The sequence below is a fragment of the Podarcis pityusensis genome, assembly GCF_964106645.2.
Source record: "Podarcis pityusensis genome assembly, chromosome: 6".
In the NCBI taxonomy this organism is placed as follows: domain Eukaryota; kingdom Metazoa; phylum Chordata; class Lepidosauria; order Squamata; family Lacertidae; genus Podarcis; species Podarcis pityusensis.
The window spans coordinates 97,224,779-97,368,957 of NC_138030.1; the positions used below are offsets into that span (position 1 = coordinate 97,224,779).

Here is a 144,179-nt window from a genome sequence, read left to right on the forward strand (position 1 = left end):
ACTCTCCTAGAGATGAGAGTATAATATAGAATGCCTGCCCTACCCCTAAGAGACCCTGGACAGTCATGATCCTCTTCGCTCCCATTTTATTTGTACCCTTTCCAAACTCCTGTCCTGCATTTAAACAATCCTGGGCTATACCAGAAAAGAACTATTTTACCACCACTCCCATCCATCAATGTTATGGATAATTGTAATGGGATTTGAGGAAGGGGGAGGAAAACCACAAAAAAATCAAGTGAAACTGACTTGTTTTTCCAAGAACAAGGTTCATGGCTCCCTAAATATGCACCAGGAAACACAAAACTAGCCTCCCTTCTTTACTGCAGTTTTAAGTCTTCCCAGCTATATTCTGAACTTCTTTGTCCTACTTTGGACACTGTGGTGTAGCAGGAATGCCAACTTGCTGCAGCTTTGTGACTTCATTTTTAGGAAACACTGCAGAGCGTCCTAACTAGAGTCAGGGTAGGCTACAACATAGCAGCTGGGTATCATGAAACTTAAATTGCATGCATCAAGGCATTCCTGCTCTCATTCTGTATGAGCACAGTTTACATCATTTCTCTGCTGTATGGTGAGGAAGGAGAGCCCCGTTCTCATCACACAACACAATGCATACACCTTGCCCATGCAGAAAGGGATCAGTCTCCTCCATGAGCAGTTCACTGCATTTGTATGGGGGGTGTTTTTGATCACTGCCACTATGAAGATAGGGGTGGGGCTGAGAAGAGAGTGGGTGACTGTGTGCTGGTTGGAAAAGCTTCATGGGCTGGGTCTGGCCAATAGTTTGTCAATTCCGTGTCCCTGCTGTAAGCAGACAATTTAGGGCCAATTGGTAAATTACTTCCATAGTGTGGTTGCACTTTTCAACAATCAGTTCTCGTTTCTCCAGAGCGTCTGTACCCAGAGTACTAAATGGTTCAAACGAGACGACATAGTTCAGTTCCAAACCAACAGGAAGTGCATGCATCCACGGTGAGAATCGTAAGATGAGATTGCACAGGAACAGCAGATTCACTGCTGAGGTAATGCAAGGATCAAAACCCCTGGTGCTCAGATATCAATTAGCTTATGCACCTTCTTCTTTCCACCACAGAGAAAGATATGGCAGGGGCACACCACGCTTACCTGTATCATTGCAGTATACTCTTTCCTCCCAGGAAGAACTCTGTAAGTCAAGTGGCCAATTGTAGCAGCCCCACCACACCAGGGCTGAAGACACCTACCAAAGCAACCTTGCTGAATCTTAAGCACATCTGAGGCTCAGTGCCTGGATGGGACATCGTCAGAGATATCCAGGTATACAGGCTTGGAGTTCTGAGTAAGAACTATCCAGCTGGCTCCTGCAACAAGATTCTGCTCCCTCCAAGCCATTTCAAGACCAAAGGAGTTTTACCAGGTGTCATTAATCTTTCAAAGCAGAGATGACAAACTCCAGCTGGAATGTGGAGTGCCCAATCAGATCACATCACACCATACTGCCAATATTTAAAGTCAGAAATAAAAGACATGACAACAGACAATTTGACTTGCTATATATTATCAGACCAGCTGATAAGCAGCAACATCATCCCTTTAGGAAAGAGTGTAATAGAATACTACAGTTATTCCATCTAAGAACAACAATTCCTGTGTTCAGCATCTACAGCAGGTTAAGCACATATCGTTTCTTCCCTTAGTTTTTTATTTAAAAAGTTTTGTTTCAGTAATGATTTTCCCTTCAAACTCTGAAGTCTACATTACAAAATTAAATGGCCACTTGACTTCTGGTGCATTTATAAAGATGTGATATTAGTGTGTTGAGACACTGCCCAACAGGGAGGGTATCAGCTCATCCCAAAACGGACAAGCGTTATTTTCATGATGGGGGTGACAAAGACAAGAACTGAGTATGCAAACAGTTTAAATCATCTTAACAAAACAGAGATCAGCAAGCTTGATACAACCAGAGATTTCTCTTTGGTATAATGTTGAAAGGGAGCCCTCATGTGTTGTCTTTGAAAGAAATAATGTCTGTCTATTTTAAAAATGAATTAGCAGTCAAGAGATATTTAAGACTACTCACTCTCAAAAAACCTCCAAGACATTGTGTTATAGTCATCTCAGTTTACATTCACCATTCACCATTCTATCCATATAAAATGGGAGAGGCAGGGTTCTGTTCTGATGACCAACTGCTTGACAACTATTCCAGACAATATTTCAGTTTTTAAAAAGGTATCTCTGCCCGAGGCTGGAGGTTGCAATGTTTGGGAGGCAGAGACAACTGCTGTAAGTTGTGAAGGGAATACCACAGGATCTTAACCAGAGCTGAGATTGCCTCATTTGTATATAAGTGCTCAGCATGGATCCGAAGATCTGGGTTCAAATTCCTGCTGGGTCACAAGTGCAGCAGAAGTCAGAGAGACACTTACTCACATATGCCAGGAAGGGATTCCTTGTGCTGCTGCTGAATGTGTGACCTGAATGTGTGAACAAGCATCGTGTGTGAGGCAATATTTAAATTCTCTCTGTAGGATTTAGATTTTCCCTGTAGGATTTAATCTATAAAGGCTCACTTACACAAGGAAACCACCCACTGACGCTGATTGCTGAAGCTGTGTGATCTAGCATTTAACATCTTCACTCCCATGAGGGAGACTTTGTAGATCAAGGACTGCAAATCATTTTGCAGGTTGGAAGTTGCTGTAGAAATTCTTCGTAACCACCACCACCAGTCCTTGTATCTATAAATAAATACAAGTTATTTGCACCTTTGAGGACTCACAATAGAGAAAATAAAGATCCACTTATAATTCAGATAGCTAAAGCCACGGGATAATTTTTGGCAGCAACTCTTTGACAGTCTCCCCCTCCCTATACGATTTCTCTCTGAGAACGTGGTTGACAAAGCCCGGCAGCAATCCAATAATTAACATGGAAGGGCCTGTAAACCTCTCCTCTGTATATATTAATCTTTATAAATACAGTAATTCTACACAAAGTGTAGAAAGACATTGTTTATGAAAGCTTTGTCCTTTCAGAGTGTCAACTTGCTGCTCTCTAGAGTCCTCCAGCTCAGCAGAGGTCGCATGGCACAAACCCAGACATGGGGAAAAATGGCCTACTGTCAATACAGTATTTCTCAGATGTCTGCCAACCTGACTCAGTCAGGCTCAGCCGCTCCTCCTACAAAACAGGAGACTCTTGTTCAGTTAAAACCAGTCAGCTCAAAATGACTGCATCTGCCAGTTAAGACAAAACGTTAATATCTCTGAAAGGTTCTAGGTCAAAAGATGGTGCATGAGGCAAGTCCAGCTGTTGCCAATGTTGTCAGGGGTTCCTTGGCCAGAGAACAGTCATAGCTCATCCCTTCCAGATGCTGCGCCAAGAGAGGGCTGAGGTGGCAGAGCATCCTTGTTCTGGGCATCTGTGTGGATCTGGCCCTGCTGCCGGGATTTCCGAGAGAGGGTTCTGTCCCAGTCAGTGGCTACGGTCTCATTGTCCCAGATGGTGGATGTCTCTGTGTCGCTAAGGTATCCTGGCTGCCCAGTGTAGTGTGTTGGATAGACCAGCAGAGGCTCAGCAGAGAAGGCTTTCAAGTCTCTAGGTTCATAGTATTCCATGTACTTGGCACTAAAGCGGAGAAAACAACAATGTCAGCATGGCCACAGATACAAAAGGGAGTACAGTGGGACCTCGGGCTAAGTACTTAATTTGTTCCGGAGGTCCGTTCTTAACCTGAAACTGTTCTTAACCTGAAGCACCACTTTAGCTAATGGGGCCTCCTGCTGCCGCCACATGATTTCTGTTCTCATCCTGAAGCAAAGTTCTTAACCCAAGGTAATATTTCTGGGTTAGCGGAGTCTGTAACCTAAAGCGTATGTAACCCAAAGTACCACTGTATTTTAGCACTACACTTTAAAGCCATGGAGATTTTTTTTGTCTTTCATATTTCATAACAGATAGGTCAGAGCTGTTCAGTAGAAAATCACTTCTTCAGTGAACTCAGCCTCAATCTATTAGTAGTAGTAGTAGTAGTAGAAGCAGAAGTAGTAGTATTACTATTATTATTACCCACCCTTCACCCTAAGGTCTCAGGGCAGGCTACCACGATTAAAACACAATATTAAAAACAGTTTAAAACAACTTAACCATCACAGAAATGAGGTGGGTCCTAAAAATATACATCTCCATTATCAGAAGCCAGAATAAAGAGGAGCATCTTCAGCATTTGTCAAAAGCTGCATAATGAAAGTGCCACATGTGCCTCTGTTGGGAGGCAGTTCCATAACTTTTCCACTGCCAAAAAGAATGCCCTCTCCTGAGCCATCAGCCCCCCAAGCCTCTGAGGGTGGTGGGAGAGCCCCCAGCGGCCACCCTGACCATTTCAGCACCAAGGAAGATCTGCAGGGAAGGAAATGGCCTTTCAGGGGTTTGGGGCCTGAGTAGTTTGAGGCTTTACCACTAACCTGAGCACCTTGAATTGGGCCTGAAAGCAAATTGGCAACCAGTGCAACTATTTTAAAACATATGAGATATAAACAAAAACCCAGCCAGCAATCTGGGCACTGCATTTCAGATCAGTTGACGTTTCCAAGTCGTCTTAAAGGGCAGCCCCACGTAGATCATATTGCAATAATCCAAACTCGAAATTATCAGAATATGGAGTACAGTGGTCAAGTCTTCTCTGTCCAAAAGGGGACACAGCTGGCAAATCAGCCAGAGATGGGAAAATACTACTACTACTACTACTACTAATAATAATAATAATTTTTCATTTGTACCCCGCCCATCTGTTGGGCAACTTCCAACAGAGATTAAAAATACATTAAAACACCATTCATTAAAAACGTCCCTAAACAGGGTTGCCTTCGGATGTCTTCTAAACGTCAGATACTTGTTTATTTCCTTGACATCTGGTAGGAGAGCGTTCCACAGGGCGGGCGCCACTACCGAGAAGGCCCTCTACCTGGTTCCCTGTAACTGCACTTCTCACAAGTGAGGGAACCGCCAGAAGGCCCTTAGCACTGGACCTCAGTGTCTGGGCTGGACGATGGGGGTGGAGACGCTCCTTCAGGTATATTGGGCCAAGGCCATTTAGGGCTTTAAAGGTCAACACCAACACTTTGAATTGTGCTCAGAAATTTGATTTGTGCTTCCTCCCCACCGAGGCTGCCTGAGCCTCCAGTGACACTGCCGAATGTAGGAGCCTCTGAAGCTGTGAACCTGCTCCTTCCAGGTTCTGTGGGGATAACTCACCAAGGTTATGACTTTTTATGTATTATATGCCACATTTCAACATAATAAAATGTTTCCAATATTTTTAAAAAATGATGTACAGAATCGAAAATGAAAACTGAGCAACAGGTAAAAGTAACATACAAAGAAAATGAAAAAGTAGCATTTCTTAAAAACACTGGAGAAAATAAAAAGTCTGCGCCTGGTGCCAAAAACACACCAAAGTGAAATGGCACCAAGTGTGCTTCTCTGGGGAAATAATACCCCTCCCACTGTCCCATCATACTTTAATTTTTGTGAAAACCATTTCTAGACTGCATTTCATTTTTTAAAATCCTAAAAGTGGTTAATAACCATTGATTAATACAGCCATGCTAAAACAAATCAATACAATAAAATGTCATGTCGACAGTACAGCATTGCTGTTTGGGGACACCTGGGCAAAGAGGTGTGTGTTAAATAAACCAAAAGAACACACCACCATTTATCACATTTATCACAGGGCACTTGCCTCATGTCATATTTTAATTTTAAAAATTTAACAGTGCTACGCAGTATGGTGCAAACCTAGCTAACTAGTCCAATACAACTCAACCAGCACAACTAAACTTACACTGGGTGCTTGTTGTACATGATTGGAAGGAATTCATCAACAGGCAACATCTTGCTGAAAGGCTCGGCTCCTATCAGCTTCCGAGCTCCTTGCAAGGAGAGGGCATAGCCCAGCGTCCAGTAAGAGTAATCAGCTTCCACAAGGTTCATGACATTGGGAACAGCCTTTTCTGGACGCTCCACCTGCATCCGTTTCCGGCCAATGTATCTAGAAAGAAAAAGACAGGTGGTTCTGCCATGGAATTGACATTCCGTTCACATACATGTCACATGTTCATGAAGCTGAACCCAAGCATGTGTGGACCTCATCACTGCCTGGATGGAAAACCACTGGGAGCTCCATGGAAGCTGTTTTTAGCTTTATCAAAGAAACATGGAGATCTAAGAAATAAACAGCCAGTCACACACAGTTCATGACAGTAAGTTCATGTTCTGCTATAAATATTAGAAAGAAAACTCAAAACCCAAGTGAAATTGTCTTAAAAATGAGTTTTGCATCTCCAGACAGGGAAGCCCAGTGGGGCTATAAAGCCCCAGCAAATGAGAGACCAACGTTCCTATTTAGCAGAGGTTGCCTGGTGCATTTCTGTATGAGACATTGGCCAAAACCAATCAGACACTTTCCAATCAGTTTTCACTGGTAGTAAGCAATTAAGGGACCGTCTACAAATAAACTGCTTTAAGTAAAAGGCCAAACTTCATGAAAAGTGTGCCTTAATTTCCAGACTTTGGGGGAACATCTGCACGTGGTAGTCATGCTGGAATCATGTCAATGAAACCTCCTAAAAGCCACCCTCCAAAAGCAACCCTTTTTCTCCACTTTCCTAAAGTGAGAGCTGATCAGTTCTTAGGCATTCTTCTCTCCTATTTCAGTGTTAGGTCCTTTTATAGATACACCTATGGATCATTTCCAAGCTCCATGGAAGGAAGAGAAGACCTTTCACAGGCAAAATCAGAGAAGACCACTACTTACATGAGCTCCCAGTCAAGCTGGGCTCTTTCGATATCATCCATTAACTTTGTCAGCTTCTTCTTGAACTGGTGCTCAAAGCGCACGTCATCTTCAATGACCAGGACTTTATCCAGCTCCTTGTCTTCCACCTTAAAGGAATAGTTTGTGGGAGGAAAGGAACTGAAATTGACTCTACTTATGGTACCTGGAGCTGTATTGTCTGCTGTGGGACAGCTTGAAACTGTACCAGATGCAGAACCAATGCCAAATTCTTTTAAGCTGCATCTGTGCTACACATCCATCTACCTGTTGCAACATTATAATTCTTATTGATTATTTTGAGGCTCTGAAAGTGACATAAAGGGCCAAGGGGGTGGAACTTTCAAAGCAGGTGACTCTGTGCCAGAAGTAAATTGCTTTCAGCAATTGACTCTGTGCCAGAAGTAAATTGCAATTCAGCAATTTCAAAAGTAAGATTGGATGTCAACATAACATGTCAATAGTTGTCAGCTGATTATGCCAAACCCTGCCTCCATCTGCCACCATTTTGTTACTGACAGGCATCTAATTTTCAGTGCTCTCAAAAGACTTCCCCATACATCCCAGGATAATTACAATCAAGACAAGCAGTTAATAGACTTCACCTCCTTCCAGATATAGTAGTGGCTAAGAAAACAGCCAATCTCTCCTCTAGTCAGCACCCTTGAGGAGTAAGGATCCTGGTAGCCAGGAAGCATGTCTATGTTGAGCGCTTTCAGCTGGGTTGCATTCAATGCTCTGCAAGGAACGAGGGTTAAGTCACCTAAGGATAGGTTTTCAGGATATGAAGAAAGTCAATGCATGCAGAAGAATGAAGTGGTAGAATGGACTGCACCAGTTTAGACTCCAAGGATAACATCATTTAAATTCTCTCTTCTGTTAAAAACTCTCTGCCAATAGAAAACCAGCACCGAGTGGCAATAACTTTTCTTCCAGATAATGGTAGTCTTCTATTTGCAGCATATTTTTTTACCTGGATGAACAAGTAGTTACCCCACCACCTCCCGCCCAGTCATTTCTTCCTTTCTAGTCTGAGAGCTTTAACAAGATTAATCTGCTGTTGACATGGCCTTGGATTTGCTAATCAAGAGGACTGTGTGTGAAAGGAGAGCAAATCTTAGCATATGAGAAGGTATCTGCTGCTTGACTTGGAGCCAACGGCAAGAAACCCTGCTATCAACATCCTCTTTAGAACAATGGTCTCTTGTGCAACTATAGAAAGCTTTGGGTATATGAAACTGTCTTGACAATTCTACTTAACAACTGCATTTTGGTTAAGAGAGGTGGAGTTAAATACAACAGGTACAGGAATCTAACAGCAAATATTTCCCATGGAGGCTCCCAGGAAAATATGGACTATGCAAACAGCCCGACAGCGCTCCGTTTCTCCAGGGGATTGAACTCATTACAATTTGGTTCTACAATATTCTAGTTCACAAGCTATACAGGAGTATCAAAGAAAAGGCCAACTTGAGAATTTTTTATGCATCAAAATATACTGCAGATCTCTGAGAGCCTCTTTGCTCTTACAACCCCTAAACAGTTTAGATAACTTGTAAGAGTCAGAATAACCTGTCCTCAGATGAGCCTCTCCTTTGTGCATCTGTATGAACCACTGATCAGACTGGATGTAGGGAGACCATGAGTGGCTTCTTCTGAAAACCGGGAATTCTGCTCTGTCTCTCAGTGACCAGCTGCTCCACTTTCCCAGTTCAGAGACATGCACCAAAACTGACCACACTCAGCAGAGGCTAGTTGAAAGGCCAGAGCAGCTGACTCATGCAGAGACTTCATGCAGAGACCCTCATCTGTGGCTCAGAGAAGCCTTCCTTTCTAATAGCACACTAGTACTCACTAGCAAATCACACACTCCATTTCCGCTAGCCATCTAATTCACAGCACTGAAAACAATCTAGTGGGGTTGTCAAGACAGAATGTTCAAACTTTGCATCATCCAGTGTTTATAATTCACAAATGGCAGCACGTTAATAAAAAAGACAAAATACCATCTACTCACTTTCCATCCACAGCTTCCACTAGTTTGACTGCAATTTCCTGCTCGTACAAAGTTCGCAGCATTCTGTCCCGCCTGTCTTTCCGGCGCTTGAGGTTGATCATAAAAATCTACAGAGAAAGAAGTTAAGAGTTTCAGGGCAAATCTGAACAAGGCAATGGGACATTTGTGTGGCAGAATTGAAAAGTTTATGGGTGTTTTTTATCAACATAATCAAAATATAATCACCACCTAAAAAAAAAAAAAAAGATTGTTCAAACAAGTGTAAAAGTAAATTTGAAATGGAAAAAACTGATAAGCACTCAAATAAATTGGGAGAAGAGTTGATAATTCTACACTTGTACATATGAACATAAGACACTGCCTTAACTGACTCCTACCTCACTATTATCTACACTGTGGCTGCATTCCCACATAATGCTAAGCCATGTTGTAATCATGGTTTGCTCAATGAATAACATCACCTTACAGACAAGCAAGAAAACAAACTATAGCATGTTTCCCCACAGCTTGGTTTTGTTTCCAGATGTTCTTTCCTCATGACTTTCTGGCTTGATGAGTGTGTGGTCTAGGAAAACAAGCCATAGTTTGCTTAACACTAAACCAGGGGTCAGCAACCCTTTTCAGCTGTGGGCCGGTCCACTGTCCCTTAGACCATGTGGCGGGCCGGACTATGTTTTTTTTGGGGGGGGGGGTGAACAAATTCCTATGCCCCACAAATAACCCATAGATGCATTTTAAATAAAAGCACACATTCTACTCATGTAAAAGCACGCTGATTCCTGGACCGCCTGCGGACCGGATTGAGGAGGCAATTGAGCCGCATCTGGCCCATGGGCCTTACTCCTGCACTAAACCATAGTTTTAGAAAGCCAAGGTTTGTAAGCCCGCAACAAATCCTGGCTTCACTTTAGTTTGCTGACAGAAATCAAGCAAGGGTTAGTCTGCCTGGATGGGTTTGCATGTTCAAACAAAGCAAAGACTAAGCCAACCGCCATGACTAAATTAGCTCTGACTCAGCATTATGTCAATCAGGTAAATGTCTGGCAGCAGCTGTTCAGGAAGTTCAACCTGGAGATGCCAGCGATTAAAACTGAGACCTTCTGAATACAAAGCACATGCTGTACTTATGAGGTATGGTCCTTCCCCAAGATGCGCATGCATTTTAGCTATTCCGGTCTTCTGCTGGGACTAAGAACACATTGGCACCTACTTTGTCCGAACTCAAGGTTTATCCTACTATTTTTTAAACACATACACACACCACCACCACCACTAGTAAACAGTGGGTGGAAAAAGTTTCCCACCTAGCCCAAGCAAACACTGCCTTTTCAGGCAAAATGATCCCTGAGCACATGTGCGCAGGTCCTTGGGATGCCCTCCTTGCTAAAGGCAAGAAAGAGCAAGTGCAGCCTTCAAGTATTGGGCGCAGAAACAAGCAGACAAAAATAAAACCAGCTTGTGCTCCAGCTCTTCCTTCAAACAGGACACAGATAAATAAGGCTGGCAAATAATGCAGCCACAAATCAACAACATATTTTAAAACACAGGTCAGGCAGGCAGGATTGGCTCCAAACATAGTCTATCTGTCACAAAACCAGGCACTGTCTCTACATTGAATTATACAAGCCATGTAAACAGAGAGCCATCAAGGCTGGAGAAACTGGGCACAGCTCCTTCAGGGTTGAGGACAAGTGCCAAGAGGCAGATTTGCATCAGTCCCTCCCCAACTGCTCAACAGAATTCAATGGTCCTGTGGGGGGTGCTGTTATTCAATGCACAGAAGATCTCTGAACTTTCTTTAACCCACCTCCTTGTACATGGAGTTCTTCTGTGTCAGTGGTTCTTAAACAGTGGGTCTGGTTAGGGGTGTGGCACGAAGACCCTATGAGGGGAAAACTCCTGCAGGCAGGAGGTGCATTCTCCCTGCCATCCTCTAATCAACTATCACCTGAATAGACTAAAAAACAAACTTACCCTCACCCAAGCCAATGAACTCTCAATGTTCCACACCATATTTACAGATGCCATATCATGCTTAATGCCTCATAAGCAGAACAGGATTTGTTAAGAAGGCAGTTCAGAAAGAGCCACTGCTTAGTTCTTATGATAATCTTCTTGTATGACTTTAGGAGGGAGCTAGAGATGCCTTGTGCTATTCCATTCTTAATGCCAATACAGGATGGCTACAATTTACAGACACAGATCTCTGCAGATTCACCTGTGGAATGGAGGAGTGAGTCTGGGTTGTGGGTCCCAGAAGGTGACATTAAGATGGTGTGGGGAGAACTGGAGAATCACCATTGTGGCCCCAGGGATGTGCTTGCTTTGTATCTATTATGCAAGCTAAGAAAAGCATACTCTCAGTAGTATTGTGTGATGTAAACTGTGACTTTCCAGATATTGCTAGTGACAACTCCTACCACCCCCCTGCACTGGCAAGGGGTGGTGGGAGGTGGCGTCCAGAAACATCTGGAGAGTCACAGTTTCACAAAACCCTGATTTAAACATTTAATGTGATATCATCACATTATGAGTTTCCAAACCCCAGGTAAACCCACCTAGCTTCAACCACACTTTAAAGCCTGTTGTTACAGCAATGGTGGCTTGGAGCCTGATCAAAACTGTGTTCTCAACCCAATGCCATGATCTCTGTTTTCAGCAGAACTGTGGGAGACACACACAGCTTTGCTGATAACTGTGCCAATATAACTAGAGATAGTGCTAACAGAAGCTACTCACACAAGTTTGTGTGGTGGATAGGAGGGAACTTTGTTTAACCTCTCTTGCACCCACCAATTATTGTCTACGAATTCTAAGCTGCCCTTATCCCCAACCACATCTGGGCCCACTTGGGATTCTAACACCCAGGTGGGGATGGGGTGGAGAGAACACCACAAAAACTTCTGGTGGGTACCGTATTTGTAAAGGAGAGTGGCTGGATTAAAGAAGCAGAAAAAGCCATCCCTCACAGCTCCCCATATATTAGTGTGCATGACAGAAACATGGATTTGGGAGCTGCACCGTGCTCTTGTAAAATGTAGCTCTATCCTCTAGAAAACTGTACAGTGGTACCTCGGGTTACGTACGCTTTAGGTTACAGACGCTTCAGGTTACAGACTCCACTAACCCAGAAATAGTACCTCGGGTTAAGAACTTTGCTTCAGGATGAGAACAGAAATCGTGCAGCAGCGGCACGGTGGCAGTGGGAGGCTCCATTAGCTAAAGTGTTACACAGTTTCAGGTTAAGAATGGACCTCCAGAACAAATTAAGTACGTAACCAGAGGTACCACTGTATTCGGTATTAATTGCCATCTTCCCAAGGAGAAAGAAAAATACATTCAACATCTTATTTTCACATGGAGTACCCCAGGCCATAGTTGAAAGAATATGCACTGTGTTTTAAAACACACACACACAAACACACAAACACACAACCAAAGAAAAAACATACAAAAAGCTTAAGTAGCAGCAATGGTCCACTATAAAAAATCCCGAAACCCCAGTAGGGGAAAAGTTTTATTAGGACCAACTAAAATGTTGCACAGTAATGACAGATTGAAGAACAAATATAATACCATAGAAATATGCAAAAAATCAATGTTTAATTGGTTTTAATTATTTCCTTGCCTATGTTTTTAGCAATCCTTGTTTTTATTTGTAAGCCTCCTTGAGATCCATCAGGGAAAAAGGAGGAGTATAAATAAATATATATAATAATACAGATCAGACTATAGCTGACTTTTTCAAGCCATTTAGCTTAAGTCTGCCATAACCGCTTATTGGATTTTGCCCTGTCCCTTTTCACTCCCATAGAAGTAGGCATGCTAAAGCAGACATTTTCCTGTTACCTCATCAAATCCCATCTTGTCTGGATGCTTTGGAGGAACTGTGAGCTGCTCTGAAGGCTCAACTGGAGGACGGTCAACTGGAAGGGATGAGAACCATCAGAACAGGTGAAGAAAGAGGGGGGGGGACTCACTTATTTAGTCTTGCTCCTCTATTTAAGTGTCTTTCGGGTGACAGTCATAGTATGCTACTGCTTATTACATATATTACATATTTTTAAGAGATCAAAAGCTTACCAATAATAAAACACAGGTGTGCTTTGTTACAAAAGCAAAGTACCACTTGGTTCTCTCTGCTTCAGAATATCTTGTTGCAAACTTGGACTGTATCTGCAATGCAGATGGAGCATCCGAACTACTTTTGAAGGATATTCTGGCTGGGCAGATTCCTAGTTCTGGTATCCTAAAAAATGAATCTGATACAATTTGGTATCATATCAGTATGGCACATATTGCTATTCTGAGGGCCCTCCCTGGGAAAGTCAAATTCTAAAATTTGGCAGCACTGCTAGTTAATACTAATGGAATTCCCTCGTAACTGGGATTTGCATATACACTTCAAAATTTTGGTTTTAGTTGTGGCATCAGCCCTAATTAGCATTAACCATGGTTAGCACTGATGTAGACTTTACTTTTTGGTTCAAGGCTATTTGAAAGTGAGGGCGGGGAAAACTTGTGCTGGGGGAGCACCTAAGTCCACAGCACTGGGCCCAAGTCAGAAAGCCAGTTACTTACCAGACTAGGTTCAGGGCACTGATAATGGTGTACAAAGCTGGAACAAGGATACAGAAAAGATTGGTTCATCCCCAGCAGCCCATTGCCCCCTGCAGGAGAGAGGCCGTCCTATTAGGGGCCCGAAGCCTGAATCAGGCCTTTAGTTGGCTGCAACATCCTTCTGGGACTCCCTCGCATGGCATATCAGACAGGCAGGTACTTCCTTGTTGTCTCTTTGGTGCCTGCTAAAGGGTTTCCTCTTTTCCAAAAGTCTTATAAAAAATTATCCCAGTTGGTACCTGTCTTATATTTGATTTGATTGTATATATGAGCTCACTCTCTACAACTGTCCTACATTTCTAACAGTTTTTAAATCTTGTTTTAATTATTTTATATATGTTGTTATATTATAATTCACTTTGGGATGCCACATGGGAAGATATTCACAACTGAAATAAATAACAATGATAATAATTTGCAATTCCTTAGTCAACGTTGTAAGAACTCAGATTAGGTACATCAATATTTTATTTTATTTACTTCATTTGTATCTGGAATGTAAGTATTTTGAAAACAAAGACAGCAATTAAAATCCTAACTTTTTTAAAAAAAAAATCCTTCCTCTTCATAACTAAGGAAGGCAGACTCTGTTATGATCTTATCATCATTATCTAATCAACTCTCAGTGCTTGGCCTCACAGCCCTTTCTTGGCAGTGGAGGCTCACAGGTTAGTCCAGTTGCCCCACTGCGGCAACATCCTAAGGCAAAATGGCAACTGCTGGTGGGAAGCCTCTCTTGACAGTGTTGCGAAGTGTGCTTTTACTTACTCATTGCCTCAGTCAGAACATGAACAACATTGTCAGCCTCTTCCTCCAGCGTCTGGTGAGGTTTCAAGGGCACAGGCAGGAAGCCATAGTGTTCTCTGTTGCAGATGTACATCTGAATGTCTAGGGATAGCGAGAGAGGGGAAGACATGAGGAGGTGGGCAGGGGAGTCTGTTCTCCCTGACCTCTTTCAGATTGTATTTTGGATTGGTCCTGCAGGCAGAGCGACAGCCTGACTCCAATTAATCCCTCCTAATCAGTACAATACAGGAGGCTGCATGTCCCGTCCCATTTAGTTGATTGACAGGACGGAGAGTCATGGGGGAAGGGAGCCAGCAGTATCTATTGTTTTCTCAAGCATCTAATATATACTAGGCACTGCACATTAATTCCAAAGCAGGCTCCTACCTATCAGCTATAATTTAGATTTCAAAGTGAGTTAAGGGGGGGGGGGTAGAAGCAGCTTTGCATTTGATGGGAAGAACTAAAATGAACTAAAAAGGAGTTATAGCAATGTCTTTACAGGAATAATGCTGAAAAGAATTAAATGATTGAAAAGATCATTATGAAAATATACAAATGGAAGAATGGGGGAAATTGTGGAGTGTGAATTTGAAATTTACTGATTGTATATTATTAAAAGAGAATTATATGAAAATGATGTACAGATGCTATATTACACCTGAAAAAAACAGCAAAAATGTATAAAACAGGTTCCATCAAATGTTGGAAATGTAAAGAAAAAGAAGGCACTTTTTCATATGTGATGGAACTGTAAATTGATCAGAAATTATTGGGATACGATTTATAATGAAATCAAGAAAATGTTTAAATTGACTTTTATTAAAAGACCAGAAGCTTTTTTTATTAGGCATTTCAGGACAAAAACTGCCGACAGAAAAGAAGAAATTATTTATGTACGCTACGACTGCGGCTAGGATGCTAAAAGCCTGGGGTCAGCAAACTTTTTCAGCAGCATCATAAGGCAAAATGTCGACTGCTTTTTCAGCAGGGGGCCGGTCCGCTGTCCCTCAGACCTTGTGGGGGGCCGGACTATATTTTGAAAAATATAAATACCCTGCAAGCCGGTCCCACAGCTGCCTCCAGACCTGGAGGAGGAACGCACTCTGCACGAGCTGCCCGCTCACCGGCGTTGTTGATGAGCAGCAGCCGCTCCATCGGCCCGTTTCCTGCGGAGCTCCCAGGTGGTGCGCACCATGCGCTGCAGCCCATCGTCCAAGGCCAGGTTGGCGGGCAGGCTGCGCATGCGGAGCGCCTAGCAGGCGACACACAGCTCAACCTCCAGCTGCTCTAGTGCGGCCGCCGAGCCGGGCAGCAGGCCAGCAGGCGCGCCAAGCTCCAGCTGAAGCCCTGCGATGTGCCCATCACAATGCCCATGGCGCGGCTCAGATCCGCCGCCCATCCACTGGCCTCTCCGTCCATGGCCGCTCCGAGTTTACCTCAGCCACGGGCGGCGAGGATTTGGATTGGCTGCAGGAACTTCCTGAAGCCAATCCGAAACCATGCCAGCGTCGCCGCCTGCCCAGAACCTGTGCCAGCATCACGGAAGTCAGTCCCAATGCGGTGAGGCATCCGCAGCGGGCAGGGACTGACTGAGCGGGCAGCAGGCTCCACAGGCCAGATTTATGAGTCTGGGGGGCCGCATCCGCCCCCCAGGCCTTAGTTTGCCTACCTGTGTACTAGCCCAAAGATGGAAAAGTGAAGAAATACCAGCCAGGGAAGAATGGATACAAAAACTAATGGATTACGCTGAAATGGCGAAATTAACAGAAAGACTCAGAGATAAAGATAATAGCGAATTTTAAAAAGAATGAGAATCATTTATGTTGTATCTACAGAAACAATGTAAAGAAATAGACTCACCAGCAGGGTTTGAGTAAACATTTACAATTGACAAAAATAAGTATAAAAGCTATGAAGGTGATGTTTAAGTAATAAAAGATAACAATAATTAATACATAATTTATATAGAGAATTCATATGGAAGTATAAAAAAGAAAGCAGGGGAAGCCAATATTGGGAAAAACCAGAAGAGGAAGTTGAGGGAAGTCCAAGGCGGGGGCGGGTGGGTGGGGGGAATGTTTTCTCCTTTTTGCATTTTGATGATTAGATATGTTGTAATATGTTGTAAAACTTAATAATAAAAAAAGAAAAAAAAGAAAAAGAAAAGATTATTATGAAAAGGACACCATTAAAGAGGAGGAGGAGGAGAGTTTTAATCACTTATTAGAGGAGAACAAGGGGGCTCTGAGGAGGCTTGTGTGGCCTTGCCAACTTGACCCTGGCCCCAAGGAGAAAGCAGATTACGAGGGAAAGAGCAAGCAAAGTTACATGAGTTGCAAGTGCTTGACTGGTTAAAAAAAAAAAAGATTAGAAAAAAGCATCTCAGATGAATTGTGGAAAGAAATATTTACTTCCTACACAGCTTTCTCACCTTGTGGAAAAAGAAAATTTTAATAAGATGTTATATAGTGTCATCTTCACACTGTCTAGCAAAGTTATACCCCAGATGTCAGTGGAATATGCTGGAAATGTGAGGAGAAATTGCAGACTGTATTCCTGTTTGGTGGATATGTGAGAAGATTAAGAATACTTAGGAAAATATCACTAGGCATATATACAAGAAATGAAAGGATATCACATACATATGAATCTGCTACTAATAAGTCTTCTATTGGGTGAGATTATGACACTAAAATTTAGTTGGGCTTTTTAAAAATGTGGCCAAAGTACTGTACTGACAGCAGCCAAATGGTATAATCCAATAGTTCCAACAGAATGAGAATAGATGGATAATATTTGGTGTGTAGCTGGAATGGCAGGCAGAGCCACCCATTGGACTGGGGGAAATTTGGACTGGGTAAAGGTGTATCTCGAACCATCCCTTCTGGTTTCTGTTGGCTCCAGCCACCTGCAGAGTGATGTCAGCAGACTTGATTAGCTTCAGCAAAGTGTTGGTGTCCTGTGACTTCAGACCAAGAATTCTGCCCATGGCAAATTCAGGATTACAACTGAAAGCGTACTGAGGAGGAAGCAATAGCTAATACTGCTTCCTTGTGCAATGCACATGTTTGAAAACCCAAGTTTGCCTTCACTCGTTGTTCAGCCTTCACATTTGTGCTTCAATAGAACAAGATGTGAAACTGCTGTGCTACCAAAGCACACCAGGCTCAATGAAGCATGTCATAACCAGGTGCAGGACTCAGCCCAATGTCATTAGCTACCCACTAGGCAACAGACCCAGCTCAGCACATCCCTGGAACACAGGCCCCTTGACAGAGACACTTGGGATGAGACCCAAAGGAAGAGACAGCTGAAGCTTGTACAGTGGTACCTTGCATTACATACGCTTCAGGTTACATACGCTTCAGGTTACAGACTCCGCTAACCCAGAAATAGTACCTCAGGTTAAGAACTTTGCTTCAGGATGAGAACAGAAATCGTGCTCTGGTGGCGCGGCAGCAGTGGGAGGCCCCATTAGCTAAAGTGGTGCTTCAGGTTAAGAACAGTTTCAGGTTAAGAACGGACCTCCGGAACGAAATAAGTACTTAACCTGAGGTACCACTGTATTGCTATTTTTGCCACACCAGTTAGACAGTGAAACCATTGTGTGTGCACATGTGATTCTCTCCTGAACATGCGCGTCCCTTCTTTAGTTGGCATTTGAGCCTGCTGTAGATCAGGAATAGCAGCCCTAATAGGAAGCAGAAATTCAGGCTACGCAAAAGCTGACTTCCAATGTGAAGTTCAAAACAGATAATCCCAGCTCTTACCGGCCCTTCCCACCCCTGCTTGCACCAGTAGTCCCTTCGTTTTGATTTTCCAGGAGAGGGGAATCCAAGCTCAAAAACTGAACATTTTCATGCAGACACAATCTGCTGAGACAGCTACAGCGGCACTGATTATTAATAGCAGAACCCCCAGGTATTGTTTTTAGAAGTGTGGGGTTGCCTGTGGAAAGGACGGTTGTGCATTGGCCCCATTATGAACTCTATTTTCTAAGGCAACCAGCTGACTACGATTCTTGCCAAACCACAGTTCAACTGCCAGGTATCATTATGGGGAATGGGTGAAAATATATCTTGATGTGAAGGGATTGGGCAGTGATTTAATCCATTACTTGCACATCCGGCTCTCTCATTCCCCAGCCTCAGGCCTGCTTTCCTGTGTAAAACTATTTCCACAATCATTTCAAAGCAATACTTTTCGTCCTCTTTAGTAGTATCATCGCCTTTCAAGTCATTTGCTTTGTTTTCCTTTTCCCTCTCTACCCGCTTTCCTTTTCCCTTGTGCCTTGATCATAAGCCCGTGTGCAGCATCTTGCTTTTAATCTCTGTAGGGTATTCAATAACATGTTAGACCTTTTATAAGTCTGCTCACCCTCATTGGTGGGCGGTGTTGTGGCCAGGCCTCAGGCCCACAAGTGATCCGACAAATGGCAGGCCAGATCGCCAGGCTGCCAGCTATTGGCCAATGCCGGAAGCTCTTGGACAGGTGTTCTGCTGGCAGTGAGCCCAAACAGCCAATGGGGACGCTTGGACCCGCTCCCAGGGGTCGCTGAATTGTGGCCTGCCTAGAAGTCTTTCCTGCCTTTTTTGTTGATCCCCGGCAGACCCTCCCTCAATCTGTTTGCTTTTTCTTGTGCTTTGGCCTTGCTATGGACCAAGTCGGCCACAGTATTAACAGGGGTGGGCAGGAATTTTTCCATTTGGCAAACTGGCACTGGCCATCTGGTTTTTGCCTGGTTTTGTTACAACTTTGTTAGGTGGTAAGGCACTGGGTTAACCTAGATCTTTGGTGAAGAGGAGGTTGCAGCCTCTGCCTGCCCCTCCTTTAGGAAAAGGGTATCCTATTAAAAGGATCTGGGAGGAGTGGCTTCTGTCCGACACCCAGCTAGGGCCATACCACTCCTCCAACGGGGGTCCTGCATTCTCTACTGTAACCAATAAGGGGAAGATTGCCCTTGAGTTGTTTTGCTTTCGGGGGGGAGGTCGCCACTGCCAATCGCTCACCCACCTGCCACTACTCACCTGCTCACCACCGCCACCAAACACCAGCATTCCCTATCAGTCATACATGGAAAAATATGGCAGGTTGTTTGCTCCTTTGTTTAAGGATCACATAATTAACACAGGACAATTATGCTCCTGCTTAATGGTTCAAAGTGAAACCCACTAGCTACAACTTGTGAAAGGATTGGCTGATCACCACATGGTCCCTTAGTGTTCATGCACGAGTACAAAAGACGCCACATGTATACTGCCATTGTCACTCTAAACACTCTTAGAGTTCAGGGTTTTTGTTTTTAAAATAGTAATACCGTAAATTGTTTCTCTTCGAGTTGTCACAAATAGGTAATTTAAACCTTCCCTGGATTCACTGCATTCTCCAATCCGTTATTCCATAGCTAGTTCAGAAGTCTACCTGCTTGTCGACTTGAGAAGGCAAAGACAATGATGTCATCAAAGGTCCAGGTATAATCCTGATGTGGGGGATAAAACACCAGTTTATCTGACGCCTCTTTTCTCAGGTCAATCAGGAATGTGGAGTGAACCATTGGGACTGCAAAGCAACCAGTCCTCTTCCACTCCCTGATCAGGGCATAATCTGGTGTTCTCTTGTAGTAGCCCTAGAATAAAATGATAGTACAAAGCTCATTAAAACGAGAATCATTTTAGCTAGCAGCAAAAGCCCACAATCTGAAGGTACACAATCTGTAGGACTGTCCAGATCTAGAAATCTAATCGCCTAACAAAAGCCTTGCAGCACCTGTTTATGTTAACTTGTTTTATGCAACACTTTTCAGGTGTAAACAATCCATGCCCCAAAGCAGCTTGCAGAAATATAAAAACAGAAACATCAATAAAGGAATTCATACAATAAAAAAGAAAGAGCACCAAAAGTCAGATAAAAGGAGCTAGCTAAGGCTAAGCACATACTATCTGTTTTATTTTACCCCATTTAAAATAATTCTTGGCCACCTTAAAACAACCCACTCAAAAAACAAACAAAAAAACAAAAACCTCAGTCAGCCAACCAAACCAATTTCTACAGCCCCAGAGAATAAAACAGCCCTCAGATTAGAGTTGGCATCTTTGGGAGCCTGTTCCAATGTGGTGGTGAGAGTACAATAATGTCAGACCTCTTTAGATTTCCACCTCCCATGGTAAAAAAATGTAACAGAGGGAGTTTGGTTAGGGTTGCTACCTTTGTTGCAATGTTCAGACCCAGAAACCTCCCCCCTAAATAAATTCACACTTGACTCAAATTTTAGTTTGGTTTTGGGCAGAATTGAGGCCACAACTTTATTGATTACAGAAAGTGGCTGGTTGCATAGGCTCTGGTTTGACTAGCTCCCTGCCATGCAGGTAGCGCTGACCCAGGGTTCCAGCATAGCTCAGCCAAGGGTGAACACTTGGATGGGCGAAAAATCGGGAACAGACTATGTCCGCCACCCAGATGTCCCCCTGGACTCAGGCACGGGCACAACCCCCTCTCAGGGGTTGACCAAACCATGTGAGTCCCTGGATTCCTTTAACGGAATACCCTTCACATAGGAATGGTGAGAGCGTTCCCCCTTCCCTATCACATGAACCAGAGCCTATCCGCAACCTTACAAGTTGTGACGATTTGCTACGCGGCAGGCGAAACCCTAATGGCAACAGCCAATCAGCCAAGTGGGGGAAATTCCTGCCATGCCCCTGTCCCAATGACACACAATGGCATAGCAAGGTCAAGCATGCAAGCCCTAAAAGTAAGGAGAGGTGGGCAGGTGTTCCGAATGCATGCACCAAAAGAGGAAGCTCTGGGTCACGTGCATGGGTATGTATAGGTCCCTCGATCCGTTTGGACTGCGCCCCATTGGCCAGATGGAACTCAACATCGAGGGACCTACTAATCAGGTATTGTGGCTGAACAATCTTACCCACCCACAACACCAGGTCTCACCCTCTTTGAGGACACGATTTCTGGCAAAATACATAACAGGGTTGGGATCATTTTTTCCCCATCTGGTACTGAAGTGACTTCAAAACAATCCATTACAATCTGTTGCAGCCTGGCAATGGCGGAGTTCCTCCGATCGGGAGGAATTTGCTCCGCGGAAATTAGGGTCTGACCGCCACGGCGAAGGTGGAGACCCACTGAAATCACAGGCAGGAGAAGCCTGTGAACTTGGGATTCGGCTGGCACCCTTTGCGCCTCCCCTACTTGCGGGGAAACCCTGATTTGGGGATCCGGAGCGAAGTGGGGTGAGTGGCGCGGTGCTTCAAATTGACTGCTTCTTTCACGGAGTGAAGCCACATCGCTGTTGCCGGAGAGCGCTGACTTTTTCCTGTGGACAATTGGATTTTAAACAACTACCCGTGAGTAGAACAGAAAATTAGATCCTTAAATTCATTAATTTGGCATCGAAACGGGAAGGTTCTAAACTGAAAGTCCGCCTTCCCTTTTTGTAAACAGATTGAAGCAAAGAAGTTGCAAGTTAAAGCCTTGGAAAGTTTATTTTTGTAAAGGATTAAATCTCCATCGGTTAAAACTATTAAACCCCCCTTGGAAGCAGGAGAAGAGGGGGGAAATTTTGGACCTAGTGAGCCTGCAGGAGAGAGTGAAAAACCAAATTACCACTGCTCTGAACCTGGAAATGGGCTGCCAGAAAGAGTGACGTTTTTTGACAGCTAGCAATAAGAGAAATATATTGTTTCCATTGTACTCATCTGCGTTTAAAAAGTAGGAAAAGAAACTATCTTTATAGTTTAAACTGTGTTTGAAAGGATTGATACAAGTGGAGACTGTTTCCCTCTAGAGGGAGCTTTTGAAACAGTTACAAGAGTGGAGCTGGGGTTTTTCCAGTTGCAAGATAAGAACTGTGTGAAATAGAGATCGACCTTGGACTTTAAGAATGTTGACAGAAGGAGCCTTAGTGACTGTATTATGTAAGATAAACTATTCGTTGGAACAGCTCCACAAGAAGACGGACGCTATGAATACCAAACTTGAGAACTTGGGACAAAAAGTGACTAATTTGGAACAAAAAGTGACCATTAATACAGAAATTGTTCAGGATTTGACACAGGAACCTACCTTGACAGGACAAACTGGGGAGAAGACGAAGGAGAATGTTGGTGTTGTTAAACCTAAAATAATACAAGTGGAATCCCCAGTTTTGCAGAGGCAAACTGAGGACTATAAGTGGAGGCCTTTTATGAATGAATATAGAAAAAGTCAGAATTTGAAGATTGGAGCCCTGTTTGGATTGAAGAAGGAAGGTTGGATAGACTCTTTCATGCAGAGATTTACTGACCTTTGGGTCCTGAATCTGGGTCAGGAGGTGATTGGAGTTGTGGGGGCCTTTGGATCTGGGGGAGCCTTGAAACATGATTTGAGGTATTGCAAACAGGGGACACAGAAAGGGCTGAACTCCTCAATGCCTTCTTTGCCTCAGTCTTTTCCGATAAAGAAAACAATGCCCGACCTGAAGAATTTGAAGCAAATGATTCAGCAAAGGAAACACAGCCCAGAATAACTAAGGAGATAGTACAAGAATACTTGGCTAGTCTAGATGCATTCAAGTCTCCAGGGCCAGATGAACTGCATCCAAGAGTATTAAAAGAACTGGCAGATGTGATCTCAGAACCACTGGCAGTCATCTTTGAGAATTCCTGGAGAACAGGCGAAGTCCCGGCAGACTGGAGGAGGGCAAATGTTGTCCCTATTTTCAAAAAGGGGAAAAGAGAGGACTCAAATAATTACCGCCCAGTCAGTCTGACATCAATACCAGGGAAGATTCTGGAGCAGATCATTAAGCAAACAGTCTATGAGCACCTAGAAAGGAATGCTGTGATCACCAATAGTCAGCATGGATTTCTGAAAAATAAGTCATGTCAGACTAACCTGATCTCGTTTTTTGACAGAATTACAAGCCTGGTAGATGAAGGGAACGCAGTGGATGTAGCCTACCTTGATTTCAGCAAGGCATTTGACAAGGTGCCCCATGATATTCTTGTAAAGAAGCTGGTAAAATGCGGTCTTGACTATGCTACCACTCAGTGGATTTGTAACTGGCTGACTGACCGAACCCAAAGGGTGCTCATCAATGGTTCCTCTTCATCCTGGAGAAGAGTGACTAGTGGGGTCACTAGACTAATGAGAGGCACAAATACAAGATGGGTGACACCTGGCTTGAGAGCAGTACATGTGAAAAGGATCTAGGAGTCTTGGTTGACCACAAACTTGACATGAGCCAACAGTGTGACGCGGCAGCTAAAAAAGCCAATGCAATTCTGGGCCTCATCAATAGGAGTATAGCATCTAGATCAAGGGAAGTAATAGTGCCACTGTATTCTGCTCTGGTCAGACCTCACCTGGAGTACTGTGTCCAGTTCTGGGCACCACAGTTCAAGAAGGACACTGACAAAATGGAACGTGTCCAGAGGAGGGCAACCAAAATGGTCAAAGGCCTGGAAACGATGCCTTATGAGGAACGGCTAAGGGAGCTGGGCATGTTTAGCCTGGAGAAGAGGAGGTTAAGGGCTGATATGATAGCCATGTTCAAATATATAAAAGGATGTCACATAGAGGAGGGAGAAAGGTTGTTTTCTGCTGCTCCAGAGAAGCGGACACGGAGCAATGGATCCAAACTACAAGAAAGAAGATTCCACCTAAACATTAGGAAGAACTTCCTGACAGTAAGAGCTGTTTGACAGTGGAATTTGCTGCCAAGGAGTGTGGTGGAGTCTCCTTCTTTGGAGGTCTTTAAGCAGAGGCTTGACAACCATATGTCAGGAGTGCTCTGATGGTGTTTCCTGCTTGGCAGGGGGTTGGACTCGATGGCCCTTGTGGTCTCTTCCAACTCTATGATTCTATGATTCTATGAACCGCCAACCTTCTGATCAGCAAGCCCAAGAGGCTCAGTGGTTATACCACAGCGCCACCCGCGTCCCCCTATCCAGTCCTTAGTTCCACTATTTTGTACTCCCTTGTAATTTCCAAACTGCCTTCAGAAAACAGCCTAGGATACTGCACACTTCAACACTTTGAACATAAAGTTACAAGGGCATTAATGCATTATGATGCATTAGCCTAAGCTGGTGTTTCATGCCACCAATACTACTTAGCCCTCCAAAGAGAAGCACCCCAGAGAACACACCTATTCCTTTAAAGAGGGGGGTATAAGCCCACCCAAAAGAGGCCCAGTGCCATCGCCCAGACAGAACAAATAAATGATAACCACTGAACAAGCTCAACATCAATAACACTTCCATTGTACACAGTAGGATTACCTGAGACTGAACACTCTGCAGGAAATACTTGGACCAGCAAGTATTAAATGTCAATTTTTGAGAAAGGAGAGTGTACTGGACGACGCACGGTGCCTTTGAAACAGGCTGTTTATTTAACAGATGTATATGATGAGCAGATAGGAAGCAAGCATTAGGTCCTAGGACACCAGTATTCTGACAAGCTGCTCCTTCCAGTCAGAAACATATCTTGGCAAGCTCTTTCCCCCCCACCCCACATTCAAGACAGAAAAAACTTCTTTGTTTGCAGAAAGCACCAGTGCAAAACCCATCCAGAAAGAGCATCAGCTTAGACTAGCTGTTGTCCAATTGTCCACTAGTAGGCCGAACAAAAAACACATTTAGCATAATTAAGGAGCATATTTAAAATATGAATTTTTACAATCTAAGCTTCTTCTATGTCACTGGCCTATGGGAAATTTACTGGATTATTTTTGTTATGGCAGTGTGTTCAACATCTGGACACAAGGTGAAGGGAATCTGAAAGCTTTTTATCACTCAGGAAGGAATGCCACAGATGGAACATCTTTAAATAACTTTTTACAGCTCCCTAGAACTCCCCTTGGGCTTTTGGCTGGGACAAGGGCACCTGAAATCATGGCATAGTCTCATGCCTAGTAAACATTCTCCCAAACTGGGCAATTCTTAGCATGCTCAGACAGATTGGGGTTTGGTGGGGGTTTTTGCACAAATCACGCTACCAGAACTTTCAGCAATGGAAACAACTGCCTAAGAGTCCACCCTGAAAAAACTACTCTCCAGAGCCCACTGCCAAGTTATGAGAACAGTGTGACACAGACAGAGGCAGATCTGAAGGTCATTCCAAACACCAAGTTGCTAAAACAATCACATTGAGAGAGTAGCTTCTCATGCAGAGGTGTGCAGGCTATTTTGTTGCCTTGGTTTTCACTATCACAAACCTAACGCTGAACAGTAATCAGCTCCAGAGAACTGCAGCTACCAGGCTGCTCCAGCTGCACACAGATCTCAGACTGTGAGCAATTAATCCCAGAGGGAAAAAGGCATGAGTGAAATCATTGGACTCTAATTGCATTACAAAAAAAAAAAAAAGAAAAAAGACAAACGAGGAGTGGCAGAGGAAAAAGTGTTTTGTTTTGTCTTAAGAAGCCTGCAAGATGCAATTCCTTTTCGAGAATCTTTCTTTCAAAGGCTTCATTTCTCCCCCGAATATATTGGATACCAGATTGATTTTGGCAAAATCTTTTGCCATAAAGGGACTGCAAAGATACACTTTAATGACAATAACTCTATCATAAATTACTATGCTAACCAGCCACCTGGTGCATGGAAGGCTTCTGCCAGAAACCCAAAAAATCCAAATTTGCCATTTATGCAAATACAAACTTCTAGGTCCCAAGGGAGATAGGAACATCTAAGTAGTGTCCATCAAAGACATGGAGGCTGGAAAGGGGTTTCAACAACCATTGCATGGGATATTTGTCTCTTAACAGCACCCTCATCTTGATACCAGCTGCAGAGAACAAAGAAGGCACACAATACAATAATACACATGATACATATCTTACACATTTATTAATTCATCCCATGTATCCTTGCCATTCTTATATACTTGCTTTCAAGCCCTGGGACAGGGATCTGTCTGTTTGGATGGTGTATAAGTAAGTAACAGTAAAGAAACATCTCTTGCCTGAGGGGTCATTCCACACCAGAAGTTAGAGTAGAGAGCACGAGATTCAAGCATTGGCGCCACAATGGTCTTATTTTCTGCTATCATGAGATTCAGAACTTCTGGGTTTGTCAGAAAATTATCAGCATCTATGAACTAGGAAAAGGGATTAAAAAAAAAAAAGCATGTGAGGTTTTGTGTGACTGGATCTGAAGAGTGTCTCTAATGTCCACAAACAAGACTTGGTTAAGAGCATTACCTATCTTGAGTTCTTGCAATGTTGCAAAATGAACAAAATAAGCAGACTTCCATCACATATCCATCAGCATTAAGCTAACATTTACCTTGTACTGAAGCCAACAGCAAATATTGGTCAACTTTGTAACTACTACTTTGCACATACCAAAAAGTGGTGATATTTAGTAAGGCACTTGCATTGCTGAATTGAAATGAAGCCTCTGGACGTGTGAGACACAATCAACAAGAACAGAAACCCACAAGCACTTCATAGTGGGCCCAGCAAAGTAGTCCACAATGGAGACATTAGAGCAGGGATAAGAAATTTGTAACCCTCAGGAAGTTGTTTGACTACAACTCCCATCATCCCTGACTTTTGCCTATGCTCACTGAGGCTGATGGGTGTGGGAGTCCAATATCATCTGGAGGGCCATAGGTTTCCATATCCTGCATTAGAGGGAAAGGGCTTAACTAGAACAAACCACCTCACATTTGGAAGGAGAGGCAAGGGGGCTTGCAGGCGGAATTGCTGTTTGGTTGGCATCCATTTATCTCAACAGACACCCAAGTGCACCTCTGGGGTGAAGTCAGCGTGTATGGGGGTCTAGGGCTGCCCAGATGACAAGACCCCTCTCTTGGCCTCACTGATGGGGGCCAAAGGAAAGCACAGCAATATGTTTGGCACCAGCTTGACTGCATGGCAAAGCTTAACCCCTGGAAAAGTGGGAGGTGTATAAATCAGCGTGGTGGTTTTTCGGCTACAGTGGCAGCGTTCAAATATGTGAAACACCCTGGAGTCATTCCTGGGTGCCTCAGCATGTCAACCATTGAGGTGTCAAGAGCATTCATTAACATGAGGCAAATATAGTTAGACAAGAATTACCGGTAATTTTGTTGCATATGTATGAACAAAGTAACACAGTGCTCTGGTGGTGGGTGGCAAAGCAAGTTCTGAGAATCCACTCATCAACTACATCACATGTGGGACTTTGGGCCCTCCAGATGTTGTTGGGACTTTAACTCCCATGAGCCCCAGTGAGCATGGCCAGTGGTTAGAGATAATGGGAGTTGTAGTCCATCACCTAGCAGATGTTCCTGATCACACAAATACTTGTGGAAATAGGTGCAGGAATCTGGGCCAAAGTTATTTATCCTTTCCCAGTCCTACAAAGCTGTGTTTAGAGGTGACCAGTACAGGAGTCAGGACTTCAGTGGTCAGTGAAGGTAAGTACTCATCTTGCATATCCCAGCACATCTGGGGAGGAAATTATGTAGCACTGTAAGACAACCAATTTTACTTTTCCAGTTTCCTTCTTTACAAAGCTCAGAAACAGAATGCGTCTCTGAAATGCCCAGCATGCAAATCAAGGGAAGGAAGAAAGCCTAACCAGCCAGAACTTTAATTCTTATTTTACCATGATGTAATCAGACCACTTTTCCTTGGCAGTTCTCAGAGCAGTCTGCCTCAGTTTCATCACATGGGTAAACCTGGAGTTTGGCCAGTGTTTGGGCCCAATTTCCTCCGGGTAAGACCTACGAAACAAAGAACAAAAAGGGAAAACATGCAGCCCTCTTGTCATGTTAAATGCTGCGCAGCTCCTGCAGGATCGCTGGGTATTATTTCTCTCCTGACTTTGGTGTTTTAATTAAAAAATGAAAGGCGGGGGGAGAAGCAAATTCACTAAGTCACCTCAAGTGCTCCAAAAATGTAAGGGTAAAGAAAGGACGTTTCAGAGCAAAGAAAACACTCTCCAAATTTATTCCTGGAGTGTGTACCCAGGACACAGGGGAACATACACCATCACTGCGCTTCCTGTCCAACATGAGTGCTGTGAATTAAATAAAACTTGGACGTTGGGGGGGGGGCACACCCAACAGCTCTTTTCCCACCCCAGCTTTGAAAAAGATAGCATTTAGCCAAATCAAATTGCTTCTGGAATTTGCTATCACAAGTATGTGAAGAAGCCTTTTAAATAGCTTTAGAAAGGATTAGAACATTTCATGCTGTTTCCCTGAATATGCTTAACTTTGTTACACGTGATTTTACTGGAAAAACCCAGCATTCGAATACTTACTGAGGGTCCCCCATGGGCCTCCACTCCACATAGTGATACAGTTTCTGTACATTCTTCAGCCACTCCCTCAGGATTTCTGTTGTGTTGTCAACATTGTGGTCAGTAGCTACCCTAAAGGAGGAACAGTGAATGTGCAGAGGGATTACTAAACATTCACCACCTTTCGGTCAAACAAAATCTTGAAGAGGCATGTGTTCACAGGTAACAACAGCCTCCATGCCAATGCTTCATAGATGCACGTTCAAACAGAGCACAGACTCCATTTTGGGTCTGAAACATTCACACAAATTCCCACCATTGGCATCTTAAAACAATACTGAATAGGCATTGAGTGATATTGTTCGTCAGGTCAACTTCAGCAACAGAGATGGAGTGGTCTGGGATTGCAGGGGGCTTAAAGACCTATCACTACTTCTGCAGCAAGGTCCCAAGCCCCCAGCCTCTCAGCTCGAAAAGGGGAGTGTTTTAGCCAATTAGAAGTCTTTTTACTCTTAGGAGCCAATCAGAATGAAAAGAGATGCGACTTCCGGGTTGGCGCCTCCGGCAATGGCGGAATTCCTCTGATCGGGAGGAATTTGCCTCGTGGAAATTCGGGTCTGGCCGCCACGGCGAAGGCGGAGGCCCACTAAAAATCACAGGTGGGTGAAGCCTGTGAACGTGGGATTAGGCTGGCACCTTTTGAGCCTCCCCTACTCGCGGGGAAACCCGGTTTCGGGGGTCTGGAGCGACGTGGGGTGAGCGGCGCAGTGCTTCGAATTGATTGCTTCTTCCACGGAGCGAAGCCGCATAGCTGTTGCCGGAGAGCGCTGACTTTTTCCTGTGGACAATCTGATCTTAAAGCAACTACCCGTGAGTAGAGCGGAGAATTGGATTTTTAAACGTCTTAATTTGGTGTTGAAACGGGAAGGTCCAAAACAGGAAGTCCACCTTCCCCCTTTGTAAATAGATTGAAGCAATGAATGCAAGCTGAAGTCGCGGAAAGTCTATCGTAAAGGACTAAATTTCCATCAGTAAAAAATACTAAACCCCCCTTGGTGGAAGGAGAAGAGGGGGGAAAGTTTTGGCCCGAATATACCTGCAGGAGAGAGTGAACAGAGTTAAAATACCACCGCTCCGATCCTGGAAACGGGCTGCCAGTATGACTGACGTGCCTCAGAATGCTTATTGACTGCGATTAGAACGTTCACTGACAGCTAGTTAAAAAGAGTCTGCGTTTAAAAAGAAGTAAAAGTAATTGAAAATTGAAACTAACTTTATTGTTTGGACTGTGTTTAAAAGGACCAATACAAATAGAAACTGTTTCCCTCTAGAGGAAGCCTTTGAAACTGTTACAAGAGTTGAGCTGGGGGAATTTCCAGCTGCAAGATAAAAAGCTGTGAGATTCTGGGACTGATCTTGAATCGGTTAAGAATGTCAACAGAAGAGGCCTTAGTGGCTGTATTAAGTAAGATAAATGACTCACTGGAACAGCTTAACAAAAAGGTGGATGTGGTAACTACCAAAATCGATAATTTGGGACAAAAAGTGAACATCAATACAGAAACTATTCAGAAATTGATACAGGAATCTACTTTGACATGGCAAACTGTGGAGAAGACCAGGGAGAAAGTTGCTGTTGTTGAACCTAAAGTAACACAACTGGAGAGAGAAAGGGTCCCAGCCTTACGGATGCAACTTGATAATCATAAGTTGATGCCTTCTATGATTGAATTTAAAGAAAATCAGATTTCGAGGACCAGAGCTCTACCCGAACTGGAGAAGGAAAGTTTGATAGATCCCCTTACACAGGAACTTGCTGATTTTTGGGACCTGGACTTGGGTCAAGAAGAGATTAAAATTGTGAGGGCCTTCATACTTGGAGAAATTTTGAAAGACGTCCCGAAATATCTTTTGGATCTTAGTTTTAACTATGGAGATTTGGCTGCCCTGTCGAGAAGGAATAAAATCATCTCTAGGTGGGAGTTTCCCCGAGATCTACCCTTCAGTCTCAAAGGAAGGAAAATAAAAATAAGATCAGTAGAAGACAAAGTAAAGTGCATGTATAAATATGAAGAAGACTTGCAGAAGGGACTTGGAAAAGACTTAAGAGCCTCGGACAGAAGATTACCAGGTTGATGGACTATATGGAATTGACTGGCAGAATCCGAGTCCAGGGAGAAGAGACAGTGGAAGAAGATTGGAAAAAGTTTAAAGACTATGGAAATATTGTAAAATTAATGAGTGTTAGAAAAATGTTGGAATGAAACTATACGGCTTTAGTAGAAATGTTAGAAGGAATTAAGTACAAGTAGATTATTGGAGTATTAAAGGGAAAATAAGGTTAAAATATGTTAAGATAACTATATGACAGAAAATAGAGGAAGATGGAAAGGAATTGCTGAAACAATTAATAGAAGTGGAATACAAAAAGGGAGGTGTGAGGAGGTCGTTGAAACAAGTGAATGTAAGATATGATATTGAAATGGTTTGATGTGTGTTTTAAATTGTGTTTGTTATGTCTTGCTTAGTTTATTGTGTTAGTGACATTGTATTGTATTGGTTTTTTTCTTTTTCTTTTTTCATCTTTTTTCTTCCCTTTCCCTTCCTTTTTTTTCCTTTCTGTAATTTTTAAAAGTAATAAATATTATTTAAAAAAAAACAAACAGAATGAAAAGAGATGACAACCACTGAGGATTGACTCCTATGGTCATTCTGGAGAAGGGGCATGTGAAAAACACAGATGATGAGTTGTTCTGTATGTTCCAAAGCTCACTTTCAAGAGAATGGTGTGCACGTTCTGTTATGCACAATGGAACTTCAAGAAAAAATTTGACCATGTTGTTGGCATCTGTCTGTCTCAAGAGACAATGGAGTGCGTCCCTAGGGGTGAAGTCACACGACATGAGAATCACAGTGCCTGCTGTGACCAGTAACTCGTAAATGCTGTTTCCCACATAGTTTTTGCTGTGTTAGCTTCACCAAAGCCTGGGCAATGTGTATGGAGGTCCTGGACTGCTCAGATGACAAGACTAATTTGGTCCAAAGGAAAGCAGGTAAGTGGCCATTTGGCACCAGCTTGGCTGCAGGGGTTGCCGGAAGGAGGTGTACAAGGCACCATCATCTTAGGGACTCCACTTAATGTAGGATTTCCTCCTCAGCCTTTTCTTCTCCCAAAGATGTCCCATAAGGCAGTGGATAATTTGCCCATCTACATCATGGGAAATAGATCTAGCTGAAAAGCAGCAAAAGAAGATCTGCATTGATTACTGCAATGCATTCCTCATTGTTATTATTGTATAATCTTAAATGGTTCTGACTTTCCTTAAGGGACCCCACACTTCTGAATTTGCCACTATACTACTATGTAGCCATGGGCACACATTCAAGCTTAATCAAAATACGACAAAAATCAGAACAAAGGAGGCTAAGCTTTAGCTCAGGCATAGGCAAACTCAGCCCTCCAGATGTTTTGGGACTACAACTCCCATCATCCCTGACCACTGGTCCTGTTAGCTGGGGATGATGGGAGTTGTAGTCCCAAAACATCTGGAGGGCTGAGTTTGCCTATTCCTGCTTTAGCTAAACAGGCTGCAAAGATACTTCCAAATGCAATTATTTTAATAGGTCCTTCTATATATATTACTTTGTGCTACAAAGACTGTGTGGGCTGCATTGATAATGTCCATCTGTGAGATTCAGCAAGAATACGGAATGTGAGTGATTTTCTAAACCTCACAAGGCAGCATTTTTTGCAGCTTCTTCATTAGAAGACAGGCTGCCACACATCCAGGCCTGTCATTGCTGCTGGGCAATGTCTGTATGCTCTGCAAGGGGAGAGAGGGATGTGAATAGACCACGACTCACTGTAATTTCACTGTCTGAAATGACAGAGGAGAAAGTGTTTGCCTGCAGTCACTTTGCTCCATGTGCATATATCTGGAAACTATGCATCTGCGCAACTAAACAAACAAATACTCCCGTACTTCTACGAAGCAAGATGGTCCCCTCAAGAAGAGTCCCTGACCTTTTCCATTGTCCATATACTCTGAAGCCACCTTTTCAGTTACAGCACCTTGGGGAATATTCCATTCCAGCCCTACTCAGAGTAAAGGAGTTAATAAACATGACTAACTTAAATTCATTGTCCAATAGGCCTACATAATTGACTGAATCCCCAAACTCTAAAACACTCCCTAGAATGTTTCATCTGGCATGGAGGCTGTTGTCATTTGGGTGCCAGGTGAAAACCTCTCTTAAAAAAAAAAAGTCAAGCATTTAGATGGAGTTTTTAATGCTACTTTTATCTTTTTTGTTTTGCCCTGCTACCATTTTACGCTGCTCTTGTGTGTTGATTGTTGCTTGATGCTTTAAATCTTGTTAGCCCATCAGACAGTTTATGATACCTGGAGTGGTATAGAAATTTCAAATTAAACTCTACACCAAATTATTTACAACCCATAAAAAATTTGTCACTGACTTTGGATAGCTTGGCACAAACACATTTGGGCATTTCCTCCTGCATGGCAGTGAATGCATGCACTTTTAATGGCACCAGGATGAGGCCATTATATATACAGATGGGTGCTTGAGCCAAAACTCACTCAGTGATGAAAAGGAGGAGGGAGATCCTTCAAAATTATTAAGCTACTTTCACAGCAGACAGATGGCTAAAATCTGGTACACTCTGGTCACTGTACCCACCTAAATTCCACTAATGGTAAATCCACACAGATTAATAGACAGAATTTAGTATTGTCCATTAATTTCAGTGGAGTACTTTCGGTCATGCTCTAAGTATGACTAATGCTGGATACAACCCTCAGTTCACTACATGCTTATCAAAATAAGTTATTCATGGCACAATCCTGTATATATTGTTGTAAATAAAAATATGCCCTTTTCCCTTATGGGGTATCCAAGAGCCCATATAGAGTCCTTACATAGGTTCCCTATTGGTAGGAGAAAATAACAGAGGCCAACCAGAGAATATTGAGAAGCAAAGCAGCTAGTAAGCTTGATCTTTATTGATCTGTTGCAACAGGGTACTCCCCTCACACGCAGGAGAGGAAGAGGACCCCCAAAAAATGCTGTGCAAGGGCTTATAAAGACTTTTGAAATTCCCATCCTCTAGATCAAGACCACCCCCAGAAACATTATGCATTTATCACAGAAGGGGTGTCACCTAAGACCACCCCTCAGATACATCCCACCTACATCACAGAAATTTAAATGTTGTTTTTCTCCTGTCACAGTTTATCTCCTGTCTGGCAAGTTACTTGATTGGATTGCCTGGGGAGCCTGGCCATTCTTTTGTAGTGGTAAAATACTTATTTCCTGGGCCAGGTCACAGGCTCACACCTTATTCAAACAGACATATCCTTGAGACAGGATCTGTGAGGAAAGAGACAATGGGGAGGCTTTTCCATCTTTACCATGCAGAGAAACATTTGCTCAGTTTAGGAATCAAAATGGTTCCAGGTTGGCCTTCCTGTGCTGATCCATGTACATGTGGTTATGAACGTTGCCATATATCTAAAACCATAAAATTCCTATCACAATATTTACTTAGGGGAGAAATTTGATGCAATTCACATTTAAAGGTGAGATTACCCAATTCACACTTTCCAGAACAATATGCAAACCAAAATTTGGTTAGCCTTCAAGTCACACACCTTTGAATTTTGCAATGCAGTTTTCTAGTCAAGCTACATTTTTAAAAATGCACATGCAGGGTAAAGTAATTCACAAAGTAATGCGGAGAACTGAGTGTAAGACTGGGAAATATAAGAAACAAAGAAATCAAAACTGGCAGATTCACCTATCCTTATTTGCAAGTGAGTCTCATTGAATCCAGTGGTACTTGCCTCTAGGAAAGTATGCCTCAAACTCTTATACTCGGGAGAATGACAAAACTATTTAGCCAGTAGCAATCAATTTCAAAAATATATATCACCCCATTCAAGTTTGTTACATTGGCCAAGCTAGCTCTATTCTTTATGTATTGAATTTATAAAACAAAGGGTTTTCTGTGTTGCCTCACTTTACTGTATGGGAAACCAAACATAACAATGAAGGAGCTTTGAGACAATAGAACTTGCTTCTCCCAGTTAAACACCCAACAGAGCGGAGAAGGCTTCCTTATTTGACTGGATGAGACATAATGAAAGGAAACAGCTTACAAGAACCATTTTCACTGAATGGGTTACCCAGAATGAACGCAAGGCGTACACAAATAGTCTCTTCATGGAGAGTCAGAATGAGCAGAGGTCATTTCTGATGTTGTGTGAAAATGCGAGGATGGGTGACATGGCCAGGGTGACAAGAATGTTCCTGTTGTGTATTTCCACCCCAGGTGGCCGGCAGACAGCCAGGCTTGGCCGACAAGCGCCCTGGAGCGGGGTGCAAAGAATGTTGCGCTGTGTGGGCTTTCTCTAACCTTGCCCATCTGACAGCAGCATGTTTAGAGCTTCGAATCACATGCATTATCAGGGAGAGATGAACACATGCTGAACCAGTGACTCAGCATTGGCTCATAACTGGAAAATGGGTATAAAGCTCTTCATTTTTCCACTATCCACACCCCACTAATACGGGTTCTTCTAGTGGGGTTTCAGGAGTGCCTGGCGTGCTCTGGTCCATGGGGTCACGAAGTCGGACATGACTAGACGACCAAACAACAACAACTGGAAGCATGCCACACAAGAGAACAAGTAGTTAGGCACAAGATTTTAGCCCCAAAAGGGCTTTTAAAACTGATGAAAAAACAGCATTTTTTTGTTTCAATTCATGTTTTGGATCATTACCGGTGCTTTTTTCTAGAAAAAAGTGCCAGAACTCACCAAGATCCTCTTCCTCCCTTTCTCTCTCTCTCTTGTCCTGCCCCCACTCTGCGTCCCCCCCCCTTCTTCAACCTCTCCCCCACCTTGCCTTGTCTGCTTTTCACACCCACCCAGAATCCCACCCGCCCCTCCTCGTCCCTCCAGCCACACCTGCGCTCACCTCTAAGGCTTCCCCAGCCACAGAATGGGGCTGCTGCTTCCTCCCCCCTTTCTCTCTCCCCACAGACATGGAAAGAGTGAGCAGAGACAAAAGGGAAGTGGCGCTCATGCTCAGCCGGCCGCTCACAGCACAGCCGCACATCCATGGGGAGAGCCGAGGAGGGACGATGCAACCTTCGGACTGAGAGGGCCTCCTTCTCCTCACCACTTCAGCCTCCTGCTGTTCACAGCCCCTCTTTGAGCCACGATGGCTTTCTTGCTCTCCCCACCCTCCATTTAGCTTATCGCTGGATTTGAAAAGAGAAAGAAGTGCCCGTACTGCGTACCATTGAGTACCACCAGGAAAAAGCACTGCTCGTTACTGTAAAGATACATGTGAGCAATGGATTCCGTGTCCATGGGTTAAACTGCCTCATGTGGCAATCTCAAAACTCTTTTGAAAACTCTTTGTTGAAATGCACTATGTGAATAATAATAATAATAATAATAATAATATATTTTATACCCCGCCCATCTGGCTGGGTTTTACCAGCCACTCTGGGTGGCTTCCAGCAAAATATTAAAATACAATAATTCATCAAATATTAAAAGCTTCCCTAAGCATAAGATGTATATAGCCACACAAACATTTTTAAAACTCTTGCAACACCAAATGGGTTTTGCTGCCCATACACACAGTTGCGCTATTCCACATTTACTCGTTGAACTGCTACCCTTCTCCTTAACAAAACACGCCCCCCACAAGTTACAAGGATCAGAGAGTCTATGTCCGAGAGATACACACATCAAACCCTTAAAGCACATCTGAAGCCGCTTTCCACCTCCAAAGAATTCTGGGCACTGTGGTCTGTTAAGAGTGGCTGGGAATTCTGTGAGGGGTAAATGATGGCGCCCAAAATTCTTTGAGAGGGAAGAGCGTGTTTTAAATGTACAGTTATATGAAGCCTTACATGCTGCAACTGACAACCAAGATTTAGACATCTAGCCAAAACGTTTACGCTATCAGAACCAGAACATTCTGGTGCAGCAAACATGGCTATCTGCCTCTTCGACCAAAGAACTAACGGTTGTGTATTCAACAGAGTTTAGATCTAGATAATTCTTAGCAACCCAGCCAGAAAGTTAACTAAAAAGTTCCATCAACTTTCTCCCCTTTTATATTCCTGTTTTGAGCTTCTACTTCATTGCTGTTTATTTACTTTGACCCTGGTGTCAGGGGAGGGAAGAGCAGTCTATTTTGCCAGTTTTCATCCTTGAAGGAAAATTACCAAAACTTCCTACTAAAGGGAACACCGTGTGCCTTCTGCCACAGTGTGGTCCACGGAGCAGAAGCAGAGAAACACTCGCCCTAACACAAACACCAATGTGTTCTCCCCACTCCACACCCCAACTTAATAGTCATTAATCATCACTCATGTAGGTTGGAAGGCTTGAGGGATGGACTCAGGTAAAAATCCCCACACCCCTTATTCTAGATAGAGAGAAAGGGAAAGAAAGGAGCAAGTGTACATATCTACACAACATAAATTTATTTAAATAGTTGTTCCCTCTCCCCAAGGGAACAGTAGTTTTGGGTTAGGGTGGGGCTACTAATTCAACAGAGAAGTCTCACAATGTTCACCCTAACTATTGTGCCCCATAGTGTGAGACCCACTTCAGGGTGGTGTGAATAATGAGCAAGACTAAACATATGGGTCTCTGGCTGTGTACATACTAGACCTTTAAAACACAGGCTTTTACTCAAAGAATTCTGGGCGCTACAAAGAACACTGGATATTGCAATTCCCAGAATTACTTGGAGATTGATAGCAATGAAAGTTAAAATTGCTATGTACACCACTTTGAGTTCCTTGAGGAACAAGTGGAATATAATTGTAACAACATATTAAATTATCAGACCTCCCCCATGCAGGAACAGGGCAATCGTGGTGAACAGACTCTTGTTGTGATAGCCCCCTGCAACAGATCTGCTCCAATTCCACCTTCTCTACCAGATACCTTTTAAAACGGCTGGCAGCTGGACAATTACAGTCTAGAAAAATAGCATGCTGCTATATGCCTTCAGAGCCAGGTGTGCTGGGTCCTTTTCAAAGTGTAAGTTGTAAAGAGTATTCTGGGAGGAGGAAGAATCCCCACTGGGCATTTTCCGGTCCATCAAATCAGTCTTCAGGTATGTGAAATGTCAGTGAAGATTTTCTAAAATACTATGTTGATATTTCAATAAAATACCCACGACAAAAAGTATTCGAAATAGGATATCCCATCTTTCAACCATAGTTTGCAGAGCAGCTTGAAAATTAACATGTGCTAATAGGTCAAAGGTTCCTAGCGACAGTCAAGTCATTTGCATCAGTGCAACAGAGATAATATAATAAGCAACTATTACCAGTCCAGCTGCTACTAGGAAAATGTATGCTAAGTCTCTTCCTCCATTAACTGTCCCTATTTTATGTGTAGAACTATATATCATTAGCCTGTGTACACAGAGGAGCAACAGTTGAGCACCAGGGCTCCCAGTTCCCTGCTTAGCTCCTTATACCACATCATGACTAGCAAGGGGGTAAAGATAATTCAAAACAGTAAAAGTTACAGAATTTTACAAATCTGTGAACCGTGCAAATCATGCAGAAGTAAGGGTTACCTAGGCATGCAATTTAAAAGTGTTGGACATATGTCTACCAAGACTGCAGGTGGTGAGGCCTCAGCGTCCCTGCATCATGGATTTGGGGGGACTGTTCACAAATTCAGTTAGTCTCCTCTGTTCTGATGTCAGCTATATTCCTGTGGTGGAGCTTATTGGAAAATTACCTAGGGAGTGGACAAAGCACAGTGAGTTCTCTTTTGCCCATCTGCATTCCTAAACATGACTCTGCATTTTCCTCTTATGAAAGATACTCCTGTTTGGTGAATGGAATGACACACACACAGAGAGAGAGAGAGAGAGAGAAAGAGAGAGAGAGAGGGATCTGTATGAGTTTGCACTGGCTGAGGCCACAGTTAGGAGATGGAAGAGGAGAAAGAACTTTAATACTATGACTGCTGAGGAACAGAGAATGTTGTGACTACATTGTGGCTTTAAGGAGCTTTTTTACCTCAGGATCCTGACATTCTTGTAGAAACAGGTTGCATTTGCAGAAAGCAAAACCTGTCAGGAATATTGTGGCTTCAGAAGAGAGAATGAAAATGCTTTCTACTTGGTGAAGAGGAGAATTCAAACACCACCTAATTTATCTAGAAGTGATCTGCTGATTTGGGAATGTGGGAAAAGGTAACGAAGAGTTGTAGAGTTGTACTCTACAGACTTCCTCTCTCCGAGAATCGTACAAGGGGAGTCCAGAGTGCAATTCACCCAACGAGCCCCGCCAGCAGAAGCCCACACAAGGAATGCCACCAGCACAGCACAAGGAGCCCTCTCCCCTCCCCACATGCCCTCATGTCCCCTGAGCTGGCTTTGGGGAGGGTCAGGAGCCCCCTCAGAACAGCCTCCAGAGGGAGGCGTGCCGTGCAGGGTGGAGCAAACTGCTTAGAACTACATTCAATTCCTCCCTCATAATCTCAAGCAGAATTCTCAGCCTTCACACCACATATTTATTATAACTAGACAAATACCCAGCACCAGTTTACTGTTTCAGTAGAGCTTTTCCACCCTTCCTGGGGGTGGAGGTGAGAGCTGCTCATATAAATCAGTGGAGAATTTGTAACGGGGATCCAAATTAGCATCAGCCCCACCTTTAACCTATAATGTTGTTGCAGTTCACCCCAATATCTGAGCAGTGCGAGATTCCAGGGATTCAAGACACTTACCCAGGTTTTGTGTTTCCTTGCTGACTCCAGGGGTTCAGGAAGCTAGCTTGGCTTGATTAGCTTTTAGCACTTGCTGGATCCAGGGATCAGAAGGCTTGATTAGATTTTTTTAACACTATTGATCCAGGGAGAAGAGGGGTCTAGCACCCACAAACTCATAGCACTATTAACAGTGAGCTATATTGCAGGGTTATTGTACACTGCCTCAGATTAGCAAACTGCAATATGAGGATAACAATGCTGGAATGCAAGTGAGGCCAAGTGCCACTAGTAATCTTCTGAAGTTAATGGGGGTAGAGTAGGAAAATGGCTGAAAGCTCCCTCCAGCCAGCTTCCAGGAGACACGCACACCCAGTCTCTGTACAATGCATATTCCCAGCAGGCCACATGGAGAAGGCACACAGACTATTTACATATAGCTCTACACATAAAATACCATATTGGCCTGAATATAAGCCTCACTTTTCCCCCAAATTCCAACCGTGAAAAATTAAAGTGTGGCTTATATTCGCGACCTTAAGGTATGCAGCCAGGAGCGCAGGGCAAACAGTGCCAGGAGCGTGGCAAAGCGCCACCCACCCCGTGCATAGTTCCCCATGCTCTCCCCCAAGGCCGGGAAGGGAGAGAGCCAGCAACACAGCGCAGCCCCCCCTCCCCAGTATGCAGCCAGGAACAGTGAAGAAGGGAGCGGCTTATATGCAGGTATTTCCCCCCCCCCTCCAATTTAAAAGTGCAGCTTATATTCGAGTGCGGCTTAAATCCGGGCCAATACGGTAGGAATTGTTGATGGAGAAAGAGGGGCTAAAGTGAAGAACAGCCCAGATCAGCCTCCAACCTCACTGGGTATCCATAGCCAGGTCAGGCTGGTGGCTCTTTTCTTAAAGAGAGAGAGGGCAGGGAACTTTGCACTTCTTACTGTGATAATGGAGTTGCTTGAATGCTCCCAAGATAATCAAGAGGTAAAACTAAACCTAGTATGCAGACTTGAGAGTCAGTGGCATCAAATCAAGAAAACCCGAGTAAGAAACGGCTGTCGGGCAGCTTTTAAGAGAGAACATCTGGTCCTTGGGGAGATTTCTTGCTGTGGAGTCCAGAGATCTAGTTGCACAGGTTTCTATGCAGCTCCCCAGATTAAAAAAGAGAACAGCAACTGCTCTCAAGTGTCATACAAAAGAACAGCATTGTTTGCTGTAATTGAACCAAGCTGAACTTTTCCTGGTTCATATCTTAAGCAGGTGGCACTCCACAGGAGTAAATTAAGTTGCAATCTGTTTTCAAGAAACCTGAGTTTGTCAAATGTTCCTCGCTGTTCCCTTTCTTTAAAAAAAGATAAATTACATGCTGAATGGATCCCTTTGTCTCTTCTGATGGAAATCTGCTGTCACACATAGCACTATCTAAAATGACAACGATTAAAGTAGTAGGATAGTATGAATGAAAGAAGATTCCCAGGTGTAACAGATTGACAGTGCAATCTTATACACATCTTCCCAAATGGAAGTAACACTGAGTTCAAGGTGGCTTACTTTCTGTGTGTGGGTGTGTGTGGGTGGGTATGATTTCTGCCCTAAATGCAATGGTGTATCCCACTGTTACCTACTGTGCTTTAGCAACTACTTGCCAAATATCACAGCGCATGGGCGTAGCCAGGATTTTTGTTAGGGGGGACAGGACTTTTGTTAGTGGGAGCTGAACCACCGTGATTGGTCAGTTAGTCAAGTATTTCTATTGTTTTATTTGATGGGGGGGAGATGCCCCCGTCCCCCGTTGGCTACGCCCATGTCACAACCATGCAGCAGTGAATGTGAAATGCAGCCACAACCATCTTGAAATCACTCTGATATACACCTCACTTTTAAGTTAAGAGCTGCAACGAAAAGGAGATCCAAACTGGACATTTGTTCTTCTTCTTCATGGGAAACTAAAGCACCACACAAGAAAGGAATGGAAGAGATTAAGGCACTTGCTTTATTCCCAATGCTAGCAATTTGCCTTTTTTAAAAAAAGCCTTCTTTCCAACCTACTGCAGAAATTCAGTACAATTATGTGAGGGCAGCCAGAATGTGAGCATGTGATGGATTCAAGTTACTGAACTGTAATGATCTCCTAAAAATTGCATCGGGGGAAGATGAAAGGTTGGCACATATACAGTGGTACCTCGGGTTAAGTACTTAATTCGTTCCAGAGGTCCGTTCTTAACCTGGAACTGTTCTTAACCTGAAGCACCACTTTAGCTAATGGGGCCTCCCACTGCCGCTGCGCCGCCGGAGCACAATTTCTGTTCTCATCCTGAAGCAAAGTTCTTAACCCGAGGCACTATTTCTGGGTTAGCGGAGTATGTAACCTGAAGTGTACGTAACCCGAGGTACCACTGTACCAGAAATTCCCAAAGTGTGTGTCAGGACAGAAGCCTTGATACATGCACAAGCATGTATTGAAAAAAATCTTACAGTGGTACCTTGGTTTGCAAAAAGTCTGGTTTGCATACGTTTTGGATGACAAACCCGTCAAACCCGGAAGTGCGTGTCCCGGTTTTCAAACTTTTTTTGGATTACAAACAAATTTTTTTGGAGGCCCCATTGGCGAAAGTGCGCCTTTGGTTACAACCTGTTTTGGTTTACAAATGGATTATGGTTGTAAACCAAGGTGCCACTGTACTTGCCCTTTTTATGTTCGGCAATAGTTAGCCTATTTTGCCATGTTTTTAAAAAACTTTTAAAATCATGTGCTTCAGTGAGATAAAAAAGGAGCAGGGAAAAGAGGGGCAGCAGGTCCAACTAATCGGATGTGTTTCAAGTTAATACAAGAGTCAAGTTGTTACAGTACTTTTGCTCTGGGGAGGAATGTCTGCCATATCCTGCAAGTCAAGTTGCAACTCTGTTCACAAAAGGGCAACCAGACAGAAAGAAACAGTGGGGTCACTCAGAGGAGAAGATGGTGAAATTCAAACAGGGGACACAGAAAGGGCTGAACTCCTCAATGCCTTCTTTGCCTCAGTCTTCTCCGATAAAGAAAGCAATGCCCGACCTGAAGAATTTGGAGCAAATGATTCAGCAAAGGAAACACAGCCCAGAATAACTAAGGAGATAGTACAAGAATACTTGGCTAGTTTAGATGTATTCAAGTCTCCAGGGCCAGATGAACTGCATCCAAGAGTATTAAAAGAACTGGCAGATGTGATCTCAGAACCACTGGCAGTCATCTTTGAGAATTCCTGGAGAACAGGCGAAGTCCCGGCAGACTGGAGGAGGGCAAATGTTGTCCCTATTTTCAAAAAGGGGGAAAGAGAGGACCCAAATAATTACCGCCCAGTCAGTCTGACATCAATACCAGGGAAGATTCTGGAGCAGATCATTAAGCAAACAGTCTGTGAGCACCTAGAAAGGAATGCTGTGATCACCAATAGTCAGCATGGATTTCTGAAAAATAAGTCATGTCAGACTAACCTGAGCTCGTTTTATGACAGAATTACAAGCCTGGTAGATGAAGGGAACGCAGTGGATGTAGCCTACCTTGATTTCAGCAAGGCATTTGACAAGGTGCCCCATGATATTCTTGTAAAGAAGCTGGTAAAATGCGGTCTTGACTATGCTACCACTCAGTGGATTTGTAACTGGCTGACTGACCGAACCCAAAGGGTGCTCATCAATGGTTCCTCTTCATCCTGAAGAAGAGTGACTAGTGGGGTGCCACAGGGTTCTGTCTTGGGCCCGGTCTTATTCAACATCTTTATCAACGACTTGGATGATGGACTCAAGGGCATCCTGATCAAATTTGCAGATGACACCAAACTGGGAGGGGTGGCTAACACCCCAGAGGACAGGATCACACTTCAAAACGACCTTGACAGATTAGAGAACTGGGCCAAAACAAACAAGATGAATTTTAACAGGGAGAAATGTAAAGTATTGCACTTGGGCAAAAAAAATGAGAGGCACAAATACAAGATGGGTGACACCTGGCTTGAGAGCAGTACATGTGAAAAGGATCTAGGAGTCTTGGTTGACCACAAACTTGACATGAGCCAACAGTGTGACGCGGCAGCTAAAAAAGCCAATGCAATTCTGGGCCTCATCAATAGGAGTATAGCATCTAGATCAAGGGAAGTAATAGTGCCACTGTATTCTGCTCTGGTCAGACCTCACCTGGAGTACTGTGTCCAGTTCTGGGCACCACAGTTCAAGAAGGACACTGACAAACTGGAACGTGTCCAGAGGAGGGCAACCAAAATGGTCAAAGGCCTGGAAACGATGCCTTATGAGGAACGGCTAAGGGAGCTGGGCATGTTTAGCCTGGAGAAGAGGAGGTTAAGGGCTGATATGATAGCCATGTTCAAATATATAAAAGGATGTCACATAGAGGAGGGAGAAAGGTTGTTTTCTGCTGCTCCAGAGAAGCGGACACGGAGCAATGGATCCAAACTACAAGAAAGAAGATTCCACCTAAACATTAGGAAGAACTTCCTGACAGTAAGAGCTGTTTGACAGTGGAATTTGCTGCCAAGGAGTGTGGTGGAGTCTCCTTCTTTGGAGGTCTTTAAGCAGAGGCTTGACAACCATATGTCAGGAGTGCTCTGATGGTGTTTCCTGCTTGGCAGGGGGTTGGACTCGATGGCCCTTGTGGTCTCTTCCAACTCTATGATTCTATGAGAAGAGGAGGTTTATAGCAGGGTACATGGACATAGCTGTCAACTTTCAGATTTGAAAATAAGGGACCAGCAGCCTTGAAAATAAGGGACCAGCAGCCAGAATAAGGGACCTGCAGCCTCACCTGTTCCAGGCACTCCAGTCTTCCTGTCCTCCTGCAGTCTGGTCAAACTCATGCTGGTAGTTTCGAGAACACTGTCCAACCAACTTTGTAACCAGAGGTTCAGCTGAATAGAATCTGAATCACATGCACCACAAGGCCTATGCAGCCTCAACTTAAGATGGCTCCCCGGCCTGGCTTTGCACTGCAAAGTTTGCAGCAGCACGTGCAACAAAATGGCGTCCAGCATTCAAAACCAGCATTCAAAACCTAGCCGGCAGGGAGGGAGGGAGCGGAGCTGCTTCCTTTGAAATTTGAGGGACATCATTTAAGGGACATCCATCAATAAGGGACAGCAGCGGGACATGGCGCTGGAATAAGGGACTGTCCCTTCAAATAAGGGACACTTGACAGCTATGTACATGGAGCACTATAATTTGGAAGGACAAAGAGTGTGTGATTACTTCTGACCATCAGAAAGTCACATGCTAGGCTACGAGTTCTCTTGCCTTAGTATCAGTGTTAGAAATTGATATATGAAAGCTAGGAGCTAAAGGGCACCTTAAACCAAGGTTATGGGCACAACAACGGAATGTCTAGGTTCACTTTCTCATAACAATAGTACAAAGCTGAAAATGAATGAACTGCAGCTAAAATATTATGTTCATTTTTCATATGGCCTAGTCCTTCCCCTGCCCACCCCCCTAATATTCTTAAGAGGGTCTCTTCTCCAGTCTTCAGAGAGTAGCTGAAAGTGGGGAGACAGAAAAAGGTCATTCCTTCCTTCCACTCTGCAGTTTGAATCTGAAATCTTAGGCGCAGTATTGTGCCCAGAGATCAGAAACTGCTTGCGCTGATGAAATTCTGTATCTCAAAATGTGCCTAGAACAATGGGAGTTTCGAACGCTGCTTACATATACATGCATACATACTGCAAATGCTTTGCTAAGGTGACCAAAATATTGCATTCAGAAAAGGCTGAACTCAACGGCCTAGTCTAAATTATGCTAAATCTGCAAACCCTCTCTTGCTTCTACATAATTTATTCATAAGGGAAAGCAAGAAGTGCATGAGGCAAGAACTATAAAATAACTCCTGCTCCAGAGGGCAAGAACTGAACCAAAGGATTCAAGTTACAAGAAAGGAGAGTCCAACTAAACACCAGGAAGAACTTTCTAATGGTAAAAGCGGTTCAACAGTGGACTTCCTTGGAAGGTGGTGGACCCTCCTTCACTGGAAGGTTTTAAGCAGAGGTGGGATGGTCATCTGTCATGGATGCTTGAGCTGAGTTTCCTGCATTGCAGGGGGGTTGGACTAGATGACCCTCAGGGTCCCTTCCAACTTTACAGTTTTATGATTCTATGAGGCATTGAAAAGCCCAGTCTTCCACTAAATAATTAAGCAATCCCTTTTCTGCCTCAGGATTTCACTAAGCATTGGTCACAGGCTTTCAAGTATATTTCCATACCAGTAACTGCTAGTAATCCTTGCTTGGGGATAGATCCAACTAAGTAGTTGCACTAGCAGGAGGCAGCACAAGCACTCCTGCTACTGTGACAGCCCCCCCCCCCGCCTCCAGCAGCCCCCCCCCCATTAGCTTTGGAGGGTCTCCTACCTCCAGAACAGGGCATAGGGGAGGGAAGTGAGATTTATGTTAGTACAAAGTAGAATTCTCCCTTTGTATTTAATTAAAAGCAAAGTCATCCAATTTATAGAGCTCTGTGTGTGCCTGCTATGTTTTTGTGGGTTGAATTCTGGGCAGTAGTACTGTGTATTCTCCAGTTTTGATACTCCCCTTGAAATTAGCACACTCAGCATAGGCAAAATTTGGGGAGGGGTGCAGTGCAGAATATTCATCTGCCCAGCATTTCCATTGTAGCCAAATTCCCTTTTGTTCTGGCAGCATCATCATCTTAAGTCTTTCAATTTTGATACCCCACCTTTGCATGGGCAATCTATCCAGAGTTAGTGATCTGACTTGGTTGCCCTCTTCCTGCCTCTGTTCCTTCCCCCTCTCCTTGTCTCTTAAGTTCTTTGATGGCATGAGAACAGCCTATAGTGTCCTAATCAGGAGGAAGAGATAGTGATGAGTACCTTCTTTGATGCTGGAAATTGTTTCGGGAAAGTGAGGCATTGGGAGGGGTGGCTAATGAATAATTTGCATGCTGCACAGGCTAGCTATCTAGCTATCTATAAATCATATGGCTTGGGGCAGAATAGAGAGAAGCCTGGGTCCAGGGGCCATGCAAACTGAGGCTTCCTGGGCCAGTCACTTCACTGCTTCTTGAGGGATTCCAAATGGCAGGTTGAAGCGCTTGCTTGGTCTGTATATACAGTCATACCTCTTGTTACGTTCGATTCAGGTTACGTCTTTTCAGGTTGCGTCCCACGGCGACCCGGAAGTACCGGAAAGGGTTACTTCCGGGTTTTGCCGCTCGCACATGCACAGACGTGCAAAATGATGTCACGCACATGTGCAGAAGCGACGAATCACGACCCACGCATGCACAGACACGCGGATGCGGGTTGCGTTCCTTTCAGGTTGTGAACGGAGCTCTGGAATGGATCCGTTCACAACCAGAGGTACCACTGTATTGCTCCCTGTTTAGAATAAAATCTTTAATCTTCTCACTCACTTGCGTTTTCTATTACTTCTGAATCGCATTTTAAAAGAACTACCTTTCAATGAATGATTCTCAAACAAAATTTCTAATCTTCTTTGCCGTCACATAGTGTGTTCACCCATCTGATTTTATTTAAGGACATCCTTGAGTCTCCATGCATGGCGTTGCATTGAGGCATTATGGGCAGATCATATTGGCCACTACACCCATTCTGATTAAATGGCACAGGGGCAAATGATGCAGAGGATGAAAATGATGCAGATGCGGTATTAAAACAATTCCACTGCCCCACCTCCTCCCCCCCCCCAAAAAAAAAATGTAGAAGGAAACCATTGATGAAATTCACTCAAAGAAGTTTTAGAAGAGAGCCTATTTTCATATATTTTCTACCCAACCAGTATTTACACAAGCATTGTTTAAGGTCAGTGTTTATTTCTGGCATCAGTTGCGAGTTTTGATTTATTTTTCATTGCTCAGAAACATTGATCTTTGAGAACAGGGGAGGAAAAACGTGTAAAGGATTAAGTGTACTGTTCACATAGCACAGAGATACTAGGTCAAATAAAAAGCAAGATTACACACTGATCCATATCAATTGTTAACAGCTTTATTTATAAAAAGTGACATAGTGGAATGCTTCAGGCTTAGTTACGTCTATTTTTATGGGGACATATTTATTTTCTGATAGCTGAGCTTTTACACCAAAATAGCTACTTTGTGCTGACACATCAACTTAGATATGCTAACAGTTTAATACATTTTTAGCCTAGGAGGTTTGAGCTCATGGGAGGACTGCATGGTAAAGGTACCAGGGAACAGAGGGAACCTACAGGAATAAAAACTAGGGCCATTGCAGATTTCGGACAGCATCTCTGTAAGTCTGCACCTCGTGAACTAAACTGGCCTATTTAAAAATAATAGTAATATAAAAATGATGTTATTTTCCAAGTGGGATCTGAAGTTCAATACTAGCCAAGTAGCAGGATTGGCCTGATTTGCCTGATATGATAAGCCAAACTATACTCACTGGGAGCATGCAAATCTACAAGCTCACAGATAAGAGTTCATATATTCTGAAAGAATGGAGAGGAAACATGGCAGAAGAACAGTGGCAGAAATGATATAGATAACATAGAATAGCCTTCAACAATCTGCTGCCTGCCCTGAGTAGCGGTGGGGTCAGCTTTCATATGCAAGATCCATTTTCAGTCAATGATTAAAGTTTGCAACCCTGGTAGGACTTTTTTTTTTTTTTTACTTTCAGTGATCAACAACTGAAAAAAATCAACACAGAAAGAGGGTTTGTGGGAGAGACAAGTAAGATGTTTTTAGAGAAGGTAAGGTTAGCCGTGCTTTGCGTCCTCAGACCCACCCAACCACAGATATCAGCCTGGTTTGGTAAATTCTAACCAGCAAACATCCCATTAAAGAAAATTTCCACCTTAGGCACTTTAAACACACACACACACACACCGGGGCGGGGGACTACAGGTTGCTCCCGACATGTTTTTACAGATCCGGCAGCATGCAATGAAGTTCATAAATTTTGGGGAACAATGAGCATGGCCTGAAGGCAGACTTGCAAGAAAGATTTTATGAAATCCGTCTCAACAAGCACTTAGCAAGAGTGCAACATGTGTCCTAGAGTGACTGGGTTCTCGGTCTCAAGGGTTGTGCACACAGGCACACTGTGACTTGCACTTCTGCATTAGAGTCACGAGAGCCAAGAATTTAGTGGACACTGTGCCAGATCTGGACAGGAGACACTTTGGTTCAAATTTCCACTCAGCCAAGAAGCGCAATGGGTGAATTTGGACTAGAAACCAAGAATGGATATAATGTCTCACAGCCAAATCGTGAGTTGGCCATCAGGAGCACACATACTGCGCAGCACCTCTTTCCCCCATTTGTTTGGGTATTTCCTCTCTCTCTTGGGATAACTCTTGGGATAACTCTCTTGGGATACAGCCACAAAATAACCACTCACATCTGCACTAACTTTTATGGCAAATTAAATGATAGTTAACTCATACCACAGTTTGTAAGCTTTCTTCTAGCTATAGTGAGACTAATGAAGCCTGTCAGGACTTCATATTTGGGCCCAAAAGCCATTCTGGTCATCCACCCAGTTGCTCTATACCTGACATCATAAATGACACCATATGCACAGGGCAGGTAAAGAAATGTTTGGCCCAAATGGAAGTTTGCAAAATCCCTGCAAAGCTGATCACCAGGGTGTGCAAAACACTGTGCCTCTGCCTGCAGTGTTTAATTTCAAACTGTGTGAGTGAAAATAGGGCACCTGAGGCCATCGTGACACCAGGTGAGTCAAAGGTCAGTAGCCCCACCCATCTGTCAAACTTGGCCCTTGGGTAAGTTGGGTAAGATACAGCCTCCTAGTCTGCGGGCAGACATTTGTCTGACAATATGAGGAATATAATTAATATTTTAGAAAAACTTCAAGTGAATATTAACACTAAGGCTGTCTTGATATTTGTGGACGCGGAGAAAGCCTTTGACAACATTTCCTGGAGTTTTATGAAGAAGAATCTACAGGGGATGGGGGTAGGTCAAGGTTTTGAAAATGGTATAGGTGCAATTTATTCAGAACAAAAGGCAAAATTAATTGTGAACAATGTAGTGACAGAAGAGTTTAAGATTGAGAAAGGGACACAACAAGGTTGCCCAATTTCTCCACTGCTTTTTATATCGGTCCTTGAGGTTTTGTTAAACATGATAAGAAAGGACCAAGAGGTCAAAGGTATACAAGTGGGAGTTAAACAGTATAAACTGAAAGCATTTGCTGATGATTTAGTATTGACCCTACAGGAACCAGAATCTAGTACAAAAAGGGTATTGGAACTGATTCAAGAATTTGGGCAAGTAGCAGGTTTTAAGCTGAATAAGATGAAAACTAAGGTTTTAGAGAAAAATTTAACTGTAAATGAGAGAGAGAAGTTTCAGGAAGAGACAGGACTAACATTGGTTAAGAAAGTGAAATATTTAGGGGTTAATATGACTGCCAAAAATGTAAATCTATTTAAGGATAATTATGAAAAATGTTGGATTGAAGTGAAAAAGGATTTAGAAATATGGTCAAATTTGACGTTATCATTGTTAGGCCGAATTGCTGTGATAAAAATGAATGTGCTGCCAAGGATGTTGTTTTTGTTTCAAACATTACAAATTTTGGACAAGATGGATTGTTTCAAGAAGTGGCAGAAAGATATTTCCAGATTTGTTTGGCAGGGCAAGAAGCCTCAAATAAAATTTAAGATATTAACTGATGCTAAAGAAAGAGGTGGATTTGCCCTGCCAGACCTAAAACTCTACTATGAATCAGCTGCTTTTTGTTGGCTGAGAGAATGGCTGCTACTTGAAAACACTGATGTGTTGGACCTAGAAGGTTTCAATAATGTATTTGGTTGGCATGCATATTTGTGGTACGATAAGGTAAAAGTACATAAAGCGTTTAAAAATCATATTGTTAGAAAAGCATTGTTTAATGTATGGATAAGATATAAAGATTTGTTAGAAAAGAAAACCCCAAGATGGTTGTCACCAATGGAAGCGAAGGCACAGAAAAAACTCAATATGGAGGCCAAATGGCCGAAATATTGGGAAATTCTGGAGCAAGAGGGAGACAGACTAAAATTGCAGAGCTTTGAAAAATTGAAAAATAAAGTGCGAGATTGGCTCCATTATTACCAAATAATGGAGGCATATAATTTGTACAAAAAAGTTGGTTTCCAGGTGGAAAAATCAAAATTGGAAACAGAATTGCTAGATTCCAAAATTAAGAATTTGTAAAAAATGTACAACCTGCTGTTGAAATGGAACACTCAGGATGAAACGGTGAAATCAGCTATGATTAAATGGGCACAAGATGTTGGACATAATATAATGATGGCTGACTGGGAACAGTTATGGACCACAGGTATGAAATTTACGGCATGTAATACCCTAAGAGAAAACTTAATGAAAATGATTTATAGGTGGTACATGACACCAGTCAAGCTTGCAAAAATTTACCATTTGCCCGAAAATAAATGTTGGAAATGTAATGAGACTGAAGGCACATTCTTTCACCTTTGGTGGACATGCCCAAGGATTAAGACATTCTGGGAGATGATTTATAATGAAATGAAAAAGGTATTTAAATATACCTTCCTGAAGAAACCAGAGGCCTTTCTCCTGGGCATGGTCAGCCAATTGGTGTTAAAGAAGGATAGAACTTTTTTTATGTATGCAACAACAGCAGCAAGAATACTCATTGCGAAGTATTGGAAGACACAAGATTTGCCCACCCGGGAAGAATGGCAGATGAAGCTGATGGACTACATGGAACTGGCGGAAATGACTGGCAGAATCCGAGACCAGGGAGAAGAGTCGGTGGAAGAAGATTGGAAAAAGTTTAAAGACTATCTACAGAAATATTGTAAAATTAATGAATGCTAGAAAACTGTTGGAATGAAGTTATATGGCTTTAGTAGAAATATTATAAGGAATTAAGTACAGATAGGTTAATAGAGCATTAAAGGAAAAAATAAGGTTAGAATGAGTTAAGATAATTATAGGATAGAAAACAGAGGAAAATGGAAAGGAATTGCTGAAATAATTAACAGAAGTGGAATACAAAAAGGGAGGTGTGAGGAGGTCGTGGAAATAAGTGAATGAAAGATGGGATAATGAAATTGTTTGATTTATCTTATTGTCTTTGTCTTGTTTTGTTAATTTGATGTCTTGTATTGTATTGTTTTTTTTCTTTTTAGTGTTTAAGTTTTTGGAAAAATAATAAATATTATTTTAAAAAAAAGATACAGCCTGCTAGTCTGATTGAATTCCCTACCCCTTGACTATGGCTTCAAAATGATTTGGCACCAACTGAAGTCAACAAAAGCAATAGCCTTAAAATAATCAAAATGCCACTAGCTCCTAGGACAATTTTGTTAAACTATCTAAGTGACCAAATTGGTTCCAGTTATAAGGAGCTGGTGTGCAATTTGTTAACCACAGCATGAGTGTTGGGAGCAAAAACTCTCACGGAATATCTTTGTTTTTCTCAGTTATGAAAGGAACGCCCACTTTGGGCTGCTTCTGACCCCCCTTGCCTTTTAGGGTTTTCCCCACTATTTTTTGGGGATTTCTGCAAACCTAAGAACTCCCTCTTGTGCATTCGTGGTGCTACTTTGGATGCGAAAGGGCCTGCCTTGGAGAATGAGTTTACAGTTATGTAGTATGCAAGATAATGGACTTTGTCAGTTTTCTTTTCGTCTGCCTCAAGAGTCTCAAGCCACAGGCGTGCGCATGAGACATGTCTGTGGCAACCTGTTCGGCTCATTCTCTCAATTGGTGACTGGTAAACAGTTACTTCTGTTGGCAGTTACAGGGTGGAAAAGAGAATAAATTCATTCTGAATTTGAATCATATGTAGTAGGGGCAAACCAACTGTGCATCTTGGAGAGTGTCCAGAGAACACACAATTCCCTTTACTCTTTTAAACATTTTCCTTCTTTTACCCAAAATGGTTGGCCTCCTGCAACGCTTTCTCAACATGACAAATGGCAGCATTCACTCACCTGGCCCCATTATCCCTGATCATTAGCCATGCTAGCTGTGGCTCATGGCAGTTGTAGTCCAAAACACCTGGAGAGCATCATTTCAGCAAAGGCTGACATATGGAAGCAACCACATTAAATCCACATCTATTTTCTCTCTCCGTGGCCTGGGGTCAGAAGTACAAATGTGCAAGGAGATACCAGCTGTGGGAAGCACCGATTGTGGTGTCACTAAGAAACCTCCCCCTTCCCAATTCTCAGAGCAGTTTTACGCTCCGGGAGGCAGAGTGTATTAAAAAGTAAACAAATGAACAAGTAAATTAATTGTACCTTTTTTAATTTTTAAAAGGTGGGGAACTTTCTAAAGCATGGAGGCAAGCAAAAGATGAATGGCTGAACCAGCATTCCATTCTCTGACAGGTTCATCATGTATCAATCAAAATCACAAAGCTTTGAGGAAATGAAGCTCATGTTATGGCCAAGACTTCCTTTGGGGTGGTTTCTTTTATCTAAGATTTGGAATCAGACATCTTCTAATAAAAATATCTAGCTAGCTAGTTTCACCAATAGTGAATCCAATACAGAATTTAGACTCCTGTCAAATGTTTGACATTCTCAGATGTACCGTAGTTTCTGACTTTTCTGGTTATAATGAAATGTTTGTGAAAGTATGCCAAAGTCTTCCCCAAGGTGTTGGTAGTGGTTTCTTGCAGTTAGTTGCCTGTACTGAGTTCTAGCAAGGTCTGCTGACTGTCTGGTAAACACCACTTCCTTATAATCTGGCAACTACCAAGCTCAAATGTCCCCAACTTTTCCCAAACTTTGCGATTTTTATATTGTTGTAGATGAGCTAATACAACGGGTCAGCAGCCTTTTTCACCCATGGGCTGGTCCACCGTCCCTCAGACCATGTGGTGGGCCGGACTATATATTTTTTGGGGGGGGGAATGTACGAATTCCTATGCCCCACAAATAACCCAGACACATTCTACTCATTTGAAATAAAAAAAGACATTCTACTCATGTCAAAACACGCTGATTCCCAGACTGTCCGTGGGCTGGATTGAGAAGGCAATTGGGCTGCATCCAGCCCCTGGGCCTTAGGTTGCCTATCCCTGTACTACAACCTGTTTGTGGCTATTTGATCTGCCATGACCCATCCTTCACCCCAAAACTGCTGTACTTACTATCTAGCTTTGCCTCTAGCTTGTTTAGTCTGATTTCTAGAACTGAGCCAGATTTAAGTGTCATGGCCCTGGTGCGACCTGGATTGTGAAATGGGCCTCATGTATGCTCTCTTGCTTGCAGTTTAGGACAGATCTGTCTTAGGAAGATTCCCATTACAAGAAAATGCCACTGACCAAACAAAACCTCTCTTGACCTGTCCAAGGAGCCCTCCATCAAATGCAGGTATGTGAAGAGAAATTCTGGCAATAACTTTATTTTGCATGAATGATTCCAAGCTGGAGACTGCCAGGCAGACAGCTATGACTTCATTGGCCTGAAATACCAACTCGCTGGGAAGATCATTCTGCTTTATGAGCACAACAACCAGCCACATTAACGCCAAAACGGAATCACCCTATATACACCTTCCATTCTTATCAGCATAATCTCCAGATTAGCCTGGACTTTATTAAGGAAAATACATGGCAAGTGAATGTAAAGTGCTCAATACAGCTAAGATTTTCATGTAGTCAGACCATTTCTGAACCAGATTTTGTACTTTGAGATGAGTAATTTGATGGTCTCCGGTTCCAGGAAAAAAATGTTCAACAAAGCGTATTAGGGCAATTATTACCCTCGTGTGAGCTACAGAAAATGACCTTTGCCAGGTTGTTCCAGTAACCTGATACTGTTTATAAAAAAATCATAATAAAAAAGCTGTCTGAAAGAATTTATTGCTCAAGGCTCACACAGCCCATTATAAAAGTGTTCATAAATGTAACGACAGACTTAGTTAGGGGATTAAACAAATCCAAAGAACTCCTGCTGTCATACCCTGCAATAGTCATTCCCAATTTGTGCAATTAAAAGTTCTTGCAAGCCTGAACTATACTCTTACAAGGAGGCTACCCAGTGTGTCTCTGCATGATTAATGACTCCAGCCTTATTTCATTTCAATTGGCCTTCACTGAAGGTGGTTAATTCTGCTACATCTCAACATTTGGTGTGATAGGATGGGCCAATCTCTCTGAATTAAAAGCTGTACTAGTTATCTGTTCCTAGAAGGGGCTACAGGTGTCTCTTCTGCACAAGTCACTGTTCTGAGCTCACCACCTTTGAATCAAGACACACCTATCCAAACAGCCCATTCAGAGATGAGGGCATCTCTATGGAATGATAGATTTTGGTCTTAGACATTCTGAAAGCAAATCTTTTGAGTGCAAGAGTGAATCATGCCACCAGTTTTATTTAAAAATTTTAAAAAAACCACTAAGCATGCCTCAGCTCTCAGAAGTTTGGGAAACACAGATCTACACAAGTCATATTGTAAACAGACAATTCAAAATGCTGTACAAAAAGGGGAGCATCATACTGACACTTAGATGCCTCTTATGTGGACTTTATTTGCTTGTTCTGCATTGTGAAACAGATGGAAACATATTGAGCGTGGACAAGCCTCCAGTTCACTTCCAGCATTCCACTGACAAGGTCAGAGACTCCTCTACCGCAGTGTACAGTGAAATTCCATATCCCATTTTCAAGGCAGCTCAGAGACTTTGACAATTCTTCAATAATAGACAAATGCAACATGGTAAATAAACATATTCAACAGCCTGTTAGGGGCAAGTGCAACTATTTGGTCTTCACAGGTGCAGGCCGCATCAGGGACAAGCTCCTACTTTTCACCAGGTTTGAGGGAAAGATGGGGTGGGTGGGAATCTCCCTCTTTGACCTTTTTTGGGTGTGCAGCCATTCAGAAAGCGTCAAGGCTCCTTGCTACTTTGCAAGAGCTTCAACAGGTACAGCACAAATTCAGAAAGACATCCACATCCCACCCCTAAGTCTATAACTTATATAAGTAATAAAAATAAGTTGTACCTCAGCCTACAATCAGGCAGGACACCCTCCCTCACCAAAAAGTTTATAACCTATATTGATTCTATAAGCTATAAATTCAAATTAACCGCCATGGTGTTACCCCAAACAATTAAGAGGGTTGTTCTTTGTTGAATATTGAGAGTTCTCTTCAGTAAGTCCTTAGCCTCCCCCTCACAGAACTACAGTTTTTAAAATTCCCTAGTGAGGGGAAATTACTGTTAAGCCAGTTTAAACTTGCAGTGCCAGTTTTGCTTCGTATCCACCTGTGTTCCTGACCACTTTCAGCGCTGCTGAAAGAAAACACAGCCTGCCTCAGAAGTGGGCAATGCACCTGGGTGCTGGCCAGCAAGCCACCGTCTCTCAGCTCGACCTGGGCACAACACTGGCCTTATCTGACACGGTTAATTTCATTATTTATTGAATTTGTATTCTACCCTTCATCTATAGATCTCAGGATGGCTCACAGCACAAAAATACAAGATAAAAACGCAAAAAACATAAGAAGAAGAATAGAACAAATCAAAACAACCCTCCTTCCCCTCCCACAAAGACATTTAAAAGGATATAGGATGTTAGTGTTAAGTTGTGGGTGAACATATCAGACGAAACAGCGATTCTTCAAACAGCTCTTGTTTATTCACAGGCCAGAACAGAACTGAGCTGAAGGGTTCAGTCAGCCTGCTTATATAGAGCTCCAGTACAACGTAACTGTAGCAACTTTCTAAAACTATCCAATCAGTGAACGTCACTTTCAATCCCTTATTTGCATAACTATCTACAGTATCCCCCTGCTGGCCCAGGGTGAGAACTTCAGTACATAACAGTTAGTATGCCCAAAGCCTGGTTGAAGAGGAACATTTTCACCTGGCGCCTAAAGGTGTATAATGAAGGCACCAACCTGGGCAGACCATTCCACAAGTGGGCGCCACTGTAGAAAAGGTCCACCCTCTGGACCTCTCTTGGGGAGGGACACACAAAAAACAGCCTCAGAGGATGATTGCAGGCCCAGTGGGGTCATATGGAGGGAGGCAGTATTTTGAGACTATATATGTGCTTTGGAAAACACACAAATGCTGTTTCCGTGCGCTCTGGCTTCCGTCACGGTGTCCCATTGCACCAGAAGCGGTTGAGTCATGCTGGCCACGTGACCCAGAAAGCTGACTGCAGACCAAATGCCGGCTCCCTCGGCCTGAAAGCAGAGTTGAATTTGACTGGACTTAGCCACCCAGGGGTCCTTTTCCTTTACCTTTAACCTTTCTATATTGAGGGTCTGATTAAATTTAAATACTTTGCAAGCTCCCAATCCAAGCTGTGATGTGTGATCTAAGGGGCAGCTAACTTCAGGCCCAGGAAGGCCCCGTAACTCCTTGCTAGGCTCCTCCGTGTGTCCTTCGCCTGCATCGACTCCTCTTTTCAGCTCTTGCTGGGAGTCACATTCAGCTCCTTCAATCAAGTCTGATTTATACCTTCACAGTTCATGGAACCTATCCACATGTCCACTACCATTACCTTTGGGACGCAACAGTTTACTTTTTCCAGGAGCTCAGCAGTGAATAATTCATGGACTCAAATCAATTAGAGGGGTGGGGGAAAGAGAGGAAACTGCAGAGAGAGGCCAACCAATACTGACTTTTGGAAGAATATTAACACCCAGTCTAAAATCTTAACAATTAAATACTGTACTGCCATTTATGGACTGCTTCTCTCTCTCTGAAACTGAGGCTAAAGCAACATGTTTGGCAGAGATCCTGCCTCACCATTCTCCCTGCAACCCTCTTCCTCAGACACTTTCTCTTTCAACCGGACAAATACACATCCAGATATGTGGCTGGTGGGGGAGAAAGAAGGGTTAAAAGCAGCAGTGCAAGGGATGTGCAGGTTCCCAGGCATACAACCTTCCAAAAGTGTCATTTTACACCGAATCAACAATACTACAAAACACTTCTGTTTTCTACCTGCCTTTCTGTTAGTAGGTGGCTACTGGGCAAGCGGAGTCAGCAGGACCTTTGATCCTCTGCTCAAGTGCTAATCATCTGTCCGTGGTGGCGCAGCAGGGGCTTCTATGCTTTTTGGTGTTGCAAGCTATTATTTGGCCACTATGCATTAAATTAAGAACAGATTGCTGCCATGAGCAACTTTTGCTTGCTGAGATGCCAAAAGAGGACAAGGGAGTCAAAAACATTCCTTTAGTGCCTAAGTTTAGCCAGAGAGGGAAAAGATAGTGTCTGGGTTATCATACATACAAAATATATCACTTTTCTTTTTGGGGTGCATGGATGAGATGAATAGACCCTTCCTATACTTTGGGGGGGGGACCAAATCATAATTAGGGCTAGGTGCAAATGCACCAGTGGACTTAATTGTAGAATTCAGCCTAACTATCGGGAGAGAAAACCACCCTCATTACTCTGTAGATGTTTTTTCTTCTCCTTCTCCTTTGTGATTCTGCAGGAGATAACGGCATCGGAAAAGTGGTGTTTCCACCTTCTGCAAAAGCACAGCACAGGCCGGCAGCCCCCACTGCCCCACGTGCATGCCACAAGAAGGGGTGAGCCACTGGTGACCATGCTTGTGCACTGCCAATTCCACCACCGTGTGAAGCAGCATCATCTAGAGCAATGGTTCCCAAACTTTCCCCCATTAACCATGTGGAAATTATTGAGGGTCCTGGTGGACAACTTGATGTTGTTGCAGCAACGGTAATGTGCTGTGCTAGATTCTGTGTGGTCTTTAATTGTATTATTATTGCTTCTTCATATATTCAACTTTATTGCACTGTATTACAATTTGAATTTCACAGAATTCAGTTTGTGACATACTGCATTTTATTGTAACTCCTTCTCTTGTGAGGAGGCAGGTTTCTGTGGCAATTCTGGCCCACAGGATATATCTACCTGGAAAACAAAACAGCCCCCTGAGAATACAAAAAAAAAAAAAAAGAAAAGCCGTTCCTATTTGAACATGAAGATGGTCACCAGGACAAGGAAGTCTTCACATAGTACTTCAAAACTGAAATGCAGGATATTGAGAAGGCTGCCTGCCACTTGATAAAACATGATAAGAGCAAAAAGGCAAAATCAACAGGAAGACCGTCCATATGTGCCTTGAGGAAAGTGGGCCACTAAAAAGCCATACATATTTAGCTATGGAAAACGACCACATTTAGCCTTTAACTGACCCCTGAACAGGGAACATCATCAATATTCACTGACTCAGAGAGGAAATTAAATGCAAACATTATTTTTTTTAAAAAAAGCATCACTGCAAAGGACGGAAATTGCAGCTGAACCCTCTCAAAATACTAAACAATTGACTGTAGGCTTCCCATGCCCTATGGCACAACCATTGTCTTCTCCACTGACTCTCCTGGCTTTGGTCTGGGCTGTACTCCATGGCAGAACTGTGTACAATGAATTTGGGCAAATCCAATTAGCTCCTGAAAACTACAAAGGAAGACTGGTACAGATAATGCTAACACTTCAATGAGACTGGTAAAACAAGTGATACAGGGGTACCTCGGTTTTTGAATGTCTCCATTGACGAACGTTTCGGAACTCGAACGCCGTAAATCCGGAAGTAAACGCTTTGGTTTTCGAACACGCCTTGGAAGTAGAACAGGAAACGCGACTTCCACTGAGTGCAAAACCCTGAAGCCTAGCTGTCGGCTATTGAGTTTCAGTTTTTGAACGTTTCGTAACTCGAATGGTCTTCCAGAACAGATTACGTTCGAAAACTAAGGTACCAAATTGCAAAGTAATTAAAAACAAGTTCTGCAGTTGGAGAGTTACTTGAGCAAACAAAACCAAAGCTACAAAAGGCCAGTCTGAATATGTTCTTTTTTATTCCTTTTCTCTGCACCTAGTCACAGGAATTGTACACTGCAGCTACTACCCATTATCCATTCTTGTCTCCCTCTTTTCTCTCCACAAGCAAAGAGTTGTTCAACCTTCAGAGAAGCAAAGATGTATCTCTCAACCCAATCTCTCCTACAACAGTAGAGACTAGAGGGAAGCCAGCTGTTTTCTACAAAGCTGCCACCTGTTCTCTCCTGGGGTTCCTGTGATCTTCTCAGAGTGCAAGGCAAACAGTAAAAGGTGCAACAGGACTTAGCATTGACATAGGTAGTGATAGAGACATCTGCACCTGCTCCCCCTTCTGCCATGCTGCTTTCTCAGGCATAAAGGGAAAATAAATAGTGATGCTGTTTGAACTCCGCCAAAACTATAATTCAGCAAAACATGTGAATGGCTTAATAATATATTTATCTTATTCTTTTTATAGTTCTATTAAGAACACCTCGTCCCAAGATGGAATTACATACCACCTGGACTTCTGTCGACATTGTCTTTATGGTTCTAATGCTATAGCTGTACTTTATCCAAGTGTTCAGAATACAGTACTCTCATGGGCATATTAATGGTCTATAAGATGTCAGTGGAAAATTTAAAGAAGTCATCCAGGTGATTTTTTAAAGCCACAGAACCTTTAACAGCAACCTTCATACTCCTAAAACTGCAGGTAACGGGGAAAGAAATATTCTGCTTGCCTTTTTAGAAAATACATCAATGCAAATTTATTTTGAGGACCAATGGTACAAGAAAAAGCTTTGCTCTCTCCAACTTCGAAGCTCACTATGATTAATGAGCATCTTTCCTTCTTAATGTGACAGTCCTGCTTTAAAAAAAGAACAACTAAGCACATGAATGCTCTTTCTGTTTATATTTTACTGTTGTGACCTTGCATACTTCACATTCATCTCCAAGGGAACATTTCCAAGTTCCTAATTAATAATGCACTGTCATCATTACACTTGCCTTTTGCATGCAAAACAGGTGCTCTTCCACTGTGTTTTAGGTGCCCCCAATGAACTTCTTGGTACAGCAATCAAACACAGTTGTTACTTTTACAAGAATTCTAACATCGGAGGCCGAATAGACTTGAGCATGTCCAGGTTTCTTTTTAAAAGAATGCTTCCTCACCTAGAGGCTGTCCTAATGCCCAAATTTGTTTAGTTTTAATTGTAGTTTTATTGGACATCGCTATTCATTTAAAATCACTTTGAGACTCCTTTTGTATGAAGCAAAGGTAAAGGTAAAGGTACCCCTGCCCGTACGGGCCAGTCGTGTCCGACTCTAGGGTTGCGTGCTCATCTTGCTCTAGAGGCCGTGAGCCAGCGCCGTCCGAAGACACTTCCGGGTCACGTGGCCAGCGTGACGAAGCTGCAGCTGGTGAGCCAGCACCAACGCAGCACACGGAAACGCCGTTTACCTTCCCGCTATAAAGCGGTACCTATTTATCTACTTGCACTTAAGAGTGCTTTCGAACTGCTAGGTGGGCAGGAGCTGGGACCGAACGACGGGAGCGCACCCCACCGCGGGGATTCGAACCGCCGACCATACGATCGGCAAGTCCTAGGCACTGAGGTTTTACCCACAGCGCCACCCGCGTCCCTCTGTATGAAGCAAAAGGCAAGGATAAATCGATACCACACTTTTAACAACATTTGTAATATATTTATTCCATGTTATCTAGGGAATCCAAATTTTTTTTCAGTGCAAACTGTAAACTGTTTCAAGATGGCCATGCAATGGCACTAGAAAAGTCAAACTGTGAGAAAATTTGGGGATGACTAGTGCTGGTTCTGTTCAGAAAAGAAAGACATGGCATCTTTGGTTGTAATGTCCCAGAACAGAGACTGTAGTGATAAAGGAAGTTCTACAACACCAAGTAACATAAATATCTTTATTAAACTACGTGAAGGACTGTGCACCAAAAAATCATCAAACCCAAAAATCATCAAACCCAAGTATTATAATGCTCTCAATAACACAGATATTACTGCACATTACTGGTTTCTAGTGTAGGATTTTTCATGGTGACTCACTTACGCACACAGAGGATTTTCGATCTGACCACCAGGGTCATAGGCTGGTGAACCTATTTGCTAATGAAAGCTGCTCCCAGCCCCATACAAAGGACTGCAGCATGAAGAGGAAGCCTAAATTAAAACTGCATGCTGAGCTCAGAAAACCCTGTCCGCTACCCTCACAGATATGGCCATCAAGTTTAGTCCCATGAATTACAGGAGATGCAGTTCTGTTTGGGTTGGTCCTTACAGTCCATCATGTGAACCCTTTATAGCTTCATCCACAGCCTGAGAGCTATTGTTTTAATTTTTTCATCTAAATGACATCCTGATCTAGGAACCTTCACTGCTCTAATTAATTCACCTAATAAAAAGAATAAAAGGACCATTTCCGATGTGGTGCCACGGTACAGGAAACCTACAACCACATGGCGAGCCCTTTTTCTACAACACTTAGCCATATGAAAAGATGAATGCCTCTAGCACACATATTCACTGTGGAATACGATAAAAGATGATAATCTGTATCCTGGCCTCCCACTGTGGCATAATGTTCCTTTTATCCTTTGGGTGTCCCCACCTCGGCAGTTTCACCATCAAATCAGTACAAGACATCTGGGGCGTGCAGACTTCAAGCTTGTGAAATCTACTTTATTTTCTTCCTAGAACCTCAAGACCCACTACTAGCTGAAACCATGTGAAAAATAGTGGCTTAGAAAGCGAGGCCGGCAGACAGACACTTAGTAGGTTTTTTATACACTGTACCTTTAAAGCACATTCTCAATGCTTTCTCACCCTCAAATAATTCTGAGGATCATAGTTTTATAGTTCCCAACAACCCTTAACAAAATACCAGAATGGCCAGAATTCTTTGAGGGAAATAAAGTGTTTCAAATGTGCTTAAAGGTATAGTGTGTATACAGGGTAGAACCAGACATCTTCAAGGGTCCAGACAGCCCAGGAACCTGTGCTTAGAACCAAGATTACGTACATGCATTTCACACAAAAATCCCATTCTGGTTCCCCCTCCTAGTTCCCAAAGCTCTCCTCATTTCAGCAGCCTAGTTGCAGGCGGAAGGGGGCTAGGATTTTCTATTGTTTAACAACTGGGAGTAAAAAACCCTTGGTTATTTCCTGAAAACCACCCAGATATCCACCAGCAGACCCCAATCCCCTCCGGCCCACCTCTGCAATAGACTGAGACTACTGAAAGAAAGACGGTCCTTTGGAACCATGACTGCCTTTCGAGGCTATTTAGCACATTGTAACAAACTCGTCATGAGACAGGCAAGGGCGGGGATTACGAGATGCACAACTTAAATCACTCCACTTATGATGGAGCTGGATATTATGGTCTGGCTTTTGGCAAGTTGCCAGTCTGTAACCATACACAGAGGTCCTTATCTATGTACAGCGGGAGGGGGAATCATACTGGAACATGTGTTTTTTTCATTTGGGAAACCATTTAAAGCACAGGTGTGAACAGAGCCCCCTGCAATTAACCCCACTAAGTTGTTCTGAAGAGTGACAGCAAGCCCCATCAGCCTCTGCAGCTTTTGTTTGGAAACTATGCTCCTCCTTCTTCGCTCCCTTACAGTTAGCCACAGGCCGGTCCTTCCTTCTACCACATGTGCCCTACCCTCCCAAACACATGGCTTGGAGATCGAGTTACCTCTTGCACTTAATGCTTCTGGAGACAGTTGTACAGCTACTGTATTCCCATTGGGGGCAAGGAGAGAGGGGAACTGCTGTGATTTCAGTCTCCCACAGAAACCCAACAGAACAAGCCAAGGTGATGTTCAGTGGGGTTTCTGTGACAGACATAACTGAATGATGAAGTGGTACTCACAAATAGACACAGTTCTCTCTTGGCAGGGACAGAAAACACACACAAACTAACTGCTTCCAAGAAATCTCTCCCTATGCAAAAGCAACAGCTGCAAAAGCCTAGTTATTAATAAATTGCTTGGGGACAACCAGGTATTGCAGTTAGAGCATGCAAAAAAGGGTTATAATTTTTCCATCTCATTCAATTGAAAACTGCTTAGTAGCAACAGCTTGTCAAACCCAATTCCAGAAGCCCACAGCCTTGCTGAGCGCTGACGTCTGCCTTCCCCCTTCCTTTTGCAGAAGATCTTGAATCTATGCAGCCATGACGAATCTCAATGGGCTTCTGAGCCACAAAGATTCTCCTCATCTGTCTTGTGCTTCTTGTATGCAGTCCCTGCTGCAGACGGCAAGATTAAGTCCCAATTTTAGACTCCTGCACGTTCTGTTACACTACTCGTATATGCCAGTAAACCATTGTGAACCTGAGCAAATTTACTCAGAAGCAAGTCCCGGTGAGTTCAGGGGGTTAGCTCTCAAATACATAGGATTACAAATTGCAACTTTAGATTTTCCACCCTGCTTGGTTGTGCCTCTCCCATCTCACCTCCTTCAACCTTCCATTCATCCCACCAGGTGCTTCCAGTCTTTTACTCACCCCCGCCTCCGGATCTTTAACAGCAACATCCTATGCAGGCAACATCAAAGGTGACAAAAATATTGCTTCCATCACAGGGTGAAAATTTTCATCTGTGGATTTCTGAAGACCCAGCTTCAGCTGACGGCACAGGAGCAGACCTGGTAGAACTCTGGCCCCTTGATCAGTTGGCAACCTTGCCTGCAAACTCCCACCAACTCACACGTTTTCCTCCATCCATCCCCTTGATGCAGCTACCTGGAAACTTTTCTCTCGCCCAGCCTCCGTCGGGATGAGGTCACTGAGGTCTCCCCCCCCCCCCGCCCGTCTCTCCAACTTACCAGAGGGCGATCCTGTTCTTGGGGTACCGCAGCCTCTCCACGCAGCCGAGGAAGTGGGGCAGGGAGTGGGCAGCGTTCCTGGCGAGGAGGGCGAGGAGGACGGTGGGCTTCTGCAAGGCGGATTCCGGCAGGGGATCGGGACCGAGCTGCTCCGGGGCTGAGCAGCTGCCCCCGGGGAGCCCCAAGACCCAGGAGAGGGGCGGCAGCAGCAGCAGCAGAATCCGGGCCGGGCGGCGAGGGAGCTCGAGGGTCGCAGCCATCTTTCGGGGCAGCGCGAGGAGCCTCTGCTGACAGCGGCGGCCGGGAGGCGCCTACCTGGAGAGCAGGCTGGAAGGGAGGGAGAGGAGAGCGGGCTGCTGCCGCCGCCACTACCGCGCGCCCCCGCTTCGCCCTTTTATTTGCTCAGAGGAGGAGGAGGAGGAGGAGGGGGCTGTGCCTTCTCGGCGAAAGGCGGCTTGGCGGGGGCAAAGCTCTCCGCTCGTGGAGCAAGCAAAAACAAAACACGCGTGCTCCTCTCTGTCCATATTCCCTCCTCTGCCGACCTCCTAAACGACAGAGAGCTTTTTGCAAAACTAATCATAAGTAACGCTAAGAAGGGATAGGTCCGTACAAACCTTTCAGATGATCTTTTTCTTCTGATCCCTATTGGGCTCGGATTGCACCGGGCACACTTTGAATTGATGCTAGTGGACACGGGAGCCCAATGTGGTGGTGGAATTTCACGCGACCGGTGGCTCAGTGGCTGTGTTCTTTTTAGACTCTCACGACTAAGAGCTCCATGCATGTCGGAGAAAAGAGGTCCCCACACCGTCCTTTCACTCATGAGCTAGTGTACTACATGTAGGGAGCTTTTTACCTGGGGAAATAATTTTTAAAATGACACACGGGTCAGAAGTTGTGATCCAGAATTCTGCCCCTTCTAGCACAATCCTCTTTATGCACGTGCGCTTGCATGGAAGTCTCACTGACTTCCACAGAATTTACTCCCACAGGTATAGGGGTCTAGGACTGCAAGAGTGACTGAGACACTGCGGACTCAACGGCCTCATTAGGGAGAATGCCTAGAAAGGCCATGGTGGCTGAATCCTGCATATGCATACCCCTACACGGAGCCAACCTTCTATGAAGCCTCTGCCTTAATAAATGAAATAACAGATTGGACTGGCACTGAGGTTTTCCTGCTTTGTATTGACTTCAGTTGCTCTATCTGCACATTTATGGCTAAGGATTATAATATACTTTCCTGGCATTGAGGTTGCAACCCCATGCACATTGCAAGCCCCAATGAACACATGGTTCTGTAAGGATGTGATTACGGATGCTTCCCAACAACCTGTTTATTGAACATACATCCTGATACATTCGTAGGGAAACTAGACAGTGGTTGGCTGTTTAATGAGCATTCACTCTTAATTTGTTTGTAGAGATTTTGTGTTTGGTTGTTGGGAATCACTGCTTCCAGGAAGCATGCATAGCATGGCCTACAGTACTTGTCTAGCTAAGCCACCTACCCAGTCTACTCCCTGCTAGAAAGCAATCATAATCTAGAGCAGAGTTTTCCAAACTTTTCATGTTGGTGACACACTTTTTAGACATGCATCATTTCGCAACACAGTAATTCAGTTTCACTAGCAAACCAGAGGTTAAACTAATCCCTTTCTAGCCCTGTGAGGAGTGCGGGGAGTGTTCGTGCAACACACCTACACACTGCGGCCAACACACTAATGTGTCGCAACACACAGTTTGGAAAGCACCAATCTAGAGTTTATAGCCCAATCCTATGCATGCATACCCAATGCATTCACCGAAACCAATGTAATTAGGACTGCAACGTAAGTGCAGCTGGATAACTCAAGCAAATGACCAGAGAATTTTGATTAAGAAGGAAGCATCTCCCCACCACCCCCCACTGAGTTCCAGGAGGCTCCCAGTTAAGCCTGTATAGGATTGCAGACTAAGATTCAGATTTCTGTGGAACCACTAAAATATTTGGCAGTCCTTGCAACAGGAAGCAGATGTATGGGACAGTTCCTTCAAGAAACAGTAGCATTCTTCTCACTATGCTTTCTGTTATGTACTGAGTTGAATAGGATCCAAACTGTAGCAGTCTGATTGGTCCTAGAACAATGCAGCAGTATGATTGGTTGGCAGGAACCACCCAATCCTGCTCCAGATAGAAGTGAATCCACAACCTGATTGGCTTACAGTAGAATTCCAGAATTAGCCAATCATGTGCAGCCCATTGTGTAAATAATGTATATAAAGCAGATACTGTGAGGGGACATTTATTCATTCCTCCTCACCACTATGAGCTGAATAAAGAGCATGAAATCACTTTGCGACTCTGAGTATATTTCACTGGCGACGAAGGTGGGATCCCGCTGAGCTGACTGCCACACACAGCACCGCAGCACCGCCAACTGCCGCACCGCTGCCTCGCACCGTGTATCCAGGCTTCAGCTCCGGGGCACAAGGAACTCAGAATGGCAGCCAACAGCAGCTTCTCGCCATTCAACCCAGCATCTGGAGACTGGGAAGCGTACGCCTCCCGTTTCACCTTCCTCCTAGAAGCCAAAGGGGTCACCGACGAAGAAGACGCCAAGAAGAGGGCGATATTCTTCAGCGTCTGCGGAGAGGAGACGTTTGAAATCGCCCGGGCTCTCCTTGCGCCTGAAGACGTCGCTACTGTTCCATACAAAACAATAATGGAACAGCTGAAGGGGCACTTTTCGCCGCAGCCCTCAGTGGTGGCTCGTCGAAATGCCTTCTACGCAAAGCGGCAAGCCCCTGGGGAAACCATAACTGGGTTTGTGACCTCTCTCCGCCAAGCCGCCCGGTTCTGCAACTTCTCAGAGCTGGAGAACATGCTTCGTGACCGCCTCGTCGGTGGCCTGAAGGATGAGAAGCTGCAACGACGCCTCTACGCTAAGAAGGACCTAACGTTCCAGGTCGCTCTGGAGGAGGCCCTGGCAACAGAAGCTGCCGAGAGGTCGACCCAAGAGGCACGGCCGAGCCTGCCATCCCAACCGAGGGTCCACCATGAAGACCTCACCGACGACTCAGGATCCGACAGGGAGGAGGTGCACCGAGTACAGCAGCGCACTCAAGCAGCGCACAGACCACAGCTGCCTCGACGAGAAGGAGGGAACTGCGCAAGCTGCGGGGAGAGTCACGAGAGGAGGACCTGCCGTTTCCGCAACGCAGAGTGCAGGCAGTGCAGAAAATCGGGACACATCGCCCGGGTGTGTCGGGCTCGGCCCACCCGACACCAGGCATCAGATGACCAATCCAAGAGCCCCAGGTCCCGGGGCCCAACGCACCAAGGCAACTCGACGGAGCTCATGGACTTCCAGGTATACCAGTTGCCCCACCCCAACGTAGAGAAAATTCATGTAGAGGTACAGATAGAGGGGGCCCCATGCCGCATGGAGCTTGACACGGGTTCAACTCTATCCATAATCTCGGCAAGGACCTTAAGGAAACTGTGTCCCACTGGGGGTCCCAAACTCAGGCCGGCCCCATTCACCCTCCGGGACTTCCAGAAACGTAAGGTCCCCACAATGGGGGTGGGGACCTTCAGGGTGCAATACCGAGGGCGGACGCGGCAACTGGACTTGCTTGTGGTCAAGGGCCCCTACATTAGCTTACTGGGATTGGCATGGTTTGGACCACTGGGGCTAGCTGTCACCGGGGTGAACCACACTAGCTTACAAGTGGACGTGGACGCCATATGCAAGGAATTTCCAGGGGTTTTCGATGGGAAATTGGGACAGTATACGGGCCCCCCCATTGCGCTACAGCTTGACCCCGCAGTACGACCGGTCAGGCTCAAGGCCCGCCGGGTCCCGTTCGCCTTGAAACCCCGTATAGACGAGGAATTGGACCGACTCGTAGAGCAAGGAGTGCTGGAGCCGGTGCCTAATGCTCCCTGGGAAACCCCAATCGTCACACCCGTCAAGCCTAATGGTTCGGTCCGCATCTGCGCAGACTACAAATGTACCATAAACAAGGCCCTCACGGCCCACGCATACCCAGTGCCAGTGGTCAGCCATGTCCTTGCCACCCTGGCTGGGTCGAAAATTTTTGGCAAGCTGGACTTGGCCCAAGCATATCAACAGCTGCCAGTAGATGAGGCCACAGCAGAGGCACAGACGATTGTGACGCACAGAGGAGCGTTCAGGGTAAAGCGGCTGCAATTCGGTGTCAGCGTGGCACCAGGCATATTCCAGAATATAATGGACTCTCTCCTTAAAGGGATTCCTGGCGTCACCCCCTTCTTCGATGATGTGTTGATTGCCGGCCCCACACCAGAGGAGTTTGAGGACCGCCTCCGCACCGTTCTGCACCGTTTCCAGACGGCGGGTCTCAAGGTGAAGCGGGAAAAAATGTCTACTAGGAGTGCCTCAGGTGGACTTTCTGGGATTTATGGTGGACGCAGAAGGGGTCCACCCGACTGGGGACAAGGTACGGGCCATTTGTGATGCCCCAGCGCCCAAGAGCAAGACTGAACTTCAGGCCTTCTTGGGACTATTGAACTTTTACCATTCCTTCCTTCCCCACAAGGCGGCGGTAGCGGAGCCCCTACACAGACTCCTGGACAAGCGGGCCCCTTGGGTGTGGGGCCAGCGCCAGGAGGCCGCATTCCAGGCAGTCAAGGACTTGCTTGTCTCAAACTCGGTCTTGGCACACTTCGACGAGAGGCTGCCGGTGGTGCTAGCATGCGACGCCTCACCCTATGGCATTGGAGCTGTCCTGGGGCACCAACTCCCGGATGGAAGAGAGGTACCGGTGGCGTACTTTTCCCAGACACTCAACACAACCGAGCGGAACTACTCGCAAATCGACAAGGAGGGTCTGGCAATCGTAAAGGGAGTAAAAAAATTCCATGATTTCTTGTACGGGCGGCCCTTCACCGTGGTGACTGACCACAAGCCGTTGCTTGGCTTGTTTGCCCCCGAAAAGCAGACCCCCCAAGTGCTGTCTCCTCGCGTCCTCAGGTGGTCAATTTTCCTTGCCAGCTACCAGTATGCACTGATTCACCGACCTGGGAAGGCGATGGGCCATGCGGACGCCCTCAGCAGGCTACCACTACCGGAAACAGGCCCTGACCCAGCACCTGCACAAGAGGTTATGAGCCTGGAGCTGCTTCCCGACCGCCCCATTCAGGCACAAGAAGTTGCACACCATTCCAAGAAAGATAGGGTCATCTCCCGGGTCCTGGACTGGGTGTGGAGGGGATGGCCCAGCAGCAGCCCCGGGCCAGAATTCGCCGGCTACACAACCCACAAACATGAACTGTCGGCCCACAAGGGGTGCCTGTTATGGGGAAGCAGAGTCGTTGTTCCCCAGCCCCTCTGCAAAAGGGTCCTCACAGCCCTACACGAGACACATCCAGGGGTAGTAAGAATGAAGGCCCTTGCCAGGAGTTATGTGTGGTGGCCGGGGATCGATGGAGAGATAGAGGCCTGGGTCAAACACTGCCAGGCCTGCCAAGAATCCCGCCCAGATCCCCCAAGGGCCCCAGTCCAGTCCTGGGAGTCCGCCCGAGCACCATGGTCACGCCTGCATGTGGATTTCGCTGGCCCCTTTCAGGGGAAAACATTCTTCATAGTGGTGGACTCCTACACCAAATGGCTGGAAGTCGCACTGGTACCGTCCACTTCCACGTCCGCAGCCATCCGGGTACTACGCAGGCTGTTTGCAACCCACGGGCTCCCTGACACTCTCGTCTCAGACAACGGGACTGCATTTACGTCAGGAGAATTCCAAACCTTCACAGCGCAGAACGCCATCCGCCACATCCGTTCGGCGCCGTTCCACCCTGCCACCAATGGCCAAGCAGAACGCATGGTGCGGACCACCAAGGACACCCTTCGCCGCATGACGCAAGGGGACTGGGAGTACCGCCTTGCCACATTCCTTCTAGCACAGCACAGCACCCCCAGCTCAACGACTGGCCGGAGCCCCGTTGAACTACTAATGGGTCGGCGCCTTGCAATCAGATTGGACCGCCTTCACCCCGATAGAGCTCAGGATGAGGTAGTGGTGGGGGAAGGCAGGAACCCCCGGACCTTCGAGGCCCAGGACCCAGTGTACGCAAAGAATTTTGGGGCAGGCCCAGCATGGGTACCCGCCACAATCACCAGGGTCACTGGCCCCGTGTCGTACGAGGTGCTAACGGATGGGGGGCAATGCTGGCGCCGCCACTGCGACCAGATACGGCGACGATTCCCGGGAGAAAACCAGGAGGAGGACAGGTCAGAGGAGTCCCAAGGGAACAGCGGGGCAGTGAGGCCCATAGAGCAGGAGGGGCCAGCAGGAGAGGCAGAATCAGTAAATACAGAGAGGACCCGTGAGGCCGAAAGGACACCGGAACCAGAACCACGACTGAGCGAGCCGGTTGCACCAGACCAAACAGCCGCATCACAGCCAGCATCCTTGGAACACGAGCCAGAACCCGGAGCCCGGACCAGGGAACACCCCAGGCCACAACGCACACGTAGGCCGCCGGCATACCTTGAGGACTATGAATGCGACCTCCCGGGCAGGACTGGAACTTAGAGGGGAGGGGTGTTATGTACTGAGTTGAATAGGATCCAAACTGTAGCAGTCTGATTGGTCCTAGAACAATGCAGCAGTATGATTGGTTGGCAGGAACCACCCAATCCTGCTCCAGATAGAAGTGAATCCACAACCTGATTGGCTTACAGTAGAATTCCAGAATTAGCCAATCATGTGCAGCCCATTGTGTAAATAATGTATATAAAGCAGATACTGTGAGGGGACATTTATTCATTCCTCCTCACCACTATGAGCTGAATAAAGAGCATGAAATCACTTTGCGACTCTGAGTATATTTCACTTTCAATAAATGTCCCTCAGAAGCCAAAAAGGAGCCTTTTCAGAGTTGCCAATTTGTGGGATTATTTTTAGGAGGCACTTAATAAGATCACACTTCTAGAATTTCTTTCATGAAACACAAAACTGAGTGAACTAAACAATCTTCACTTTTGTGGAAGTAGTAAAGTTTGCTGCAATGACAGGGCTTGACAGATGTTATTTATTTGTTTATTATGCTCTTTCTCAAGTTTAATTCAGAGCAGTTCATAAATTGTTCATAGGCAGCTTTGCATCATCCTCTTCATCCTCAGAGGGAGAAGACCTATTTATCTATAGCAGTAAAGCTGTCAGTATCCAGAGTTACTAGTGTCTAATCAACTAGGAATCTTCTGGCTCAGAACTTTCCTGTGCCATGAAATTCAGCAGACAGAATTAAGGAAGACACTTTGCAACATGGGCACAAGAATTATAATGACCCATTTAAACAAGCTGCTGAGAAAATGTATGTGAAATGTATACTCAAAAGGCAGAACATACAGCAATGAGGCATTGATGTTAGAGCAGGTATCTTCAACCATTTCAGACCCACAACACACTTTTAACCCAAGCATGCATTTGGAGACCCGTTTCTGAATATTTTACCATATATTTGCATGGTGGTATTGCTTCTGTTGTGAGCCACCTTAGATCAGGCTGCAGCCCACTAGGTCTCAACCTAACGGTTAAGTATATTAAGTGTATATAATCTGTTAAAGAGTTAAGCATATAATCTGTCAGTTATTTTTTTTTAGGCATAGCACAGATTTGGGATGGGGGACTGGTGAAGCTACAGATGTTTTAAGTGCTGCTGTTTTATGTTTGTAAAAATCAAATACACCGGCTTCTCACATTGGTATTAGACTTATCACTCCAAAAAAATACTAGCAGAAACTGTGCTATTGCTGAGAAGCTTGTCTACCAAACTGTATTTCAAAGTATGCCTTCAGAATGTTTTGAGTTAGTTCAAAAGGCCACTCATGACTTAGACATTTTGCTCAAGTACCTTGAGCACCCCCGCCCCACTCAAAGGGAATAGTTCAAAAGAATGCCCAACTTGCTTTGGCATCTGAGCCAGACTAGCCCACAAGCACCTCTCCCTGGGAGTAAAACTACAACAATAAACTAAAAAGCAAGCCGCTTGCCTCCTTTCCATGAAACCCCCAATCAGCACCTGAGGCCACTGCCTCTTGTCTTGCGGCAGAGCTGGCCCTGCCAGCGCGGTTTGGGAAGAGCTGCTGCTTTCTCCTTGCACGATGCTTCCCTGTGTGTTGGTTTTGGAGGGGCCAAACTTGGGAGATAATCTTGTTCCATTTTCCTTTTCCTTCCATTGGCTTCGTGCCCTGACGCGCAGACCACAACTGCATGCCGCATGCAAGGATCTCTGCAGAGCGAGCATGCTTAGCAAGGAAGACGCAGCCCAACCCCAGTGAGAAGCATGGCCTCGCTGGTCACACCATCAAAAATATCACCGGCTGACTTAGGCAGATCAAAGGGCTGCTTGTCTGGTTAGCTGGCAATCCTAAACTGGCAGCTCACCATTTTACAGAAACCTTAGGGAGAAATAAGTATTAGTTAAGAAATGATGCTGGGGGGGGGGGGGGCTGCTTCTGCTTCCCTGCTGGGGGAAGAAGAAGAAGAAGAGTTTGGATTTGATATCCCGCCTTTCACTCCCCTTCGGGAGTCTCAAAGCAGCTAACATTCTCCTTTCCCTTCCTCCCCAACAACAAACACCCTGTGAGGTGAGTGGGGCTGAGAGACTTCAGAGAAGTGTGACTGGCCCAAGGTCACCCAGCAGCTGCATGTGGAGGAGCGGAGACTCGAACCCGGTTCCCCAGATTACGAATTTACCTCTCTTAACCACTACACCACGCTGGGGAAAGTTTTCAACTTTCAAATTCCCCAAATGTGGGTTGCTAAAAAGCTGTAATGTGACCTGAGAATTCAAAAGAAATTTTGGATAAATTAATATAATTTAGCTTTGCTTGTTAAGTTAAAGTATGGTAAAAATGCATAGAAATCATTAAAAATGATTTGCCAAGTACTTCCAGTTATATTATATATTGTCATTGTTATCATTATTTATTATTATTTACATTTTCAGAATGTAAAATTTAAAAAAAAAGGTTCTCCAAAAGTAGTTTATGTGCTTCATCAAATGTAGATTTACAAAGCTAAATGTTGTCCACTCACAAAAATAATAGTAGATTTTGATTCTTCACACTCAAAACATATTTTTAAGACCACTCGCTGAAAAAATTGGCAACATTTAATTTTCTCCCCCTAAATGACTACCCTCCTCCTCCCTCATAAAAGGATCCCCCCCCCCCGCAAAACCCCCTCCTTTGAAACTCAGTTTCAGCTAGGATCTCTTCAGGCGGCCTCGGATACTTCGGCGCCTCGCCGGAAACTTTCGGGCGACGGAGCCGCCGCGTCGGAGGGGAACCTTAGCGCCGGGCCGCGTGTTCCGCGGGGGACCCTGAGCGCCGAGACACCGCGCGGAGCGAAGCCGCGTGGCGCGCGAGAGGCCATGGCGGGCGAGGCGGAAAGCGGCGCGTCGGGCGGCCCAAGCTCTTTCCCGGCGGCGAGGACGCTCCGCGGGAGCCGGCGGGAGGATCACCCTGCGGTCGGTATAGCCGGGGAACGGCCCGCGGCGCTCGCTCCGCCTGCCCTCCGCCGAAGGGGGACCCGGGCGCGCCGGGGCAAGAGCCGCCTTCCCTCTCGCGTTTCCGTCCCCGCCGCCCGCCGGTCAGAAGCGGGTCCGGGGCTGGCCTTGCAGGGGCGCTGACGCGTAAGGCAGGTATTTCTGCCTTCTAAGGAACCATCCTGATTAGCTATCGAAAAGATTAAGCTTGTATCCCGCCCTTCATCCGTAGATCTCTGGGTGGGTCATAACAGAAAAATGCAAGATTAACAAAACCATAAAATACGCAAGAAAAACAAACAACAAGAAGAAAGTTATGAAAACATTGTCCCCATCCTGGAATCAGGAATGGACCTTGGTAATATAGCACCCCGAGAGGACAAAATTTGACTCCCCCCCCCCCCCCGCAATCTTCTTTTCACAATAATTCCTTCTGGAATAGCTGCCTTTTAATGCATCTTCGCCGTAGGTACCTGTATAAATAAGGGTGGTATTATTATTATTATGTGCCCCATTGGCTTAGTGCCCTGTAGTGTATCAATTGTGCTTTTAATGCATGTTACACACTGCACAATGTAATGTAAAAACATTTCCCTCACCCACCCTGCCCCAGTGAGGAATAAATATTATGAGGAGTGGTGTATAAATGCCTTTAAATAAGCAATTAGAATAAAAAACAGCAGAACCCTGCCTCCAGGCTTACAGTGTAAATAGACACAAGAGAAAAGGAAAGGCGGGTATTGTCAGTGGCACCTCTGGCTATGTGCAAAGGGCAGCGCTAGCTTTAAGTGTTTTTCAACCTGCAGCGAACAAAGCGAAAGTCATTCCCTTCCCCACTTGCAGTTGATAATAGAACAGCTTGTTAATGGAAGTTGGGGGGAGAGTGTCTCTGACCATGCTTTCTGCTGGTTATGATCTTACTATACTATCCTTTGCCATGTGAAACCGCATCCACTGATGGGTGAATGGCTGTGTGTTAAGGGCTATACACCTGGTCCAAGGAAGAGCAAAGGAACGATAAAGTTGGCACAGCATTATGTAGGCACTTGTCACAGGTACATGTCTCTATTTAGTTATGCAGTGCCTATCGCCAGGTGCCATACATGAATTAAGAGGGAGATGGTACAGACTTGCAGTTTAGTTGCACGTGACACATAAGGAAAAGAATCCAAAGGGAAGTGTGCCGCATATCAATGAGTAAAAGTAAAATATATGTGTGCAATAGCTTCTTAGGTATTACGTGAAGGGATAAAGAGCAATTTGGACATGTGGAGCAGCAAGATAAAATCAACAAATAAAATGAACAAAAAAATGTTCAGGATGAATAAGCAATAGAGCAGGGTTTCCCAAGCTTGGATCTCCAGCTGTTTTGGACTACAATTCCCATCATCCCTGACGACTGGTCCTGCTAGCTAGGGATGAAGGGAGCTGTAGTTCAAAAACAGCTGGAGACCCAAGTTTGGGAAACCCTGAACTAGAGTGAAGTAACATGTATATGTGACCCAGCTCTGTAATTTTATAGAGAAGCCTCTCAAACAGCCAAGTTTACTGGACAAGTAGCTTTGCACCCTTGACTGACTGACCTCAAATTCTGTCATGCCCTGGTGCAGGTTCATCTCTGGACTAGAGATGAAATAGCAGTTATACTGAACTCAAGAATCTAAGAATGATCCTGTAAGAAAGGTCAACAGTATTTGCATACTGCAGATGACAAGCCAAGAGGAGTAGTGTCCTGCTAAAAGGAATATACTGTGTTTATGGCTGAGGCATTTAAAACCATTTTTTAGTTTAGAAAGAAGATCAGTAGGATGGGACATGATAGAGGTGCGTGATGTCAAGAAAGGGGATAGAGAAATGTTTTTATCATACTGCGACCCAGAGCCGTCCAAAGAAGGTGGGAGATCTAGGACAGATGAAAGGAAGTACTTCTTCACATAGTTCATGCTTACTTAATATGGAATTTGCTACCACAAGATGTAGAGATGGCCACCAGATTGAGTGGCTGTAAAAGAGAATTAGACAAATTTCTATAGTAGCTGTATACAACCTCAGAGTCTCAGAGAAGGTACCCCATTGAGTACCACCAGTTACTGGGGAACAACAGCAGGAAAGGGCTGCTGTGCTCATCACCTGCTTCTGGGCTTCTGACAGGCGTCTGGCTGGGAAACAGGATGTTGGATAAGATAGGACTTCGGTCTGACCCCGAAGTCCTATCTTATCTTATCTTATCATGTTCTTAACTAATCTGAATCTCATCTTGCAAATGCCTTCTTAGATTCAGGCTCTTAACTCTTCTTATAAAACCCTTCTGATTTCAAAAAAATTCCTTCCTGTAGCACCTTAAAGACCAACTAAGTTAGTTCTTGGTATAAGCTTTCGTGTGCATGCACACTTCTTCAGATACACTCCTTCTGATTTCAGTGAGTCTTTAAGTATGAAAACAGTATTCAGGATTGGAGCACAAAGAGTCTGTAAAGAATCAGAAAGCTTCATGTTCAGCTCAAATATTTGTAAGAGCAATAACTTTTAATACACTTAACTTTCTATTCAAGTGTAAAAAGTTTTACAGGACCCTCTGCAATAGTTCTCTGCCTGAGCTGGGTCAACAATCTCCTCCCCCCGCATCAGAATGCAGAACTCCACGATCTGATGTGATTTTTACTGAAATAACCCTCTTATGAGTTTGGCATATTAAAAGAGAGCTTATTTTGATGGTTGTGTAACACAAGCCACCAGAGGTTTAAGAAAGTATTAGCTTGTTCAAGCTTATAAAATGCAAACTTTACAACTCAGATATTTTGCTTTTTTGATATGAAGAAGGAATCAAGCTCTCTATAGTGATCAAGGCATTATAATATGATTATACTGTGCCAGGTGCAGGTGAAGCTTGCAGCATGTCCCTAGCAGTGCTGCGATTTTACATTTGCACAGCATCAGCTGTGTGTGTCGGGTACCCAGCGCTTAAACAGGGAACCTCATGTGTGGAAGCCGGTTCCTAATTTGACAAACAGGGTTGTGCAACATTGTCCTCTGTAACTGGCAGGCAGCAGGAAGGCGCTGCATCAGGGACAAGGAGCCTGTGGCCCCCGCAACGCCCATCAGCCCTGACTTTGCTGGCTGAGGCTCAAAGGAGTTGAAGTCCAAGATCATATGCAGGTGCCACAGGAACCCCACCCCTGCTCTGTATTAGCCAGCCCTGGCAAAAGTACCAGGAGCCTCACCTTCTGGCCCTGGCTGGTCAACAGAAAAGTACCTTCTGGCTCCAGCTGAACCCGTGTGATATAGTGGTTAGAGTGCTTTGCTAGACCCTGGGAAATCCAGATTCACATCCCTAGTAAGACATGAGGAATGCCAGGTGACTGTCCCCATCTCTCAGCCTAACCTACCTCACAGGGTTATTGTGAGGTTAACATAGAGGGGAGGAAGAACCACATTTGCTGCCTCAAGCTCCTTGGCAGAAAGATGAGATATAAATGCAGCAAGTAAATACATCGCTGTGGCAGTTATTTATAAATAGCAGTTCTAGCAATGGATATTCCAAGTTCAGTTTCAGATACAGCTGCTTCCTGCCCCCTTCCTGTCTCAGGGGCTTGCCAAAACACAGATTTAAAGCAGTCCCTGCACAGTAGGCTTGGGACAGAACTGGCCCTGTTTTATGAACAATCAGCGTTGCTAAATCATGCCCCTCCCCTTCCAAAACACTAAACTGCACCTTTTGGAAGACAGTTTTATTGGCATTTTCAAAACATGACCTGCAAGTCTTTTAACAGACTATCTAGCAGTAAATCCATTAACAGGCCTGAAAAAAACTGTGTGTGCTGTGCTTTTTGGGGGGGTCTTCCAAACGTCTCTAGAGTTGATGGGAAAACACTTTCAAAATATTGTGGATAAAACTGCTTGAATTTTGTTGCATTGCAGTAGCTTTTACATCTATTGCTTACTATTGTGTCTTTCAGCTCACAGGGATGATGTCGTTGGATGTGGCTGACAGCAGTTGTGTGCATGCTGCTTTCTTAGTTTACTTAGACCTCTTAGAAGGTAAGTTAATGGAGGCAGCTTCAAAGGCAGACTGAGGAATAAAAAACCCAAGCTGCTAAGGCATATCATTTGGTTTAAAAAGAGTGCCAATAACGTCCTTTGTGTACTCTTAGAATACCTTGGACTTTTGCAGACATCACTTGAGCCTGTCTGCACTTCTGAATTGTCCCATCTTGAACCCACCTAACCTCCATGCATTGGATGTTTCATTTTCAATTAATTTCACTTTTGATTTGTATACAGCCTTTCTATATTACTGTGCACAAGTGATAATAAAAACATAACTTTCAAATAAACAACTTATATAAAATAAAGTAATATTTAATAATCCCTTGGAATATAATAGTGCACAGTAAAATGAAATGTCAGCAACTAATACAGTGGTGCCCCGCAAGACGAATGCCTCGCAAGACGAAAAACTCGTTAGACGAAAGGGTTTTTTGTGCTGCTTCGCAAGACGATTTTCCCTATGGGCTTGCTTCGCAAGATGGAAACGTCTTGCAAGTTTGTTTCCTTTTTCTTAACACCGTTAATACAGTTGTGACTTGACTTCGAGGAGCAACTCATAGCACGCGGTGTGGTAGCCTTTTTTGAGGTCTTTAAGGACTTTGGTGATTTTTGAAGCTTTTCCAAAACTTTCCTGACACCGTGCTTCGCTAGACGAAAAAAATCGCAAGATGACAAAACTCGCGGAATGAATTAATTTCGTCTTGCGAGGCACCACTGTAAACAGAAATTCACACTTTACAATACATAATAACTAAATATAATCAATAAAAACAACAGCAAGTCACAATGCATAAAATACCACTTGTAAAAGAATCAAACTGAGAAACAAAAGACATACAACTTACAAAATTATTTCAAAAGAGAATTCCTGGACTCATCTTCTCACTTGCCAGCTGTTTCTGCTGTTCATGGTCTGGGAAAGGCTCCTAGGGCTGGAGGATGGGGCAAGGCAGGTGGAAAAAGCCATTGCCTGGTGGCCAGTGCAAAGCCTCTTTCCCCTCGACTCTGCATATCAGTGTTACAATGCCCAGCTCCACAGAGCCCAACATACCTGTAGTGACTGTCCTCTCCCCATCAGGTGGAGGTGGTGTCACACATGAGCTTGATATAGTTAGATTCACATCTTCATAGGATTCTTGTTGGTTTCATTAAAACATACAGCAGTAGTCGCACACTGATGATTCCCCCTTGCAAGCTGTTAGAGAAAATACATCAGTTAGATAGCTGATAGTCACCCAGGTGAGTCTCCACCTCCCACCCACCCCTTGTAACTTCACGTCAAATATGACTAGCACTATGTGTCCTGGGTACACGCAAGATCCCTCTCTCGTACAGCCATCTGCACAATCATGGCCATTGTGGTGGTGTGGATAAATTACTGGAACTGGACCAAAATGAACCTGACACACATCCCTACTTGAACGACTTACCCAAGGTCACTAAATGAGCTTCATGGCTCTCTCTCAGAATATGGTTGTGAGAGTGAATAAGGATAGGAACATAGGATGGTGCCTGTCAGATCCCTGGTCCATCTAGCTCAGGATTGTCTGCTCCGACTGGCAGCAACTCGATGGTTTCAGGCAGCGAGTCATTGCCAGCCATAGCTGAGGCAGAGTAGATGCCCTGACCCTGGTCTGTGTTCTTCCCCAAGAACTCTTGAAGGAAGAGAGAAATCTAATACAGTATCTAAATATACTCTAGGTGTGTCACTTGTTCTGTGGTTTGTTTCAGACTTTTCTGACTCTTTACTGCAAGACGCCTTGAGTCTTCCTTTAGAAAAAGGTGTTTAAGAAATCCAGTGAACCAAACTGAATGCTATTTTTTATTTAGTTCATTCTCATTTTGCTGCTGTTCCTTCAGCTAGGAACTGGCATGAGGTGTCCTACATTGGCCTTGCGGAATTCCAGCTTGTGTGTCTCTGTGGACGAGAGAGAGAAACGGATGGTTTTCAAGTGGTGGTGCCAACTCCTGTCCACGTGTCAATTAGCCATGAGAGGTGAGCAAGGATCCACAGAGGCTTTGGTTTTGAGTTTATTTTAGCCAAACCAAACATAGGTTGGCAATGCTCAAGGCTGTTTTGCTCCTGCAGTTTTGCTTGGCAAAGCTTGGTGAAACCATAGAAGCTGCCTTTGAAGATTGTTTTAAAACTTTGGCTGGTTCAGAATATAACAAGCAGGACTCACTCAATGGAACACAACTTGCAAAAAAAATCTTCACCAGCTTGTTTCTGAGCACATTTCAGATATAAATGTAAATCTCATCTCCTGCCTTCCTGGGAGGTTTAAAGGACTGGGTCTCAAGTGGGCATTAATAAAAAATTAAAAAATTCCAGATGCTGATTTCTAGATCCAGGGCCAATTCAGTGGTACCTCAGGTTACATACGCTTCAGGTTACAGACTCCGCTAACCCAGAAATAGTGCTTCAAGTTAAGAATTTTGCTTCAGGATGAGAACAGAAATTGTGCTCTGGCGGCGCAGCGGCAACAGGAGGCCCCATTAGCTAAAATGGTGCTTCAGGTTAAGAACAGTTTCAGGTTAAGAACGGGCCTCCAGAACAAATTAAGTACTTAACCCGAGGTACCACTGTATCTGTATAAAACAGTGGCAGAATTGTGGACTTGCGCAGTTTAGAAAATTTCCTTCTTGTACCCCAGGATCAGATGGTTTCCAGATCACTGTTGGCTTTGGTCAGTGACATGGGAAAAGAATACCAAATCCTGATTCCTTATGTGTTGGTAGGCACCCACAAATCTGTTGAAACATGTTTTTAGTTACTGGAGTTACAATATCACCAATGCATCTTTGACTATTTCATTAAGCTTTTCATTCATGTAGAGTTTCTATAAATTTGTGTGGTGGTGATGCTGTTTGCTCTGTCTTTGGCATTCCGCTAAAAGATGACATTCTTGGGATGGCAAAGGGTGAATGAATTACATTGACTGAAGGTCCACTTGGCAACCAGTCTTTCTAATAGGGCAAACATTGAATGTGTGATTTCTCTCAAGCCTGCTCTGTCTGTTTCATTCTCAGCTGCCAAATGACTCCACTTAAGAACTTGTGCCCAGTTCTCCTATGTGGCTGCAGTTGTGCACACCATCATAAATACTAACAGTGAATTAGTTTGCCATGTGTAGATCCTTATGCAACCCAAACAGTCTCGGCTGTGCAGAAGTGGGCGATAGCAGCAGTTTTGGAGAAGCCCAGTATTTGTAAAGAACACAAAGTTGTTTGGGGTGGGGTGTGGAAATCCAAAAGCAGCTCAGTGAGGGCTCAGCATGCATAATGGGCACAGAATACTGACTGTCTTGGTGGTGGAACAGAATGGAGTGGAATATCCTTGGTTGACTGGTCAGAATCTGGAACATCAGTGCTCCGCAGTGCTAATTTTGTGGCAAGTCCAACTTGACTTCCCTCATTCCTCAAACCAGGGTTTGTCATCTTGCTTAAAATTTGGATTCATGAGGATCCAGTGACTCACTATTTTGAATAACTTGCATGGGAATGTATTGCTTCATAATTCAGGGAAGCATTTGAATCCTCCCCAAACATTGAATCATGTGAGTCATTGGACTGAGCCAATCACACATCAGCTGGAAGATGGTGTTGCACATGATGGCAATGAGGACACAGGGCTAGGTCTACATATTCCTTCTTTTTTGACATTTTAAAATTCATTTTCACTTTTAACATTTATCATCATACATAAATCAAAATCGTTTTACAAATAGGATTCTCGGAATCCTGGAACTTCCCTCTAGCCCTCCATGGTTTCCCCAGATAATCTTTTTCAAACTGCATCGTATCGTATTCTCCGTATTTTCTTGAAACTCAATTTTTATCATAGTTCTCTCTTCATTGCCAGTGTTGTCAAAATCCTGACAATGTTTTCAATTGTTTACAGTGTTCTTTGAAATAACTTTAAAATTTCCCCCAATCCTTATTAAATTTATTGTCCTTTTGATCTCTGATTTTCCCGGTCATTTTCGCTAATTCGGCATAGTCCATCATCTTTAGCTGCCATTCTTCTTTTGTAGATAGATTGTCCTCCTTCCATCTTTGGGAAAGTTTCATATCCCCAAATATTTCACATTTTTTCCTATTGATAATTCCAGGGTGTTTTTGTAATTCCTTTTGTTGTTGTTCTGTCATATTTTGTACCAACAATTTGGTTTTTGTTTGTTTGTTTGTTTGTTTAGCTTAAATCCTGCTACCCAGCCAAACCCCAAAATTCTATCCAAGACCCTTGGTAAACTTTTTGACGGGTCTTCTACTGTTATCACCAAATCATCCACAAAGGCTTTCAGTTTGTATGCTTTGCAACCAAACGTACCGTATTTTTCGCCCTATAGGGCACACCGGCCCATAGGACGCACATAGTTTTTTTGGGGGGGGGGAATAAAGAAAAAAAATTATTCCCCCCCCCCCAGGCACAGGGCTGGGGCGGGGGAAGCCCGAGCTTCTCCCGACCCCAGCCCCCAGAACAGGCAACTCTCCGCAAGCCTTAGGAGACCGGCGAGACTTCCCGCCGGGCTCCCACGCCTTGCGGAAATCTGCCTGAAGCCCAAACCAGGTCGGGGAACAGCAGGAAGGCGCGCTGCGCCTCCCCGCTGTCCCCTGAGCTTGTGGGGCTGGCAGCGGGGAGAAGCGCGCTTCTCCCCGCCGCCAGCCTCCAAACCAGGTCGGGGAACTGAAGCCCGGGGCACGCTGTGCAGCGCGCCCCAGGCTTTGAGATGCAGGCTGCTATCCGCAAGCCTAGGGAGCCAGACGGGAACTCCCGCCGGCTCCCAAGGCTTGCAGAGAGCTTCCTGAAGCCTGGAGAGCGAGAGGGGTCGGTGCGCACCGACCCCTCTCGCTCTCCAGGCTTCAGCGAAAGCCTGCATTCGCCCCATAGCACGCACACACATTTCCCCTTCATTTTTGGAGGGGAAAAGGTGCGTCCTATAGGGCGAAAAGTACGGTAATCCTTTTTATTTCATCATCTGAGCTTATACATCTTGCCAGTGTTTCTAAGACTAATATAAACAGCAATGGAGACAGGGAACATCCCTGTCTTGTCCGTTTTGCAATTTTACATTTTTCTGTTGTCACATTATTCACTATCAACATAGCCTGTTGTTCTGAATAGATTGCATCTATTCTCCTCTGAAATGATTCTCCAAAATTCATCATCTCTATCATTTTTTCATAAACATCCGGGACACATTATCAAAGGCCCTCTCTGCATCTGTGAACATTAGTACTGCTTGCTTATCATTCCTGGCCTCCAAGAGGCCTACATATTCCCACTGGTTCCTTCATACATTCAGAAACGAATACTTGAATAGGGCTAATGTGGTGGGACAGTTCTCATGTTTGTCCATATAATACGTGTGTTAATTTAGCTTCTGTAGCTTACATGGGCAATATTTTGTATCTGCCTGCTCAGTTTCAATGCTGTGTTCTGCACCTACAGTGGTGATCTTCATGGCAATTCTTCGTGCTTCAGAGACAGGACAAGCCATGATAACAAACCAGCTATCCTGGGTCAGACTCTTGTCATAGGCTACAAAATACAGAAGGAAATTAGAAATCTTTCAGTGGGCACTCAAACTGGGAGACTGAGGAACATTACAGTAAGAATGATTGGGCATTCTGAAAGCATCCACAGGAAGACTTTTTTGTAAGCATTTCCTGGGCTGGAGATTTGCAGATCACACCTAGTAATGGGAGATTTTGCTCTAGTGCTTTTCAGCTTGGGCTGAATCCTCAGCCTCTGTGTTCAAAAGTGAACCAAAGCCTCATAATTGCCACACATGGCCTGCCTGAATGATTAACATTCAAAACGTGTCTAATTTCAAATACTATTTCAGCAGAGAGGAAATAAAAGTTACAGTAACACTGACATCTTGTTTTGGCAATGCTTAAATTAATGAGCTCATTACTCCAGCTCCCCAGTAGCCATCAAGAGGAAGCTTTGAAATACTCATACTAGTAATTTGAGCATTTCAGACTATCTTTGGCTCTTAATGAATACAGTCTTTAACCTTCCTTAAGGGGCTGGGTTTTTTGCCAAAAGCCATCATTTTACTTTGCACACTTCTTATTTGGGGCTTTCTCTTACGTTGGTGCCCAGCCTCAGCAATTAAATCAGAATTTAGGGCTGAAACACACACATGCTAGGAAGTAAGTCCTATTGAAATCAGTGGGACTTCCCAGTTGACATGTCCTGTAAATGATTGATTATTGTAGTAATATTTTAGTATTTTTTTTTAGTAAATTGCAGCAATTTTGTTTCATTTGGGATTGTGCTAGTCACTGTATACTTCAGGGCTAGCTGGTGCTGACCTTAAGAATTTCAGGAGTAAAGGGGTTGAAAAGGGTCAGTGTGAGTTCTATGGAAAGAGTCACTGTTTCCATCTGCGCCTCACCCACTGGTATTTCTATATTTTGTCTCGCAGTGCTTTTGAAGTAGAAAATGCTTCTGGCAAATTTGTGTGTTATTCTATCAACCTGAGACATATCTTATCCCCATTCCTGTTCATGACAGATGTGCTATACAATGCCTTCAGTGTAATTGGAGATGAAGAGCTTCAGTAAGAGTTCCTTCCCTGTTTCTATAACAAATAACTTCTGTAGAAGTACAGCTTATCAGGAATTCTGTATGTTGGCCCCAACAATGCTGCCTTGAGGCAGTGGAAGTGCTGACTTCCTTATTTCCAGAGATTTATTCTCTAAATCATATCCAGCGCAGAGTGGACACACATGGTTGTATGTCAGATGAAGTAGCCATTGCATTTTTGATGCCAACTCATGGCATTTTTGAGCTGGCCTCAATTAGGAAAATCCAGTTACCAAGGATATGACCTCTAGAACTTACTTGGTATCTTTCAGTTTTTTGCCTTCACTCTGTGCCTTGAGTACTGCTGCTCTGGAATGCAGAAGGAGCTGAGTTTTTAAATTTAGTCTTCATAACACGGTAGAGACAGGTGGCTTTTGTGTCTGGGAATCCTGTCCCCCCCACAGGGGCTGTTGGAGAGGCAGCCTGCAGGGAGTCTGAGCTGTCTCCTGAGCTGAATCTGGGACTTAGTACATGCAAATCATTTGCTCTACTTTCTCATTTGTATTCCTCTCTGGAATTCAACAAAAACGGCTTTCACAATCCCTAAACGCTTAGAGAAGAGGAGGGGAGGCTGAGAAATCCCCCTGCCCCCCACCTCTGTGTTGACCCTTGCTTGGCATCAGCATACCAACTGCTGCCCTTTGACTTCATAGTGTGCAGCTGCCTCAGCTAGCGGGCGATTTCCATTATGAAGGCTAATTGGCAGTCATCGCAGGAGAGAAGTAACGCTCAGCTGCTGCCTGCCACCCTTTTGAAGGGTGCTGCGTTCTGCAAAGTGGCAGGTTCTTCAGCTGCCAGGAGTCCTCATGGGAAGGTGATAATGAACAGAGGAGAAAAAAGTACAGGGAACCTGCAAACGGCGCAGGGAACCATATTCTACACTGTGCCAGGATGTAATAAGCCAGAGACCCAAGTTTGGTAAACTCTTCTTTAGAGTAACAGGGGTGGGGTGGGGTTTGAGTGAATCTGAAATATTTTAATTATACAGATACATTCATGTTGTGTAATTTACCTAACTTTCTTATATGACGATGATTCTGCAATCATGGCTGCTATCTGTTCAATCTTATATTCTATTATTATTAAGCTAATCGTATTCCATAACTCTGGAATCTTATCTAAGCCAGTGGCCATTGCCACCACAATTATACCAAAGGGAAGCTGCGTGGGCCCTTTAGTGCACGGTAGCCCCACCTAATAACTTTAGATTTGTGGCATGTTGGCATTGAAAACCTTTTCCTCTGGAAGGGCTCCAGTGTAATAATAATAATAATAATAACAAATTTTTATTTATACCCCTCCCTAGCTATTCCCACGGTGACGGGGAAAGCTGCTTTTGTTGCACCGCTATCAGTCATCCATCCTTTAGAGGCGTGGGAGCCCCATCACAAAAAAGAAAAGCAAATAGGTGGCAATCCTATTGATAAATTTGTCAAAAAGGCTGGCAGGCACTGTTGGGTTTCTTTGATAGCAGAAGCATGCAAGATTTACTCCGAGGATATTTGATTTACTCGGAGTTCTTTTTTAGATACTTAAAGTAGAACTATTATTAACTTGATCTGTTTGTAGATTGACTGTGAAATTTAAACAAAGTAAGCAGAATTGCTGGAGTCTTTTTTTCTTTCTTTCAGGTTGAGACAGATCATGAAGAGATCATATACTCTGAAGGATGAACCTGATTCTCCGCTCTCTATCACACTGGCCATAGTTGAATCAGACTCCACAATAGTCTACTATAAACTGACACATGGTTTTGTAACCCCAGACCCTCCTGACGATACTGAATACATGGATGATAAGCAGTGGAGGAAGAAAAGAAAGAGGTTTATGAGACGATAGGAAAATAGACTACTGTGTTAGCTCTGGACTACATCAAATCTCTAAACCAATCTGGAACTGTATATGTGAATTAAAAGGTGCAATTGGGAGCTGAACATCTGCTTTGAAAATCCTTAATTAGGTCTGAGAATTGTAATAAATGGGAACATCAAAGGTGCCATGGACCAATTCAAGAATCTGTCCTCTCCTCATCAGAAAGTTCAAGCTAGTAGACTACTTGAAAATACATTTTTTTTGGTAACAAAACCATTTTCCACCCTTTGTTCCTGATTCAGTCATTGTCCCAAAGGCACCTAAGAGTACTTAGTTTTATAAATCATTGACTTTCTCTAGCAAATTCCTTTGTGCGTGTCCCTATTAAAGTATTCACAGCACCTGCTATATTAAATTACTTGATTGTAGGTCCCTTGCTGAGTGAAGCAATCCTCCGCAAAGTTTGCTATAGTTCATGCTCATAAGAAGGCGACGCACACTCCCGCCCACCCTTTGGGTCGAAATGCGCTGCAGCTGGAAAAAGATGACTTCACTGCTGACTGTTGCTACTGCCAAAACTTTGGAAGGCATGGTCCAGTCCAGTGAACTGAAGGTGAGTTTAGCACTTGTTTATGTAGAGGTTTTTATGCCCTCAAAGCACTTTATGCATTATCTCGATGTTTTTTTTTTACAACAACCCTGTAACATAGGTCCATATTGTTAGCCCCATGTTGCATTCAGGGGGACTGAATGAAAGTGGCTTGTTTAAGGTCAGCTGCTAACTTAATGAATAAGGTAAGACAGTTAGAGCAGGAACTTCCTGGCTTTTTTTTTTATCCTGAAGTTTTTAACAAGAAGTCCAGTGAGAAAAGTGGCTAAAACCATGGGGTATGGCCACTAGCTGACACTGTCATATAGGCTTAGTGTACAAGTAGCAGGACAAATTCTCAACAAACAAACATCACCATATGTTCTCTGTACGTTTTGGGCAAACATCAGCAAGAATGCTAAATAAACAGCCCGGTCTGGAAGTGCCCTATAAATTGCACATCCATGCATGTATGGTACTGCTTCCTGTCAGTTTGTTCAACAGCTGCAAAGTGGTGGGGCTGAGTGGACATTTCCCCAGCTTTTATCTCCTACCAACCCTGCATCTTTCCCCCCTTGCAATAGTTCAAATGGTGACCCTTTAGTTTGGACTCCCCCCCCCCCCACAGCACCTCTTGGTTTAGTAGTGACTGAAATAGTTCGTTTATTATTGGAGGCACTTTATTTTATCTACAAAACATCATCTACACATTGAACAAGTGGCTAACAGTAGGATGTGTTGCCAGTTTTTAAAATAAACTATAGTTGGAGGCAGTAATGTTTCTGAATATCAGTTGCTGATCCCCCCCCCTCCCTTCTATAAGCCTGAGAGGCAAATAAGGGGCAAAATCTGACAGACTCTGTTGCTGTTGGTGCTGGGGGAACTGGCCTCCATAGCTCTTGACTGCTGGATCAGGCCAAGGGCCCATCAGGGCCAATATCTTCTTCTCACCGTGGCCAACCAAGTGCTTATGGGAAGCCCTCAAGCTCCTGAGCACAGCAGCTGTCTTCACTCCATTTTCCAGTTGGTGGAGGTAGAATATAGCCCCCAGGGTTGGTATTTGCCCACGGCTTTCAAGAAAGAGTTAAGATGCATAATAATAGGATGTGTCCTTAGGGTCAGGGACCTCCAGTTACCTCAGCCTATCCTAAGTTTTTATCCTAGGACCCCTCCAGACATCCTTTTCTTGTGCATTCACAATAATTTGTGCCTGTGATGGTATTGGGACAGCTGCATGCAGTCCTGCTTTCAATACTATTTGTGCCTGCAAAAGGTTTGGGCAGATACACTGCTTCATTTCCAACTGGTAAGTGTCCTCTACCTTCCTGCTGTAAGTTTGGCTTGAAACAACTCATGCAAATTGTATGTGTTTTTAAATCCATTAACATTTCTCATGTGGCCAAGGACCACACAGGCATGTTTTCAAGCACAAAGACTGCTTATGTTATGATTTCAGATTTGGAACCAAGGAACTGGAATACACCACTTCTCAGCTGCGTGAGTTCAAGCTTAGTGCGGTCTACTAGGCTACAACAAGAAGCCTTTCAGGAGTTGGCAAGTTACAGTAAGTATTTGCAGAAGTCTCTTTGTTAAGCTCATTGGGTTGTTTAAAAATCTGGATAATTTAGTTATTTTAAAGTAATTTTTTGATCTCATGCATACAGAGAAAAACAGAAAACACCTGGAGCTAAATGTAGACATCTGTATTACCACAATGCACCTTGGAACTTCCTATGCCATGTGAAGCAACATGCACACAATATTCACTACAAGTGGAGACTTTGGACATCCAAAACACTACAAAGGCAGAGAGAAAACAGTGATCGTGACAAATATGGATTCTTTTCAGGCTTTGATTTGTGTACTTTTGTTGCAACTACCTAGAAAGCTTCAAGATCTCTTAATATGTAATAGTTATGCTTGAATGTGTTTTATATCACTAGTCTTCAAGCAATGGTTCAGGACTTAAAGATCAGGAATGTACCCATGTCTAAAGTGAATCACTTTGACTTTGCTGTCACATTTTCTTCTCTGTCTCCTTTTGGTTTAGTGTTTTATTTCCCCCTTAAGAAAATGAAGAAAAGAGGAGGAAGTAAGAAAGTAGAAAGGTGGGCATGCTTACTTACTGAAAGAAAAGAAAAAAGAGAAATTTGGGTCCCATGTTGCAAGGTGGGCCTTGGGTGTGAAATTATTTTAGACCGCTGCTTTAAAGTAGTGGTGGGTTGCCTTCAGTTCTTTTTTTGCACTTTTTAACAGCACCTCCATAGTTGACCAACATATCCAAGCATGCGTGCACTCTCAGGATGTCATAGCAGTTAAAAAGTGTGTTGAGTGACCAACAGGAAGGGCTGGTGCTCAGTGGCAGAAGCACTTGCTTTGCCCATGAAAGGTCCCAGGTTCCATCCCTCACGTCTCTTAGGAAGCCCTGGAAAGGCATCTGCCAGATAGTGTTGACAACACTCCCTTCGATGGACCAATGGCCTGACTTGATAGACATTTTCTATAGCTGTAAACATGCACTGTTGCTTAAAATTTAGATCTAATCTTGATGAATCAGACTGATGTCCACCTAGTCCAAAATACTGGGGACTAGATACTCCCTCCCCTCCCCCACCCCACCCCCCAAAAATATGCCCAGAGACTCGCTGGTAGATGTGAGTCTACATTTAATGCATCATTTGGTAATGGAGAGTTGCAGCAATAAAATATGTCATTTCAGCAAATGGGGTAGGGATTGTGGTACATGAAAATTAAAAATTAAAAAGAAGCAGGTAGGAGAAGCTTAAATTTTCCCAGGGAAATAGCATCTTCTGCATGTAGTACTGATCTCCATTATGCACAAATACAGATTTTCAAGCCAGTTTAAACTGGTTAGTTCAGGGTTCCTGCTTCTTAAACAACTGCAGAACAACTACTCCAAATCTCACTTGTCTAAAAATGGCTTCATGCTTTAACACTTGAAGCAGCCATATTAGAGATCAAATTTTGTTTTATCTTGGTACACCTAAGACATTAGTTTTGCCTAATATATTGACTTTGTGGCAAATTATGTAACTGAAGTTGCAATATTTTGATCTCCCATCATCCTGTCTGCTGTAGTGTTTTCCCTCGATCCCTGCTTCTTATCAGTGGGACATTGTGAAGGAAAGAGGCTCATGGAGAGGTTAGAGCAGGTTGGCCATGGCTAGGATTGATCCATGCGACGGTCACCTCCAGGCTTGACTACTGTAATTCGCTCTACGCAAGGCTGCCCTTGAAGCTGTCCCAGAAACTCCAGCAGGTGCAGAATGCTGCAGCGAGGCTCCTCACGGGGTCTCTGCCATGGGAGCATATTCACCCAGTGCTTTTCCAGCTGCACTGGCTCCCGGTGGAGTACAGGGTCAGATTTAAGGTGCTGGTTTTGACCTTTAAAGCCCTTCACGGCCTAGGACCCTCGTACCTACGGGGCCGCCTCACCCGGTATGCCCCACAGAGAGCCTCAAGGTCCATATATAGCAACACCCTAGTGGTCCCAGGCCCTAAGGAAATTAGATTAGCCTCAACCAGAGCCAGGGCCTTTTTAGCACTGGCTCCGGCCTGGTGGGAACGCTCTGTCTCCTGAGACCAGGGCCCTGCAGGATCTGATTTCTCCACGCAGGGCTGGTAAGACAGAGTTGTTCCGCCTGGCCTTTGGCTTAGAATCAGTTTGATTCCCTCCCCCTCTTTCTTTTTCCTTTCTCATCCTGTGAAGAGGCTGCATCCTAATGTTTTAGTGTTGTATTTTAATATTTTTTTAAAATTGTATTTTAATCCACTTGTTTTTATTATTAGTTGTTAGCCGCCCTGAGCCCTGAGTCTTGGCTGGGGAGGGCGGGGTATAAATAATAATAATAATAATAATAATAATAATAATAATAATAATTGTGTGAAACTCCTTCGCTGGTCTTTTCAGAATTCTTTTGGCTTCCCTGAACATTTCTCAGGGTCCCTCACCCCAAATTAAGGAGGAACTTCTCAACTGTGCTCCACATTTTGCTTCAGGCAATATTTCTGTGGCATTTCAGCCTATAGCTGAAGTTTAACAAGTGTTTCTCATGAGCCACAGGTTCAAAGATCAAATAGCCAAGCGAAAAGGGATCTTAATTGTGCTGGAATGGGGGAGCTTCAGAACCCTCCAGTGACAGCTGCACTAGAGTAGCCGAATAAGTGTCTATGATTCATGGACCATCCCATTTTCTCTAGATTCTCTTTTAGCAGTCCCAAGCCAGGAGGCAAACATACACCTTCAGCAAAATCAAATCACAATTTATTTGTTGCAATTATCCTGTTGTGGGTTAGCTGATACCTGTGCAATTTTTAATTCTCTGTGTGCTGTTTCATTTGGGTCCCTGATTGCCTAATTGCTATGATTACTCAGTCAGTCAGTTTTATTGCACATAGCCAAAGGCTGCCGCAATGTACACAGAACCATTCAACAATTAACAGAAAATATACTAGATTGATAAAAAAAAACTTAAAACATTTATATTGTCAAGACATTACCTACTCTAAACTGAATAGCTGTTTGTATTCTTTTCGAGATACAGGTCAAGACAGGTAAAATTCAGGGGAGGTATCAGTGTACCCCACCCACATTTCCCCCGTCGTTTCCTGATAATAATACACAGGTGACTCCCCACTTACACCGGGGATGTTCCGGGGCCCCAAGTCCTCATGGCTTGCAAGGTGACCCTCCCCAGAGCCTAAAGAGAACACCGAAGAGTTTGGAGGCACAGCAGACGGGCTGCTGAGCCTCCCTGCCTAACAGCTGGTGTGTGGGAAAGCGGCTGCTGTTCTACCCCACATGTCAGTTGTTAGGCTGGGAGGCTGAGCAGCCCTGGGGAGGATCTCCTTGCAAGTCTGGAGGACTGTCAAGCTCTCTTCCGCTGCCTCTGGGTTCACGGTGCCACTCATGGGCGCAGTTGTGCACAAGTATATCATGCGCAAGTGAGGAGTTGCCTGTAATTAATAAAACTTGAGTGATAAGAGCATTTATAGATGCATGCAGTGTGTCTGAGAAGTGATAGGCTGTAAACTTACCGTATTTTTGATCCATAAGACGCGCCCGACCGTAAGACGCACCTAGTTTTTAGAGGAGGAAAACAAGAAAAAAAATATTCTGAATCAAATGTTGTACTAAACTATTTAATAAACAACCGGTATATCAGAATCATATTACAACCATGTAAAGTGAACAGCAGTCAACAGTAGCATTAAGAACCATCATCACTGTCATTAACAAATGAAGAGAGACTTTAAGGTTTGAGTACTCTTCTAGTCTTCTGTGAGCCCCAAGAACTCATCAGTGCTAGAGTCAGAATTTATGAAGCTCAGTTGCTCACAGTCACTGACATCACTTTCTTCGCTATCTTTATATAAAATACCATCTTCGTTTCCATCCAAAGCATTGCTAATGCCACATTTTTTGAATGACCGGACAACAATTTCCTCCTTCACCGAGTGCCATGATGTTTTCACCCATTCACAAACCTGAGTGATAGTGGGCCTCGTCATTCGTCCAGTAGGTTTCAGATCATGATTACCAGCAGCCATCCATTTGTTCCACTCTTCTCGCATAAAGACCTTGTTGATGGAAACGTTGAGAGGTTGCAACTGGCTGGTAAGACCTCCAGGAATTACAGCTAGATGAGTCTTCACTTCTTTAAAGCACTTTTTTGTAGTTTCGCTAAACTGGTCAAGTACTAATAAGGCAGGTTTTTTCAAAAGCCCTCCAGGACGTTTGGACCACACTTTTTCAACCCATACTCTCATTCCATTTTTGTCCATCCATCCTTTCTCATGAACATGTACAATTCCTCGTGGAATCATTTCTTTTGGAAAAGTTTTTCTTTTGAAAATTAACATGGGTGGCAATTCGGTGCCATCTGCACAGCATAACAACACAACTGTGTAATGGGTTTTCTCATGTCTGGAGGTTTTCACGATGATAGTTTTGGCACCTTTCAGATCAACAGTCCTATTAGATGGCACATCAAAGGTTAGTGGGACTTCATCCAGATTCCTAATTGGCCAATTTCAAATCCATTTCTCTTCCTAGCATCAATTACAAATTTATGAAAAGATTCATATTCTTCTGGCATTTTTTGTGCAATTCTAGTTTTGGTGCGCATAGCAAGGCCTTACTGCTTCATAAATCTGTAGCACCACGATGGTGATCCAGTAAAATCATGAATGCCTTTCTCTACAGCAATGTGTTTGGCTTCATATATTATCATTTTTGTAGAGACTGTGAAGCCATTATTCCAGTGATTTGTGATCCATTCTTTCATGGCCACGTCCAACTGTGACCACTTTGCAGCATTTCCACGAAAAGTCTTCTTACTTTTTGCAGCTGAGCTTCCTGTTTCCTCCACTTTCTTATCATTTTTTCAGTTGGAGGTGGCCTAAAATGTCTCTCTGCTGCTCTGTTTCCATTCTCCTTAGCATATTTTACTACCTCTAGTTTAAAAGGAATTTTATATGCTAGTCTTTTCCGCTTTATCACCTTATCAGAATGGGGGAGGTTTTCTGCAAGAAAATACAGTGATGAAGGAACTGTCAGTAATGTACGGTGTCTCCAATGTTTACCACTGAGTGCTGACCATACCTTTAACTAATGGCATCATAGTAAACATAGCCAACATATAGTCTATAAAAAAAAGAATTACGGTATCACCCTAAAAGTTTATTGATATTATAGCATATGCATCATTTTGCTTTCTTGAATTGTCCTAGGCATAGCAGCCAACTCCTAGAGGCCTAGGTGCCTTCGCCCCCCATTAAATATTTGAGGGAGTCGTTCCCCCCCCCAATATGTTGATGGGCATTGTCATTCATATAGCGTGCATGCACTTTGTCTTGAGATCACAGCAATTCTCAACCTGTGGGTCCCCAGATGTTGTTGGACTACAACTCCCATCTTCCCTGAGCTCTGGCCTTGCTACCTAGGGGCGATGGAAGTTGTAGTTCAACAACATCTGGGGATCCACAGGTTGAGAAAGGCTGAATTGCAGTATGTAAGGTGGGGCTTACCTGTCCCCCCAATATTTTATTCAAGTTGGAAGGGGGAGGGAAGGAAGGAAGAGAGATGGAGAGCTCACATTTGTGCCACGTGCCTGTGGCGGGCAGCTGCCTTGCCTCGCTGGAACCGGAGCAAAAAGAGGAGGAGGAGACCCTGGGGCAGGAGCCCTGTAAGTGGCTCTCCCTTTGCTTGAATTACCGGTACAGTCATCTGGGGGGCGGGGCGGAAGGGGCTGCCCGCCGTCCCTCCTTCTGGCTCATTGTAAAGCAAGCCTGTAAGCGGCTTTCCCTTTGCTTGAATTACAGTCAGCTCATCAGTCCCTTCCCGCACCTCGTGGAAAAGCCAGCAAGAGCCGCAGACACACTCGGCACGGCTCTTTAAAGAGAGAGCTAGGCAGAGCCTGGCAGCAGCAGCGGCTCTTGCTGGCTTTCCAATGAGCTGGAATGAGGGACAGAAGGCAGCCCATCAGTCCCTTCTCCCACCTGCCTTCGCTCCATAAGACGCACACACATTTCCCCTTCCTTTTTAGGAGGAAAAAAGTGCGTCTTATGGAGCGAAAAAAATGGTATATTGTGAAAGAAAGTAGACATTTCTTCCTCTTTGTGCAATGGGAGCTACTTTTGAATGAGCATGCATAGGATAGAGTTGTATGTGAACATGTGTTCACATGATGAAGGGCATATAACTCCATGCAATTGTGGAATGAACATAGAAATTGTATGTAGCCAACTTAATCACAGGGTCAGGTGACCCTGTTAAACAATAAGAAAGGACAGAAGAAAAGAGAAATGGTTATCTCTTCTTTGAATGGGATGTCCCTAAGTCTTCTTGAATCTAAGACCTGCCTCTTTCCTGCCCAATCAGCCAGATTCATTAAGGCCACATCTTCATCCAATTCCTCCTCTTTCTTGCAGACCAGGGGATGAATTTTAGAATTTCAGCAACAGCAGACAAGCAGTTCATGTAGCCTTTTCAATCTAGGGCAGAATAAGGAGATGGTGAGGAACTGGGTTGTTGTAGTAGTAGTAATAATTTTATTTTTTATTATTTATACCCCATCCATCTGGCTGGGTTTCCCCAGCCACTCTGGGCTCCTTACAACATATATAAAAACATAATAAAAACACCTTCATGCTTTGTAAACCTGCAGTGAATTGGGGGTGTTGACAAATGAATTTGCTGTCATGTATATCTCACGTAGAGTGCAGCAAAAAATACGGCTCCACTGAGGAGGACAGCTTGTCCAAAACATCTTGGCGTTGTGCTCTTTGTTGGATTATGCCCACAAGCAAAAAGACAAGCCATTAACCCTGAAAGCATCTAAACTGGTTCGAAGGACCATCTTTTTAAAATAATCTAACCATGCCATGGCTTCCTATGTTTCTAAATCTTGATGGATAGTGATAGAACCAGAATACAGAAAAAATGAGAAATCTTCCTTACACTTTACAAGAGGAAATTATTCTGCTGAGTACCTGTGATGGCTTGTGAACGCTCTCCGCAAGAAATGCTTCTGCTCACTCAGAGATACATATATACAGTCTTTATTTTACATATGTACAAGCAGCACATTACAATCATGCATCCGAATCCTCCGGCTCAGATTCTTGGAGTGCCTTATGCCTGCCCCTTCTCCAACAGAAAAGACGTGGAATTTTCATGTGATGTCTCTGTCCCCTCCTCTTTAACACTCTCCTTTCCTGGGCAGACGGAGCAGGCATTGCTTCACTGTCTGTGCCAGAACTTCCTGTGCGGTGTTGAGGCTCTGGTCCAACACCTGTGAGCCGTCCCTCCTCCTGGCTTTCCCTTCTTTCCTCCACCGCCACTTCCTGCCCCCCTTCCTATGCCTGTCTCTCCTCCTCCCCTTCATTCTCCGTCAATACCATGACAGTACCATAGTTAACGACACTCTTGTCCACCTTCTTTGACCTTCACTTCACTATCCTCAAGGAGTTATTCTTACCAAAGTTCTCTGAGAAACATAAGTACCGTGTTTTTCGCTCTATAAGACACACTTTTTCCCTTCTAAAAAGAAAGGGAAAATGCCTGTGTGTCTTATGGAGCGAATGCACTGGACCGGAGCCATGGCTCCCGTCAGTCAAGCAAAGCGGGAGCTGCTTACAGGGCTTCTGTCCCGCTTTGCGCAGCTCTCCCTTTGCTTGCTTTACAGCGAGCCAGGAGGAGGCAGGTGATTCAAAGCCAGCAGGTGCTTTTAGAAGCGGTGCATAGCCAGCAACAGCTGCAGCAGCCTCAGCTAGCAAAGGTCTGCGTGCTCCCTAAACGGAGCAGTGAGGCTGCAGAGGGACGGCAGGGCACAGGGGGGTTGGATCGGGAAGGATAAAATGTAAGCAACCAGCAGCAAAAACACCCCCCAACCTCGAGCGCTGAGCCACTAGCACAGTGAAAACCAGGAAGTAAAAAAAAAAGGCTGGGGAGGGCATGGGATGAGGGAGAGGGGGAAATTATGCAAATCCCCCAGCGTCTCAGCTGATCCTCTGGGGACAAGAGGCTGCCTTTTACTTCTGCAGCTTGTTTTGAGGCAGGATAGATTTGAGCATTGTCTGGGTCCTAGTGCCCCTACCCCTTTTTGGTGCTCCATTCTATTGCTGCCAGTGGCTGCTTATCACTCAAACTGAACCTGAAAGCAGTAGCCACGTGTACAAACAAAGTAGAAGGCTGCAAGGAGGAGCGCTTTTACACAGCAAAAAACCCCCAACCTCGAGCTCTGAGCCACAAGCGCAGTGAAAACCAGGAGGTAAAATAGGAAGGCTGCTGGGGACTGGAGGGCAGGGGATGAGGGAGAGGGGAAAATGAGACAAACCCCCCAGCGTCTCAGCTGATCCGCTGGCTCCTTGAGCGTGCACACTAAACAAACATACAGCTCCTGTCCCTCTCAGTCTCACTCTGATATACCAGTAGTTTAGTACGACATTTGATTCGGAATATTTTTTCCCTGTTTTCCTCCTCTGAAAACTAGGTACGCCTTATGGAGCGAAAAATACGGTATTTTCAGCAGGCTTCAGGATGCTGGAATATTTTAAAGCTTCCCCTCCCCCAAGTTGGTTTTGAATGTTGGAGTGGTTTCTTAACCTGGAACATATTCACAGGATAAATCAATGAACCAATGAGAAAATACAGAAGAAAATAAATGATGCTCTCTCTTACTCACAAAGGATGTCCCTAAACTCTTCTTGAATCAGAGACCTGCCTCTGGCCTCACAGTTTCTCATGAACGCAGGTCATCTCTCGCCTTACAAATCAGGGTTGGTGGCATCCATCCCCTGATCACTGGAGCACACATAGATGTCTCTGACTTTTACTGGTGCCGGCTTCCTGTCCTTCATAACCATCACGTCCTCCGCCTCCCCCTCCTTCTTGTAGACCAGGGGATGGATTTGGGGGGCATGACAGCAGGAGGCCAGCAGCCTGTGCAGCCTCAGAAACCTAAGAAAGAACAAGGAGGAGATCAGAAAAGGGATTATAGTCACTTTCTTGATACTCTGGCAGCTGAATTTGCCACCAGGAATCTCTAATGGAGAGGGCAGCAAGGAGTTGGATCCATTGAGGAGGACATCTTATCAGAAGACCCTACAAAACTGGGTGATACCCCTCTTGTGATGATGCAAACCATTTCCCTTGAAGCATCTAAACTGCTAAATCTTGGCAGATAGCGATAGAAATTCTACCTTCACTTCAGAAGAAGAAATTGTCCTTAATGCTGCTGCAAACATATTTTATTCTTCCACAACTCCCTCCTTTCACCTTTACTAGCAATCCTCAAATAGTTGCTCTTACCAAAGTTCTCTGCCAAGTTATCCAGCAGGGGAAAGAGTCACAATGGAGGACAGGTCACATTTACTTTGGCAGCCTTCCTCTGTCAGGGCCATTGTTCCTCTTAATATACATGTTCATAACTTTAAACGGTTTGAGCAATTTTGTTTTTATTTATTTTTAAAAGTTCTAGGCCACCCCTCATTCAGTACATTATTCAGTTATAAAAATATAATTTGAGAGAGGCCAGCTGCAGCTAGTGCCCCCCCCCCGACTCTCAGTCCTAGGCTTTCACTTCAGACGCAATGAGGAAGGTGGTGGTGGTACCATTTTCATCAGGCTTCAGGGAGATTTTGAGGACTGGTTATCTTCTTGTCCTGGCTTTGAAGGCTGGTTTGGTTTCTTAACTGGGAATTTAATCACAGGACCAGGTGACCCGATTAGGAGAAAAGAAAAGAGAAATGGTTCTCTCTTTTCAAAAGGGGAGCTGCTGAAGTCTTCTTGAATCAGAAACAAGCCTTCTTCCTGCCCAGTAAGCCAGGAGCTCTCTGGCCTCACAACAATTCCCCATCAGCACGGATCCGGTGTCATACATCCCCTGCTGTCTGTGCCAAACATGCACATACTTTTCTCCAAGAATACTCAAGGGGGCCACCCCCCCATCTTGTCCTGACAACTGCACTGCACATGACTGCACTGCTCATGAGGTTCCTTGAATCAGAGACCTGCCTCCTTCCTACCCAATGAGCTAGGTTCTTTTGAGTGCCAGAACAATTCTCCCCTGTTGAAAGAGAGCCGGTCTCATCCATCTCTTGCTTCCTGGGCCAAACATATATGCAGTGGAATTTCACTACCTTCTCCACCTCGTCGCTTAGCCCACCTTCTCTTCCTTGCAGACCAGGGGATGGATTTTAGGAGTTCCGCAGCAGGAAACAAGCCGCTCATGTAGCCTTTTCACGCTAGGGCAGAATAAGGAGACTAAGTAACTGGGTTGCAGTGCTTTTATGCTCTGTAGAGCTGCCGTGAATTTGGGGGTGCTGACAACTGAATTAGCTGCCATGGCTATCTCATGAAGATGGACCCACTGAGGAGGACAGCTTGTCAAATGATCCTCCAAAACTTAGAGGTTCCCTTCTTATGATTAAGCCCACAAGCGAAAAGTGAAGAGCAAACTTGAAATATATATGTTCAGGAGAGGGGCGCACTCAGTGGCATAGCAAGGTCAGGTGGTACCCGGTGCAGGAAAAAATCTTGTCTCTCCCCCCACCCCCATTGAAATTATTAAAAGGAAAAATAAGACCATGAGTTCCCTGAAGTAAGAGTGGTATAAATCATAGTAACAGCAGTACAGAGAACTGAGGTATGGATTGCAGTGGAAGGGAGTCCTTCCTCTTGACCAGCTGCCCACACTAAGCCTCCCACAAAGCCAACTCTAGCGTTTCAGTATGCCACTGTGGATGTGTGTGTGTGTACGCATGTGTGTAGAGCATGGCAACATTTGGTGCCCACATGGAATGCAAGGCAGCCATATTAGTAGAAGAGTCTAAAAGCAGGACGTTTATTTATATGCATTTATAGTCTGCTCTTCACCACAAAGTCTTCAGGCAGGTGACACACAGTTTTAAACAACAAGCAACTCACAGTGTGTAGCAACACCAAACTGTGTCAAACAGCAGGCAAAACCAACAGACAACCCTGCAGAGGGAGTGGTGCATTGGACTCACCTTCCACCCCAAGGCATGTGCAAAAAGATGCGCCTTGGCTAACCCACAAAATGCACACAATGATGGGGTCAGACACAAGGAGGGGGGGCATCCCACAGCCTGGTAGCCTCTCTGCTTAAATGGGGGGTCCCCAAGTGGTTAAAGCAAGAAAAGAATAAGGTGTGGTACATTTGTATCCCAAGACACCTCAATTCCTGGAAACATCTGAAAAAGGAGCTTATAAATCTCTCCCTCAAAGCAAGAAACGAGGTGTGCCTTTAAATACTTAAGCCCAGGGCTATTTTTCTTGATGGCAATGGCACCCACCTGAGAGGTGTCAGATGGTGAGTTCTGGCTGGAAACAAACCCTGCTTAAGCCGCTCCACTTTCAAAATCAGGGGCCCCCATAACAAATGCAGAAATGTGGTGGTTTTTTTCAAGGAACATTTACCTGCTTATCAAAAATTCCAGTTAAAATCTTTCCCCTGCAGTCAGTGTCACTGGGCACCTCAAAATCACCACCTAGAGTATTTCCCAGGACCTTTCTTAAGAGATTTTTAAAGTCAGTAGCTTGCCTTGGTTTAAAGTTTTAAAGGGGCATGGGGGGTGTAAGCAGAAAGACACCACCCAGTTGCCTCATCAAAGTGTAAGCTTCTCCCCCACCTCAAGGTACTTGCCCTGGCCCAGTGGCGTGTGGTCAGTGGACTAGGGGGACTAGACTGACCCCCTAAATGTTCTCCTGGCGCCTCCTTCCCAAAGGCCAGGAAGCTTCTGCACGACTTAGGCACTCACCTGGGAGAGGGAAAGGATCAGTGATGGTGGAGAGAAAGGACTTTTGGGAGTCCTCTTTCTTGCAGACTAGGGGATGGGTTTTGGGCACTCGGCAGCAGAAGGCCAGCAGCTTGCATAACCTTTTCAACCTAGGGCAGAATAAGGAGAAGGAACATCTCCACCCCCATCTTACTTATTGTTTCATTTGCTTTTCATTTGTTATTACATTGACACCCCATTTTTCCTGTAAGGCTCTCAAGAGTGGTTTACGTTATTCTCCCTTCCTCATCCCATCCTCACAACAGCTCTGTGAGGTAGGCTAAGCCGTGAGGCAGGGAGCACCCCAGGTCACCCCTTAAGCTCCGTGGGTGAGGGGGGATTTGAACCTGTGTCTCCCACTCCTGGGCCAGCAGTCAAACTCACGTTGCAAACACCTTGGGGCCCATGAGCACATCTGCAAACCTGAGAAATTGAGGTGGGTCCTTCATAATGGAAAAGCACAGAAGAAAAGAGAAATTCTCTCTCTTCCTCAGAAGGGCTGTCCCTGAACACTTCTTGAATCAGGGAGCTGCCTCCTTCCTCCCCCGAGAGCCAGGTTCTCTCTGGCCTCGCAGTTCCTCATGAAAACAGGTCATCTCTCACCTTGCGAATCACAGCGGGTGGCATCCATCCCTTGGTCGATGGGTCAAACACAGATGACTCTGTGGGAGTTGATAGGAAAACTTTTGATTTTAGCAAGAATGTATGGTGAAAGGGATTTTCTAAGATTGAATTAAGTTTTATTTGTATATCTACACAAGATCAATTACATAAGATCGTTTTTGTTTGCATAAGATTATTGAGATTTGTTGATAATAAAGAACAAAGTATTTTTTTAAAAAAAGAACATAGATGACTCTTAATTTCACTAGTGTTACCTTCTCATCCTTCATAACCATCACTTCCTTTGCCTCTTTCGCCTTCTTGTAGACCAGGGGATGGATTTTGGGTGTGTGACAGCAGGAGGCCATCAGAACCATAGGGTTGATTATTTTTAGAAGAATTCCTGGTGGTAAAATAAGCCCCTTTGAGGCTTATCCTCAATGCACACACTAGAGGGCGCTTTTACATAAGAGCTGACTATCGTAGTACTTCTAATAGCAGGAAAAATAATAATAAACAAACCATCCAGTCTTGCTATATTGCAGTTTTGGTTAAACAGAGGCTGACATAAATGGCTCAGTGAAGCCAAAGAAAGATACAGGGTTAAGATTATTCACCTTAGAAACACTGGGCATGTGTCAATTCATACTTTTTCTTTTTGTGTTTTTCTTTTTTGCATTTTTCTGCAATTAATACTTCCTCCCCACAATTATTTAATACCTTGTCTTCTTCTGTAATTTTGTTAGAAAACTGCAGCACACCCTTCTCTCTGATAGTGCAGAGATCTCAATTATCCTATTTACTTACAGACTGGAGACAGTGAGGAGTATCCATAAAAGTTCCCCAAACCCTCCAGAGCAGATTTGGGGAGGACACAGGAGGCACGCGGCCGGGGGGGGGGGAGTTCTGTTTCGCAAATGGAAGCCCTCACCATAGCGGAGGCACATCATGGGATAAGTGGCGCCAAATTTCACCCAACATTGCAGGGGGCATCATGCCCCCACCTGGCCAGGCCGACTTGCCCCCCCCCCCAGCTGCCTTTCCTTTGTGAAAGGGATGTGCAGGGCAAAGATGCACCTTGAAGCAATCTTGAGAACAGTTAAAGAGATCTTTCAGTACTTCAGACCCTTATCTCCCCCCCCCCCCAAATGGTTTTCAGTAGTATGCCCATCCTCTGTTCTCTGCTCCTTTTCTGAGAATAAGAAGAATCAGAATAAGTTCTGCCATCTGACTAACCTTTATTAATGCCCGGCAAAGAAAGCCCATTCCCTCATATGTTTTATTTGTGGTCAAGGGCCATTAACTCTTTCATTTGTATAGTTGTAAATTCTTAGAATGTATTTTGTATAGGCAGCCACTTAGTTATATCTGTACTTGTTATTTGTATTTGATTCCTTTGCTGTAGCTTGCAGCTGACACAAATGTGTATGACTAAATAGTTCACTAACAGGTTCTTTAATGTATGTTTTGTTTAGTGTTATACATTTTATATTTTCTGGAAAGTTCTCAATAAAAAATATTTACAAAAACCATTGTGTTTTATCACATGCAACGGTCCTGAACTTTTGTTCACAACAGTTCAGAATGTGCAACTTTTGAGAATGTTTTGCCCAATACATTTCTTGAAATTATTTTGTAGGGTTTATTTCTATGGAGCATGGCTTCATTGAAGCTGGCATAAATTCAACATAAAGTATACCCCTTATGAGCTATCTATGACCCTGATGCAAGCTCCTATCTAAGACGTGACCTTAGCATCCCGACTCTGATAGTTGCAGAAAAGATCCGCATGCTAATCTGTGTGTTTCCCAGCAAAATTTAATTATCACTCTCCAATAAGCAGGAACCAGACTTGGCATGGATAATTAACTTCCTTTAAAGGATAATGATAATGATGTGGACTTAACAAAACTAAGTTTATGTCCTCTTTACTTCAAACCTATCTGGCCAAACACAAAATGGTAAACTTGGAGGAATAAACAACAGTTCAGAGGACTTATTCACTCACTCAGGAGGGTCCCTCTCACCTCCGTAGAGTTTTAGTTGGCTTCAAACGATACTTAAACCCTAGATTTTCAATAGAGGTGAAACAGGTGGAGAAAAGGGACCCAAAACAGATCAAAGGTAGAGCCAGCCCAAGACATCCAATGTAGGCCAGCAAATTGTGCCCTCACCTCCCTCTGCTGCCCACACTTCTTCCTGTCCCCAACACACCACTGCAATTTCTCCAATTAGGCTGACACTCACTATTCCTCCTCTTCCATTCACCACACTATACCTCAAAATAAGGTACCCTACAAAACTACCATTGTAGAGCAACTGAGCAAGATTCCACCATACCAGTGCTGTCATGGCAAAAACTTAAAATTGGTTCACTTTTTGCCTTGCAAGGCAAAGCAGCAGCACTCCTAGGCAGCAGCTGCTGGTGGCTGATGTAGATGATTGTGGGCAATGGAATGTACCCCCATGAAGCTCTCAGGAGTCCAACCTTGTTCCAAGAAGAGCTTTATTCCTGTTGCAGTCTTGGATGGTACATAATGCAGTCCTCTTACAATACCAGGATCCAGGAATCACGAGCACACCAGTTCACGCAAGTGGAATCACATACAGAGGGGAAGCCTGGGAGGAAGGTCAGTTATACCTCTAAGAACTATGGACATATTAGTCAACTCCCCACCACTTGAGATGCTGACTCATACTTCAGGAGTCAGCATACCTACCTAAGAGTGTCAACTGCTTGATAATTAGAACACTTTGTATGAATACCAACAGCTGCCAGCCTCTCTCTTGGCACTTTGACCAACCTGGATCTCATGTATATTAATGTTTGTCCTTATAATCCAAGAGAAAGGCATCCAGCCACCTATGGCTGCACGATACCCAGCAGGCAGACGGAATGAAATCTGGGTCTGGGAGTCGCAGAAGGTAGTGGAGTGCACACAATCCCCTGCCCATCCCATTCACCACCTAAAGCAAAACTCACCTGGCCTGTCAGGGCCAGCCCTGATCCAAGTGGAGAGTCGGAGCACTTCCAGAGAAGTAAACACTTCTGATGCTTTTAGGAAAGCAACTACGTTGGAAAGTGGAATGCTGAATTGATGTGGCTAGGGGTGTACTGTTTGGAACTCGGGGTCAGCCAAATAAAATGACAAGCAGTAGGGCAGATGAAAGGGAGTTAGAAAATTGTATTGAGGATGGGTCTATGTATCAACAGTGTGCCCAAGAATAACAAAATTGATGCTCCATAGTCCAAAATAATATGAATTCCAGTTGCTTGATGCAAGGGGAAGCTGTTTGTGCCCTGCCTGTGGGCTCCTAGAAGAATTTGACTAGCCTTTGTGTCAGGATCCCATCTAGCCTGAACCCAGGAGACTTGTCTTTGGAGAAAGATGCTTGGACTGCCAGGGAGAACTGTGCTCCAGGTGAAGGCCTAAAGGAACCCACAGTGGTCCAAAGGGAACCTGAAGAGCCCCATCTCAGTGATGGCTCACCTGGGCCCCCAAGAACCTCCCCCAATCCCATTCTGAGCCCTTGCCTTGTTCTCCAGGGCAGATTAAAGTGCATTGTTATGCACTTGAACCCATCTTGCATGTTTTTTGAGGCTTGCACTGCAATGCTACACTCGCCGACTTAGAAGCAAGTTGCATTGAGATGAATGGAGCTTACACCCCAGCAAATGTGTACAGGGCTAATACTGCAATCAGTTAGGCATATCTCGTTTTCTTTTTCATTAGCTTTTGGACAATCTGTGGCTTATGTATATTAATTTTAGAAAATATATGTGTGTGTATAGTAAAAAATAGGAAGATGCTGCAACATGCCAATTTGGGCAGACGTGAAGGGAAATCTTCTAAAAATAATTCACAGCATGGTCCCTAAAGGCTCGAGCACCATCTGGAGACATTTGGAAAAGAAGCAGCATGGTGATGTAGGAGGTACCGAATCAGAATCAACATCAAAGAAAATTACATTTCTCATACTGCAGGGATGAAATTTTAAAGAGCCTCATATAGATTTTGAGCTCTTTTTTAAAAAAGTAATTAACCCAAGTGGCCTAATTGCATTGCTGAGGTACAGTCAAGATTTTGAGTTCATGCTGCATGTGAAATGAGAGTGAAGATACAATGGGCATTATCTAGGCAAGTGAACTGCTCTTAATCCCATAGATTTATTCAGGAGAGTTGAGCACATACTTAATCCTGAGCCCACTAAATAAGAAAGTACCAAGGAATTTGATGGAACTTACTTCTGTGGCTGCCTGAGAAAACATTAATAAGATCCAAATAAGATGAGATAGAGCCATAACTCAGCATCTTAAAAAGCAGAGACATCACCTTGCCAACAAAGGTCCGTATAGTTAAAGGTATGGTTTTCCCAGTAGTGATGTATGGAAGTGAGAGCTGGACCATTGTTACTGGAAAATCCGAGGGCTCCCTTGGACAAACAAGACACCAACCAGAGCAATCTAGAAGCAAATCAGCAGCCTGTAGGCTTGGTCTTTATTGAAGAAAGACTGTCGCGACAGGACTCCCACCGCCCACAAGGTGAAGCAAGATGGAAGCCCCGAACAAAAGAAGACCCCAACTTTTATTAGCTCCTAATCCCCCAAGTTACACCCCTAGAAATACATCATATTTACATCATGACTACATTAAGAACAGGAGGAGTTAGGGGAGGGGTTGCACAGGTAATCTGAGTATCCTGACACCTGGCGGGAGCCCCCCTCCATTCCTCCCCATGAGTCATTTTCGGAAAACAAAGGGAAAGGCGCAGTTGCCTGCCCCCTGAGGGGAATCCGGTCACGGTCCCTTTGTCATAGTCCGGGTTGAATACACTAGTGCATGCAGTTCATTGTGTCTTTGATAGTCTTTCGTCTGAGCCCATCAAGATGACTATCAAGGTTGCTATGTCAACTGGGAAGGGCTGCAGAGTACGTGCCTGTTTGGTCAAGGGATTATGGCTGACTGGTATCAAGCCACCCCCCTTTGATAGTCCTTGTAATGTGAAGCAGAATAAAAGTGGTCCGGTGAAAATCCGATATATGGCTGATTTATGGTGAATTTATGAAGAATACTGTCGTTGAAGTCCAAAGCACTTTCACCTTTCAGGAAGCAGTTTGCAACATTTTGATTAAATCAGTCACGGTCAATTGAACTCGGAAACTTTGTATTTGAGGACTGTCAAAGACAGAGAAGCTAACGCCTGCTGCCTGCAGTACCTGCGTGGTCGCCACAAGAGGCGCTATTCGGTAACGCTGATTGGCTGAAGCGGCAGCCGATTGACCCGGAGTTCAGGCGGCCGGTCTACCCATAATAAAGATAGGGCGAGGTAGAGCGTTGCAGGAAAATACATGAAAATAAAAGAGTTCTACGCGGCGCTAGCGCTTCCTTATTTACGGAAGGCTTTCGTTGGAGGGGTGATGCCCCTCTAGAAGGGGCATCTCCCGGCTCAGGAGGTGGGAGGTGTGTGTGTGGTGCTTGTGCATTACGATGAAAATGAAGGGGGGGGGTCTCCTGCTACACCATCAAGAAGGCTGATCGCAGAAGAATTGATGCTTTTGAATTATGGTGCTGGAGGAGACTCTTGAGAGTCCCGTGGACTGCAAGAAGATCAAACTATCCATTCTGAAGGAAATCAGCCCTGAGTGCTCCCTGGAAGGACAGATCCTGAAGCTGAGACTCCAATACTTTGGCCACCTCATGAGAAGAGAAAACTCCCTGGAAAAGACCCTGATGCTGGGAAGGATGGAGGGCACAAGGAGAACGGGAAGACAGAGGACGAGATGGAGGGACAGTGGTCTTGAGGCTACCAGCATGAGTTTGACTAAACTGCGGGAGGCAGTGGAAGACAGGAGTGCCTGGCGTGCTCTGGTCCAGGGGATCACGAAGAGGCGGACATGACTAAACGACTAAACAACAACAAAGGGCCATAACTCAGTGGTAAGGCATCTGCTTTGCGTGCAGAAGGCCCCAAATTCAATTCCTGGAGGAGGCTCCTGCCTGAAATCCTGCAGAGCTCCTGCCAGTTCTGAGCTAGATGGACCAATGGTGTGACTTGATTTAAAGTAGCTCCCTATGTTCCTATGCACACCTCTTCCACTGAAAGTCTATGGGGCTAAACACCAACGAGCCAGATTTCTGCATATGTATCTCTGGCTGGGTGACAAACTGTGTGTGCAGTCAATGGGTGTTGTGCATGTGCCGGGCACCATGCCCCCACAGGCAGCGCGTCACGCCCCCAGAACGCGCACCACGCCCCTGTGATGCGCATCACGCCCCCTGGGGCGTGCATCACGCCTTCAGGGGCCACCAGCCACGCCCCCTCCTGCTCTCCGCCCCCAGTAGCAGAACATGCAGCTTCGCCACTGTGCATGTGGCCTTTTGCAAAAAGCATTTACCATTCCCAGTTCAGATGGGTTATCATGGCCCCATTGTTTCCAACAACACCCATCTTGCATGGTTTGGCTGCCCCAGATAGAGGAGAAGTGTATTTGTCTATTTTGCATCAGCAAAAATCAGTCAATCAGTAAATTAAAAAAGAAAAGCAGTCAGAGTTTCCTGCCTAAAGTTTAACATTGTATTTACTATACCACACTGGACACTGACTCACTGTGCATCCTTGAGCAAGTTGTTTAGACCTCCAGCCTCAATTCATCCCCTGCAAAATGGAAACAATAGAGGTATTTTGGGACTACAAAAGAAAGAGAAATTATCCACTGTAAATATAGTGAATCCCTTGGCCCCGACTCTGATATCTTTCCCCGCCAAAGGGCATATACGTTTTTATTTTCTTGTAGTTGATCTGTTTTATTTGGATGCTGGATTTATAGAGTTGCTGTTTTTAACTCATTTAAATAAATCTTAGGCCAGTAGTTCTGGATGATGGGAGCTGCAATCCAACCACATCTGACGGGTCCTACATTGGCAACCCCAGAACTAAAGGGTTTGCTGCATTGAAATAAGTGGGACTCCCTTCCCAGTAAACAACCACAGGAACGTGCCATAAAGTTTGCAACTCTAATTATGTAAATATTCCTTTGAATCTCAAGTTTGGCATCAGAACTCGGAGGCAGTCTCCACACAGGTGGGCAGGTTCAGAAAATTGTTATCTGACAACATGCCCCCCCCCATACATATTTATTTCCTCTTCTCGGAGTGCTGCATGTACAATAACATAATATAACATTGGCAAGGTCTGATAGACGAGAAGATTAAAGGAGCTAAGACTTCTCAGTGGAGCTATAAAAAGCTTAGTGATACATTGGAATTGCAGATTTCTTGGAACATGATGCTAATACAGATCTAAAGATAAAGTCCAAAACCTGTGAAGATAATACCAAAAGAAGTAGATTCAAAGCTCAGTATCAGGATTATAATAATGTGTCGTTGTGTTTTTTAAAGAAAATTGCAATATGTTATACGGGCACAATTACCTCTTTCATTAGGATGGGAAGAGATGCCCTGTGTCTTGCACCCAATAAATTTTGGGAATTCAGTACCATAAGATGTGGTGCTGACACCAAGCACCCCTAAAGTGCCCCCGATGCTGAGGTGTCTGCTGTCCAGCGGGACTGGTGGCGTGAAAGGAAGGGAGACCAGGTTGGGCAGACGGTGGCGCCAACATTTTAAAGCAATATCATACCAGTTTAAACAATCCTGGCTTCCCCCACAGGATCCTGGGAACTGTAGTTTGCTAAGGAAGTTGAGAGTTATTTGGAGACACTTATTGCCCTCACAAAGTTCCAGTTCCAGAATGGATTAACATTCAATTCCTCTTTCCAATAAACTCTAGTCATTGTACTTCCTGGAACATAACCTCTGCATAAATTGTGGGCTTATTGTATTAGAGCAGCCTTTCTCCACGTTAGGTCCCCACATGTTGTTGGACTACAACTCCCATCATCCCTGACCACTGGTGCTGCTAGCTAGGGCCAGGCTAGTCCAATGCACAGAAACAGGGCTGGACCCTCAAGGAAAGAGATTCTGACTCAACATCAGGGAAAACTTTCTGATGGTAAAAGCTTCTTTGACAGTGGAACACAATCCCTCCAGAGGTTGTGGACTCTCTTTACTTGGAGGTTTCGAAGCAGAGTTGGGTGGTCATCTCATCTGGCATGGATGCTTTAGCAGAGATTCCTGCATGGGGGGGGGGGGGTCCTAGACTATATGACCCTTGGGGTCTCTTCCAACTCTACAGTTCTATGGTTCTATGAATTGGAAAGGATTGTGGGTTTGGCTTTCTGTTTCTTGCTTAATTTATTAGTCATTTGCCATGAAACACCCCCATGCAATTAACAATAAAAAGTTAAACAATTTCAAATCCATTACACTAAAGATGGGATAAGAGTCTCCACTTCATTTTTTTTTTTTTAATGATATTTATTAAGATTTTCAAAAATACAGAAAGTAAAGATTAAAGTACATTCAAAGCCTTATTTTCATACATCCACTTTCCGGGACTCCCCCCTTCCCCCACCCCTACCATATTCCCCTTTCATATTGTTGGCTCCACAAGCTCTCAGTTCTAATTAAAACTTAATTTGTTTAGACCATTATTCGAATTTAAAATTTATACACTCCTCATCAATACCCTTAATAAAAGACAAAAGTTCTCTCCCCAGGGCCCACCCCATTTTCATTCCACAATTTCCCTTTTTTTAAAGATAAGGACACGCCACACAATAGAAATATAAGAAATAAGAAATAAAAAGTATAGTAGGTGAAAAAGAGCCAGTTCAGAAAAAAAAGTTGACAAGCCTTTGGATTTTAGTTCTCCCCCCCCTGTCCCCGGTTTAATTTCCCCCTGACCACCAAACCATGTTATCTGCCTGGAATTCTTAAAATCCATAAATCACCTATTTCCCCCAACTCCTTGCTGGCTTTTTCTTTTTATAGTTATTTTTTAAAACATTTAACTTCAAATCTTTAATAAAACTCCCCCCATTGTTCTTTCCAAGTTGTAGTCCAATTTCCTCTTGTTCCGCTGCTGAAACGTTCTAATTCAGAAGTTTAGTAACTCTGCAGGGATTATTGTTATTCAGGAACAAAAACTTGCGTTCAGTCCCTTCCTTTCTTCAATAGAAAATTCTATTGTCTCCTTTAGCTGAACACCCTGTAGACAAAATATTATTTCCGTTTTGCAGCTTTCCCAGAAGATAACCAGTCCTGTAAAATTCCAATGGTATTTTTCCACTTACGACCATCTTTGTAATGTCCCAAAACTCCTCTAGGGGGATTGTTGTAACTTTGTTTTCTCTAGTCCAAAAGTCCGATTGTTATCCATGTTTTCGCCATTTTGTATCCAAGTTTTAACGGGTTATAGCAAATTGTAACAAATTTAACCAGCAAAGTTCTCATAATAAAATCCTCTCTGCTTTCCGACTTTGACAGCTACTTTGACAGCTGTCAAAATCTCCGACTCTTTTCACCAGGCTCTCTCTTCAATCACCCCGGTTCCCAGGGGGGGGGGTCACGTTTCCCTTCTCCCTCAATTCTTCCTCCAGCACAGTTCTTGTAGTTCCCCATCGTGGAATTCTTAGTTTTTATCAGCAATACAAATCTTTTTGGACCTTGGTTTCCCCGTCCTTGTTTTGGAAGGTTTACAGTAGGGAGGGGGACTGACTTCCTTTTTGGATCCCCCCCCCGCTCGTGTCCAATCCGGAAAAAAAAATTTTTTTTTCTCCTTTTGAACCCGGTTTCCAAATTACTCACGGGTTGTTGTTAAGAAGTCCGAATTTTCAATAGAAGAAGTCAGCGCTCTCCGCCGGATGGCATGCGGCTGCGCTCGGCAGGGATAGCAGAGGACTCAAAGCACCACGCTTCTCCCCGGCACCCGATCCGTAGCCTTTAAAAAGGCTCCTTCACGAGTCGGGAGGGCGCTAGCGGTGCCAGCCGAGTCTCCATGTCCACGGCCTCCGTGGCCGTGGTTTTTAAGGGTCCCCGCATCGCCGGTGCGGTAGGACCCAGCCCCTGCCGAGCAGGCTCCCTCCGGAGCTCGGAGGGAGTCCGCCATTCGGCGATGGCGCCAACCCGGAAGTCCAAGAGTCTCCACTTCAAAGGCTTGAATAGAGAAAATAGAAGGTGTTTGTCTGATACGTAACAAAGGGCATTCCAAAGGCTAGGTGCTGCCACATCAATTCAATGGACCTCATCAATGGACCTTCTGAGGAGATGGAATTGACAAAGTGCAGTGATTGTTTGGGTAGGCAAGAAGTGTGATAATCTTTTGGGTATCCTGCTTCCAAGCTGTAGAGGACTTTATACACCAGCACCAGCACCTTGAACTTAGCCCAGTGGCCAATTGGCACAAGTCTTTCAGCACCGGCATAACATGATGATATCTTGCCCTCATGAATGCCCTTGTTGCATTTTGCACTAGCTGCAGCTTCTGGGCCAACTTCCAGGACAGCCCCACACAAAGCGCACTGCGGCAGTCCAATCTGGAGGTTACCAGTGCATGGACAACAGTGTCTGGCTGTCCTGGTAAAGAGAAAACTGTAGTGGTCTTACCAGCTGAAGCTGGTTAAAGCAGCTGGAATGTTTCAGGGAATAGTACCCTCGATCCTCACAGCTATCTTTGACCACAACATCCCCTTTTTGCAAAACAATGTGCAAATGGATTGACCTGTCTAAAAAGCCAACCCCACACCTGCCTCTTAACAATGCCAGTCTGTCTCTGCTCCTATATTTAGCATGGTTTGTTTTAATAAGTCGCATTTCATGCTAATGAGATGGTGCTAAATCCAGCTTTTAAGGGCATAAAATACACAAAAGCACATAAGCTGTGTGATTATGGGGCTGTCTGATTCACACAGTTCGGTTTGTCCATGCAAATGAGCTATTGGGGCCTGCGAAGACTGTGTATATATGTATGGAAAACAGGTAATAGTCCATTGCCTTCGTCTAGTCCAGGCAATAGATTGGCACTTCACCTGAGCTGATGGGAAGGCCAGCTTTGGGAGAAGCCAAAGCCCATTCCAATATAGCTGAAAAAAGAGAGGTTGAGAGACTGTAGAAAACAGATCTGAGCGGAAAAACCTGAAGGAGGAAGAGACAAGGAAGACAAAACAAAGCTAGCTCTGGAAGAAGTCAGCTGAGAAGTCGCATACAACTTTGGATATACAGCTTGGATCTGGTGGCAGCTGCAAAGTGCTGAACTGAGGGACAAGGCAGCAGTTGTTCTTCAGTGGCAGGTTTGGGGAGCCTTGTCTGCTACAGCCAGAGCAAAGGATTTCGATAAAGGCTGGACAATGGGCCCTCCCACACGATGGCCCTTTAGAATTGTCAGTGTTGCATAAGGGGCAGGGTTTGGGACTGGGACCTGGGAGTCAATGGGGTAGGGGTGGGTCCAGCTGAAAATCCCGCCAGTTGGCTGTTTGACAAAGAAGCGAGAGATGAGTAGCAGAATTACACCCCCCCCAAAAAACACACACACTTTCTCCCGTGCACAGTGGGTTTGTGCAACTTTAATCATTGTGATTAAAGGGATGTGGGTGGCACTGTGAGTTAAACCACAGAGCCTAGGACTTGCCAATCAGAAGGTCGGTGGTTCTAATCCCCGCGACGGGGTGAGCTCCCATTGCTCTGTCCCTGCTCCTGCCAACCTAGCAGTTCGAAAGCACGTCAAAGTGCAAGCAGATAAATAGGTACCGCTCCGGCGGGAGGGTAAATGGCGTTTTCGTGCGCTCCTCTGGTTCGCATGCTGGCCACATGACCCGGAAGCTGTACGCCGGCTCCCTCGGCCAGTAAAGTGAGATGAGCACCACAACCCCAAAATTGTTCGTGACTGGACCTAATGGACAGGGGTCCCTTTGCCTTTAATCATTGTAAAGGGCTCCATCTCTTCAGATTTGCGACAGATAATTGTGGTGATGGAACTAGGAGATTTAGGGCAAGGGATGCAAAAGGGCATTCCTTCTTCTACCCCGAAAACAACCATGCACATGTAATCAAATGACATATTACCATGCTATTCTATATTACTATAATCTGGGAAGCACTAATGATGGCTTATTTCTTTTACTGGAAAAGGCAAACAACACATTATTAATTATTATAAGTAATACCCTCACCTAAGTTGGCATGTTTTCCTTTGCTATTACAGTGGTACCTCGGTTTAAGAGCAGCCCTGTTTACGAACTATTCGGTATACGAACTCTGCAAAACCGGAAGTAATGTTCTGGTTTGCAAACTTTACCTTGGTCTATGAACGGAAGCCAAATGGTGGAAGGGCACCGGTGGTGGGAGGCCTCATTAGGGAAAGCGCACCTCGGTTTAAGAACAGCTTTGGTTTAAGAACGGACTTCCGGAACAGATTAAGTTTGTAAACCAAGGTACCACTGTAGTTGTGTGTTTTTCAGCTTGTATCATTACAATTCAATGTTTCATTCTACAATGCTGTAATGGTGTGTCAAGGGTATCAAAATTTCGTAGAAGGAACTTCCGGGGGCGGCGCGAACGGCAATGGCGGTCCTCTTCTGAACGGGAGAGGAGGCTCCACAGACAACGGGTCGTCCGCTACGGCGAAGCGGAGACCCACTCCGGAAAACCACAGGCAGCAAGAGCCTGTGGTCTTGAGGCTCGGTGGGCGCCTTAAGCGACCCTCCAAACGCTAAAGGAACCCCGTAAGGGGCTCCGGAGCGTGGAGGGGGGTTGCGGCGCTGAGAGCTGTTTCACAGTCTGCGGAGCGAAGCCGCGCTGCTGCTGCCGGTGAGCGCTGATCCCTTTTCCTGTCAAAATTCGGATTCGGACGAAAAGCAACTTATTCGTGAGTAAAGACTGAATCACTTGAAATTACAGACTTTAAATGAAAAATCTTAATTTGCTTGAACTTGGCTGAAAGCGGAGAGACGTGGAAACAGGAAGTCCGTCTTCCGCTGCCATTGAACTTGAAAAAAGCAACTAGTTGGAGGAGTGGAGGCTGAAAGAAAGAGATTTTAAACTTTACAGATCTAAGCATCCACTGAACTTGCAACCTAAAGTAAAGACTCTAAGTTAAAGATTTGGAATTATTACTTGCACTTGACTTTCCTCCTTTTATTGGATTACAATTAAAAGGTGAAACCCAGGGTCCGGAGCTGCCTGAGCATTGAGAGATTGAGCTGTCAGTACTGCAGATTTGGATATTGTATATTGGAACTTGCAACAATCTGAGGGTATTGAGACCTTTTAAATTTGAAACATTCTTTTTGGAGACAAATAAGCACTGTCTGTAACAAAGTGACTATCAACTCTGCTAAACATTTGTATCTGAAGGTTCTTGGATACTAAATTAGACTCTGAAAGACATTTTAACCTCCCTCTAGAGGATTGGATTAAAACAGTGACTTTACATTTACATTTACTTTCGATTCCCTTGTTGTTTGCTTGCTCTGGGCCTTTCTATTCCCATGGGAATAACTCAGTGTGACCTTGACTGATAGATAACGTTGGAATGAGTGGCACAAGAAAAAGAGGGAGAGTTAGACAAACAACTTTAACAACTCTAACCTCAGCCTCGCAGACACGCAGATCATCTGTACCTACTTTGCCCTCAGAAGTAGAAGTTGAAGAAGTTGCCTTGTCACAGGCAAAAGAGGGAGAGGGTGAAGCAGAGCAGTTACAATTGGAAGATATGGCCTCAGGAGCATCTGTTTCTGTTCTAGACAAAATCTTTGAAAAATTGGAAGCTTTGGACAAGAAAGTAGATGTGCAATCAGCAAAGATTGACAAAAATACAGAATGTCTAAATAAATTAACTATACAAGTGGTACAGAATACACAAGCAATTGGACAGTTAACGGAGGCCTCAGCAGAAAATCGGAAATTGGCTGAGGATACCAGACAAAAATTGGAAAATTTAGAGCAAGAGGTAAGACCACTCACCAAACAAGTTGGGGAACATCAGATTTATCTTTCTATGATAGAACTGCGAAATCGTGAGAATAATTTGAGGATTAGATCACTACAAGAGGCAGAAGAAGGAAATCTAACTGAGTTTTTGACCAAAGAATTCTCCAAGTTCTGGAATTTGGAAGAAAAGGACTTTAAAATTGTGTCAGCTTTCAGACTTGGAAGATTCACAAAGAAGGAGAGGCCCAGAGACTGTTTGATAACATTGAGATCAAAGGAGGAAAGGGACAAGATTTTGGGCCTACACTACGGAAAGTCACTGGAGGTTTTGGATAGAAGAATTGAAATTTACAAAGATATTCCAAGACAACTGTTGGATCTTAGAGCCGCCTACTCTGAACTTGCTAAACTACTAAGGAGCAACGCAATTCCATTCAGGTGGGAATTTCCCCAAGGAATATCTTTTACCTTTAGAGGGAGAAAGGTCAAAATTAGAACATTGGAAGAGAGAGACAAATTTTTGGCTACACACGGAGAGGACCTTCAAAAAGGAATTGAATTACCTTCTGGGCCTGGGGCAACGCCAGCATCAACACCAGCACCTGGGGAACCTGAAGATCCAGAGAAGATACCACCCCTGGAGAAATAACCAGATCAATTCAGGATGTCTCTGCAATTGCTGAGTTGGAATATTAATGGTTGTAACATTCCGGAAAAAAGGAAGAAAATATTTCACATACTAAAAAAAGAACAATTGGACATTATCTGTCTACAAGAAACACATGTGACGAGGCTCCACAGAAAAGTGTTAATAAATAAAAGATTGGGCCAGGAATTTGTATCGTCGGATAAAGTCAAGAAGAGAGGCGTGGTGATATATGCAAAAGAGAGCCTGTCACCCAAATTCTTATTTAAAGATGAACATGGAAGAATTTTGGCTATTGAGATACAATATCAAGGAGAGAAACTGTTGATATTAGGAATCTATGCACCTAATGAAGGGAAATCGGAATTTTACAAGAAGCTGCAGGAGACAATGCTGGATTATCTGGACTACAACAACATCATAATGATGGGAGATATGAATGGGGTCGTATCAACTAACATGGACAAGTCACAAAGTCAAAATGTTACAAAAGACGGCAGACTACCTAAAACCTTTTTTGAAATGATAGACAATATGGATTTGATTGATGTTTGGAGGACAAAGAACCCACTAGGAAGAGAGGGAACATTCTTTTCTGAAGCCCAACTGACCTGGACAAGAATCGACCAAATATGGATTTCTAGAGGCCTGGCACCTAAGGTCAGAAAAGTGGAAATCTGCCCAAAGACCTGTTCCGACCATAATGCAGTAAAGATGGATATGACATTACTACCAACTGGATCCTTTAGATGGAAGATGAATGACAATTTGTTCAGAGATCAGGAAATTACTAAGAAGGCCCAAAAAGTTTTGAAGGATTATTTTGAGATAAATATGAATACTACGGTGGAAAAAAGAATCGTCTGGGACGCAAGCAAAGCTGTAATGAGGGGATTCTTGATACAACAGAATGCAGTAAAGAAAAGAACACAAAATGAGAAAAAAGATAAGATCTTGGATAAAATAAAAGAATTAGAGAAGAAATTAAGAGTGAATCCGAAGTCACAGCCAACTCTGAGAGAAATTAAACTTTATCAAACACAATATTCTAAACTGATAAATCAGGAAATCGAATGGAAGGTTAAATTAATGAAACAAAAAACGTTTGAGTCGGCGAATAAATGTGGAAAACTGCTAGCTTGGCAGTTGAAGAGAAGACAAAGATTAAATACGGTTACAAACTTAGAGGTTGATGGAAAAAACATTCAGAATCCAGTGGACATTAGAAAGTGTTTCCAGAGATACTTCAAAAAACTATACACCCAAGGGCCGCAAGACGAAGTTGAGATTAAACAATTTTTGGCAAGAAATGGACTATCTAAATTGTCACAAGAAAATAGGACAATCCTGAATTCTAAAATAACACGACAGGAGATTGAACAAGCCATTCAGAACATGCAACTTGGCAAATCTCCAGGGCCAGATGGGCTGACTTCCAAGTACTATAAGACATTAAAAGACTATTTGATACAACCTTTGATGGAGGTCAGCAATGAAATTATGGAGGGGAAGAGGGCACCGGAGTCGTGGAAGGAAGCGTTTATCACATTAATACCAAAGTCGGAAGCTGAAAAGACACAACTTAAGAACTACCGTCCCATCTCCCTTCTAAATGTGGATTACAAAATATTTGCAGACATTTTGGCAAGTAGATTTAAAAAAGTTTTAAATGAAGTAATTCATAAGGACCAGGCCGGCTTTCTCCCAGGTAGACATCTGTTTGCTAATACAAGGAACATTATTGACATTTTGGAACTTTTGCAAACAGATATAAATACAAAAGCAGTTTTAATTTTTATAGATGCGGAGAAGGCCTTTGACAATATCTCCTGGAAATTTATGATGGGAAATTTAAAAGAGATGGGAGTGGGACGGGGTTTTGAGAATGGGATTGAGGCGATATATTCAGAACAGAAAGCTAAATTGATAGTTAATAATGTGGTTACAGAAGAGTTCAAAATTGAAAAAGGGACACGACAAGGTTGCCCTATCTCCCCTTTGTTATTCATTTCGGTTCTGGAAGTGCTATTGAACATGATTAGAGGGGATCGGTTGGTGGAAGGAATTCAGGTCGGACAGAAACAATACAAATTAAAAGCTTTTGCAGATGACCTGGTTTTGACCCTGCAGAAGCCAGAGCCTAGTACGAAAAGAGTATTACAACTGATTAATGACTTTGGTCGGGTGGCTGGATTTAAATTAAATAAACAGAAAACTAAGGTCTTGGGAAAAAAATTGACTGATATAGAGTCAGAACGGTTTCAGAATGAGACGGAACTTAATGTGGTTAAAAAAGTAAAATACCTAGGGGTAAACATAACAGCAAAAAATCTAAGTCTATTTAAGGACAACTATGAAAAATGCTGGACAGAAATTAAGAGAGACTTAGATAGTTGGTCAAAATTGAAACTTTCTTTGTTAGGCCGAATTGCTGCTATCAAGATGAATGTATTGCCAAGGATGTTGTTTTTATTTCAAACACTTCAGGTTTTGGACAAAAAGGAGTGCTTTCAGAAGTGGCAGAGAGATATTTCTAAGTTTGTCTGGCAGGGCAAAAAGCCCAGAATTAAGTTTAAGATACTAACTGATGCAAAACAAAGAGGGGGCTTTGCCCTGCCAGACCTAAAGTTGTATTATGAAGCCGCAGCGTTCTGCTGGCTAAAAGACTGGCTACTTCTTGAAGACACTGATGTGTTAGATCTGGAAGGGTTTAACAATGCTTTTGGATGGCATGCATATTTATGGTATGACAAGGTTAAAGCAAATAAGGCCTTTAAGAACCATATTGTCAGAAAATCACTGTTTAATGTCTGGACAAAATATAAAGACTTGCTGGAAAATAAAACACCAAGGTGGCTTTCACCTTTGGAAGCTAAGGCCCGAAAAAGACCCAATATGGAGGCTAAATGGCCAAAATATTGGGAAATACTAGAAAAGGATGGAGATAATTGGAAATTGCAGAGTTTGGAGAAAATGAAAGACAAAGTGCGAGACTGGTTACATTACGCTCAGATTAAAGAAGTTTTTAAAAATGATAAGAAACTAGGGTTCCAGGTGGAGAAATCGAAACTAGAAACAGAATTGTTAGAACCAAAGATTAAGGTACTTTCAAGGATGTATAACTTGCTGTTAAAATGGAATACACAAGATGAAACGGTTAAATCGGCTATGATAAGGTGGGCACAGGACATTGGGTATAATATCATGTTTGAGGACTGGGAAAGGTTGTGGAATAATGGATTGAAATTTACTGCATGTAACGCTTTGAAAGAAAATGTAATGAAAATGATTTATAGATGGTATATGACCCCAGTCAAACTTGCAAAAATTTACCACCTGTCTGATAATAAGTGTTGGAAATGTAAAGAGTGTGAGGGAACGTTCTTCCACCTCTGGTGGACTTGCCCTAAAGTGAAGGCGTTCTGGGAAATGATTTATAATGAATTGAAAAAGGTATTTAAATATACCTTCACTAAGAAACCAGAGGCTTTCCTTTTGGGTATTGTCGGCCAAGGGGTGGTAAAGAAGGACCAGACATTTTTTATGTATGCAACAACAGCAGCAAGGATACTTCTCGCAAAACATTGGAAAACTCAAGATCTACCCACACTGGAAGAATGGCAGATGCAACTGATAGACTACATGGAACTGGCTGAAATGACCGGCAGAATTCGTGACCTGGGAGAAGAGAGGATTGAGGAGGACTGGAAGAAATTTAAGAATTATTTACAAAAACATTGTAATTTGAGTGAATGCTAAATAAGATGCTAGACCAAAATAACTGAGCACCACTAAATTTAGAGGTTTTTAAGAAAATAAGTAAGATTGTGAAAATTTAACTCCTTTTGAGAACTATAAGATTATGAAACATAGAAGGGATATAAGAATGTAAATAAGATGATAAATTGCTGACAAAATGTTATAACGATGAAAGTGGGAGCGGGAGATGTGAGGAAGTCCAAAGAAAATGTGAAATTATGTTAAGACAAATGTTATATTGTTTATTATGTTTATTTCTATTGTAAAACCCAATAAATTGTTTTAAAAAAACAAAAAAAACCCACAAAATTTCGTAGAAGAAAAGATGAGCAACAGCAACAAAATAAGAGAGGAACTTTTTTCTCATGACTCATGAGTCAGTGTGGAATAAGATGTGGTGAGCCATGTTACAAGTTTGCTCTGGGCCTAAAAAAATGATGTTTGGGCCTTGTGTGAGCTAGATAAATTATAAAACTCTGCTGCTGCTGTCTTTACCATAGAGCTTGACTACCTTTTTGGGTTGTTGAGCAAAGTGTTGCCTGAAGAATACAACTCCCTCCAAGAAGGGAGGGGTTGGCCATTCCAGAAAGGAACATTTAAAAGATCCAAGCAAAGTTAGAGCTTCAGCCACGGGGTGGAAGGGGCAACAACACTTGGGAAGCAAAATCCACACACCACAATTCTGAGTAAATCAAAATGTTTTCATTTGCTGACTGGCAAGCCTCCCAGGGTAAAATATTCTGTAACTGCAGTACCATTGCAAATAATTACAAATATTATTCCACAGTAGCAATGAGGACTTCTGCAGAGAGAGGAAGAACTTAAATATGGGCCATATTGAAAACACCTATGATTACAGCCTTGGGTTCCCCTGAGGGACACAGAGTATTTATATAAAAGAAATATAGCTATAACAATACTGCACTCTGCAAAAACCTCTTTCATAGAATCATAGAATCATAGAGTTGGAAGAGACCACAAGGGCCATCGAGTCCAACCCCCTGCCAAGCAGGAAACACCATCAGAGCACTCCTGACATATGGTTGTCAAGCCTCTGCTTAAAGACCTCCAAAGAAGGAGACTCCACCACACTCCTTGGCAGCAAATTCCACTGTCAAACAGCTCTTACTGTCAGGAAGTTCTTCCTAATGTTTAGGTGGAATCTTCTTTCTTGTAGTTTGGATCCATTGCTCCGTGTCCGCTTCTCTGGAGCAGCAGAAAACAACCTTTCTCCCTCCTCTATGTGACATCCTTTTATATATTTGAACATGGCTATCATATCAGCCCTTAACCTCCTCTTCTCCAGGCTAAACATGCCCAGCTCCCTTAGCCGTTCCTCATAAGGCATCGTTTCCAGGCCTTTGACCATTTTGGTTGCCCTCCTCTGGACACGTTCCAGTTTGTCAGTGTCCTTCTTGAACTGTGGTGCCCAGAACTGGACACAGTACTCCAGGTGAGGTCTGACCAGAGCAGAATACAGTGGCACTATTACTTCCCTTGATCTAGATGCTATACTCCTATTGATGCAGCCCAGAATTGCATTGGCTTTTTTAGCTGTCGCGTCACACTGTTGGCTCATGTCAAGTTTGTGGTCAACCAAGACTCCTAGATCCTTTTCACATGTACTGCTCTCAAGCCAGGTGTCCCCCATCTTGTATTTGTGCCTCTCATTTTTTTTACCCAAGTGCAATACTTTACATTTCTCCCTGTTCAAATTCATCTTGTTTGTTTTGGCCCAGTTCTCTAATCTGCCAAGGTTGTTTTGAAGTGTGATCCTGTCCTCTGGGGTGTTAGCCACCCATCCCAGTTTGGTGTCATCTGCAAATTTGATCAGGATGCCCTTGAGTCCATCATCCAAGTCGAAAGATGTTGAATAAGACCGGGCCCAAGACAGAACCCTGTGGCACCCCACTAGTCACTCTTCTTCAGGATGAAGAGGAACCATTGATGAGCACCCTTTGGGTTCGGTCAGTCAGCCAGTTACAAATCCACTGAGTGGTAGCACAGTCAAGACCGCATTTTACCAGCTTCTTTACAAGAATATCATGGGGCACCTTGTCAAATGCCTTGCTGAAATCAAGGTAGGCTACATCCTCTGTGTTCCCTTCATCTACCAGGCTTGTAATTCTGTCAAAAAACGAGATCAGGTTAGTCTGACATGACTTATTTTTCAGAAATCCATGCTGACTATTGGTGATCACAGCATTCGTTTCTAGGTGCTCACAGACTGTTTGCTTAATGATCTGCTCCAGAATCTTCCCTGGTATTGATGTCAGACTGACTGGGCAGTAATTATTTGGGTCCTCTCTTTTCCCCTTTTTGAAAATAGGGACAACATTTGCCCTCCTCCAGTCTGCCGGGACTTCGCCTGTTCTCCAGGAATTCTCAAAGATGACTGCCAGTGGTTCTGAGAACACATCTGCCAGTTCTTTTAATACTCTTGGATGCAGTTCATCTGGCCCTGGAGACTTGAATACATCTAGACTAGCCAAGTATTCTTGTACTATCTCCTTAGTTATTCTGGGCTGTGTTTCCTCTGCTGAATCATTTGCTCCAAATTCTTCAGGTCGGGCATTGTTTTCTTTATCGGAGAAGACTGAGGCAAAGAAGGCATTGAGGAGTTCAGCCCTTTCTGTGTCCCCTGTTTGCATTTCACCATCTTCTCCTCTGAGTGACCCCACTGTTTCTTTGTTCTTCCTTTTGCTACAAACATACCCATAAAAACCTTTTTTTGTTGCTTTTAACCTCTCTAGCAAGCCTGAGTTCATTCTGTGCTTTAGCTTTTCTGACTTTGTGTCTACACGTGCTGGCTATTTGTTTGAATTCCTCTTTGGTGGTTTCCCCCCTTTTCCATTTTTTGTACACATCCTTTTTTAATCTTAACTCAGTTAAAAGTTCTTTAGATAGCCACCCTGGCTTCTTTAGGCACCTTCCATGTTTCCGTCTCATTGGTATTGCCTGAAGTTGTGCTTTTACTATCTCCCTCTTAACAAACTGCCAGCCATCATGAACTCCCTTTCCTTTTAGTATTACTGTCCATGGGATCTCACCCAGCACTTCCCTAAGTTTTATGAAGTAGCCTTCTTAAAGTCAAGAAATTGAGTCCTAGTATGCTTGGCTGCTCCTTTCCGCTGTATAGTAAACTTCAGAAGAGCATGATCACTCGCGCCTAATGATCCTTCCACTTCTACCCCACTAACCAGGTCATCAACATTGGTTAGGACCAGATCTAAAATGGCTGTTCCTCTTGTTGCCTCTCCCACTTTCTGGACAATGAAGTTGTCTGCAAGGCCAGTGAGGAATCTGTTTGACCTTATGCTCTTGGCTGAGTTTGACATCCAGCAAATATCCGGGTAATTGAAGTCCCCCATTACTACTATCTCCCTTCCTTTTGCATGCTTGGCCATCTGTTCCAGGAAGGCATCATCTATGTCCTCCGTTTGGCTTGGGGATCTATAGTAAACTCCCACAATGAGGTCACTGTTATTCTTCTCTCCCTTAATTTTGACCCAAATGCTCTCACTTTGGCTTTGAGGTTCTAAATCTTGGATCTCTTCACAGGTATACACATCCCTGACATATAACGCCACTCCTCCTCCTTTCTTGTCTGGTCTGTTTCTCTGAAATAGATTGTATCCCTCCATTATGACATTCCAATCGTGGGACTTATCCCACCAGGTTTCAGTGATGCCTATTATGTCATATTTAGTTTGCTGTACCAAGAGCTCAAGCTCATCTTGTTTATTTCCCATGCTTTGCGCATTAGTGTACAGACATTGAAGTCCATTAATCATTCCCCCGTGTCTCTTATTTAAGGATTTTTTCCTCCCACCACTAGGTCTGCGTGCTGTTTGTTCCATTTGGTCTATGACGTTTGGATGATCATCTTCATCAATTGATAGACTCCTACCTTCAGGAGCACTGTCTCCCTCCCCCACATTAGTCAGTTTAAAGCCCTCCTGATGAGGTTTCTGAGATTTTTGACAAAAACATTCCTCCCAACCGTTGTGAGGTGCAGCCCATCGCTTGCCAGAAGTCCATCTTCAAGAAACTGCAGTCCGTGATCTAAGAATCCAAACCGTTCCTGTTTACACCATTTGCGAAGCCAGCTGTTCACTTCCACTATTTTTCCCTCTCTCCCTGGGCCATGTCGTTCAACTGGGAGGACAGATGAGATGACAATTTGTGCATTTAATTGCTTCAATTTCCTGCCCAGAGCCTCGTAGTCTCTTTTGATCTTCTGGAGGCTATTGCTTGCAGTGTCATTGGTTCCCACATGAACCAAGAGGAAGGGGTATTTGTCAGTGGGTTTTATGATTCCTTGCAGTCGTTCAGTTACATCTTGGATCTTAGCCCCGGGGAGACAGCACACTTCCCGAGACATCTTGTCAGGCCCACAGATCACTGCTTCTGTTCCCCTCAGTAGGGAATCCCCTATCACCACTACACGCCTCCTCTTAGGTCTGGTCGGGGTTCTTCTGTGAGCTGTCCGTTCCAAGGTCGCCTGCACATTCCCTGAGGACTGACTTTGCTGCTCATCTTCATATATCTGATCGACTGTAATGAGGGAGAGATCCTCAAATGGAGTCTGCTCTTCGTCTTCCATGCTAGGGGAGAGGACCTCAAAGCGATTGTGTATTTCAAAACAATCAGAGCGAACCCTGGGCCTCCTACTTCTTTGAGTCACGTTTCTCCATATATCTGGCTCCTGTGTTGGTGAACTAGCCTCCTTCTCAGGGGAGTCCCCTGTCTCCTCCTTGGTGGAGATGGTGTGCTCTGTTGCTTCCAAGAAGAGCTCCAGCTCTCTAATTCTTTGGAGCATAGCTACACGTTCCTCCAGTTGCTGGACTTTGTCTTCTAAGAGGGCAATCAACATGCAATTGCTGCAGGTAAAGCTGCCTGCAACCTTTGGCAAGATGGCAAACATTGCGCAGGAACCGCAGGCGACTGCAGCTGTTCCCTCCCCCTCCATCTTGAGAACGTGTCTTCCATCTACTGTTGTCTTCCATCTACTGTTTCTTGTCTTCCATCTACTGTTCAGACTTTCCCTCGTAAACAGACTAGACTAGAGATTTACTTTTTCATTGTTTTTAACGAAAGCTGGAATTTTGAGGGGAAAGGTCCTGAAGAGGCCTCTGCTCCAGAAGTGCCTCCCACCTCCAGCTGAGAGCAGGTCTACACCTTATGCAGGAGGAGCTGGTGTTCTGGGCTGCACCCCACCTCCCATTGCAGGTGACAAGGGGATATTTCTGAACACTTTCACAAGTCAACAAAACTTCCTGGACTAGTGTAGAAAGGAGAGGAGAGCTATGTTAAATCTTTGTCTCTAATGTGCTAGTGTACTATATATAGCAAGTCCTTTTTGCTGCGGGGGAGCATTCAGAAATATAAGCCTCCACCTGCAGTCTGAAGTCGTATAGTCCAGAATCCTATGAGGATAGTATAGTGTTCTGGAGTGTACCACTCCAGACCGCAGATGGGGAAATCACAGTGTGAATATAGAAATACCTCCCTGCTAGTAGAAAACTAGAAGTCAGGGCTCAGGATTCTAACCTTAGCCTTCTCAATGTTCATCCCTCCACCCCCTTTGGGAAAGTATTCTAAGTCTCCCATGGCAGTCTGAAGCGGCACATAGTTGTAACCCTTCCTTTTACCATATAATCTGCTGCTTTAAAATACTTAAATTTTCATTATAATATATGCTCAGCATGCAAAATGCTCAATCTGTAGCTCACTTTTTCTGACTCGGCTGCTGTGCTCTTGGGACAGAGTCTAGACCACTTGCGCTGTAAAATGCCATGTTCAACTGCAGCACTAGGTAGAAATAATAACTGGGACGACTGTCGCCCAGAGCTAAGCTATGCACAGACCCTTCATTGTCAGCCTGGCCTGCGTGAGATGTATACAAGACTGGATAGGTCTGGGGAAAGCAGGAATAGCTGCAACCAGGAGGAATATACCCTCATGTGCAGGAGACAAATCTGTTCAGAGGCGTTAGTGGTGTCCCATTTCAGGATGAGAAGAGAGGGAATTAGAAGCTGCTGAAAACCTGCCTCCTGTCTCGGAATATTACTATTTAATGTAAATTGAAATAATCCCCCTGAAAGAGCAATAAACCTATGGAATAACTTGGCAAGTGAAAAGCCACTGAAGCGAGTAGCATAAGTGACAGAATTTAAAAGACAGCTAGGCATTTTTTTTTAATGGAGAGGCAAAGTGAACTAAATTGACAAAACAAGGAGATGGGTTAGATGTAAAGGGCAGGTCAACCCTTTCCCTTAAAGATGCCCTCTTTCTTAGGTCCTTGTTTCAGCTTTATTATGTAGATGGTTTCCAGTTGGGGGGTGGTTTTTTTGTCTGGTAACTAAACAGAGAATCAAGATATTGGACCCTAATGTTGCATTTGAACAAGGTTCAAACTAAGGCACACACTGCATGCTATGGGAAGAATTGTGGGCTCCACCAACCTGTGCCTTGCGCTGCATCTCTTTGGTAACATGTAGTTGAAGTGAAGTTTGATATCATCATGTTATTTCCCCGCTCCTCTGCTCCAGTTTAGTGGCTGCCACTTGAGGTGGGTAGAGGTAGAGGGACCCCTGACCACTAGTCGTGGCCGACTCTGGGGTTGCCGCACTCATCTCACTTTATTGGCCGAGGGAGCCGGCGTACAGCTTCCGGGTCATGTAGGAACTGCTAATATTTTGACACTGTATCTTACTTGAAGATCCAGGTTAGCATGTCCTTATTCAGGATGAGGGACACCTTTGATTTGGTTTTCATTTTAAGGCAAACCTCTCTACTGTCTGAAACAATACACGAACTGAAATGCAGACATCCTTTGAAATTTGCACTTCTTTGAATTTTTCAGTGCATGTGAAGGGGTTTGAGCTGGTTGCTCCAGCTCAACTGCATGGCTCCCACCAGCCACTCTTGAGTTCCTATACCAATAATGTAGGAACTGTCTCCACCCCCATCGTTCTACCCGGACACTGAGGTCCAGCACTGAGGGCCTTCTGAAGGTTCCCTCACTGCGAGAAGCCAAATTACAGGGAACCAGGCAGAGGGCCTTCTTGGTAGTGGTGCCCGCCCTGTGGAACACCCTGCCACCAGATGTCAGAGAGAACAAAAGTACCAGACTTTTAGACGACATCTGAAGGCAGCCCTGTTTAGGGAAGGTTTTAATGTTTGATGCATTACTGTATTTTAATATTGTGTTGGAAGCCGCCCAGAGTGGCTGGGGAAATCCAGCCAGATGGGCGGGGTATAAATAAATTATTATTATTATTATTATTATTATTATTATTATTAATTCAACTTTTCTGAAACACATGAATCTCACCTTTGGAGAGTTTGTAGGTAACCCAATTTTAACTTACCCAAAATGTCAGGGGAAGTGGGAAACTTTGGGACCCACTTCAAAGGGCATATTTGGAAGGTCCAATTATAAATAGATTAAGATCAAGGATTAGGATTAAAAAGGTTAAAAGAATGGAAAATTGGTTTTTAATAGGTAAAAATTTAATGTTATATTATATTAAGATTAAGGACTGGGATTAAAAAGGAGGGAAAGGAATTGCTGGACTAACAAACTGAATTGGAATACAAAAGAGGGAGGTATGAGGAGGTCCGGGAAACAAGTAAATGATGTAGTGATGAAAAGATGGAATTGTTTTTAACTGTTTTTTCTTTTTTCTTTTTGTATCTTGTATTGTGTACTTTTTTATATATTCTTGAATTTTTCTTTTTTGTTGATGTGATTTTTTCTTTGTGAAACGTTAATAAATATCATTTAAAAAAAATATATATTTGGAAGGTCCAACAGCCTATATTTCCACACTTTGCTTTAAAGTACTTTGTGACTTTAAATCTCTGTTGGGCGTTCTCTCACCAGAGTACTTACCCCAAACTTGGATCTTGGCATCAAAGAATTCTCCTTTCTTCTTTTCTTTTCTTTTCTTTTTTTGCACCAAAAATGTGCATAAAAATACACATATATTTTTGATAATAACATAAGAAAAATGCTTTATATTACAGGGAACTGATTTGCATGCTCATTCACACACATATGGTAAAGCTGCATACACAACTGTATATATTGGGAAGAACTCAGTCTAAAATTCTTAAGACTTTTCATAAGGATTCTTTAAAAAACACACAAACTGATGTGGAAATGTGGAGAACCAGACTTAGAACTGGAAAAAGTAGAACCCAAAAGAAACTGAAAATTGACAGAAAAATTACTTTTATGTGCCTGGAGCAGCAGAGCACAGGAAAGTAGTGTGGGGACTCACCTTACGGTGAGAGCCCCCTACCTACTGCATAATGCTGGCTGGGGAGCTGAGAGGCCTCCAACTGTCAGGCTTGAGGAATCCTCTCCCTCCCTCAACTGGCACACAGGCAGGGAGGAAAGAAGAAAGTTCTTACGTATGATTTGTTCCGTCACCTTGGTAGCAGACAAAGAATTCCAGTCATTCCTCATAATTCCGCTTGCACTGAGCTCCTCCCCCTTCTCCCTCTGGCAACAGCATTTCCCTCTACGGCGCCTGTCAGGGGACAATTGCTGTTGAGCCCTTTGTTCTTGGATTCTTAACGAACGCCACGGTTTAGGAGAAGGGGGGTCAGTGACTCTGTCCAGAGATGGATCAGCTGCCTGCCGCCTCTCCCCTCCCCCTTCTCCTAACTGCATAACTCTGCTGTTGTTTGTATCTGACCTGTAATCCTCCTCCTCCCAGTCCTGCTGTAACTGGAGACGGCCTTCTTCCTCTTCCCCATCCTCCTCCTCTTCAGACCAGTCCCTGACACCAACTGTCTTGCCTCCAGCAGCCATGTCATACAATATGCTGATGACAACATTGTGTGTGCACACTCGGAGGATGATCTCCAAACCATCCTAAATATATTCGCACAAGCTTACGAAGAGCTTGGCCTATCACTCAACATTAAAAAAACCAAAGTGCTGCACCAACAGACACAAAACAATCCCTCTGCAGCGCCACAAATCCAACTTAATAGTGCAACATTAGAAAATATCAATCGTTTTTCTTACTTAGGCAGTTATCTTTCCACAAGCCTGAGCTCTGTGAATGCAGCTTTCTCCTGATTGGAGCGTCGAGTGTTTGAGGACTGGGACATTTGCAGGAAAACCAAATTGCTTGTTTACAAAGCTATTGTAGTACCAACTTTACTCTACGTTTGTGAAACATGTACCACTTATAAATGCCATCTCCAACTCCTCAAAAGATTCCATCAATGGTGTCTTCAAAAAAATTACATGTCACTTAGGAAGGCAGGCGAACTATTGCCAGTGTACTGGAAGAACAAAGATCACCACTATTGAAGCAGTGATTCTTCAACTTTTCACTGGTCATGTCGTTCAGATGCCTGATTATCATCTTCCAAAGCAACTACTCTATTCCCAGCTTAAAAATGGTAAGTGTAATGCTGGTCGACAACAAAAGAGGTTTAAAGATGTTCTCAAGGCGAATATTAAAAAATGTAGTATAAACACTGACAACTAGAAAACACTGGCCTGTGAGTGCTCCAATTGGCAAACAGCCTTTACTAAAGGCGTCATGGACTTTGAAGAGGCCCAAACTCAAGACAAAAGGGAGAAATGAGCTAAGAGGAAGACAGGTTTGGCAGATCCTCAGTGTGATCAACTCCCACCCAGAAACCTATGTCCCCAATGTGAAAGGACATGTGGATCCAGAATTGGCCTCCACAGTCACCTACGGTCACACCATTAAGACCGCATTAATGGAAGACAATCTTACTGAGCTATGAGTGATCGCCAGAGAAGAAGAAGACCACCACACAAAGAAGACCACACTCATTGTGTGTCTCAGGTTCTGTCAGGGAGGATTCTGAGGAGCAATGGCCAGAAGAGGCAGAACAGGGAGCGGAGAGCAGTCAGGGAGAATGGGCTCAGAGACGCTGGAGAGCCCTGCAACCACCCAGAGGCTGGGGAAGGAAGCTGGCTTTCAATGGGCACAGGATGTTGGACATAACATAATGATGGCTGACTGGGAACAGTTATGGACCACAGGTATGAAGTTTACGGCATGTAATGCCTTAAGAGAGAATATTATGAAAATGATATACAGGTGGTACATGACACCAGTCAAGCTTGCAAAAATCTATCATTTGCCCAATAATAAATGTTGGAAATGTAAGGAAACTGAAGGTACATTCTTTCACCTTTGGTGGACATGCCCAAGGATTAAGGCTTTCTGGGAGATGATCTATAATGAAATGAAAAAGGTATATAAATATACCTTCTTGAAGAAACCAGAGGTCTTTCTCCTGGGCATGGTCGGCCAATTGGTGCCAAAGAAGGACAGAACTTTCTTTATGTATGCCACAACAGCCGCAAGAATACTTATTGCAAAGTATTGGAAGACACAAGATTTACCCACTCTGGAAGAATGGCAGATGAAGATGATGGACTATATGGAACTGGCGGAAATGACTGGCAGAATCTGAGACCAGGGAGAAGAGTCGGTGGAAGAAGATTGGAAGAAATTTAAAGACTATTTACAGAAATACTGCAAAATTAATGAATGTTAGAATGATGTTAGAATGAAGTTAAGTGGTTTTAGCAGCAATGTTATAAAGGTGTATGTAAAAATGGATTGTTAACAGGTGAAAATCCAAAGTTATAATATATTAAGTTTAAGGATTAAGACAGAAACAAAGAGAGAAAGGAATTGCTGAATTAACTAATAGAACTGGAATACAAAAAAGGGAGGTGTGAGGAGGTCAGGGAAGCAAGGAAATGAAATGTAAGGCATGGAAAGATTGATGTGTTTTTTATCTTTTTTTCTGTATTTTTTTCTTTTCTATTTCTTTTTCTTTTTTTCCTCTTTTTATTTATGTAATCTTTTCTTTGAAACTTTAATAAATATCATTTAAAAAAAAAAGGGAAGGAAGCTGGCTTTCAAATCAGCACAGGCAAGGAGGGAAATGAAACGTAAGGATCAAAGATGTCTCGTGCTATTCCCATGCCTACTTTGTTGGCACGGGAATCGTAGGAAGCCACTCCCCGAATCTGACTCAGCGGGTTTGGAGGCGTAATTCTGAACTGTAGCTGTTCTTGTATATATGTAATAAAGACTGTAAATATCGCGCTGTGGTAGTGTTACTGTGCTGGAGTGTCACTGCGAAGGGGAAACACCACCTTTACAGGTTCAGATATAGCCTGAATACTGTCAGCTGATCCCACAAGCCAATCAGTCAGTACCCACTATGTTTGGCCATATGACGGCCAACCATCTAAGCCAGCTCTTCCGTCAGTCTGCCCACTCTGGAACATGTCCATCAACCTGCCCACCTTTGCCCAGATGAACTACCTCTGACCCTTTCGGATCGCGGACCACCAGGGGTGGAAGTTGAACCCGAAGAGCAGCCTGTGTCTGAGCTTGACTGAAGTCTAGCCTTACCATGTGACTTGGTCTCTCCATCTCCTGCTTTTTACAAAAATAGAACAGACGTGTGACTACAGTATGTGTCTGCTGCTGTCACTTCTGGTTTGATTTTTAGACACATCCCTGCCTTCACTCTGGCCTTTCCTGACTGACCCCTCTTTATTTCCCTTCCCAGTTATGACCTGTTTAATTGGATTATAAGCCTCTGGATGGGACCCGTTTTATTTTTTAAATCATTGTTTGCTGCCAAGGGTTTTAGCACTTCATAAACAAAAAGGAATAATTGTAACGTGATTATTTCCCTGATGCGCCTGTGTTTCTGGACAGCTAGATGGCTCAACACTCTGACTATTAACTTCAAATTATTATCATCACCATCAGTATTAGTATTTAGACCCTGCCTTTTTCCCTGGTAGAATGTAAGATGGCTTAAAGATAAAAACAAAAATCGCTCAACACATTTACAAGGGCCTATATACTATATATGCATGTCAAAGGCACAAATCCCTTTGCTTTAGAGAAATGAATATTTCAATGATATTATCATTATTGCCAGGAGCTATAAAGAAAGAAAACAATTGCAGTTAATATTCTGAAAATGTGATGCTTTTCGGCAATTTAACCTTGAATGTGCCCAAGAATAGGACTTTGGACCCTGCCGAATCTTGCCCTCCCACACCCTGTAACTGCTTTGCCCCTCTCCCACACCTCCTGATATCTAAAATGGTGTTCCATGGTTTGCCCTCCCTGCAGCTCATGGCCTGGTATTGTTCTTCACTTGATGCTTTTCCCCTTCTGTAATCCTGTATTTACAATTAGCTATTCTGCTCACTTCTTTGGTAATCCTTGACAGTGTATGAACTACATATACGGTTCAATTCTTTCCCTTCTGCCTATCAAATTCTGTTCATTTCCAAGGATTAAATCCTATAATTATTTGGGCAAACTGTATAAGAAAATCAGGCGAGCGTCATATCCCCAGGCACTCTCTTGTTTGGATTTTCCATGACTGATGTTTGCTTCATTTGCTGTGATCCTGATTTCCCTGGATATCAGTATCACACCCTTTTGCATTAATTTACCCACTCACTGAAGAAGCCGTCTCAGATGCTGCTTTCATCTATCTCACTCATTCTCTTTGTTTGGATCCAATTTTCACTTTGGAGTAGAATGTTTGAAATGGTTCTCCTTACCTACTCACCAGTTCTCTTGTACATGCATTACAGAAGTGAATAGTCGTATCCAGGGAAATTCACAATATAATATTCTAGTCCTTATTGAATCTCTCTCTCTCTCTTTGGCACACTGATCAGTTCAGAAGTGTGGTGTAATCTCTGGCTTTGATTCAACCACTGTTCTTTATCTAAGAAAAACATTTCTAGATGGGTGTGTCTGTGTTTGGTGGCAATGTCTTCTGGGTAACTTAAGTGTGTGTGTGTGTGTGTATGTGTGTGTGTGTGTGTAATGAATTATTATCTGAATGTCCATATGACAATCAGTGGGCCCATTATCCCAGAATGGTGCTCTTTCTTCAGGTGATAACTAAAGTCCAAGGAAGCGAGGCTGCGTGAGGTGCATGGAAGCCAATGCTTCTTGGCAAAAGGTTTGTCAAGAGTTTATGCCACTGATAAGCCTACTGGGAGGTTTGCTGTCATTTCTGTTTTGAAGAATTTGCCAAGCCGAAAAACCCATGATTTTTCGATTGAATTGACTTTATTATGTAACCATTGCAAAAAGATACTGAAGAGGATAAAACATATTTTGAGTTTGGATGGTGAGTCATCTTTCTAGAATATGCTGCTTCAATCAAAACATCAGGAGTCAAATGTTGTACTCTGAGGATACCCACTGCCTTCCCACCCACTGAGAGAAGATGGGGAGCTCATGTGCCTCTTCCCTTCCCTTTTCTGTCTTAGCTGTGACCCACATGGCAAGTCACACATCTAACGGGTTGGATAAAGCTGGGTAGAAATAAAATGGAGGCAAAAGGCAGAGGTGACAGGAAGCTAAAGATATTGACTAGGAATTGATGCAACAGTGAAAGTAAGGGACATGTCCTTCAGGACTGAGGACAGCTCCTGGGTAGATAACTTGCTCCAACAACCTCTACAGTTGAGAACTGCAATGATGCTAAACATGCAGTTGTCCCTGAATAATGACTGCTATGTCTCTATCACCACAAAGCCTCTTCATACGCTAGTAAAATTTACCTGTTTCCTGAAACTTTAGTTTTGTGTATTTTCCTGCTCCACACTACAATGATAAGAATGACTTCAGGACACAGGAATGATCAACTAAACAGGGGAAGAGGGAGGAGCTAAATGTCAAATTGGTAGCGGCCACACTTTTAGTACCATGTCCAGTTTGGCTCATATTGGTATAGACGTGATGAAAGTTTCCTCCTAAACCACTGGGATAAGACAGATTCAGCATGGAAATTTATATTATTAAATGACGCATATAACCTTTTAATGTCTCATTGGAGGCCATATATTCCAGCCAGTGTGGTGTAGTGGTTAAGAGCGGTAGTCTCGTAATCTGGGGAACCGGGTTCGCGTCTCCACTCCTCCACATGCAGCTGCTGGGTGACCTTGGGCCCGTCACACTTCTCTGAAGTCTCTCAGCCCCACTCACCTCACAGAGTGTTTGTTGTGGGGGAGGAAGGGAAAGGAGAATGTGAGCCGCTTTGAGACTCCTTAAAGGGAGTGAAAGGCGGGATATCAAATCCAAACTCTCCTTCTTCTTCTTCTTCTTCTTCTTCTTCTTCTTCTTCTTCTTCTTCTTCTTCTGTTTTCAAAGTGAATATGACAAGTAAAACACTACACATTATATTTCTATAAGGGGCATAAGCCGTTTGAGGGGGCATATTCGGTCCGTGTGAATAAATAAATAAATAAATAAATAATCAAAACACATTTTTGATTGTCCTGACGCATACAAGATCTGTTTCTAAGATATTTTTTAATTACGATGGACAGCTCTCTAAATCAGAATAATTCATAAACATTCTGAATGATCATAAATCATGGGTGCATATGCATGTATATTTGTTTTTAAATAAGTTGTACCATGTGTGATCTTTGATTCCCACCCCCACCACCAACTGGTAGACTAACAGTGGCTACAGACACAACAAACATTTGGATCTTTGCTTCCAGCTTTCCAGCTTTGTATAGGATGTTTATGAATGTTATAAATCTGGCTGCATATAAGACCAGAAACATCCACATGAGCAGTTCTAAACACATGGATGGATTTCAATCTAGGGGAAAATTACAGGCTTGTGCAATATATTTAAAAATTTATTATGTATAGCCTGGATGGTTTATATTCTGCTCCTTTTGCTTACTGTCATAGCTAGGGGAGCAATGAGGTTAGAGGGGTAGTAACTTCAGCTAGCATTTAATTTTTAATGGCAGTTCTGTCCAGAAAGATTACTATTGATTGCCAGCACTAGGAAAGAGCCAATTGTTCAAGCAGGGAGAAATAGATCTCCTTGCATGCTATTTATTTCAAGTTAGAGGTAATAAACAGTTGCCCAAGGAATGGCAGCAGCAGAGAGTAACTTCTGTTTAAGCCTAACAATTCATCTTTAAAGAAGGCAGTCAATAAAAGTAAGACTTAATGTGGAGGCTTCAAAAAGTTCTTTACTCACATAATGATAAATCACTGGGAGGGATTATTTATTTCCTAGCAAACAACCACCACTACCTGCTTCAGAGTTGCTCCTCTTACCTATCCAAGGATTAAAACACTGTTCTTTTAAAACAGTATATTAGACTGTGAGCTAGTGGCTAGTGTAATAATTCCTAGATGCCTTAAGAAGGAAAATATTTACAAATGAAATCATATTTATAGGCTATTGTGTCCAATAGCCTGGATTAAATTTAGCCACAGCTCCGGGCAACATAAATAAATAGATAAGAGTGAGGAAATGAGGTATGATGTCCTTAAATGTTGTTGAACATTTCTAGGAAGGAAAGATGGCTTACACAGATGTGAATAAAGGTGGAAGTTGTTATCCTAAATATATTCACCAGGAGGTTTTCTGTTGCGGCTCGGCTGCAAGGGTCTACAACTCCCCATGCATGGCTTTAAAACATCCAGATATCATGATGAAAGTCCGTCACTCTCCTGAACCTTGGACTATGGAGATGTCAGTTCTGCCGCTGAACTCTGACCGAAGGAGAGGACAAAAGAAGAGCCAGTGGGATCAGGCCAGGGGCTCATCTAGTCCAGCACCCTGTTCTCACAGTGCCAGTCAGATGCCCAGGCAAAGCCCCAAAGCAGGACCCCAGCACAGCAGCACTCTCCCACCTCTGACTCAGAGCTATTCTGCCACTGGCGGAGGAAGAGGGGGGCGGGGGCGCGCACCGCCCCCGGCACCACAATCCCAGTGGGGTGCCATCATGGATGCCCCCCCCGCGCTGGGCGCCACGCCCCCGCAGGACGCGTGCCACACCCCCAGGATGCGCGCCATGCCCCCCGGGATGTGCGCCAGCCACGCCCCGGCTGCTATCTGCCCCCGGTGCTGGAGCCACTGGGTAGAACATAGTCACCATGACTAGTTAGCCATTTTTAGCTTTATCCTCCATGAATTTGTGGAATCCTCTTTTAAAAGCCATCCTGGCTGGTGAGACTGAGTGATGCACTGTGCGAAACGGGCTTTGTTTTTCCTAAAATCAAAAAGGAAGCTTCTCCACAGCAATACGAAAAAAGAGCCGGGTTGTGTGGCACAGCCCAACCCTTATTAAAACTTCCAGGTCAGGCTTGCTCACAGGACAGGTTGCTTACTTACAATTTCTGTCTCCCATCAGACAGGAACTGGTTCTGACACCAAGATAATATCCCTTTTTTGATATTCATCCTTTTCTTATTTATTTGAAGGATAGGCATAGATGAGATTCAGAAGACATGAGGCATACATAATTCAAAAGTAATTGGTATGGAAAGACCTACAAAAGGTTTTCTTGTTTGTTTTGTTTTTTTCAAAAGAAACAAGCAGATACTAAGTGTTTGAGTTCATCATCTTTTTTAGCAGGCTAATCTTTTTTGGTGAGACCCAGGACAGCCAAGTGATACAGCCTGTCAGTAAAGCTGCCATAAAGCAGACTGGCATGTCCACCAGTGTCAAGGAGTTGACTTTTTGTCCTTAAGGTACTCTCCTCCTATAATTATTGCACATCTTTAGAAGCCTGTGCAAATTTGCATTCTGCAAACCTCAGCTAAAGTCAGATCAATGGAGTTCAGTGCTTGCAGGAAGACTGAGACTATGTGGGAATGGAAGCAGAGTGTGCCAGATCAGACCCAAATTGCATCTAGTCCAGCATCCTGTTCTCACAGTAGCCAACCAGATGCCCACGCAAAGCCTGGAAGCAGATAGCACTCTCCCTACTTGAGCTCTTTAGCAACTGGCATTCAGGGCCATACATAAGTCATCCTGGCTAGTAGCCATGGATACTCCACAAATGTGTTTAATTCTCCTAGAAAACCATTCAAGTTTGTGGCTGTCTCTAAGATGTTATGGTAGCAAATTTCATTGTTTATCTTCTGTCCTTCCAACACACTTGTCCACAAGACCAGGACAGCAGCCCATGCAGCTCCATATAGTGATGGATTTTCATGGAAGGATATGGAAGTGAAAGAAGCGGAATGTAGAAAGAATTAGAAATCCTACTTACACTTGAGATGAAAAGAATCTCTTCAATGCACTGGAAAACTTATTTGTTTTGTCACAAACTAGCTCCTCTTGCCTGGACTAGCTATCCTCAAATGGTTGCTCTTCCCAAAGTTCTCAGCCAAGTCACTCAGCAGGGGGACGTGTCACAATGGAGGACATGACACCATTACTTTACCTACCTGGCTTAACAATGGGCATTGTTCCCCTTAATATTCACTTTTCAAATATATCTTTCAGTGGGTTAAGCAGTTTTATTCAATTTATTTAGAAAAGTTCTAGACCCTGCTTCATCTAGCACAGTGCATTTCTGGACAGGACAGGAAACACCATTCATACACACACGCTTTTCAACATGGCGGGGTCACCAAGGGAAAACACTTCTGGCCTAGACTGTGGCTGCTATTTCTCACTTAATAGTTAAAATTAACCTCTCTCAAAACCCTGTATTGATCTGTCCAGTATTATGATGGACAGGAGCAGGACTTCACCCTTAGACCTTAGATGAGCCATTAGGAAAGCCAAAAAGAGGGAGCTCCATGCTCCTCCCTCAACTCACTTAGAAGACAAAGAATTTGAAGGAGAGTTTTAGGGTTGGCCATTGTGTGAACTAAAGGGGAACAAACAGGGTTGCAGGCTGTTAAAGGGAAGAAAGCTGGGGAGAGGGTCAGAATACGGTGGTAGATTTCTTCCTGAATCCACGACTGCTGTGAAGCAAGACTCTCTCAGAAATTTAATGCTGTGAACCCCTCCATCTCAGCTATGAGTCCTGGCCTGGCAGGCAGGCCTCTTCCACCTGGCCCGGGGTGGGCGGGGCCCTGACTGACTGACCAACAGACTGAAACTTTGGAAGTTGAGTTGGGATGCTGTCCCAGTTCTGTTGTCATCGCCCCACCTGTCAAAAATGTTTTAAACTGCTTTTAATTATTTTGAATTGTTTTAAACTGTTGTAACTGGTATGTGTTTAAATTCAAGATTCGTTGTGGGATGTGCCAGGGAAGAGGGGAGTGGGAGAGAGCAGTGAGTGCCCCAATCACAGTGGTTCAGGGTAGGGGCAGATATGGGGTGGGAGTTGGGGCAGGCCATGTGCCAACCCTTCCTCCAACCTGGGGAACTGGTCTTTGCCTTTTGTTGTTGAATACCAGGTCAGCTAAGAGTAATAATAAATAATAATAATACCAAATAATATAACAACACAATATCCTTCAAACAAAAATTAAACCGAGAAGCAATAAGAATCATAGAACCATAGAACCATAGAGTTGGAAGAGACCACAAGGGCCATCGAGTCCAACCCCCTGCCAAGCAGGAAACACCATCAGAGCACTCCTGACATATGGTTGTCAAGCCTCTGCTTAAAGACCTCCAAAGAAGGAGACTCCACCACACTCCTTGGCAGCAAATTCCACTGTCAAACAGCTCTTACTGTCAGGAAGTTCTTCCTAATGTTTAGGTGGAATCTTCTTTCTTGTACTTTGGATCCATTGCTCCGTGTCCGCTTCTCTGGAGCAGCAGAAAACAACCTTTCTCCCTCCTCTATGTGACATCCTTTTATATATTTGAACATGGCTATCATATCAGCCCTTAACCTCCTCTTCTCCAGGCTAAACATGCCCAGCTCCCTTAGCCGTTCCTCATAAGGCATCGTTTCCAGGCCTTTGACCATTTTGGTTGCCCTCCTCTGGACACGTTCCAGTTTGTCAATGTCCTTCTTGAACTGTGGTGCCAAGAACTGGACACAGTACTCCAGGTGAGGTCTGACCAGAGCAGAATACAGTGGCACTATTACTTCCCTTGATCTAGATGCTATACTCCTATTGATGCAGCCCAGAATTGCATTGGCTTTTTTAGCTGCCGCATCACACTGTTGGCTCATGTCAAGTTTGTGGTCAACCAAGACTCCTAGATCCTTTCCACATGTACTGCTCTCAAGCCAGGTGTCCCCCATCTTGTATTTGTGCCTCTCATTTTTTTTGCCCAAGTGCAATACTTTACATTTCTCCCTGTTCAAATTCATCTTGTTTGTTTTGGCCCAGTTCTCTAATCTGCCAAGGTCATTTTGAAATGTGAGCCTGTCCTCTGGGGTGTTAGCCACCCCTCCCAGTTTGGTGTCATCTGCAAATTTGATCAGGATGCCCTTGAGTCCATCATCCAAGTCGTTGATAAAGATGTTGAATAAGACCGGGCCCAAGACAGAACCCTGTGGCACCCCACTAGTCACTCTTCTCCAGGATGAAGAGGAACCATTGATGAGCACCCTTTGGGTTCGGTCAGTCAGCCAGTTACAAATCCACTGAGTGGTAGCATAGTCAAGACCGCATTTTACCAGCTTCTTTACAAGAATATCATGGGGCACCTTGTCAAATGCCTTGTGTGTCCTAACTGACTTGGATAATCAACTGACAATATCGAAGCTGGCAAGGTCAGCTGACTTTATTCAGGCTGGAAGTGCGGCACAGAAAGGACATCTTTTTATGTAAGGTCTAGTCTGCCTCATCTCTGAGGACACCAAGTACTTGGGGCAGAGGAAGTAAGGTGCTACTGGAGACTGGCTGCTGAAGGCCTAGCTCATGGCCCCCCCTTGGCACCTTACAGACCCTACCATGTACTCATTCAATGCTGAGCGACACCATAAGACAAGCACACACCCTCCCTCCACAAACGTGTGGCATAAATAATGTGCAACACCCAACTGATTTCTCCTTGACATCCTCCCTGACGGGGAACCAGGCAGAGGGCCTTCTTGGTAGTGGCACCTGCCCTGTGGAATGCCCTCCCATTAGATGTCAAGGAAAGAAACATCTACCTGACTTTTAGAAGACATCTGAAGGGAAGTTTTTTATCTTTGAGGTCTTACTGTGTTTTTAATATTTTGCTAGGAGCTGCCCAGAGTGGCTGGGGCAGCCCAATCAGATGGGCAGCATCTCCTCCTCCTCCTCCTGCCCTGATATATATTCACTAGCCAGCTTCCACATAGGAGCACAAACTTTGAAAGAGATCATAACATGAACTGGAGGGGAGGGGGATACCTCATTTTCTCTCCTTACTATATAGGTCTCACTATTGAGGTCTAGTACCTGGAGACCCAGATTTATGTAGAATCTTATTTGTAATACAAAGGGTGAACCAATGTCTCAAAGGCATCTGTTTCAAGTTGCTATGAGATACAAGACATCAGCTCCTATTCCTTTAGCACTTGCAATAGTAAACTGTAAACAAGTGAATTTCGGTTGCTGAAAGGGCGGTTGGTGTGCAGGTCAAGCAATTCATGTTGTCTCCCTTTTATCACTGCACATTACATTGTGCAAACTGTTGCTTTTTAGTTTTTCTGAAGATAGCATTTTGCAACATAAGGGAAAATTGAAAAGCTGCTTTTTAAAAAATGAGTCTCAAATATCAAGGAAAATGAAAACAAAAAGAAGCAAAGGAATGTGTTGCCTTGTCCCCATGAATTCCAGCTATAACCAGCTCAAGGTTGTCATGGTAATGGGCATTAAGAATGCTTAATATTTACATAGCATATTTCAGTGTTAAAAAATGCTTTATGGAGATTCCAAATCCTTACAAAATCCCTGCAAGGTAAACCAAGATGGTTAACATCTTAAGGCAACTAAGAGACCAAGGTTTTGCTTAAGTCCACCTAGTGCTTTGTCTACCATAAGCACAGAGACACAGGAACCACTTCTGCATGTATATTCCCTACATCACTGCCGTGGTAACAGTAGAAGTACCAGCTGACATGACAGGAGCCCTACAATATGGCTTCTTCCTATGCCAACTACCCCCTTCCTGATAGGTGGGGCAGTTCTGGCCTTAGAAGGAACTGCATGCTAGATGCCTCCCAGGGGACCTGGGGCTTCTGATGTTACAGCTATGAGCCAGTGGGCGGTGATAGTTACCTTTAAAAAAAAGTATATCTCAGGTGGACCTCACAAAACAGTTTACATTAAATTTCTAAAACAATAAGCATCAATAACAATGATACAAGCAGGAGAAAGAAAGCCCCCTTGAAAGCTTGTTCTTCTTACCTCAGGACACAATGGTTTTTCAGAAGTCTTTGTGGTAGCAGTTGGGGACAGGAGGCAACATTGAAAGCTGGATTGTGGTGGATTACCCATCCATCTCTATTGCTTCTCCCCTCTCCCCAGGGCAAGGAAGTTCCTTAGGAGTTCCTGTGGTGGGAGCACAGAGTGCTGCATATCAGGCACTCCCATGTCCCTGTGGTCATCATGGGAGAAGGGCCTCTAGTGAGATCCTGAAGACAGAGTGTCAAGGCCTTCCTTGATTCCACTTCAGACTCTTCTCTTAACAGTATGCTGCACCAACTCCCATTTTGATGGTAGTCATGTGCACAGCTCTCTTATTCTTTATCACTCATTCCTATATGAGCATTCAGCTGCACATCTTTTTGGATGAAGTCTGGGGTATGCATCACAATATATGAGTGACATTTGGCGACGGCTGGCATTTACATCCCAGATGAATGTTGCAAATGACTGAAATCTCAATATATGCACCTCTGAATATTAGTGGTCACGACCTCAGTGCATTTGCCAACTAAGCCTTTGAGTGACAGGGAAGTGAAAAACATTTTTGTAGGTATTCACAAAATTGTTTGGGTATTGTCAGCATTCGCATATTGACGTTGACAGCTAGCAGCATTCGGATATCTGTTGTTGCAAACCAGCCTGCTAAATCTGCCTTTTGAGAACACATTGAAATAGAGCTGCCATGGCCAGTCCTTGCCAGGAGATGTTGCTATGCTTACAGCTAATGCCTCAAGGAAGAAAAGAGAGCCAGAGAATTACAGGCAAGGAATTAAAGAGCCAACCGTCTCAAATCCAATTTCTTCTCCAGTGAGAAATAGGCTGCTACAAAATTGCATCGGCCTGAGTACAATGGTTGCTTATTAGACAGGTCTCTCTTGGTAGCTTCAGTTGCACCACAGAGAAATAAAATCCAGTCCATTTTAAAGTGTTTCTGTGCAAAACAATTATATGGTTCTACGATTCTATAAGCATTATGTCTCCTCTGTTACATCATCATACTGACTATAGTTCTATCCCTGAATTTTCAGCTTCCATTAAAAATAATGAAGTAATAGTAATAGGACATCTGGATGCATCCTGGACAAAGAACAGAATAGGCATTAAAGACTGTGCAACATATTTAGAATTATTAAGATACCATTAAATGTGTAAAGTTTTGATTTTGGGAATAGGAAGGCCTGCCTTTGAAGCGGTAGTAGAAGAAAAGCATGTAGAGACTTAGTGAGGGTATCAGATGGAGCAACTTAGCTGGCCATTGCCTTGTTGCCAAAGGCAGCACAGAAAAGCAAAGCCAACCATGGAATACTGAGCAGGAGGAGGAAGAACCTGAAGATGAGGTGGTGCACAACTGCTCCTGACTGGACAGCATTATGGACTGGCTGGGTGCAGAGGAATGGTGGGAGGCACCAGCTGGGGAACCCCCAAGTGAAGAAGGCTCAGAGCCCAAGAATTGGTGGTGGGATCACAATGAGTGGTCAGAGGAAGAAGAGAGAAAAGAATGGGAAGGGGAGGTATTGGAAGCTGTGGGGGCAACAGGGTTCAGTGAGCAGGAATAGACTGTGGCAGAGAGAAGTCCGTAATCAGAGGCAGAAGCTGAAGTGGAAGCGGGGGGGGGGGCAAGAGGCAGAAATGAACCTGACTAGGGAAGCTTCTCAGGTGTCTCCACCTCCTGCTGTGACCAGCTCCCCCCATATCTCCCAGAACCAGAAGAGTTATGAAGAGAGCGGAGCAAAGATAGACATAGCAATGGAGTCTCGGATTGCTTGGGAAGGTCCCAAGGGAGGAGATGACTTAGGGAACTGTGGGAAGGCACGGACCCTCAGTCCCCACAACTGCCTTATAGGGGCAAGATCTACCAGGACGAGTTGCTGTGCTCACTAGGCCTGGCCTGAGTCAACATTGTTTCCTTGAATTAAGAGTTAACTTTACTGACACCGTACGATTTATTGCATACCTATTATTATAATACACACACTATTATAATACACACACACAGCTTGAAAAAAATGCAATGAGGACAAAAAGCATCCGTACTGGTTATCTGCACTGACCTCCTTTGCTGGATTGGAGTGCAAGCTTCTCTGCCCACTACATATAGTGTCCTGGATACATGTGTGAGTGTGTTTTAACTTGTGTGGTGCTGTGTCCTGCAGGCATATAGTACTGGATGTTTGCTCTGGGTACAGAAGTGACTATATCACAATGCGAGCCATTGGCTGTTTTCATTGCAGAGATACAAAGAAGTGCTGCAGGCAGCGTTCTGCCCACCTGCTCAGGAGGACGTCAGCTTGCTTCCAGAGTTCTAGCTAGTGATTGTCAGAAGTATTTGGGCACTTTTTAAAATTGCATTAAGCCTCTCATTATTTATTAGCTACTCATATTTAGTGCTTTCTTGTTTGGCAAATGAAGATGGTGGGCTCTCCTTCATTGGAAGTTTTCAAACGGAGGTTGGATGGCCATCTGTTGGGATCCTTTAGCTGTGATTCCAGCATTGGAGGGGGTTGGACTTGGTGACCCTTCCGGTCCCTTCCAACTCCATATTATACTATGATTGTCTTCTTATTTATTCCTATTCTGTGATTTATCTTCAGAGTTAAACCACACTCTTATTTTGCAAGCTCAGAGTGCTTTATATGGTGCTTCCATGGGATTCTCTCTGACCTAAATGCTAACCAACTCCACAAATTCAGCAACAGTACAGCACTAGGAATTTCCAGACCATACTGGCAACCAGTGTTCCCCCAATACACTTTTAGGCCCCATCAACAGTTTCCTTAATATGGTCTTGTTGCTTGATTGGGAGGCAAGCTGTTGGCTGGTGTTGTTGTTTAGTTGTGTCCGACTCTTCGTGGACCCCATGGACCAGAGCACGCCAGGCACTCCTGTCTTCCACTGCCTCCTGCAGTTTGGTCAGACTCATGTTTGTAGCTTCAAGAACACTGTCCAACCATCTCGTCCTCTGTCGTCCCCTTCTTCTTGTGCCCTCCATCTTTCCCAACATCAGGGTCTTTTCCAGAGAGTTTTCTCTTCTCCTGAGGTGGCCAAAGTATTGGAGCCTCAGCTTCACGATCTGTCCTTCCAGTGAGCACTCAGGGCTGATTTCCTTAAGAATGGAGAGGTTTGATCTTCTTGCAGTCCATGGGACTCTCAAGAGTCTCCTCCAGCACCATAATTCAAGAGCATCAATTCTTCGGCGATCAGCCTTCTTGATGGTCCAGCTCTCACTTCCATACATCACTACTGGGAAAACCATGGCTTTAACTATACTGACCTTTGATGGCAAGGTGATGTCTCTGCTTTTTAAGATGCTGTCTAGGTTTGCCATCGCCTTTCTCCCAAGGAGCAGGCGTCTTTTAATTTCGTGGCTGCTGTCACCATCTGCAGTGATCATGGAGCCCAAGAAAGTAAAATCTCTCACTGCCTCCATTTCTTCCCCTTCTATTTGCCAGGAGGTGATGGGCCCAGTGGCCATGATCTTCGTTTTTTTGATGTTGAGCTTCAGACCATATTTTGTGCTCTCCTCTTTCACCCTCATTAAAAGGTTCTTTAATTCCTCCTCACTTTCTGCCATCAAGGTTGTATCATCTGCATATCTGAGGTTGTTGATATTTCTTCCGGCGATCTTAATTCCGGCTTGGCATTCATCCAGCCCAGCCTTTCGCATGATGAATTCTGCATATCCGTTAAATAAGCAGGGAGACAATATACAGCCTTGCCGTACTCCTTTCCCAATTTTGAACCAATCAGTTGTTCCATATCCAGTTCTAACTGTAGCTTCTTGTCCCACATAGAGATTTCTCAGGAGGAGTTGGCTGGTACTTTAACTGAATATGGAAATGTTCAACCTGCTCTGGGGTTGAAGTTTCCCCGAAGGATCAGGGTGGTCTTATCTATATTTAAAAATTATGTACCTCCCATTCATATAAAATATCAAGGTAATGTACAACAGTATAGTCAAATGCAATAAAACTTAGAATAGAATAAAGTGATACAAGATAATAATTAAAATGACTAGCTCATATTGGGAGCAGTGGTTAAGCAACTGGAAGTACATGCTGGCATAAATAATTATTCAAGAGACATCTGAAAGTTGGTGGCAAGGTATTCCACAGCATGGGATTGGCAAAACTAAAAGAAGCTTAAACTTTGCCTGGTGGCATGTGGGCAGCCAGTGCAGATGTTTCAGTAGAGGTTTAACCCCACTCATGTATCACATGGCGAAACACCTTTTGACCAGCTGCAGACACCTGCTGGGTAGAGACTGATCTTCTAGGAGACATCCATGCTCTGATAACATCCAGACTGGATTACTAAAATCTTCAGCACAACTGGGATTGCCTTTGAAAACAGTGCAGCAACCACAGCTTCTCCCAAA

The 144,179-nt window shown here is 44.0% G+C and overlaps 2 protein-coding genes and 1 long non-coding RNA gene across 7 annotated transcripts; 1 reads left to right on the forward strand and 2 right to left on the reverse strand.

Moving 5' to 3' along the window:
• Positions 1–1,520: 1,520 nt before the first annotated feature.
• COLGALT2 (collagen beta(1-O)galactosyltransferase 2) lies at positions 1,521–64,290 on the reverse strand. Of its 2 annotated transcripts, none has more exons than XM_081012183.1 (12): positions 63,930–64,290; positions 28,505–28,615; positions 27,845–27,962; positions 26,214–26,348; positions 19,671–19,875; positions 14,229–14,348; positions 12,690–12,766; positions 8,841–8,947; positions 7,429–7,561; positions 6,806–6,933; positions 5,834–6,040; positions 1,521–3,615 (listed from the first exon to the last, which is right to left on the reverse strand). In XM_081012183.1, exons 1-12 carry the CDS (start codon positions 64,187–64,189, stop codon positions 3,339–3,341), a joined length of 1,878 nt encoding a protein of 625 aa, XP_080868309.1. In that variant the 5' UTR covers positions 64,190–64,290; the 3' UTR covers positions 1,521–3,338. The 2 variants fall into 2 exon arrangements, with proteins under 2 accessions (XP_080868309.1, XP_080868310.1); XM_081012184.1 differs by lacking the exon at positions 63,930–64,290 and adding an exon at positions 63,610–63,790.
• A 9,002-nt stretch (positions 64,291–73,292) lies between these two features.
• Positions 73,293–97,455, forward strand: TSEN15 (tRNA splicing endonuclease subunit 15). Of its 4 annotated transcripts, none has more exons than XM_081012358.1 (7): positions 73,293–73,431; positions 77,406–77,487; positions 79,357–79,492; positions 85,726–86,519; positions 87,952–88,059; positions 88,160–88,664; positions 96,512–97,455. In XM_081012358.1, exons 1-4 carry the CDS (start codon positions 73,336–73,338, stop codon positions 85,931–85,933), a joined length of 522 nt encoding a protein of 173 aa, XP_080868484.1. In that variant the 5' UTR covers positions 73,293–73,335; the 3' UTR covers positions 85,934–86,519; positions 87,952–88,059; positions 88,160–88,664; positions 96,512–97,455. The 4 variants fall into 4 exon arrangements, with proteins under 4 accessions (XP_080868484.1, XP_080868486.1, XP_080868485.1 ...); XM_081012360.1 differs by having other exon boundaries at positions 88,546–88,664; XM_081012359.1 differs by lacking the exon at positions 88,160–88,664.
• Positions 91,645–134,517, reverse strand: LOC308480649. The gene is made up of 4 exons (XR_013988187.1): positions 134,116–134,517; positions 107,031–107,078; positions 96,704–103,040; positions 91,645–94,511 (listed from the first exon to the last, which is right to left on the reverse strand). It is a non-coding gene; the product is annotated as an uncharacterized lncRNA (long non-coding RNA).
• Between the last annotated feature and the right edge of the window lie 9,662 nt (positions 134,518–144,179).

Coding starts and splice junctions, on each gene's coding strand:
- COLGALT2 (XM_081012183.1), bottom strand. CDS start 64,189: ATGGCTGCGACCCTCGAGCTCCCTCGCCGCCCGGCCCGGATTCTGCTG. Junction 28,616..63,929: donor AAGAACAGGATCGCCCTCTG/GTAAGTTGGAGA, acceptor TTCCTCCTTTAG/GGTAGCTACTGACCACAATG. Junction 7,562..8,840: donor GTGGAAGCTGTGGATGGAAA/GTGAGTAGATGG, acceptor CGTTCCTTGCAG/AGCATTGAATGCAACCCAGC.
- TSEN15 (XM_081012358.1), top strand. CDS start 73,336: ATGGCGGGCGAGGCGGAAAGCGGCGCGTCGGGCGGCCCAAGCTCTTTC. Junction 73,432..77,405: donor GGCGGGAGGATCACCCTGCG/GTCGGTATAGCC, acceptor TGTGTCTTTCAG/CTCACAGGGATGATGTCGTT. Junction 79,493..85,725: donor GTGTCAATTAGCCATGAGAG/GTGAGCAAGGAT, acceptor TCTTTCTTTCAG/GTTGAGACAGATCATGAAGA.